At 39.7% G+C, this 144,179-nt stretch overlaps 2 protein-coding genes and 1 non-coding gene across 6 annotated transcripts; 2 read left to right on the forward strand and 1 right to left on the reverse strand.

Moving 5' to 3' along the window:
• The first annotated feature begins 20,328 nt into the window (after positions 1-20,328).
• On the forward strand, positions 20,329-84,374 carry RNF125 (ring finger protein 125). 3 transcript variants are annotated; one of them, XM_053571899.1, is made up of 6 exons: positions 20,329-20,682; positions 38,345-38,498; positions 41,725-41,819; positions 45,625-45,715; positions 63,009-63,116; positions 65,739-69,870. In XM_053571899.1, exons 1-6 carry the CDS (start codon positions 20,519-20,521, stop codon positions 65,823-65,825), a joined length of 699 nt encoding a protein of 232 aa, XP_053427874.1. In that variant the 5' UTR covers positions 20,329-20,518; the 3' UTR covers positions 65,826-69,870. The 3 variants fall into 3 exon arrangements, with proteins under 3 accessions (XP_053427874.1, XP_053427875.1, XP_053427876.1); XM_053571900.1 differs by lacking the exon at positions 65,739-69,870 and adding an exon at positions 82,668-84,374 and having other exon boundaries at positions 20,335-20,682; XM_053571901.1 differs by lacking the exon at positions 63,009-63,116 and having other exon boundaries at positions 20,335-20,682.
• A 2,757-nt stretch (positions 84,375-87,131) lies between these two features.
• LOC128572199 (small nucleolar RNA MBII-202) lies at positions 87,132-87,223 on the reverse strand. Its single transcript, XR_008376107.1, has one exon. It is a non-coding gene; the product is annotated as a small nucleolar RNA MBII-202 (small nucleolar RNA).
• Positions 87,224-90,868: 3,645 nt separating this feature from the next.
• Positions 90,869-135,099, forward strand: RNF138 (ring finger protein 138). 2 transcript variants are annotated; one of them, XM_053571688.1, is made up of 8 exons: positions 90,869-91,245; positions 91,608-91,792; positions 99,857-100,022; positions 100,373-100,488; positions 112,826-112,882; positions 114,504-114,615; positions 116,109-116,216; positions 133,510-135,099. In XM_053571688.1, the coding sequence occupies exons 2-8, from the start codon at positions 91,683-91,685 to the stop codon at positions 133,576-133,578; spliced, it is 738 nt and encodes a 245-aa protein (XP_053427663.1). In that variant the 5' UTR covers positions 90,869-91,245; positions 91,608-91,682; the 3' UTR covers positions 133,579-135,099. The 2 variants fall into 2 exon arrangements, with proteins under 2 accessions (XP_053427663.1, XP_053427664.1); XM_053571689.1 differs by lacking the exon at positions 90,869-91,245 and adding an exon at positions 99,000-99,107 and having other exon boundaries at positions 91,774-91,792.
• The last annotated feature ends 9,080 nt before the right edge of the window (positions 135,100-144,179 follow it).

Raw genomic sequence — 144,179 nt, forward strand, 5'->3', positions numbered from 1 at the left:
GAACTCTTATGACCATTCAAATCTCATAACCTGGGAAGTATATCATCAGAAAATAGGTTGCTTAATAGCTATAGCCCCAAGAAAAAGAGCGTCTTTGCTGACGTTTACCCCAAATATTGCTAAGGAAGACACTAGATGAAGGAACTCCTTCCAGAAGACAGAACGAGGGCCTAATATGGGGAATAGTCTCCTCAGGGGTACACTATCAGACTGCCATGGGGCCAGCCAAGGCCTTACCCTTCTGCATGGCACAGAGCTCTTGCTATTCCTGTCCAACAGGATATGATACACATGTTGGAACAATGAGCACCATGTGTTGTTGCCCAGTCTCCTATTTGCCAACTTTTAAATCAGGTATCTTGTTCTTTGACTGCTGGGGTGTTGGGAGGTGATTTATCATTCCAAAAAGCTATAGCCAGAACTAATAAACATGACAACACAATGCCCAGATTGCTGAACTTGGTGCTGATGCCACAATTGGATGCATCTTTGGATTGACTCCGAGTGGGGTCATGACCAAGGCACTCATTTCTGCTAGCTGCCAGGAGTAAAGTCCACTAATGGTCCCTGGCCAAGTCCCACTCCGGGAATTGTCCTACCTTAAGACTATACCTGTCTTCAGGGAAAGCCTGCGTCCAACCCTGGGGGAAGGGGTGTAGAGTAATTTTTTTCTAATTTTAGTAGAGACGGACTGGTCTCTACTTGCTCTTGCTCAGACTGGTGTGGAACTTCTGAGCTCAAGGGATCCATCGGACTCAGCCTCCCAGAATGCTAGGGTTACAGGTGTGAGCTGCTGAGCCTGGTCCAAGTGTAGCTATCTTAAGCAAAAGAAGAGAACTGTTTGGAAAATTGGGACAGTCCACAAAATCCAAGGACAGAGTCACAGGCTGGGCCTCAGGAATAAGCAAAAGCTTGAAATGTAGATGTAGGGAATTCAAAGGTGTTCTTTCTGTAACTTTCTCCATGCTTCTGCCTTTTTTCTCACTGCCAAAAACCTTTCTCTATTCTTAAGTCTACAATGAAGAACACCACTAGCTATAGCTTCTGAATTTTATATGTTACAGCCAATGCAGAGGAAAATTGATTTATTTTTCTCTCCTTACCTCTGTTCCTCTCTCTCTCTCTTCTTTAAACCTCTGGGCCTGATTTTCAAAATTCCTCCAAAAGAGACTTAGTCCAGCTTGGATCAGGTAGCCACTCTTTAACTAACAGAGTGTCTGGTGGCTGGGGGAGGCATGTTGGGTTCAAGGCCACTTCTAGAAAAGTGGTTATTGGGCGGCGCCTGTGGCTCAGTCGGTAAGGCGCCGGCCCCATATACCGAGGGTGACGGGTTCAAACCCGGCCCCGGCCAATCTGCAACCAAAAAATGGCCGGGCGTTGTGGCGGGCGCCTGTAGTCCCAGCTACTCGGGAGGCTGAGGCAAGAGAATCGCTTAAGCCCAGGAGTTGGAGGTTGCTGTGAGCTGTGTGAGGCCACGGCACTCTACCGAGGGCCATAAAGTGAGACTCTGTCTCTACAAAAAAAAAAAAAAAAAGAAAAGTGGTTATTATTGCTAAACTGAAAGAATAGAGTGGGTGAAGAGAACAATAAAAGGAAAAGAAATTCCTATGAACAACAACGAAGGGAATATGAGAAAACAAATGCATTTGTCAAAGTTAGGAGGTTATTTAGGAAGTTATTCTTTAAAATTTTGTGTTTCAGAATAGAAAATTTAATGCAGCAGGTAAGAACTGAAACTTTGGCATCACACATTCCTTACACAACACCTAGCTTTGTGCCACTTATTTAACCTCTAATGGAGGTACTAATATCTGTCCAAAAGTCCAGGATACAATGAGTTAACCTATGGAATACACTAAGGACCTTACTGGTACATAGTCATGGCCTTGTAAGTAGTAGCTGTTACTATTTAAGAATTTTCCTTAATTGTCTAAAATACCATGTTAACAACAAATAAAAAGTAGAAAAGAGGGGAAACTTCTGCTGCTCTGTTTGAACCAAGTCATAAATCATTAGCACCAAGAGAAATGGTCTTTGCTCTGGCTCCAGGTGAGACAGAGCCAGGTGGAGGTCAGTGGTTCCTGAGATAGAAAGTCTGCAAAGCTGCACCGCCGTATTGATTAACTGTGAAGGAATTTTCTCCACAAGGGATTTAACAATAGCAGAACCATTAGCAGCATCTCCTTGAGAGCCATCTGGCATTGATTTTTCCACTGTACTTCCTGACGGAGGACTCTCTGGAGCCTGAAAGTGAAGGAAACAATGATTCTTCTATTACCTCTGTAAATGCTGGCTCAGAATCACCTGATGTTTAAAATATTCCCTTTGACACAGAGACAAGTGAGAAAAGGTGCACCAGTATGCCATATAAAAAGCCACTATCTCTGAGTTAGGTCTTAAGTGTACCAGAAGCCCTGTGGTTCAGTTTAAAATTTTTGTCTGATTTTTTTTTTTTCTTTTGTAGAGACAGAGTTTCACTTTATCGCCCTCAGTAGAGTGCTGTGGCGTCACAACTCACAGCAACCTCCAACTCTTGGGCTTACGTGATTCTCTTGCCTCAGCCTCCCGAGTAGCTGGGACTACAAGTGCCCGCCACAACGCCCGGCTATTTTTGTTGCAGTTGCCACTGCTGTTTTAGCTGGCTGGGGCCGGTTTCAAACCTGCCACCCTCGGTATATGGGGCCGGCGCCCTACCCACTGAGTCACAGGCATCACCCTTTTGTCTGATTTTTATGCCTATAAATTTTATGTTTAGGATGGAACTAGTTCATAGTTTATGCTAATTTTATGTTACTTTAACATAAAAAATATTTTATTTAAAATCTGCTTTTCCTTTGTATCACTCTGCTCTTACAGATTATTATTAATAATTTTCTTTTTCTTTTTTCTTGTTTTGAAATAGAGTCTTGCTCTGTCACCTCAGATAGAGTGCAGTGGTGCCATCATAGCTCACTGCAACCTCAAAATCCTGTACTCGAGCAATCCTCCTGCCTCAGCCTCCCTGGTAGCTGGGAACTATACGTATACCCCATGACATCTGGCTAAATTTTTTCATTTTTAATACAGATGGGGGTCTAACTCTTGCTCAGGCTGGTCTCAAACTCCTGACCTCAAGAGATCCTCCTGCCACAGCCTCCCAGAGTGCCTGGACTACAGGCGTGAGCCGCTGCACCCAGCCAATTGCTTCCATTTTTGACCAGATTTTTGGATTTGCATTCATATTTGGCAATACAGGACAGGTGGTTATCTAAAACAAATCTAACAAGGTGGTATTATCGTACCATCTTTTGCTTGTTAGTTTATATAATATGGTTAGCAATCATAAACATAAAAATTAAACATCAAGTAAATTTAGAGCTGCTTTCTTTTTCATTAAATAGAATCATCTTAAACAAACTCATCTATAAAAAAGCAATCAATAGCTTTTAATTTTATTGGGTTGTATTCATGTGTTTTTGATCACAAAGTTGCTCATTATTACATCATTAGTGTTTTAATAATAGCTACCTTAATATGTTAGAAGGGAAACCAGTTTTGTAATAAGATCAGTATATGAAGGAAATAGGGTAATGCTATTTGTTAGAGCTACACATATAAACTAGAATACAATTATGGCACCTTATTATCATGCTGGATCCAACCATCCAGTACCTTTAAGGATTTATGGATGTAAGTTAGTTATCTTCATACGATCTTTTGTATACTCTTAGATATTGTGCTTTTAATAAACTTCTATCACCAGTGATGATACATCCTTTGGTCTGTTGCACTGAAATAGAGAAATGCTACACTTTCCTTTTGATGATCCCAGTTGCAGTCTTAAAATTAATAAGGTTGATTCTGGTCTCCATTGATTCAAGTCTCTTCCTTCCACATCTGTGAGCAATTGTAAAGGGACAGGTAGTGTGACCCCAATCAGCCATCACGCCATTTAACCTGGCCAGGCACCAAGTGTGAGACAGCCATGTGTGCCTGGCGTGGTGCCTAGAGAGTTGCCACACAGCGTGTCATCACCCATCTGACCCATGGGTGCACACCTACTTTTGTTCACGGCCCATAATTTTTAAGTGGACCGTGTCTGTCTACTTTCTCTGTCTCAGTTTTTCTGTTGCTTATACAAACAACCAAAAGACTAACTATTAACTGGGGGAAAAAAGGAACACGAATACCGCACAAAATGTATTTGCTCTAATGTTTTCTTATAGGCAATTGTTTACTTTGACATCTGAGGATAGTATGGTTCATTCACATGGTGCAAGTGATTTGGAATTTGATCTGATATCCAAAATTGACACTCCTCTTAACACTATGTCATTTTGTAAGAGGTGAAGTTTCTCTCTTAGTCTGATGCACTAATCCTTCCAAAAGTTTCTCCATTAAATCTGTTGTTATTGCCATTTCTAGATCATTAGGATTTAACTGCTACCATAATTTCTGTGTATCTATTTCCCAATAGCCCTGTGTTTCAAATTATGGAGGTATAGCTTGGAAATAAATGATGTGGGAGGCCTGTTTATGTACTTGAGTTTTCCATTTATAAAGTAGGAATAATAATGTTTATATCTGCTTTATTCGAGGGCAGTGGTTCTCCACCTTCCTAATGCCACGGCCCTTTAAAACAGTTCCTATGGGTCACGACCCACAGGTTGAGAACTGCTGTTCTAGGGTTATCTTCATGACTATCACCATATTTTAAGTTACCTATGTTGTACTTTAAAAAAATCAAATATGGCGGGGTGGCGCCTGTGGCTCACTGAGTAGGGTGCCGGCCCCATATGCCGAGGGTGGTGGGTTCAAACCCAGTCCCGGCCAAACTGCAACCAAAAAATAGCTGGGCATTGTGGCGGGCGCCTGTAGTCCCAGCTGCTCGGGAGGCTGAGGCAAGAGAATCGTGTAAGCCCATGAGTTAGAGGTTACTGTGAGCCCTGTGATGCCACAGCACTCTACCCTAGGGCGGTACAGTGAGACTCTGTCTCTACAAAAAAAAAAAAAAAAAAAATCAAATATGCCTATTTTCGCTATATTCTATACTATTTCCTAGATTTTGGAATTTAGAATGCTAAACTTTATTTATTTTTATTTTTTTTTTTTGCAGTTTTTGGCTGGGGCCAGGTTTGAACCCGCCACCTCTAGCATATGGGGCCAGCGCCCTACCCCTTGGAGCCACAGGCGCCACCCAACTATTTTTTTTTTTTAAGAGACAGAGCTTCTGCATTTCTCTGTTCCCAAGGCCAGAGCACAGTTTTGCCATCATAGCTTACTATGACATGGAACTCCTGGGTTCAAGAGATGCTCCCACCTTAGCCTCCTGAGTAGCTGGGACTACAGACAGGTGCCACCACACCTGGCGGAATTTAAAAATTTTTTTGTACAGATGAGGTCTCACTATATTGCCCAGGCTGGTCTCAAACTCCTGGCCTGAAGTATTCCTCCTGCGTGGGCTTCCCAGAGTTCTGGGTGTAAGTGTGAGTCCTATCCCTTGGTCATGTGTGCTGCACGTGTATGTATATACATGGTTTAATTTTTATAACACTGACACATACATACACATACATATATTACATTTAACATTGTGCGTGGCCCATAGTCACAAATCAAAATAGCATTTATCATTATGTTTATTGTTATCTGATAACTTAAAAGAGCCTTCCATAATGACAGCATATTTATACATACTCACATGTACCAATAAAATGTATTTTCACTTATCCTAGGTGATAATGTAATTTATCTGTATTATTTACTTACAATGCTAGCACAGGAAGCAACCACATATTTTGAAATTAAAGCCTGAAGCACTGGCATTCTTATGTGATGATAAAAGATGGTTATTTTCATGGGTAATAAAAGAATGTCCAATGGATAACTGTTTATATAGTTGTTGGTGTCGTGTATTGAAAATGAAATCACAAAAACCTTATAATTGTATGCAATCAACTGTGGGCTGTTTTGTTATATTGCTTCCAATTTAGTTTTAAACTACTATTTTGGCTGGGCATGATAGATCACGCCTGTAATCATAATACTCTGGGAGGCTGAGGCAGGAGGATCACTTGAGCCCAGGCATTCCAAACTAGCCTGAGCAAGAGTGAGAGCCCTGTTTCTACTAAAAATAGAAAAATCAGCCGGGCACGTTATGGTGGGCACCTGTGTTCCCAGCTCCTCCAGAGCTTGAGACAGGAGGGTCCCTTGAGCCCAGGAGTTTGAGGCTGCTGTGAGCTAGGCTTATGCCATAGCACTATAGCCTGGGCAATGAAGTGAGACTCTGTCTCAGAAAAAAAAAAAAAAAAAAAAACACAACTATTTAAATGGTTTATCGTTATTCATGTTTTTCCCACCTGTGAATTTGCCTCCCCAGATAGATTGTCTCTCTTATAAACAGGCCAGTGCTTTCCAAGTACCATGCTTGATGACTTCATTTTTACTTCAAATATGTTGATCTGAAATGTTGAAAGATGCAATGTGAGGGCTTTCCCCTCATTGGCAAACAGTTTACTTATCTACAAAATGAGAGACTGAGGTCAGATGCCCTTATTGAAAAAGAAACAACCCAAGTGTGGAGTTGATTCAAACATTATCCAGTTTTGTTGTACACTGACAGCTGCTAGGACATTCACTGAGTTACTAAAGGGAGGCGGTATGGCTTTGAGAACACCTTGCAATGTGACTACCAAAAGCTGAAAGAAATTGTGGTGGTCAAAATGTCCAGAGGACACTCACTCTGGACGTGCTGTCTGGGAAACCTAGCAACAAACACCAAAGAGATTGGCTAGCAGAAAAACTGAGGTCAATATCCAAGTTTGAAAAACCAATTGTGTTGCAGTCAAGGCGGAAGATCCAGGGGCTTGGCTGGTTTACCTGGGGGAACTCATAAATCCTTCATTGAGCAGAATTTGATTTATGATGATGTCCTTCTCCCTTTAAGAAGAGAATGGTGCCTTGTTTTATCAACACATAAATCAGATTGTGAAGGGGTGCTAAATACCATTCAAGATCACATCTGAAGTGGTGGCTCAAGTCTGTAATCCTAGCACTCTGGGAGGCTCACTCCTGTAACCCTAGCACTCTGGGAGGCCGAGGCCAGTGGATTGCCTAACCTCAGAGCAGCCAGAGCAAAAGTAAGACCCCATCTCTACCAAAAATAGAAGAACTAGCAGGGCATTGTGATGGGCGCCTGTAGTCCCAGCTACTCGGAAGACTGAGGCAAGAGGATCGTTTGAGCCCTGTAGTTTGAGGTTGCTGTAAGCTATGTCACAATAACCAGGGTGACAGAGCAAGACTGTGTCTCAAAAAAAAAATCACATATGAGATGTTTGTATTTCTGTAGAATACTATGAATCTTTATTACTCTTAATAGGTTTATAGATAAGAATTTTTAAAAATTATAAGTTCAGAAATATCTATGGTTTGGTGCCAGGGTATTTAACCAATGCAATGTCATCTAGTTGTGTTGAGGCACAATCGTTGTCAGAATACATTACTTCAGGGGAATGTGAGTAACTCTCCTGGCACCTGACATTTCTGCTTTTGTCAAAGTAACCTGAAGTCTTCTGCTGCCCATTAAGTGGAACCACATTTCCCAAAGAATGGTCTAGTGACTCCTACGTTAGTACCTGCAAGGAGACTATGAAAAATGAAACCATTGTATTTCACCTGGCTCACTGAATGGGGCCATTTCAACCAGCTCCTCAGGTGATTCTGAGGCAAGATAAAGTCTGAGAATCCTTGACACAAACAGAGTGACTTGTCAAAATTGCAGGGCTGGCACTGTTGTTTTTCTACCTAAACTCTTAATTGGTTCTGCAAAGCCACAGAAGCGAGTTGAAAATTATTAACCTGTCAATACAGTTTTCAAGACCTCAGTTCTGCCTAGGTCTCTAGTTTGTTTGTTTGTTTGGTTTTTTTTCTCACCATCCCTTGTGTGCTTAAAATTCTGTCAACAAGGAACCGTTTGCAGATTTTGCTGCTGCTTGCTTCCTTGTCTGTGCTCACCAGGTCCTCTCTATCTGGAATACTATCTCCCCCCTCCCTAACTTCCTTCCTTCCTCCCTCTTTCCTTTCTTCCTTCCCTATTTCCTTTCCTCCTTCGCCCTTCCTTTCCCCCTCCCTCTTTCCTTTTTCCCCTCCCTCCCTCACTTCCTTCCTTCCTTCCTTCCCTCCCTCTTTCCTTTCTTCCTTCCCTATATCCTTTTCTCCTTCCCCCTTCCTTTCCTTCCTCCCTCTTTCCTTTTTCCCCTCCCTTCCTTCCGTCTTTCCGGGTTTCTTTCTTTCTTTCCAGGCCCCTCCATCTGGGATGCTATTTCTTTCTCCCTCCTCTTCATTACATCCTGGATGAAGTTAACACGACTGTTCTTTCTCTGTGTAGATTTCTATCATTGGTTTTACCATATTGAATTATAAACATAACTGTGATTTTTCTGTTCATATTACTTACTAGGTCATAAAAGCCTTGAAGACAGGATAGATGTGTCAGTCGGTTTGGTTCTAGGCAACAGAACTCAACTCTGAATAAATTAAGCAAGAAAGAAGGATGTATTGGTAAGATGCTGCGTAGCTAGAAGATAAAAAGGAAGTGTATCCTCTATGCTTAGGAAAGACAGACACCAGGGAAGCAGCAGATCACAGCAACAGGAACTCCTGCCATGCCAGGAGAAGGCTGTGAAGGATAAAAAGCAGACAGTCAATGGCAGCCCCGCTGAAGTCTGAAGTCATGGTTATATCACTGCAACATACATTTACATGTACACATGTACATATGTGCATGTGTACATTTAACATTGTGTATGTTAAAAATTGGTCCAAGTAACCAATCAGAATAGTGTCTGTTACATACCGGGATGATGAAAAGACAGTGGCTCCGAAGGAATGGTGTATGTTGCTGTTACAGAGGATGGTGAAAAGATGATCAGCAGCCAAAAACTGGAGCTGTCCACTCCACTGGCCTTGTGCCTGATTGTGCCCCCAGTGTCTAGTGAGGTGCTTCACACTAAGTCGGCTCTTATCGAATGTTTGCAGAACAAATGAAGTCAGAGAGACAACTAACTCATATTTAACACTATCTTCCAGGCAATGAGCCAACGGTTTCATTGTTGTTGCATTTAACCTCTCAGAGTAACTCTCTTCTCTAGGTTAAAAACTATCTGTGTTTTTTCCGATGAAGAAACTAAGACCAGAGATGAAACTTGTCAAGGTCACTCAGCAAGAGAAAGCTGTGACCTTGAGTGTGTAGGCAGTGAGAAATATATAATGCTTTTTCTCCATATGAAGTACATATATCTTGGGCAGTGCCTTTGGCTCAGTGGGTAGGGTGCTGGCCCCATATACCAAGGGTGGTGGGTTCAAACCTGGCTCTGGCCAAACTGTAATTAAAAAAAAAAAATAGCCAGGTGTTGTGGCGGACACCTGTAGTCCCAGCTACTCGGGAGGCTGAGGCAAGAGAATTGCCTAAGCCCAGGAGTTGGAGGTTGCTGTGAGCTGTGATGCTACGGCACTCTACTAAAGGTGATAAAGTGAGACTCTGTCGCTAAAAAAAAAAAAAAAGTACATATATCTTGTATTGATTTTTGTATTCTTTAGTAACATCTCCTTTTAGTTAACAGCCTGTGGCTCAAAGGAGTAGGGCGCCAGCCCTATATACTGAAGGTGGCAGGTTCACACCCGGCCCCAGTCAAAAACAGCAAAAAAAAAAAAAACCCAGTGTGTCTTAGAACTATCTCTGTGCTAGTCCAAATAGATGAGTGTCAATATTACATAGTAGTTAAATTCATTGACATTATGTGTCAATATTTTTTTTTTTTTTTGAGACAGAGTCTCCCTCCATTGCCCTGGGTAGAGTGCCACGATGTCATAACAGCTCATAGCAACCTCAAACTTTTGGGCTCAAGCAATTCTCCAAGTAGCTGGAACTATAGGCATCTGCCACTACACCCAGCTAGTTTTTCTATTTTTAATATAGACAGGGTCTTGCTCTTCCTCAGGCTGGTCTCGAACTCCTGAGCTCAACCAATCACCTATGTTGGCTTCCCAGAGTGCTAGGAGTATAGTCATGAGCCTCTCCACCTGGCCTGCTTGAAGTACTTTTAGTTGAATTTCTATTCCCTGCAGTATAAGGTATCTTAACTGATTACAGTTATTGAAAGAGTAAGATCATGCAGGACTTTGTAGATGCTGTGAAAGATTTGGAATTGAATCCTAAGGATTATGGAGAGTCACTAAAGGGTTTTGTGCATTAGGATTACACAAGATGTTTGCTTTTCAAAAGATTACTTAAATTGCCAAGTAGATAATAGATTAGAGAGTGGCAATAGTGGATGCAGGTAGAATAGTTAGGAACTATTGTGGTAGGGCATCCAAAAGAATGCAATAATTTAAAATAAGTGGTGGCCATGGCAATAGGTAAAAAAAAGAGTTGATTCAAGAGCTACTAAGAAGTAGAGGACTGAGAGACAAGATGGCGGACTGAAGCCAGCTTTCAACAAAGGCTCCCGTCCAGAAGGAGAGTTAAGGGACAGGAATTTAGTAAGTATCCTGGTGGACTTGAGCCTCACCAAGAGAGAAGGCTGAAGAACGCACATCAACACCGCTGAGGCAAGTTGTGATCACAAGGACGCAAACAAAAGGTACAAAATCCACCACCAAGCGGACGGGAGTCCCCCTCCCCCATGAGACCGGCTCTGTAGCCCCACAATTGAACAAGTGGGCAGAAATTAAAGCCCCTCCCACTACACTCCATGGGAGAGACCTTCTAAAAACTGGACCTACCTCCCCTACTGGGGTGCCGTGGCGTTCTCCTGCCGGACATAGGGCTGAATAAAACTTTGGGAATCCTTTGCCGGCAACCCTGAATCCCCGGCGCTCCCCTCCCGCCCACTGAGGTCTGGAGGCCTGTCCCCCAGGACTTCGGATCCTTGGGTGATTTCTCAAGGGGAGTGGACAGTCCCCGAGTTGCGTCTGGTCAGCATTGACTCTGAGGCGCGCCGAGTGAGGAGAGGGCACCGGGCTGAGGGGGAGTCACGCCTCGCGGCACTTCCCTGCGGTGCAGTGCACCAACCCTCCCCGGGCATACGGGGCCCAAGACTGAATCAGACTCTGGCCTCCCCGCTGAGAGCTGAGAACCCCTACTCTCACTCGGGGTCTGAGGGCCATCCCCCAGGAGTTCGGCTCCTTGGGTGATTTCTCGAGGGGAGTGCACAGTGCCTGAGCTGCGTCAGGTCAGCGCTGACTCTGGGATACGTGAGCGAGGAGAGGGCACTCCGCTGAGGGGAAATCAAGCCTTGGCGGCACTTCCCTGCAGTGCAGTGCAGGAGCCCTCCCCGGGCACAAGACTGAATAAGACTCTGGCCTCCCCGCTGAGAGCTGAGAGCCCCTACTCTCACTCGGGGTCTGAGGGCCTATCCCTCCGGAGTTCGGCTCCTTGGGTGATTTCTCGAGGGGAGTGCACAGTGCCGGAGCTGCGTCAGGTCAGCGCTGACTCTGGGATACGTGAGCGAGGAGAGGGCACTCCGCTGAGGGGAAATCAAGCCTTGGCGGCACTTCCCTGCGGTGCAGTGCAGGAGCCCTCCCCGGACCGTAGTATTGCGTGAAACTGAATGAAACTCTAGCTTCCCCCCGCCCCACTCCCAATCCGGGTCTGGGCGCCCATCCCCCAAGAGTTCTGATTCTTGGGGGATCTCTTAAGGGGTGTGGACCCAGCACAAACTGCGGCCGCTCAGTGCTGACTCTGGGGCGCAGGACAGAGGAGAAAAGGGTCGCCTGAGTGCCCACACCAGAGCAGCAGTTCCCTGGAGGTAGATCAACAGCCGTTTTTTCTTTAACGGCAGAACGCTCACTTCTGGATATTCTGAGGCCACACCCCCTGTCTCCCTGGGCAACCAGAGGAGGCCACCTGTGTCACGACTCACAAACCCAGAAGCCTCCAGGGCGGGGCCGACCCAGAGAGGTGTTCAGACGCAATTCTCCAGCAGCAAAGACGTTTGAACTCAAAACAGCCCGTCTCCTGTAGGCGACGACAGGAACAGAGACAGAACCTCACAAAGTTGCCTGTTCTGTTCTGTTCTGTTAGCAGCATCCATCAGGGACGGGGCTAAGCCTGAGTGAACACCTCCTTCCCATCACCTGCATCAAACACTCAAAGATGTCAGGCCCCATCTCCTCCTGCTAGATAGCGGCAGTCTGCGGGGGCCTGGCAGACTTCCTCGCGATTCAGGCAGGTGCAAACCCCTGGAGTGTCTGTTCACTGCAGGCAACTGGGTTAGCCATCTGCAGAGATAACAGTGACTGGGTCCGACGGAGGGGCAAAGTGGGGAAGGAGACGTTAACCTTCCCAGACTGCTCTGTTTGCGGGGTGGCTCCTCCTGACTCCACGCTGCACTGGAGTGAGCTGTCTCAGAGGAGTCACCAGGCCCCTGTGATCCAGTTCCCAGAGACCTCTTGAACCCTTCCACCTGAGACAAGTGCCGATTGAGACAGTTGATTCGGACCTTTTGAACTGGGCTAATAGACTGAGGACTTTTCAGGTGGTGCCCTGGGTGTGCGATTGTAGGAAGGTTTGATTCTCCTTTTCCAACTGGGGCCAGAGGTGGGCAGGCGGGGTGACTTAATTGCTGATTTTTCCACACAGCTGAGACTTCAAGCCAGAGTAGAAGTTGCAATAGGATAGAACAGAAACCAGCTGAAAACAAGACAGAACCACTTTGCTCCACCACACCAGACAGGGCCCCAGTTTCTCAGGCCACAACACTGTACGGGCCCTCGATAAAACCCCAGGGGAAAAACCAAAGGGAGTAAACCATGGGGCGGAATCAGCGGAAAAACTCTGGTAACATGAATAACCAGAATAGATCAACCCCCCCAAGAAAAGATACGGCAGATGTGATTGAAGATCCAATTCATAAACAACTGGCTGAGATGTCAGAAGTCGAATTCAGAATTTGGTTTGCAGACAAGATTAATAAAATGGAATTAGGAATTCGTGGAGAAATTCAAAAACTGTCTCAAGAATTTAACGAATTTAAAGACAAAACCACCAAAGACTTAGACACACTGAAACAAGAACTTACAGCCCTCAAAGATATGAAAAATACAGTAGAATCCCTCAGTAACAGAATGGAGCAAGCAGAAGAAAGGATTTCTGACATTGAAGATAAAGTCTTCGAACGCTCCCAATCTCTCAAAGAGGAAGAGAAATGGAGAGCAAAAACGGATCACTCACTCAGAGAGCTCTCAGATAATTCGAAAAAACATAACATAAGGGTTATAGGAATTTCGGAGGCTGATGACGTGGCAGCCAAGGACACAGAGGCCCTTCTACATGAAATTATGAAAGAAAATTTTCCAGACATGCCTAGAGAATCTGAAATTCAGATAGCAGACAGCTTCAGAACCCCAGCACGATTCAACCCCAAAAAGCCATCTCCCAGACATATCATAATTAGCTTCACTAAAGTTAACATGAAAGAGAAGATTCTCAAAGCAGCCCGGCGAAAGAAAACTATAACGTACAAAGGTAAGAATATTAGAATAACTGCAGATCTCTCTGCTGAAACTTTTCAAGCAAGAAGAGGCTGGTCATCAACTTTTAATCTCCTAAAGCAAAAAAACTTTCAACCCAGGATCTTGTATCCAGCTAAACTGAGTTTCATCTATGATGGAGAAATTAAATACTTCAATGACATTCATATGTTGAAAAAATTTGCCATAAGTAAACCAGCTCTTCAGGATGTTCTCAGACCTATCCTCCACAATGACCAACCCAATCCTATACCACAAAAGTAAACTCACTCAGAAACTTCGGATCAAACTCCAACTTCCACACTGGCGAAAGGATTAAAAATGTCCATTGGACCTTTGAAAAACTCGATACCCAAAATTCCACCAGACTTATCCTTACTCTCCATCAATGTGAATGGCTTAAACTGTCCTCTAAAGAGGCATAGGTTAGCTGACTGGATACAAAAACTTAAGCCAGATATTTGTTGCATACAAGAGTCACATCTCAACTTAAAAGACAAATACAGACTCAGGGTGAAAGGATGGTCATCCATATTTCAGGCAAATGGTAATCAGAAAAAAGCAGGTGTTGCAATTTTATTTGCAGATACAGTAGGCTTTAAACCATCAAAAGTAAGGAAGGACAAGAATGGTCACTTCATATTTGTTAAGGGTAATACTCAATATGACGAGATCTCAATTATTAATATCTATGCACCCAACCAGAATGCACCTCAATTTATAAGAGAAACTCTAACAGACATGAGTAACTTGATTTCCTCCAGCTCCATAATCGTTGGAGATTTCAACACTCCCTTGGCAGTGTTGGATCGATCCTCCAGAAAGAAGCTGAGCAAAGAAATCTTAGATTTAAACCTAACCATCCAATATTTAGATTTAGCAGACATCTACAGAACATTTCATCCCAACAAAACTGAATACACATACTTCTCATCAGCCCACGGAACTTACTCCAAAATTGATCACATTTTAGGTCACAAGTCTAACCTCAGTAAATTTAAAGGAATAGAAATTATTCCGTGCATCTTCTCGGACCATCATGGAATAAAACTTGAATTGAGTAACAACAGGAATCTGCATACCCATACAAAAACATGGAAGTTAAATAACCTTATGCTGAATGATAGCTGGGTCAGAGATGAGATTAAGAAAGAAATCACCAATTTTTTGGAACAAAATGACAATGAAGACACAAGCTATCAGAACCTCTGGGACACCGCAAAGGCAGTTCTAAGAGGGAAATTTATAGCACTGCAAGCCTTCCTCAAGAGAACGGAAAGAGAGGAAGTTAACAACTTAATGGGACATCTCACGCAACTGGAAAAGGAAGAACATTCCAACCCCAAACCCAGTAGAAGAAAAGAAATAACCAAAATTAGAGCAGAATTAAATGAAATTGAAAACAAAAGAATAATACAACAGATCAATAAATCAAAAAGCTGGTTTTTTGAAAAGGTCAATAAAATAGATAAACCTCTGGCCAACCTAATCAGGAAAAAAAGAGTAAAATCTCTAATATCATCAATCAGAAACAACAAAGACAAAATAACCACAGACTCATCAGAAATCCAAAAAATCCTTAATGAATATTACAAGAAACTTTATTCTCAGAAATATGAAAATCTGAAGGAAATAGACCGATACTTGGAAGCACGCCACCTTCCAAGACTTAACCAGAATCAAGTGGAAATGTTGAACAGACCCATATCAAGTTCAGAAATAGCATCAACTATACAAAACCTCCCTAAAAAGAAAAGCCTGGGACCAGATGGTTTCACGTCAGAATTCTACCAAACCTTTAAAGAGGAATTAGTACCTATATTACTCAACCTGTTCCAAAATGTAGAAAAAGAAGGAAGACTACCCAACACGTTCTATGAAGCAAATATCACCCTGATCCCCAAACCAGGAAAAGACCCAACAAGAAAAGAAAATTATAGACCAATATCACTAATGAATATAGATGCAAAAATATTCAACAAGATCCTAACAAACAGAATCCAGCAACACATCAAACAAATTATACATCATGACCAAGTTGGTTTTATCCCAGGGTCTCAAGGCTGGTTCAATATACGTAAATCTATAAATGTAATTCAGCACATAAACAAATTAAAAAACAAAGACCATATGATTCTCTCAATTGATGCAGAAAAAGCTTTTGATAATATCCAGCATCCCTTCATGATCAGAACACTCAAGAAAATTGGTCTAGAAGGGACTTTTCTTAAACTGATAGAGGCTATCTACAGCAAACCCACAGCCAATATCATATTGAATGGAGTTAAATTGGAATCATTTCCACTCAGATCAGGAACCAGACAAGGCTGCCCATTGTCTCCATTGCTTTTCAACATTGTAATGGAAGTTTTAGCCACCGCAATTAGGGAAGAAAAGGCGATCAAGGGTATCCATATAGGGTCAGAAGAGATCAAACTCTCGCTCTTCGCAGATGATATGATTGTGTATCTGGAAAACACTAGGGACTCTACTACAAAACTCCTAGAAGTGATCAAGGAATACAGCAGCGTCTCAGGTTACAAAATCAACATTCATAAATCGGTAGCCTTTATATACACCAACAACAGTCAAATTGAAAAAGCAGTTAAGGACTCTATCCCATTCACAGTAGTGCCAAAGAAGATGAAATATTTGGGAATTTACCTAACAAAAGACGTGAAAGATCTCTATAAAGAGAACTATGAAACTCTAAGAAAAGAAATAGCTGAAAATGTTAACAAATGGAAAAACATACCATGCTCATGGCTAGGAAGAATCAACATTATCAAAATGTCCATACTACCCAAAGCAATATATACTTTCAACGCACTCCCTATTAAAGCTCCACTGTCATATTTTAAAGATCTTGAAAAAACATTACTTCGTTTTATATGGAATCAGAAAAAACCTCGAATAGCCAAGACATTACTCAGAAATAAAAACAAAACAGGAGGAATCACACTACCAGACCTCAGACTTTACTACAAATCGATAGTGATCAAAACAGCATGGTATTGGCACAAAAACAGAGAAGTAGATATCTGGAATAGAATAGAGAACCAAGAGATGAATCCAGCTACTTACCGCTATTTGATTTTTGACAAGCCAATTAAAAACATTCAGTGGGGAAAAGATTCCCTATTTAACAAATGGTGCTGGGTGAACTGGCTGGCAACCTGCAGAAGACTGAAATTAGACCCACACCTTTCACCATTAACTAAGATAGACTCTCATTGGATTAAAGATTTAAACTTAAGACATGAAACTATAAAAATACTAGAGGAGAATGCAGGGAAAACCCTTGAAGAAATTGGTCTGGGTGAGTATTTCATGAGGAGAACCCCCCGGGCAATTGAAGCAGCTTCAAAAATACACTACTGGGACTTGATCAAACTAAAAAGCTTCTGCACAGCTAAGAACACAGTAAGCAGAGCAAGCAGACAGCCCTCAGAATGGGAGAAGATATTTGCAGGGTATAACTCTGACAAAGGTTTAATAACCAGAATCCACAGAGAACTCAAACGCATCAGCAAGAAAAAAACAAGGGATCCCATCGCAGGCTGGGCAAGGGATTTGAAGAGAAACTTCTCTGAAGAAGACAGGCGCACGGCCTTCAGACATATGAAAAAATGCTCATCATCTTTAATCATCAGAGAAATGCAAATCAAAACTACTTTGAGATATCATCTAACTCCAATGAGACTAGCCTATATCACAAAATCTCAAGACCAGAGATGTTGGCGTGGATGCGGAGAAAAGGGAACACTTCTGCACTGCTGGTGGGAATGCAAATTAATACATTCCTTTTGGAGGGATATATGGAGAACACTCAGAGATCTAAAAATAGATCTGCCATTCAATCCTGTAATTCCTCTGCTGGGCATATACCCAGAAGACCAAAAATCACAACATAACAAAGATATTTGTACCAGAATGTTTATTGCAGCCCAATTCATAATTGCTAAGTCATGGAAAAAGCCGAAGTGCCCATCGATCCACGAATGGATTAATAAATTGTGGTATATGTATACCATGGAATACTATGCAGCCTTAAAGAAAGATGGAGACTTTACCTCTTTCATGTTTACATGGATGGAGCTGGAACATATTCTTCTTAGTAAAGTATCCCAAGAATGGAAGAAAAAATATCCAATGTACACAGCCCTACTATGAAACTAATTTGGGACTCTCACATGAAAGCTATAACCCAGCTACAACTTAACAATAGGGGGAAGTGGGAAAGGGGGGGGTGGGTAGAGGGAGGGGAATCGGTGGGATCACACCTGTGGTGCATATTACAGGGGTATTTGCGAAACTTGGTAAATGTAGAATATAAATGTTTTGGCACAGTAACTGAGATAACGCCGGAAAGGCTATGTTAACCACTGGGATAAAAATGTGTCAAATGGTTTATGAAGTGAGTGTATGATGCCCCATAATCATATCATTGTATACACTTATGATTTAATAAAAAAATTAAAAAAAAAAAAAAAAAAAAAAAAAAAAAGAGCTACTAAGAAGTATATGGAAACAGATTTGTGATTGTGATTCATTCAATGTGAATGAGGAAGAGGAAGAAATCAAAGATGACTTCCAGGTGTCCAGATGGAGCTATGAAGTGGAATATTGTGCCTTTTGCTAACAGTGATAAACCGCTGAAGGAGGAAAGGTGGGTGGTTATTATGATGAATTCATTATTGAACACTTTGGGATGAGGAGATGTCTCTGTCAGGTGGTCATGTCAAGTAAACAGGCAGGCATTTGAATGGCCGAAGGTGGAGAAAAAGCTTCAAAGTCTTCGCAACCTGGATAGTGACAAAATCTATGTGATTTTTGAGATTCGTAGGGAGTGAGAAAGGGGAGTGTGGGTACACAGATGGAAAGTACAAGCTTGGAGATGAGGCTTCCCATAGGTGCAGGAGAGCCCTGAGTAACCTCCATCACTGTGGCTATTTATTGAGAGGATACAAAGCAGGTGTGGGGTGTGCCCAGTGATCACACACAAGGGCTAGGGGCTTATTGATCGCATGTGCTCTTTCCCCACTGGCTCCACTCCCACTCCCATGCACCACAAATGTTCAAGGTCCAACACCTGCTTCCTAACAAGTAACCGATCTTATCTCATTAGAGCATTAAGTTGCTTGAGGGCTTATCCCCAGGCTGCAAAACATCTCTTGTGTTCTTGGTGTTTCCCTCAAGAACCGGTGACTGTTCCCATAAGCACGGTGCTCAGTCTCCCACAGGGGAGAGAAGGGAAAACGTGCTAAGACAGAACCCCAGGATTTTCTAGTTTATTGTGGGGGAGAAGGAGACATCCACAAAGCAGACTGAGAAAGAACAGCCAGAAAGAAAGAAGTAAACCCAAAGAGTGTTTCCAGAAGGAGGGAGTGATCACCGAGAAATATAGTTGAGAAATCAAGAAAGAAAAGGAATGCAAAGAATCCATCATAATTAGCCACGTGAAGAACACCAGTGACCCTGATGAGGAAGCTGCTTTTGGACAGATGGAAGTGGAATGTTCAGTTCAGAACCCAGACTGACCCAGATAAGGGGTGGATAATTAATAAATGAAGACACAAAGTGTAGAATCAGGACAAGAGATTTGGCCTTGAAGAAGACACAGGGCAGGAGCTGAGGCACAGGATAGAGGATAGAGGACCGGTGTTTTGTTTTTCTTATAAAGATATGAGTGACTGTCTTTCCATCTTTCACCTTCCTACCACCCCTAAGATCCTGCCTCCCCCATCTTTCAGTTCTGTGGTCCTACCCCACTCTGCTCACAGTACTCCCCAGCTTTTCCTTAAGTCTCTGAATGGCTGACTTCTTCATTATTTATGGTTCTGCTCAACTGTCACTTTATACAAAAAGTCCTCTCTGACCCGATCCATTGCCCGTTCTCACTCCCTGTTTTACCTTCTTCGAGGTTCTTATCATCTGAAATGATCTTGTTCATTTATTTATTTGTTGATTAACTATAATAGCTTCTAATTAAAGGCTGGGGGAACTGGGTGAAGTTTACCAGACGTAGGAATATACGTGTATTTTATGCTTTATTATAGTCTGTGTATTTTATATAGATGTATTTGTATATGTATGTATTGTATGTGTGTATTATGTATTATTTCTTAAACCTCCATGTGAATCTGTAATTATCTCAAAATAAAGTTCTTTTTTAAAAAAAGAATAGTAAGTTCTTTGAGAACTGGGATTTTTGTTCTCTGGTTAAGAACTGTGTCCTCTTCACCAGAACAGAGTCTGGCATGCAGTGGGCGCTAATAAGTCTTCAATAAATGCATGAGTTAATGAACGATGTACTTGGCGATGTTTGGAGGGTGGAGTGGGGACAGTATTGGCAGCAGAAGATATCCTAAATCGCCAGAGAAATGGGATTTAGAATGAAAATCCCTGTCCTGGGGTAGGATTCGAATCCACATCTCTGTAAGTCTTTCTACTCCCCCATTCTACCTAGCCATTAATTAGATGACCGAAGTAGTGATTAGCACTGTCTCAGGAGACGCTCAGTCAGTCATAGGGCATCGTTATAGCTTATGATTACAACTGATTGGGCCATCACCTTACAGGTGGGTGTTCTCGGATCACGACAAGACCGGCACTTTCCTAACTTCCGACGGTTAGGGAGAAGGCTGTGTGTGATAGTGGATGGTTCACTGCCGCCCCAGTCCGCTTCTCTGCAGTTGAGGTTTCGGGTTTCAATCCTCCCGGGACAACGAGACGTTGCAGCTAGCACCGCGCGGCTGGCGCCTCCGCCTCCGCCTCCACCGCCGCTGCTTTTGCGAAAGATAATTTCAGACCTGCGGCCGCGCACTCGCGCTGCTCCAGACCAAGGTTGGGCTCAGCGGCGGAGGCTGCTTCTGCGCTGGCTGGCTGAGTGCGTTGGCAGGCGGCGATCACAGCTGGGCTGGGACTTCCTTCCTCCACCGCAGGACAACAAAACGAACCCGCAGCCGGCACCGAGCTGTTGGCGGCTGTTGGGGCGAGGAGCACCGCGATGGGCTCCGTGCTGAGCAGCGATAGTGGCAAATCGGCGCCCGCCTCTGCCACCCCGCGGGCCCTGGAGCGCAGGAGGGACCGCGAGCTGCCGGTCACGTCTTTCGACTGCTCAGTGTGCCTGGAGGTGTTGCACCAGCCTGTCCGGACCCGCTGTGGCCACGTGTAAGTGCCGGGGAGCTCAGTCTGCGTGCCCACTACTGGGGAGAGTGAGGTTAGGGGGAATTCCTACGGCTTGGGGGCCGGGGAATGTACAGAAGCCAGCGCCTTAGGAAACCGCTGCAGGAACAAACCGGATCTGTGCTGGCGGTGGGGGAAATGCCAGTCAGAAAGTGACACGGGATTTTAGAAGAAAAAAACAAACAAGCGGGCCTGGCATCAAGCTAATCTCCTCCTCCCGAAGCCCAGGTGCGGAGCTCTAGGGCTGCGGATCCAGGCACAGGTCCCGCCCAGAGCCACGGCTTGCCAGCCAGGGAAGGTACTCTTGGCTGGAGAACCAGCACCCTCCCTAGCACAGAAGGGAAACGAGCAACCGGCTGCAAAGTAGTGGACTCCAGCGAAGCACTGTTATCCTGCTGCACTCGGTAGAACGCGCTGTGCTTCCCTCTGCCCCGGAAACCGGGTTGGTTTTGTTTTGCTGGGGCTGTGCACGTGTTCCAGAGCGCCCACAGAGGCTCCTCTCCTGAGCAGAGCGATCTGTGCTAGCAGTCTTTCCACCCCTCTACCCAAGACACCCCTTCCCAACACAGACACCCAGACCCCTCAAAGATCAAGGCAAACCAGGGCGTTAGAGTGACTTTCCGTAGTAGTAGAATTTAACAACTTGTTAGAGCTTCACAACCCAGGGTGGAGCCTGGGGCTTGAACGTTAGCCCTAAACCAGTGAATGGAGCCCTTTAAACCTAGCTACAAAGTGACAGAAGGTTGCCCACTGCCTGCTTTACGCCCCGCCTCCCCCAAACCGTAGAAAGAATAGATTAAACTAACTTAAAAACGTACTACTTAACTAAAACCCTCTGATAGTGTGCAAAGTCGTTTTAGTTTCCATGAGGAGTTTATTAACAGTCCCCATAGGAAAAGGGCACGTCCTCCCTGTGTGCTTGGTAACTAACTGATGGCGGAAGTTGGATCTGTGAATCTGTGTACTCCCTTGTCCCAGTCCCCTCCCCCAACCCCAGGTGTGTGTGTGTGTGTGTGTGTGTGTGTGTGTGTGTGTGTGTGTGTGTGTGTGTGTGTGTGTGTTTCCGCCTGGATCTGTGAATCTGTGTACTCCCTTGTCCCAGTCCCCTCCCCCAACCCCAGGTGTGTGTGTGTGTGTGTGTGTGTGTGTGTGTGTGTGTGTGTGTGTGTGTTTCCGCCTGGGTGTCTGCGGCTGCCCGCAGAGCTCAGGAGCAGAAGCCCTCTTGTCTTCTATGGACAGTAGATTAACTGTAGCATGCTGAAGGACCAGAGCAATACTGAGTGGCTTTATGGGTTTGGGGGCTTACCAGGAGAAAAGAAATCCCTCAGTGTAAGGACAAGTGCACAGAATGTTTTTTTAAAAGGATTTAGATGGTCCTTAACACCTACAGCCTACTATCTAAAAACCTCTTTGCACCACTGCTCATCCTGGAGCCTAAGTGAAAAACGTGCAACCCACACAATGTTTAAAGAGTGCTCTAGATGTTATTTTGTGGCTGTATTTTCAGGGCCTGTTGCTTCCCTTTTGTACTTTAAACTCAAAGCTTAAATTTACCCACTCTTACGATTACTGCTGTTTCTGAGCTGTCTAGTTGTAGCTCATTGACTTAATATCCAAAGGCAGATCTGGAAGCCAAGAGTCTCTTGTGTAAAATCACAAAATATATACATTGGTTCAAGGCAATAATAACCTAAGGGTAACTACATTTAAATTTGCTTTATTAGCATGAGAACTTAAAAGTGTGTCAAAGTTGAACAGGGGGTAGCCTGAAGATTTTTTTTTTTTTTGGTAGAACTGGAATGGACAGTTTTGCTATTTAATTCTCTGACTGAAGATTGTTTTCCTGGTTTGCATTTTGAACACTACAACTTATTGTTTACAATGTTTTTGCTTCTACTAAAGGATAATAGACATTTGTGAAATGTTAAAATTTCTGTTTAATCTTTTCCTTTGTTAAAGTGAATAGGAAACCAGCAACTGGAAAAATAGTCATAAAACATCATAACAAGGGCTGGACAAATTGCCTTCCCTTGTTTTACTGTTCTTTGTTTTGAAAAATCTATGTCTATTGTTCTGGCTGTGGGCAGAATTTCCATATTCCTCCTTTTGGCAAATGTACTTGGGCCCCTTCCATTTTATGTTAACCAGAGTCCCTTATGCACTGAAGACTGTAGGTGTTGTTACCACCATTTGTACATTCTAAATGAACTGCTCTTTTCCATTGAAATTAAGTTGGACAATGTAGAAATGCAAATGAAATTTCTCTATTTTAGTATCTCATATTGAAACAAGATTTCCAAACTTGTTGAATTAGGTTGTTTATGCTGATTTAGGTTTGTAAACCTATTTCAAGTCAAGCAAGTTTAATAATGACAACAATACCTTGTACGAATACATAGAGCCCTTTATAAATTGTATTGTGATGTCCCAGAAGCTATGGGCCTTATACAGAAAGCTGAATTTGAAATTCAGTTCTGCTACTAGCCAGCTGTGTGACTTTAGGGAAATTTGAATTTTTCCCCTGGAGAGTTCTATAATTTGATTCTGTAAAATAAACCGATAACAGGGGAGAAAGGCATACAAATTTATTAAGGTGTATATGGGGATGGGAGTCAGACAAAATATGAAAACTCAAAGCAAGGACTAGATTGTTGATGCTTTGCCATTTTGAGGTTACAGAAAAAACTGGGCCTTGGAACATAGTAGGACAAGACTGGAAGGGAGAGAGAAAGACAGACATGGGGTGGAGATAGATTTGTTATACCTGTGAAACCTCTCTGATACAGAGAAATAGCAGGTAGCAGCCTGGGGTAAGTTCCTCTGTCAGACCTCCAAAAGCTGTCAGACTTAACAGTTAAGTCCCTCCCTCTCAACTGCTCCATCCACACCAGTGGGGCCTCTGAGAAAGTCTGGTAGTTTATTTCACCAGTGTGGATCACCAGTGTAGACTTTCTCTGTGCATGCAAATCTCCTCCACAAAAGGCAGCTTTTCAGGGTTATTCCTGTCTCCAAGAATATCAAAGACACATGTCAAAGAAGTATATTTTTTACATTTGTAGATTTATATTTATATAATAATAATTATTATTTAATTTCTAATTTATTTATAATTTATAATATAAACATAAATACATTTATAAAATGTATATTTTATATTTACATATTTATATTTAAAAATATATTTTTATTTCCTTTAGTCCCCTATTTGAAACTTTATTTTTAGAAAGTTTCACATATTAAGGTAGGATTGGTAGCTATGGCGAGATTTTGGTTAGAAGTTTCAGGGTAAAAAATAGAGAAGGGAGGAGAAAACAGAGAATGGAATAAGCAGGAAAATAACCGAATTTGAGTATACTATTTCATATCTTTTTAATCAGTGTCTTAGTCCTAAGAATAGGTCAAACAGTTGTGTCCCATTCCAAGAGATGACATTATGGATGGGCTGTCAAAGCTGGGCATCTGTATGTGATACAGAAAAGATAGTTGGTAAGATGCATTTCTATGGAAACAGAAGGAAATAAAAGGTTAACGTCTGGAGAAGTTTATGAAATAGTTTTTCTGAAGCATCTTCAGTTGGAGCAGACAGGCAATGGCAATCTGACGGCTTTCCTGAATTGCAGTTTGAATCAGGTGTTTCAGTGAACTTTCTGAGTAGTCCATACATCAGCAGGAATGAACGCTGTTTATGTATAAGTTGCTGTAGAAGTTTCTTTAGAAGCTTATTTTTTTAACTTTTAAAAGTATTTAAATTTTAGAATATTGGGGGTACACATGTTTTGTTTGTATACTTTGTTTTTGTACAGATTGAATCAAAGTTATTAAGTGTGCCGTTCACCCAGATAATGTGCACTGTACCCAATAGGTGTGAATTTACCCATTCTCCTCCTTCACTATTCCCCAGCTTGATTTCATTGAGATTTTCTTCCATAAATTAGTTATAATTTGTTATTGAATACATGTGTTTGCTTCTCAACTTTTGTGATATTTTACTTAATAGGATGGTTTGCAGTTCCATCTTATTGTGACAAAAGATACTCATTAGAAATTATGTCAAGTTGTCTAGCATCTGTTTGTAGGGCCTTAAGAAAAGCATAGTTTTAATTTCTAATGATTTTAAGTCAGACGGGTTGGAAAACAACGGTAATCATTAGTCTGGAGAGTCACAGCCGGATATGGGAAGGAACTAAAAATTCAGGATTTGGTACAAATAATAAAACATTCAAAAATAATAGGGCTAGATGGTGGCATCTGTGGCTCAAAGGAGTAGGGCACCAGCCCCATATACTGGAGGTGGTGGGTTCAAACACAGCCCCTGCCAAAAACCGCAAATAATAATAATAATAATAATACTAGGGCTAGAATCTAAAAACAGCGTTTTTTTCTTTTTAAAACATAAACTTTTTTCAATTGGACACAACCTTTAAATAGCCTCTACCCTGAACTATTTTTTTCTCTAACCAAAATCACATCTTCATGCCTTTCTTACTATTTTTCTCACAAAAAAAAAAACCTTGCTTTTTTTGGGTACACCACTTGTTTCCAGAATTGTTTCCTTATTTCTTTTTGTATTACATTTTTAATTATTATGGGAACATAATAGTTGTATATATTTATAGAGTACATGTGATGTGGTTTTTAAAAAATTTTTATTTTTAATCCCTTATTTCTAATATTACAATTACATATATTAATTATGATTTCAAATCTTAATAACCTTCATTTCTAGTGAAAAATCTAGAAAGTAATTTTTTAACTATTATATACCAAAACATTTTATGCACACATATTTTAAAATTTTTAGAAACATAGGCATTTTTTTTGAGAAGAATCTCACTCTGTCACGCTGGGTAGAGTGCTATGGCATCATAGCTCACAGCAACCTCAAACTCTTGGGCTCTAGCAATCCTCCTGCCTCAGCCTCCAAAGTAGTTGGGACTAAAGGCACCTGCCATAATGCTCAGCTAGTTTTTGTATTTTTTTTTTTTTTAAGTAGAGACAGGATCTGGCTCTTGCTCAGGCTGGGCTCAAGCTCCTTAGCTCAAGCCATCCATGCACCTCAGCCTCCCAGAGTGCTGGGATTGCAGGTGTGAACCACTGTGCCCCACCAACGTAGGCATTTTTATAGAACAATTTTTAATGTGGAAGAGGACATACAATATAAACTCCATAATTAACCACCTCCCTACCTTGACTACCACCTTAAGTTGACCTAATTTTCAGAGACTGGACACGCACCACATGTACGTACCAATACAGTAGATCTAGCTCCTTATGTTTACTGCCTCTATATGTTGACCAGTTTGTTACAGTTCCTTGAATGATCAACTTACAGAGGTTCTACTGTATTTACTAACAAACCAAAATACCTTTTGTTTCTCTGATACAAGAAGCCAAAATTATATAAGCTTAAGCCTATATGTAATAATTAATGTTTTAGGGTTATATCTTATTTGCAAATGACTTAGATATTCAATGAATATATGAGATTTAATTTAACTGAGCAAAACTCTAAGGTTGTAGTTACCAAAGGAATTTGGAAAACTAAGTAACACAGTATAAAACATGATAATTATTTTGAAGTTCATTTATGAACTTTTATTACATTTATACTTTCCTAATCTATTTTTAACAATTATATTTGAATTGCTCATGGAAAACAATTGTTATTTATTTATTTTTTCTTTAAAAAGCAAAGCCAAGATAACCCTGCATTAGCTAGTTTTATCTTAACCAAGGCCTTTCAGTTATTGGACACAAGTACTCTCCTCAGTGTCTCCCCCAGTTATCCTGGGCCTTGAGTACCCATGTGATACCCAAGGCAGCTATGAAGGACAGGGCCCACCTGAGCCTTGGATTGATAAATCTGGTACAGAGAACAGGACAGAGGACAGAGTTATAAAGATGCTGTCTAAAAGATTTGACCCTTGTCAGCATGGCCAGGAGATAGAGCTGGGCCAGGGAAGATTGGGCCATGGTGGACTTGGCTTTGCCCTGCAGGTGGTGTCGCAGGTGCAATGGACACATATCTGTTCCCCAATATCACCATGGCCTCCTGTTTAGACCCCAGAACCCAAAGATAGAAGCTCACAGTAAGATGTGTGCAAGGCTTTGGAGGAGTCCAGAAGCTAGCCCTCATAGACTAGCTCATAGACAGATCGAGCTTTATAACTTTTTAAAACATCTAGCAGAGATTGTATGAATCTTCTGACCAATAGATCCAAGCAAAAATGTCTAAATTGAATTTTAAAGCCATTTTTATTTTACTTTATCAATACTTTGAAAGTAGCTTTTTTTACCAAAGATTGATAAAGTCATTTGAACTTGGGCTGGGCACAGTGGCTAACACTTATAATCCTAGTACTTGAGGAGGTCAAATTGGGAGGTTTCCTTGAGGTTGGGGGTTTGAGGTTGCAGTGAAGTATAATGATGCAGAGTGAGACTTCATCACAAAAAAAATTTTTTTAAATAAGTCATGTGAACTTAAAAAATATTTGAGCTATAGTTATTTAATTTATGAATGCTCATTCATTTGTAAGTCAATTTGGTACCATGCAGACAATATGCAAACACACATATATACATGGCAGAAACAATATAACACACAGATGCCTGTATCCAAAAGCCAAGAAGATTAGGAAGTTTAATGTAAGAGACCAGAGCTTTAGACTTGAAGGAAACCTACCCATGAATTTTGGGGCTCAGTGAGAAAGACAGGGGACCCTCAAAAGAGTGGTTAGTGTGTGTGTATTCTTCAAGAGGTCTTGGGGTTTGTGCAATAGAAATGCTCAGAAAGGGGGGGGAAAAGAGGTCTCAGAGTCACTAAAAATCCCCTCTAGAACACTTTGCGTGGTTTTGGAGGCAAAAGGAGGAGGTGCAGAAATGGAAGGAAATGGGGCAACAAATCTTAGAAAAGCAAATTTGAGGAGATTTTAGGCATTTCCAAAGGCCAATGAGGTTTTAGTTAGTAGAAATTCAAAGGAAAAAAGTTGACTAAGAAGTTCCCATGGAAGAAACACAATTTAAAGAGAGCAGAGAAGAATAGTGGTTTTTGATGAAGTGGACTTGTTGCCCTAGAAGTCTTTTTAAAAAATTCTTTTAAATATATAATCAGCAGACTGGGCATGGGGGCTCATATATATAATGTCAGCGCTTTGGGAGGATGAGGTGGAAGGATTATTTGAGACTGGGATTTTGAGACCAGTCTGGTCAGCATAGTTAGACACCCATCTCTACCAAAAAAAAAAAAAAAAAATTGTATGAAACAAGAATTAGCTGGGCCTAGGGGTGCGCACCTGTAGTCCCAGATACTTGGGAGGCTGAGATAGGAGAATCACTTGAGCTCTGGAGTTTGGGATCAGCCTGACCAACTCCATTCTTACCAAAAATAGGAAAAATTATCCTAGTGTGTTGGTGGCCTATAATCCTAGCCACTTGGGAGGCAGAGAAAGGAGGATCACTTGCACCCAGGAGTTGATGGCTGTAGTGAGCTACGGTGATGCCATTGCATTCTAGCCAGTGCAACAGAGTGAGATTGAAAAAAGAAATTTGTATATATGTGTGTGTGTATATATATACATATACATATGCAATATATACAGGGTGGCTATAAAGTTTGTGTGCAGTTTTAAATAGTGTGCAATTTAAATTGCATATGGACTTTGTGGCCACCCTATATATACTCACAGAGAGTGTCAAAAAAATGCATACACATTTTAATAAAGGAAAAAACTGGGCAGGACCCAGTGGCTCACACCTGTAATCCTAGCACCCTCGGGAGGATCACTTGAGCCTGGGTAAGAGCAAGACCCTCACTCTACTAAAATAGAAAAATTAACTGAGTGTTACGGCAGGTACCTGTTGTCCCAGGTATTCCATAGGCTATCCCCGCTATTCCAGAAAGGAAAAGTTTCACAAGCAGCAAATATAACTCTCATTTCTGTTCAGCCATTTTCTCTCCTTTTTAAGACAAAAGAAAACAAAAGAGAAGAGAGGATTGCAAAACAAATGGTCACCCAAAGGGTAGATTGTCTTTTTTGGTGTTTTTTTTTTGCAAATCTCACAGGGAGTCCAAATCAGGCAATTTGAGCATATAAAATATTTTAACTTTGTTTTAAAAATCTTGCCAAGAGAGTTTCTAAGGCTATGTTCCTGGTGCATCTTCTCACAGGTACCAAGAAGATAGCCATCTTAGACATGAGCTCTCTAAAAAGTTTTCTTCTATTAAATATAGCCAATTTATTCATTTCAAAAGCAATTCAAACCAACTCAAGAGCTATTTCACGTACACTCCCCTGCTCCCTCAATTAATCCGTATTTAGGAAGGGAAAAAGTCAAAAGAGGCTCTTAGCAGCCTTATTTGACTGAGTGCTATAGGCAGAGGTCTGGGAGAAGAGAATTGGTAAAAAAATTAATTCTCACTGCTCTTTGCCAACTTGTCATCAGTTATCCCAAGATCCCATCCACAGGTTCTGGGACAGAGCGATTTGCTGTCCTGCTCACAGCACCAAAACTATAGGGAAGTTTAAATTTTTCCCCTGAAGTTTTGATAATTGGAGTCTACAAAACAATCTGATAACTGACAGGTTTATAGGAAGAAAGACATACAAACGTATTAGCGTGCATGGGGGGCACAGGATTCATACAAAGTATGAAAACTCAAGGGAAGGACCAGATGTTTGATGCTATTATACCCTCTTGAGGTTGCAGAAATAAGGGTTTGGAGCATTGCAGGACAGATTATGGGAGGGAGAAAGGCAGGCGTGGGGCAAAGACAGTGTTGTGATGCCCATGAAATCTCACAGATAGCAGCTCTCAGGATAGGCAGTAGCCTGTGGTAGGTTTCTTTGTAAGACCTTCAAAGATGGTAGAGTCTCAATGTCTTCTAGATCTGGCTAGGGAGGCACCTCAGAGAAAGTGGGCCTGTTGATTCCACCAATGTACCCTTTCTCTACAGATGCAAATCTCTTCCACAAAAGGGTGAAATATTTTTGGCTTCCCCAAACCAACTCTTCTAGAGCCACTGGAATATTTCCATTTGGCTATGAAGGACCTTAGGGAATTTCACCCCAAAATATGACCTTTTGGTATAAAGAGTATTTTGAAATAAAGGTCCTTAACTGCCTTTTGTGGAGTTAGTTTCTTCATTTGTAGATAGGGTAAGTAATGGAATTTTTACGAGCACTAAAAATGTAAAAGTAGCCCATGGTAAAGGCTGGAAGCATGGTTTCTGTTTCCTTCAGCAAACGGCAAAACCCTACGAACAAATATTATTTCCTTTCTCTTTGTTTCTTTTAGAAGAAAACTGGGCTACAAAAGGTTGGTCTATGACTTTTCCAAGATGTCCCACATAGCTTTACCGTTAGCTTAGTTCTTTTTCCTTTGGTGGACTTTCAGAAATTTCACTTTAATGTTTTAAAATTTTAAATGGGCTTTATTCATATTGCTTTATCAGTTATAAAAGCATATTGGGGGCAATGGCTTCTTACCTTTCCTTTAACTTCTATAAAGAGAGAGCTGGGGAAATGGGGTCACATAAGTTGATGCTGTATGAATAGAACTAAAAAAGAATCAAATTTACATTTAAAATAAATATTCAGGCAGGTACTGTGGCTCATGTCTATAATCCTAGCCCTCTAGGAAGGGGAGGATGGAGACTCACTTGAGGTCAGCTTGAGCAAGGGCGTGACCCCCATCTCTATAAAAACTAGAAAAATTACCCTATGTGGTGACCTGTAATCCAAACTACTTGAGCCCAGGAGTTTGAGGTTGCAGTGAGGTGTGATAACACCACTGCACTCTAGTCTAGACAACACAGCGAGACTCTGTCTCAAAAAAAATAAAAATAAAAAAAAAATCAATAAATCCATTGTCAGATTGGATATGGTAGTGTTAAAGTTCACTGTAAGATCAAGTCACAATAAGGCAGATTAATAAGAAAAATGGATTAAAAATTTATTTACTGGACACACAGGGAGACTCACAGAGTGCCCAATATCCCACGGGGCCCAGAAGCTTAAATATCCTCACTTGAAAGGGGAGGGAAGAGATGAGGAATATGGGTAATGAAATCGAGAGAACCATTATTTTTAAAATGGTCTGGGTCTGATCACATTGTTGATCTTCTTTCCTACAGCAGATACCCAGACAACTGGGAGAGGAAGGAAAGACTAATGTTCTTCCTGGTGCCTCCCTCTGGTCATTATGGAGACAGAGGCCCCCTCTTATGCCTGTCGATCTCTAAGGACCTTTATTTCAAAATACTCTTTATACCAAGAGGTCATATTTTGGGGTGAAATTCCCTAAGCTCCTTCATATCCAAATGGAAATATCCCAGAGGCTCTAGAAGAGTTGGTTTGGGGAAAGAGTTCAGAGCTGGAGGTTCTAAGAGAGCTATCTACCTATGAGAGCTAACTACTCAAGGAGCCGGTCTCCACTGAAATTACGTGGATACAACCGTTCCAAGTCAGACTTATGCCTATTTATTTATGTATGTATTTTTACCTTCCTGGTATAAGCAGCATCCAGGAAGATATAACCTAATTTTTTCTTTAAATGAAACTCTGTTTAGGATAATTTTGAAGTGCTTTCAAGTGCTTTCCAAAAACATTCATTTATGGTCAAATATGAGCAGGAATGCCTGGACCTAATTGATGGTTCTCAACGTAGAGTCTGAGAGTCTTCCTAATAAGTTTTAAACTGGCCCAGAAATACACCTCAGTGCTTTCATTCTTACAGGATACGTACAATCCCAAAGACTTCTTTTCTAATCTAACATCAAAACTTCTTATCCTATTATTTACTATAGATATTTATTATCTATTTATGTTATCTTTAATGAGGGTTCTCCAGAGAAACAACCAATGAGATATGTGTGTGTGTTTAATAGAGAGAGCTGAGATTTTTTTTTTGGCCGGGGGCTGGGTTTGAACCCGCCACCTCCGGCATATGGGACCGGCGCCCTACCCGCTGAGCCACAGGCGCCGCCCAAGAGAGAGCTGAGATTTTAAGAAATTGATTTATCAAGGGGATCACTTACAGCAAACTTGATTTAGATGTTAACCACATCAACAAAATACCTGCACAGCAACACCTAGAGAACTATTTGATTAAATAACTGAGTAGTGTAACCTAGCTAAGTTGACACACACAACTAAACAGCACATGTATGGCACACATTTTTAAGTGTTATTAAAATCTGCTTTTGTAAACCAAAAATTAGATCATTATCAGGCTTTGCTAGAGGACCCTTAGAATTGTACTAAGAAGCCTGGTTGTCAGGCAATAATGCACCCACCTACTTGTTACTAGTAGGAATCCACACAATTTTCTTTTTTTTTTTTCTTGAGACAGAGTCTTAACTATGTTGCCCTTGGTAGAGTGCTGTGGTGTCATAGCTCACAGCCACCGCAAACTCTTGAGCTCAAGCAATTCTCTTGCCTTAGCTTCCCAAGTGGCTGGGATTCCAGGCACCCACCACAACGCCCAGCTATTTTGTTTGTTATTGTCATTGTTGTTTAGCAGGCCCGGGCCAGGTTGGAACCCACCAGCCTAGGTGTATGTGGTTAGCACCCTAACCACTGAGCTACGGGCTCCAAGCCCACACAATTTTTAAGTTAAAAGTCACTGTTCATTTTGCTTCATCATTATCACTTGTTTGTTGATGGTTGTTTGGCTAGATCTGCTATTCATATGGAGTGCATCCGTCTGTTGATCTAGCAAACAGGTGCTCTGTGCTAAGCACATAGACACAAATCCTCACCCTTTTGGAGCTTGTGTTTTTATGGGGAACACGGATGATAAACAAGATGCAAATGTTAAGTGTGTATTAAAGCCCCGTCTCTTTAAAAAAAAAGTGTCCCTTTTTTTTTTAAGAAATGGGGCTTTTCTCTGTGTAGTGTCTTATATCGTGATGGATGTTAAAGGTTAAACAAAGTAAGGCAAAGAAATCTGCTGGGGTAGGAAGTATGTGAGAGAGTTGCAAATCTTAGGATATTTAGAACAATGCCTCTCAAATTATCTTGTAAAGACCAGTAAGTTTTTTTTTTTTTTTTGAACTTCCAGCCCATCATGGACTGATAATTTTGTAAAATAAAAAAATGTGTTATAGAAAAATGGAATTTAAAATACCAAAGATATATATGAAATAGAAACTCTCATTAAAAATTACTATCCTTATTAGTGAAGTGGTGAGTAAAAATACATTGTTACTAGATTCAACAGATGTAAAATTATTCTTTTTATCAGATTAGTATATGCATTTCTAAATACTTTTCTTTGTTTCTATGCTTAAACATGAACTGTTACTAAATGGGACCTCATTTTGTGCAGCCTTGGTTTAGAGGAAGGTAGAAAATGAGAAAGTTAATTTGGCTGGAAGTGAGTGAGTGGGGGGGGGCAGTTGTGTGTGGGGGGTGGGGTTGGAGCATTCATGAGAAGTTTGGCTTTTTTTAATTTTTTTTAAGAGATGGGGCTTTACTCTGTGGCCCAAGCTGCAGTGCAGTGGTGCACTCACAGCTCACTGTGTGTAACAGTGTGGCAGGGGGACTTAACATTATTAGCTCCATTTTGCTTCTGATACTCTTGTAATATCCTTTAGGTTAAAAACTTGTGTGTAGCTCTGCATATAGGCTAGAAGAAAGGTGACAATCGTGCCTTTTCTATTTCTAACTTCCCAGGGAGATAAGAAAAGTATATACACAAATAATAATGCTATGTTAACTTTTTTAGGAGCGTCCAGACCTTCATCCTCCAACATTTACTGACCACATTTTACAACCTCCTCAGACCCTTACTGATGCCCAGACGTCTGTGGTCTTCAATTACCTTTTGCAACTTAACCACCCTCTTCCCCTTCCGTTAATACAGAGTTCTTACTAACTTAAGATGGTTCTTTAGTCTGCCATGTTCTAGGTTTGCTGGATCTCCAAATAAAAGTCTATTTTCCTTGTCTCTTGACTTACTATCTTGCAGCCAGTGGTATGTAGTATGAGTTTGACCTTGATTACAACTGTAACCTTGAGTTTCTGGGCTCGAGCAATCCTCCCTCCTCAGCCTCCCAAGTAGCTGGGACTACAGGTATGAACCACAACATCTGGCTAATTTTTCAAGTTTTTCTAGAGACGAGGTCCTGCTAAGTTGCTCAGGCTGGTCTCCCAACACCTGGCCTCTCCCTAGAGGCCTCCCAAAGTGCTGAGATCCCAGGTGTGGAGCCCTACCTCCTGCCCTGGGTACTTATTTTGCCATTCTAGCCCTGTACCCCATGGACTACCTAACTCATCTTGTTTCTTTTTAAATCTATCAGTATTCAGTTTTACCTTATGAGATAGGGTACATATTGTACCCAGTGTCTTCAGTTGTCTGTTCCTGTTTTCCTCCGATACTTTGCCTCTTCATTATGAGGATTTTACTGCTAATCACTTTATTTAGGGAAACAGAAAGGGTCAATAAAATAACAAATGGGAGTGGGTAATTTTGTTTCTATCTGGTTTCAGAGTTCTTTGAATCATCATCTAGTTCCTGATTGATTTCTTTCAGGAGCTGCAAACTCAAGCTAGGGGGAGGCAAGTGATAGAAATGAGTGTGAGAGCAAGTGGCCCCCTGGCCCCCAGAAGGGGCACCTGGGAATGGGATTCCAGAGATGCAGGAGACTAGCTTTTCACAGAAAGCCAGGAAATTACATTTGGTGTGAAATCTAATTTTAAAACAATGGCAACTCCTTCAAAATTTTTGAAAACATTGAGTCAGCTTTTTTGTTTGTTTAGCACCCTGGGTAGAATCTCATTGCACCGTAGCTCACAGCAGCCTCTTAACTCTTTGGCTCAAGAGAGCCTCTTGCCTCAGCTTTTAAATAGCTGGGACTACAGGTGCCCACCATAACACCCGGCTAGTTTTTCTTCTAGTTTTAGTAGAATTGGTTCTCGTTCTTGCTCAAGCTGGTCTCAAACTCCTGAGCTCTAGCAATCCACCCACCTTGGCCTCCTAGAGTGCTAGAATTACATGCGTGAGTGACCACACCCAGCCCTTGAATCAGCTTTTTAAAAAATGCAATTGACATCCAGTTTTATCTTGCATGTAGATTCTCCTCAGTTGGGTCTCTCCTTTTCTGATTCATCATTCTCAGCCATCGTGGGGTGTGTTGCGGGGAAGCTCTTATCTCTTTAAGCTTGTGTCCATTTGTATCCTTTAAGTTCTAGTCAGGATAGACACAGAGGGCACACTCTTTATTTATTAATAAGAACTTTAGGCCCTCCAAGAAAATTCTCCTTTGGGCTATTCCTCATAACTCATTTTGTTATTTCAATTTACTGACCATTTACTGAGTAGCCCCCGTGTGCTTGGGACTGTGCAAGAGGGAGGCAGAGTCCAAGATTCTGATGATTCTGTATAGGAAGTCTCCAGTTATAAACACCTGACTGGCGTATGATTCATGCTTAAGAACAGGCTGTTACAGGTAATAGGTAAATGTACCTGTTCCAACTTACAAACAAATTCAACTTAAGAGCAAACCTACAGAACTTATCTCATTTGTAAGCTCAGGCGCTGCTTGTTCTGTGTACATTTCTGTGATCTTTATCGTGCAGTATTGTTATGGACAACCTGGGACATTTTTGTTTTGTTTCTCGATTCCTAAAGTCTTGCTCTTTGCAGCTGGGGTAACTACGGTGATGGAATGAAAAATTAAAGTACTTTGGGTCAGAAGGCCCCAGTTTAAGACCAACCCAATGCAGGCACTTTCTTTAAATGTGACCGTATAGAAGTAATTTACATGCAGTGTGACTCAGTTTCCTTATTTATAAATGAAAATATGATCTTACTTAGGGGTTTGTTAATGTTAAATGAATTAAGGTATATGGAAGTGTTAAGAATGTTTGTAAGGAATCGGTGTATCAAGTTTGGAATTACACTAAAATAAATAGTTACCAAATAATAAGGAAAACAGCTAGAAGAAAAAAGGTAGGACCCTAGGCAGATCTAGAGGTTCTAAGCAAAGAGCAGGCCAGTCCCTTCTAGTTGCTGCTGAATCAGTTACTACGTCACTCTGTTCAGTATGCAACTTCCAGAAAGTGTCTACTTGGCCTGGCCTATACCTAGTCCTTATACCTTCAGTGGGACATGGTGGACACCTTAACTGAGGTCCCAGCAAGATTGTAAGTAACACAAGAGGTGTTGTTCCTGCAGGGCAAGAGCAGGATGGATGTTGCAAGAAAAAAGAGGTATGGATGTTGGACGGACATAAACACTAAGAAGATGACTCAAGCACTGTGCAAAGCTGGGCATCCTTCATGGGCGTGTAATAATTTGATAACAGACACAGAAAAGCATACTGTTAACAATCAGTAATGACTAGTACAATTGGGAGTTAAAGGGGGGGGAAAAAGAACAAGAATGCTTTGGAATAGCTGGCTTGTCCATTCCTAAAGCTTAACATCAGAAAGCATTTAGATGCTTTCCAAATGCCCATTCACAATAGAATGGTAATGATGTGTTCACACAATAGCCTTCACAGAATTAGAATGGACAGTCTCACCTGTGTAAAACACTATGCAAATCTCTTGACCATAAAGTAGAATTAATAAAGGCAAACACAAATATATACCAGATGATTACATTTATAGAAGTAAAAAAGCAGGCAAAACTAATCTCTGTTGCTAGAAGTCTGTAGCCTTACACATTTGTTAAGTATATCATAATGTTTTGTATATTAAAATACATTGAGAGGGTGAGAGGAGAAACTTCCTCTTTCTCCTGAAAGTCTGAAAGATCAACTCATAATTAAGGGAGATTAATAAGAGGAGGTTTATTTGCCGAGAGCACGGGGATAATCACAGGGAGATTACCCAATATCACAATGGGATCCAGATATTTTTATACTCTCCTTTTGAGGAGAGAGCGAGCTGAGGTCATGCTATTATTTAGGGGCAATAAATAGCTCCTAGGGAGGATGAATGGATGGGGAAACAGATTGACTTGTAAGTGATTCTCTTTGCAAATTAAATTAACCTTGAGAGACAGATAGTATGCTTAAAATGATTTGCCCCAGCTCTGGTTTCATTCTTGATTTCTTTTCTGCAATATGGTGAGATAACAGGGAAAAGAAGGGAAGTCAATTGTTCTTTTGATGAGTTCATCTGGTTACACAGATAGAGGGAAGGCTCCTTCCTAGGGCCTGCTATTCTCTAAGGGCCTTTAATTCAAAATACTCTTTTTATCATGGAGTCATATTTTGAGCTGAAATTTCCTGAGCTCCTTCACATCCAGTTAAACAATTAGTGATTACCTTGCAGGGATTAGAATTGTGGCTGGAAGGAAACAGGAGGGGAGGTTCTGGGGCTGGCCATGCTCTGATTTTTGTTATAGGTACTGGTTACAACGGTGTGTTCAGTTTGCGAGATTTCATTGAACTAATATGCCTATGGTATATGAACTAATATGCCTATGGTATATGAACTTCAGTGTATATGGTATTCTTAAATTTTAAAAAGCCTAACTTTTGACATGTATTAAATTGATATTATATCCTGAGTAGTTTAAGAGGTATGAGGTCGTGCTAATATATATAACCTAATCTAAATGTTCATTTTTACTTCTGCATACTTGTAGCCTTCAATAGCTTCTATGAATAGGTTGAGATTACATTAACATTTTATTATGATCATCTTTTTATTTATTTATTTATTTTTGAGATAGTCTCACTTTGTTGCCCTCAATAGAGTGGCGATTGTCATTGCGCACAACAACCTCAAACTCTTGGGTTCAAGCAGTCCTCTTGCCTCAGCCTCCCGAGTAGCTGGAACTATAGGTGCCAGTCACAATGCCCAGCTACTTGTTTTAGAGATGGGTTCTTGCTCTTGTTCAGGCTGGTCTCGAACTCCTGAGCTCAAGCAATCCACCTGCCTAACCTCCCAGAGTGCTAGGATTACAGGCATGAACCACTGCACCCAGCCTATTTTTACTTTTTGGATTTGCTGGTGTTTTCTTTCTTTTTCTTTTCTCTTTTTTTTGAGACAGAGTCTCAAGCTGTCACCCTGGGTAAAGTACCATGGCATCACAGCTCACAGCAACCTCCAACTCTTGGGCTTAAGCGATTCTCCTGCGCAGCCTCCCAAGTAGCTGGGATTACAGGTGCCCGCCACAAAGTCCGATTATTTTTTGTTGCAATTGTTACTGTTGTTTAGCTCCAGCTGGGTTCAAACCTGCCAGCCTGGGTGTGTGTGGCCAGAGCCGTAATCACTGTGCTATAGGCGCCGCCCTATTTTCTTTAATATAACCCCCCCACACACACACACAGAGAGCAAAAACCTATTTTCCCCAGAAATTTGAGGTAAAATAGGATTAAGGAAAAGGAAGAACACTAGATATCCTTTGAGTTACAGTTTTAACTTGGTTTGTAGGAACACTATTTCACCTGCTTTATATTCTTACTTTTGTTTAAACGCACGCAAGCTCGTGTGGTGAGATGTGTGATCCCCACAAAGTCTTACGTGGTTCTCAGGAAGCGTAGGATGCAAGCAGACCTATAATTTGGTAGCACGGCTCATGGTGTACACTGTCATTAAGCCACAGTTGATACAAGCACACACGTGATGGTGGCTCCTTGATCCTTTTCAAGACGAGTGATGTACTCATATTCTTTGTTTGTTTGGGGTAGATTCTGCCGTTCCTGCATTGCCACCAGTCTAAAGAATAATAAGTGGACCTGTCCATATTGCCGGGCGTATCTTCCTTCAGAAGGAGTTCCAGCAACTGATGTAGCCAAAAGAATGAAATCCGAGTACCAGAACTGCGCTGAGTGTGACACCTTGGTATGTGACCCCGCCCACGTTCATGGTTACTGGCTTGCGTCCTTCAGAAAATGATCATTTCCCCTCTGCGTCTGACCCCATCCTACCCACTTTTTCTAAAGTGTTTTATCTCGGACTCTCCACTTCCTTTTTTCCAATTTCATGTATATTGGCTGCAAAAAGACAGTCCCTGAACTACCATCACCTAATGTTTCAAACAAATGCTTTCATTGACCACCTCTATTTTCTCTTCTTCTGGTACTCCCGTGACCCTATTCCTGCTACTCTGTGACAGCCCACCAATCATTTTGTCATCCAATCCAGTGGCGTGTTTCCACCTACATTATTTTGAACTTTGCAGTGTTTATCTCTGTCGGACACTTCCTCCTTGTTGCACTTTCCCACCTTTGGTCCTATACTAGCCTGGTCAGATCATATAATGTGTTAGAGGTCATGCTGATGATTAGAGATTTTATCCTAAATGCAATAGTAAGCCATAGAAAGAGTATAGGCATTGGAGTGCCAAGATTGTTTTTATAGTTTTAAGATATAACTCTAACATACGCTTTGTAGAATGGTTTGGAGTGAGCACAAGTGGAACTCACGAAAACAGCTAAGTAGCTATTATGATAGATCAGGTATGGAAGTTGAATTAGGGTGATAGCACTAGTTAGGGAATAAGAGGCTGTTTCAAGGTATATTAAGAAGGTAAAATTGAAGGAAATCAGTGAATGAGAGTAATGTCAAAAATACCTGGAGCCATTAGTGAAGGTGCTAATATGGGGAGAAAATTTGGAGAAGAATCCACAGAGTTCTGTTCTGGATATGTTCAATTAGCTGGCAAGAGTCTAGAGATCAAGAGAGATTATGTACTAAGCATCTATATTTTCTTAGAGAGCCTTTCTTGATCACTTATCAAAATTATAGCCCTGTTATACTTTCTCTTAGCAGCCTGTGCTTTTGATTTATACAAATTATCATGATTTGTAATTATGCTTCTGTGATTTTTGTTTATAATGTCATCTATTCCCATCATATTTGAGTTCCATGTTTTATTGACACTTGTGTACCCAGCCCCTTGGAAAGTGATTGGCACATAGTAAGTGCTCAATGCATTTCTAAATATTTGTGTAAGACTCACTCTATTCATGGCTACCTAACTGTAGAATTTAGACCTGGTCTTTAGAGTCAGATATCCTGGTTTAAAAACTGATTTTCTCACTTACTCTTCCTGATTTAGGGAAAGTTATTATTCTGAGTTTTTGTTTACCTCTTGGTAAAATGAAGGAAAAGATGATGTTCATGTTATAGGGTGGTTACGAAGGTTAATAACGTACATGTGAGATGTGTAAAAATATATATGTGTGTGTGTGTATATATCTGATGGGTGGCTTTTGACAGGGTGTCTGGAATATAGTAGATGCTCAAAATCAATAGCAATTACATTCTTAATAATAGAATATTCCTTGTTTTTACTTAGATGGTTTGTTACAAAATAAATTTCAACATGCACAAAATCGAACTCCTCCTATTATTCTGTCATCCAGTTCTTGATTTTACCTTTGGTCTCTTCCAGAAACAAGAGCTTTCTCTCAATTATCTTGGGTCAAAATCCTCTTCCCTTTTTTACGTTCCCTCCACCCTCCCCATTTCTGATTAGTCACAAGGATTTTGATTTGTTCTTTTAGATATGTCTAACATCTATCTCTTTCTATGATACCCCTCTTGACAGGAAGGCTGCCCATTCCTTGTACAGCCCTTTTAGACTGTTCTTTAGTGTCCAGGCAGACCTCCATTCTGTGAGGCTTGACCTTAATATCCCAGTTTCCTGTATTAGTTTCCTATCTACTTGTCTACACATCATTCTTTCTTTATTAGATGATAAGAACCATTAGAACTGGCACAGTGGTTTATGTTTGTTCTGTTGTCTCTTACAATGTCTTAGATAATTTTGTGCCTAGACTATAAATTGATGAATTTATTTGTCATATAAATAAATTTGTATATTCCTCAGCTTATGTTCATGAGGCATGCTTTATTAAACAAAGAATCACAAAGAGAAATAAACTTTTATTAGCAGTAGTAGTAAAGAGATGAGAGAACACTAATGTGTGAAGTTAGATGTTAAAGGTTGTAAAAATATCTGTTTAAGACAGCTACCTAGATCAATCCTAGTTTTTGTATCTTTCATAATAGATGGATATTTGTCAACCAAGAGTTTTGTTTTTACTTTTCCACTTTCATTTTTGCCTTTTGTTAAACAGTTTTAACTGTTTTCATATGTGGATTTTTTTTTTTTTTTTTTAGCAGTTTTGGCCGGGGCCGGGCTTGAACCCACCACCCCTGGTATGTGGGGCTGGTGCCTTACTCCTTGAGCCACAGGCGCTGCCCCTTTAACTGTTTTCTTGATGTGGTAGATTTCGTCTTTGACTTTGTAGCTTGGGCAAAATGAAGCAAAGTGGGTCGGCCACCTTACCACAGCTATACAAAGCTTCCTTTAGCACAAGATCTTATCAGAGTTCTACTGAAGCATTTAGTAGAATATGTGTTATGTTAGCAACACATCCCTCATAGTTAGGATCTGTGAATGTATATCTGGAGGAACAAGGGCTCTTTATTCTGCATTGATAAAAATGGACTGCAAGAGCCGTCTTTTATGTTTGCTGTTAATGGAGCCATTAAGTATACTGTGTATTGTGAATTCATGTAATACTACTGGATATGTTATAAAACCAGGGCATTTATGTCTTTCTCTAAGTCACAGGGTTTCTGTTAACTTACTGTGGACCTTTCTAAATTTCATCTATTTATTCTTTTTATCTGTATTTCTTTTCTGTTTATTTTTCCTTCTTAATGTTTTTCTTCTTTTCATCCTCTTGCTCTCTTTTTCTTCGTCTGTTTTTCTTTCCCACTTTCTTCTTCCTAAAACCTATTTATGTAATTGCATGAAAGGTAAATTTAAGTTACTATGCATCTTTTCACTTAAAAAAAATATATATATATATGCTTTTTTAGATAAATCAAATTCAAAAAACTCAACATTTGGGTCTTCTAAGTATTGGAGAAATTTGAAAATAGTATATTCCTGATACTGCCTTAACTTTGTGGTACTGTTGTCATGAATGCATTCATTGAATCAATTGATCCCACAATATGACCTTACTTGAAAGTTATAAAGCCGGATTACATAAGACTTCATTGAGCCCCCTTTTGACCGTGAGTTTATTTTGAATATTCTCTTATATAGGTTTGCCTCAGTGAAATGAGAGCACATATAAGGACTTGTCAGAAGTACATAGATCAGTATGGACCACTACAAGAACTCAGGGAGACAGCAGCAAGGTTTGTTTCAATACAATTTAGTTTAATAACAAATTTCAACTTGTCTATAAAAAATGTAATGGGCTGGAAGGGTTAACATTTTTATTATTAAAATGCTTATGTAGTTATGTTTAAGTTCTTACCCTTAATACCCGGTATTGTAATCATGTGTATCAACCATTGTCAAAGAATGTTGATTTACTTTCAAAACTGCATTCAGGGAACCAAACACACACTGGAGAGATTGGGACAACTTCCTCAGACAAGTTTGTATTAAGGAAGATCCAAGAATAAAATGCAGAACTGTTAAATTTCTGCTTGGCTCTGTTTCCTGAGTAATCGATTCCTGAAGTAGATCGTAATTGAGATTATTCATGTTGACTCTTCCATCAGCACTGCTCATTTTGCAGCTCATTTCTTATCATTTTGCTTGTTTCTCTTTAGAAGGCAGGAAGCAGCTTCTCAGTATCTTAGTTCTGCAGGGGAAGAACAGGCCTGAGCAGGCACCCTGAATCCTTTGCTTTTTTGTGGGTTGTCTTATGGAGGCTGGAGGAACATTGGAGGTAGCTGATAGACACAGTGGACGATATTAAGCATTAATATTTTTTTCTTTTAAAACAAAATACCCCCAAATCTAGGTCATTACTGTTGTGATTAGAAAGGTAATATAAGCTGTATCTGACCAATTATAAAATTTGGAATCTACCTCTTTGGAATCTACCTCTACCAACCAGATAAAGGAATGATTTGTGTGTGCCTACATTATAGGTCGATGGCCTTGAAACCATTAAATCTGCTTATGAATCCATTTACCCAGTATTGGTATTCAGTATGTTGTAATTTCTTTCTCTCTCCCAAAGAAAAATGTTAGTTCTGCCCATTTTAAGAAAGTATATTCAAAATATAGCTTACATTTCTTAACCTAAAGTCTAAATGGTCTTCCCATTCCTTTTGTTCACCAAGAAATTGCCTTGCAAATGATATAATACATTTTCTGTGAGTCTTTTAGCTATAAGCAGAGTAGGAATCCTGCTAGATTGACCACAAGACCCAATAGGAAAGAAGATATAACATAGGTTGAGAAAGCGTGTGTGGTTTGATTACAAAATTGATAGGCTTTATGAAAATTTAAAAAATGCATGAAAGCTAATTGAAATTCTAATTCCTTCTGCTGGTGAGAATTAAATAGGAAACAATTAAAATAATAGAAATGAGGAGGGTTGTTGATTAATCAGTCTTACAAGATGGATTAACATTAGCCTTTATGATAGAAATCTTTGCTTTATGGAAGCATTTTCTACATGATTCAAACTTATAAAACCCTCAAGCATGAAGTGTGTCCAGAAGGCAAGACCTTGGGGATAGTAAGTAATATCTATAGTGGAAAGTGAGCAAAAAGATCTGAGACTCCATATTGTCCCTGAGAATTTAAGGCAGTACCATCTAATAGAAATATGACAGTAATGTGGATCACATGTAATTTAAACTTTTCTAGTAACCACCTTAAAAGTAAAAAGAGCCCATTTGATCCTGCAATCCCATTACTAGGCATCTGTCCAGAAGAAAAAAATATCCTTTTATAATAAGGACATTTGCACTAAACTGTTTATTGCAGCTCAATTTACAATCACCAAAATGTAGAAACAGCCTAAATGCCCAGCAACCCTGGAATGGATTAACAAGCCATGGTATATGTAAGCCATGGAATACTATTCAGCCACAAAAACAGATGGAGACTTTACATCTTTTGCATTAAGCTGGATGAAGGTAGAACACATTCTTCTCAGTAAAGCATCACAAGAATGAGAAACAGGAATCCAATGTACTCTAATGTAATATGAAGGCAGTCGATGAGCTAATACAAGGAGGGGGTAGGGGAATGAGCAAGCAGGAAGAGGGGAGGAGGGAGGGATTCATGGTGTCTGGCACACCTCTTGGGGGTGGGATGCAATTATAAGAGGGATTTTATCTAACAAATGCAATCAGTATAACCTAATTCTTTGTAACCTCAGTGAATCCCAAACAATAAAATAAATAAATAAATAAATAAAATTTTTTTAGAAAGTAAAAAGGGGCCGGGCGGCGCCTGTGGCTCAAAGGAGTAGGGCACGGCCCCATATGCCGGAGGTGGCGGGTTCAAACCCAGCCCTGGTCAAAAACTGCAAAAAAAAAAAAAAAAAAAAAAAAAGAAAGTAAAAAGGGGCCAATTGTGGTAATCCTAGCACTTTGGGAGGCCAAGGTGGGAGGACTGCTTGAGCTCAGGAGTTTGAGACCAGCCTGAGCAAGAGTGAGACCCATCTCTACTAAAAGTAGAAAGATCACCCAGGCGTTGTGGTGGATGCCTGTAGTCCCAGCTACTCAGGAGGCTGAGGCAGGAGGATCCCTTAAACCCAGGAGTTTGAGGTTGCTGTGAGATAGGCTGACATCATGGCACTATAGCCTGGGCAGCAGAGTGAGACTGGCTCAAAAAAAAAAAAGGAAAAAGTAAAAAGAAGCAGGTGAAATTAACTTTTAATGTATAGGATTTTATTTAACTAAATAACTGAAAATATTATTATTTGAATATGTAATCAATATAAAAATTATTGAGATATGTTGCATTCTTTTTTCTGACATTAAGCCTTTATTTTTATTTTATTACTACCTTTTTTTTTTTTTTTTGTAGTTTTTAGCCAGGGCTAGGTTTGAACCCACTACCTCCGGTATATGGGGCCAGCGCCCTACTCCTTTGAGCCACAGGCACCACCCAAGCCTTTATTTTTTATTGTTCTGTGTGTGTGTGTTTTTGAGACTAGGTGTTGCTGTGTTGTCCAAGCTAGAGTGCAGTAGCATCACCATAAAACACTGCAGCCTTAAACTACCGAGCTCAAATGATCCTCCTGCCTCAACACACAACCTCCCCAACCCCCACACATATCACTACACCCAGCTGATTTTTAAGTTTTTGTAGAGAAAGAATCTTGCTATGTTGCCCAGGGTAGTCTTGAACTCCTGGCCTCAAGTGATCCTTCTGCCTTGGCCTCCCAAAGTGCTGGGATTAGAGACATAAGCCACCATGCCCAGCCAAGCCTTTAAAATTCAACATGTATATTATATGACCAGGATATCTGAATTTAGTCTAGCCACATTTCAAGTACCAAACAGACACATGAAGGACAGCACAGATGTAAGGGACAAATGTTCCTAAGTGTAAGTATGAATTTTTTTTTAAAGATAAGATCTTGCTATGTTGCCTGAAGTGGGGTGCAGTGGCTCTTCAGAGGTGCAGTCCTAGCACATGACAGCCTTGAACTCCTGGGCTCAAATGATCCTTCTGCCTCAACCTCCCAAGTAGTTGGGACTACTGGCATGCCACCGCACGTGGCTATTTTTCCCCCCATAAGGATTTAACAAGGTAGCTGTGGGCCAAGTTTTATTTTTCAGTGGAAACTAATAATGTGAGTTGTATGCTAGTGGATTTGGAGAACAAATAACATCCAATTCAGATGTTTACCAGAATTAGAAGAAAAAGGTAACCCAGGGACAGCTGGGTGCTGGAATTCTCAGTTTCTCAGTTAATGGGTGCTCAGATTGCATACATCTCTTCCAAAGAGAATAACGTGCTTTAAGTGTACTGTAAACGTCTCTCCACTCTGTTCCTGTGAGCATGGGAAAAAATGCAGGCACCTGATAACATCATTATCAGGATAGGAAAAATAATATTAAATCAGGGTGAGAACTAGGACCAGAAACTAGACTCACTTACGTTCTATTTTTTTATTCCTTGTTCAATGACTACTCCTTAGTTGCCAATTTTAGTAATATTTGTATTCTATGTGATTTCCAGGTGTGTATGCCCATTTTGCCAGAGAGAATTGGAGGAAGACAGCTTGCTGTATCACTGTATTACTCATCACAGATCAGAAAGGAGACCTGTGGTAAGGATTTTTGATATCTGTGTTTTAGGAATGTCTGAATTTGGGGATTTCTTTTTATAGATATATCGTGAAGGATAATAATTTATGTTAAGCTTATGATAAATCTATGACTGTTTACAATATGCAAAACTGTTTAGTTGAAGCTGATAAGAACTATTAATGTGCAGTCACTCTTTCGTTTATGAAATTACACATTATCTCTTAACGGTAAACATGGGCATAATCAACTAAGATGATCAACTAAGATAATCAACTAAGATGACCCATCAACTATGATGGGTTAAGGTTTAATTTAGAATACTAACTGTGGTCATATCCCAAGTTAAAAACATTTTAAAATAATGTATTATTTAAAATAAATAATACAATAATACAATAATACATAAAATAATGTATTATTATGACAATACCTTACAAATGAAAAGTAGTTATTATTCCATCTTCATTAATCTGTTATTTTATTTCACAATCAGTATTTATCCTGTGCTTACAAAACTAATATACATAATGATGACAAATAAATAAATAAAATAAAATGTTTTCCAAAAAGTTTGAGCCATTTTGAGTTTGAGCCAGTTTATAGTAAGCCACTTTCACCTTAACCTGGCTACAGTTGGGTATATTTATTTCAAAATTACCCTGGCTTAACAGGGTACTTAAAAGACTACTTCAAACATCATTTTGAATTTGATTTTATGTTTTGTTTTGTTTTTGTTTTTTTTTGAGACAGTCTCACTCTGTGGCCCCAGCTTAGAGTGCCATGACTTCATACCTCACAGCAACCTCAAACCTGTAGGCTCAAGTGATCCTCTTGCCTCAGTCTCCCAAGTTGCTGACACTACAGCCACCCTCTAAAACACTCCGTTAGTTTTTTTTTTTTTTCTTCTATTTTTTTGTCCAGACTGGGGGTGGGGGTCTTACTCTTGCTCATGGTGGTCTTGAACTCCACCCACCCAGCTCTGCCACCCAGAGTGCCAGGATTACAGACGCAAGCCACTGCGCCCGGCCTTGAATGTTATTTTAAATTTATTCAATATGTATGTACCTGTGTTGTTTTTTATATACAAGTGTTTAGATTTTTTTTTTTTTTGCAGTTTTAGAGCTTTGTTTGGATAAAATCCTTTTGGAAAGTGGATGTGATTGAAACACAAGTGTATTAGATAGACAGGTAGAAAAAGAGAAAGATACAGAGATAATCCTTACAGCGATCCTAGGAGATGGTCATGATTGTTACCCGCATTTTACAAATGATAAACTGAGGCTCGAAGAGGTTACGTCAATCATACAAGGTCACACAGCTGGAAAGTAGCAAAGCCAGAATTTGAGCACAGTAGTCTAGCTCCAGAGCTGTGTGGCAAGCCCCTGCTCAAGAGAAAAGTTACACACCATACAAGGCTTTTGATCCCAGTGTCCTAGGGGGTTGGCTGTTGGCACAGCAAACTAGGAGGTTGATAGGTATTGGGAAGCACATGTATGAGAGGATTTTCCTGCTTGAGTTGTCCTGTAAGAGGAACTGGGCTGGGGAGTTGTTTCATGATAGGACCCTGGGAGCCAGAGGAAGTTCAAAGAGAGCATTAAGATGGAATGATAGCAACCACCATTTACTGAGGTCTAAGTGCTTTCTTGTCATCGCTCCTCTCCTAGCAACCCTGTGAAGGGCATTATCAACACAGCCTGCACCCTGACCATTAGTGCTCACGGTGCTTCTCTGGCTGGAGCAATGCCAGGCTCTCTGATCCATTATCTTGGCTGCATCTGAGCAGCAGTCTGGACAGCTCCATATCAGTAAGTTAGGTGGTCTTTGAGCATGCTTGTTCCTGCAGAAGTCCAGCCCACGGGTCATTCAGTTTGGCCATCAGATTGAAGGTGGCCCAGGCAGCTAGGTGCTTTGTGATTTAGAGGTCATTGAGAGTTTTTGAAGAAAGCTGGCTTAAACAGGGGAAATGGTGGGTTAGTCGGTGGGTAATATGAACCCACCATTCTTTCAGATTTCATATTACCCACAGACTTTAGTAATTAAATTCTAGGCTTTGGAAAGGTTAGGCTTAGGTTCAGCTCCCAGAAAGTCTATTAACTCCTCTTTCCCCTGTTTCACCATTTCTAGGCTTTGGAAAGGTTAGGCTTAGGTTCAGCTCCCAGAAAGTCTATTAACTCCTCTTTCCCCTGTTTCACCATTTGTACAATGGGGCTGATAATAATAATGGCTTTTTGACAGCTAGTGGTAAGTCAGGTGTGTAAACTAAGAACTCAGGGTCACATGGTGATCTGTCCATAAATAGAAGAGGGTGATGGTGATAATGGTGGTCACTACATCTTATCAATTATATAAAATCAGGCCTGGAGAAGATTTCTCAGAGGAAGTGATACACTCTCACAGTAGGGGAACTCACTTCACCTGGAGTCAGGGTAAAAGTGGGGGAAGGGAGGAGGGCTGAGGAGGTAAAATGGTAAAATTATACCCCAGAGACCAGGATTTTACCATGGCCTTGAAGTGAGAGCAGATTGTTTAGAAATGCTTGGTTCTATAATACATCTAGTATTATAGAACCAAGCGGGATGAGAGACCTGCAGGTGTTTTGAGCAGAACCCTAAGACACAAGTCACTCTGAGGGATCTAGAGCCACTGGAGGTCATGCTGTACCCTGTGGTTGTAAGGACTGGAGCATGCCTTAGCTTGGGTCACATGGTCAAGGATCCCTACCGGGAACATGTTGAAAACACCCTAATAGAGGCCCTGAGGAAGGAGGGCTGAGTCTAAGGCTAGTTCTGAGTCAGTGAGGATTATTGCTTTAGGCCTGTAATCCTCATTCTGGGAGGCTGAGGTGGTGGATTTATTGAACTCAGGAGTTCCAGACCAGTCTGAGTAAGAGGAGACCCCATCTCTACTAAAAATAGGGAAAAAACTAGCTGGACATTGTGGCTGGTACCGGTAGTCCCAGCTTCCCAGCCACTCGGGAGGCTAAGGCAAGAGATTGCTTGAACCCAAGAGTTTGAAGTTGCTGTTAGTTATGATGCCACAGACCACTACCCAGGGCAACAGAGTGAAACTCTGTCTCCGGGGTGTGTCTGTGTGTGTGTGTGTGTGTGTGTGTGTGTGTGTGTGTGTGTGTGTGTGTGTGTGTGTGTGTGTGTGTGTGTGTGTGTGTGTGTGTGTGTGTGTGTGTGTGTGTGTGTGTGTGTGTGTGTGTGTGTGTGTGTGTGTGTGTGTGTGTAGGAATTACTGCCTTAAAGGATTGGATTGCTGGTTTTGCGTGCAGATAAGTGACATTGTCTGACTTATCTGGTATAAGAGATTTACTGGCAGGGCAGTTGAAATTTTAGCAAATGGTTCTTCTGCCTTCCAAAAATAATTAGATGATTCAGAGATCAAAGCACAAGATAATCCATCTTTTCTTTCTGAGCTGCTCAAGACTGATGCAGTTAAGAACATCAGGGGATGGCCAGTGAGTGGGAGGGTGGGGGTGGGGGTGGTGGTGGCTCATGCCTGTAATCCTAACACTCTGGGAGGCCAAGGTAGGTGGATTGTCTGAGCTCACAGGTTTGAGATCAGCCTGAGCCAAAGCGAAACCTCGTATCTAAAAATAGACAGGCATTGTGATAGCCTCCTGTAGTCCCAGCTACTTGGGAGGCTGAGGCAAGAGAATCGCTTGAACCCAAGAGTTTGAGGTTGCTGTGAGCTATGACACCGTTGGCACTGTACCAACGGTGACAAAGTGAGACTCTGTCTAAAAAAAAAAAAAACAGGCTCCATGCCTGTAGCTCAGTAGCTAGGACACCAGCCACTTACAACAGAGCTGGAGGGTTCAAATCCAGCCCGGGCTTGCCAAACAATAATGACAACTAACACCAAAAAGTAGCTGGGCATTGTGGCAGGTGCCTGTAGTCCCAGCTGCTTGGGAGGCTGAGGCAAGGGAATCGCTTAAGCGCAGGAGTTGGAGGTTGCTGTGAGCTGTGACACCATGGCGCTCTACCCAGGGTGACACAGTGAGACTCTGTCTCAAAAAATCAAAAATAAAAGAATATTGGGGATTTTGACATGTACCAACAGCTCCTTTTTCTCACATAGTAATTATATTCTGCCACGTTATATTTTTTGAATAATTATATTTATGGACTATTAGACTCAAAGGAGGCAAATGACACAAATAGCATGCTTAGTTTGAAGTATAAGACCATTTCTGCAAGAAATTTGACATTGTATCTCTTAAAGGGAAAGTTTTTTAGCAAGAACTATCCTTTCTGGTTATTCTCCCATGCAGGGCACTCTTTCTTTCACTGTTTGGCTCTTACTTATTATCCTTTGGGGCTCAGCTTAAATCTTACTTCCTCAAGAAAGCCCTCCCTGACACTCAAATTAATTTTAGCTCTTCCTTTTCTCACCTCTTTTTTCAGTTTTTTTTGGCAGTTTTTGGTCGGGGCTGGGTTTGAACCCACCACCTCCAGCATATGGGGCCAGCGCCCTGCCCCTTTGAGCCACAGGCGCTGCCCCTTTTTTCAGTTTTTACTACAATTTGTCATTGTATATTCATTTCTTCTTTGTCTTTCTCTCTAATTTATTAAGTTCACAAAGTTGTGGAACCTAGGTCCTTTGTTCAACACTGCATGCTTCTTGGCAGAGTTCCTAGTGCCTAGTAAGATGCAGGGATATGAAAAATGGATATTAAAGAAAAAGCCTGATTCCAAGGTTCCAGCAGTTCTGTATTTTCTACCAGACTCTGGAGGCTTATGCCTTCAGGCAGGGGCAGGACTGCTGCTGGCTTGAAACACAAACTGCGGAGTCCATACTGAGCTACCCCTCTCCACAGTAGTTTATTGCCATGGGTACTTAGAGGATCTGCGACTGACGGGGCAAGTGGGGATATATGTGCATAGATGTTGAAGAAGGAAGAAAAGTCTTCAATAGATTTGCTTTCAGATTCCTACTAAATAAGTCTGCAATCTGGTATCATGTTTTGGTCGCATATTTGCCTATAAATACACTCACTGAATGTCTCTTTTCTCTTTTTGGATTGGACTGAATAATGTTTCATCACTTCCTCATATGACATTTACTATCATATGGAAAGTATTCTGTAATCGGCTGAGTTGCATAGAGGTTAGTCTAAACCCCAAGTAGAGCCGACTGTCCATCGTCCTAGCCTTTCAGTGTTGAATCTTCTGCATCTTAAAATGTCTATAACACAAATGCACTGTTGTCTTGACTCTTACACTTGTACTCTTAGAATTCATCTAAGGAAAGGATACCAGGAAAATAATTCATGTTCATGTTCTTCATTAAAGATCATAGATATTAGAGTACATGTATAGACAATACTTCTAACTAAAAGCCCTCAACGGCTTATACCTGTAATCCTAGCACTCCGGGAGGCCAAGGTGGAAGGACCACTTCAAGTCAGGTCAGGAATTCAAGACCAGCCTGACCAAGAGTGAGACCCTATCTCTACTAAAAAAAGAAAAAAATTAGCCATATATGGTGCTGTGCACCCATAGTCCCAGCTACTTGAGAGGTTGAGGCAGGAGGATCACTTGAGCCCACGAGTTTGAAGTTGCTGTGAACTGGGCTGACATCATGGCACTCTAGCCAGGGTGATAGAGTGAGACTTAGTCTATCAGTTTCAAAAATTAATTAATTAATTAATAAGACCCTCAACAGTAAAATATGATGTTCATGTGCATGGTATCTGTGCTTTTAGAACGTAAGGAAAGGATACCAGGAAAATAATTCTCTACCTGCTTTCCTATTCTTTATTAAATCAGTCATACACATATTTTAGAAATAGAATTCAAGTTTTATAGTATAAAATATACCTGACTCACAGTGAGAGCTGTGAAGGACCTGTACTGAGAAGGACCTGTTCTGAGAATTCTTTTCTTTGAAGGATATACTATCACAGTACAAAAATGGGGGAAAAAAGTGTTAGAGTAGGAAGCTCAGTAGGTGTTCCACAAAGGTCGAGAAAAGATTGTCTCTAGAACAAGATTAGAATATAAAACTTTATTTCATCTTCTCAGGAAGAAAGAGGGAGTGAGAGAGTGAAAGAGAATGGGAAAAGAGAGAGAGAGAAAAGGGAGCAAGGAGATGGTGTGGCATTCCGAAGAAAGGAAGAATGCTGGCAGGGAGGCCAAGCTGCAGCTCAACTTGAGGGGGGCAGAGAGGAAAAAAAGCAGTTGTAGCCCATTTCACAAGGTTCTGTGACTCTGGTTCTCCGATCTTCTTAGCATCTGGATGATAAGCAGCTGTCTTGCTTGCAGGCAGACCCTTCAAAGGTATTTCTGATCCTGAGGCCTGAGCCTCCAGACCCCAGTGTTCCTCAAGGTGTCACCTCGGGTACACTTGTGGCTATAAAACAGATTCTAAAAAGCAAGGAGCTGGTGATCTAAAGAGAACGTTTACATTTCCTTTTTGTTTGTTGGGCTCCTTTTAGATGTTCTAGAAACAGAGCTGTACTTGCTAGCAAGAGAGGGCACAGATCCGAGAGAGAGCTTGTGAGTTCTAGCCCTCACTAAAAGAACCATGAGTTAATAATTTTTCTGTTATTTCACTATCAAGACCAACCATCCTTTCAAAAAGTGAGGTATGGAGAACTGGAAGGCCGACTGCCCTGTTGGTTGTGTTCTGTCAGTGATAATTACCCTTATTCTTAACGGGATAAGGGACAGGGGTCTTTTTGAAGAACTAGTAGAGAAAGGCTGGGAATGGGCAGGATGCTCGGTTCCATGCACACATGCAAGAGTATCAATTCATTTCTGTGTCTTTGGGTTTTGGTATGAGCGACTTTGGGAAATGTGTCCTAATGTACCATGTTAGATGCCCACATCTATGATTCTGATGATCAAATGTCATGTGTTCTCAGGAAGATTTCTATACATTTCATATACAAGGTCTGAAAATTAAGTTCATGGGCTCATCTAAAAAAGTACTGCATACCTCATTCTTGAAAATCACTACATTCACCTTCAAAGTACTCCCCTGGGGAAGCTGTGCACCAACACCGGGGCCTGGTCCATCTTTCAAAACAATTTTGGAACTCTTTTTCTGGAATGGACATCAAGGCTGTCATTGTTTTATTCTTGATGCCCTGAATGTCATCAAAATGTATTCCTTTCAATATTACCTTTATCTTCAGGTAAAGAAAAAGTCATCGGGGGCCAGATCAGGAGAGTAGGGAGAGTGTACAGTCCTGTTATTTGTTACTGGCTACGAACTCCTTCTCAGATGGCGCCATGGGAGCTGGTGCGTTGTCATGATGGAAGAGCCACACCTTCCTCATGCCCAGATACTCAGTTAAGATTTTCCTGTTTCTCTACTGACGTTTACTTGGTCTGCTATGCTTCACGCAGTTAGGTGATACTTTTGATGCACAATTCAACGAATTTTTGCCGTGTTTTCATCATGTTTTGTTGCTGGCTGCCCTAACCTCTCTTCACCAGTGACTCTCTACTCACAAAACGTTTAATTCATTGTACACTGCTGTTTTCTTCATGGCATTATTCCCATAAACTTGGACTTACATGTCCCTGATTTCACTTCCTCTCTTGCCAAGTTTAACAAGACATTTACAAATGTTTGTTTGTTGCTCTAATTCAAGCTCCAACATTCTTGCCACGGCACACAAAAACATGCAGCAACAATAATGAACCCCCTCAGCGAGACACCATCACGCGTCTACAGGAACACAGCAGTGAGACATAGAAATGCCAAGGTCATGAAACCTTACTGACCTGTTTGTACAATGCTGCCAACGCATGGTGAGCGCGTGGCAGCAAGTTCGCAAACTTCATTGTCAGACCTCCTATTCTCAGAAGCCCTTAATATTGGTGATTCTCAACCTTTTCTCTGTCCTAGCATACCTGAAGAATATGGTACTGAACCAAATCATTCTTATTTTCCCATAAGGAATAGTGATTCATGAATGTGGGTAAATACTGCCTTAGAGAAAGAAGATGATTGTACTAGAATTTATATAATTGAAAAAGTATTGTCATCTGATTTGGTGTATCAATAACTGTTCTTTAGCCATCTCTCACTAGCCTAATTAGTCTGTAATAGGAATTAATATGAATTGGAAAAAAATTTTTTAAAAACCCAAACCAGTGAAAATTCTATCAGAAGAGAAAGAAAGTTACTGGAAATCTTTATCCCAGAAACTAGTTCTCTATTTATGAGGAGTCTCTTACCTGCCACGTGTTATGCTAGGTACTAGGAATAAGGAAATAAGATAAATATGATTTGCTCTGGCCCCAAGGGATCTTTTATTCCAAGGCGGAAGAAAATTTAAATAATATGCTATCTAATCTGCAAAGTATATATTTTATTCTTAACTTAGTGAAGAAAAATTGATTCTAAACTCCGATTTTGTGCAAAATTCCATGTATACTAACGTATGGAGAATATCGACTAAGTCATTCTTTGTGTTTACAGTTCCTACAAGTTGTTCCCTTATTAAAGAAAATCTAGCAACAAATAAACAATATGAAGTACCTTTCAGAAAATATTTAAATACTTTTCCCTGATAGAAAACCTGCTCATCTTGAATCAAAATACTCTCATCCAAAATGAAAGCTTTTCAGAATTTTGCAAAACTAAGAACAAACAAAGAAATTTCACTGATTTAAGAAAAAAAAAATTTTTTTTTTTTTTTTTGCTTGTACAGAAGGTTTTTATTGGTGAGGGAGGGATGGTGCAGAGCAGCACCAAGGAGGAGAGAACAGGAGAGAGAGAGAGGGGAGAAAAGAGAGAGAGAGGAAAGCGGGGGGAGAGACCGAGAGGGAGAGAGAGAAGGGGAGAGAGGTTAAGAAAAATTTTTAATTTTAAGTAACTTCAGTTTTTGTCTTTCTGAAAGATTTTTCTTTTAACATCACCTAGACTTTTTTTTTTCTGGAATTCCCAAGGACTCTTATGCTCTTCCATATTCCTGGGTACAGACCATATAGGAAGGAGAGTTTTTTATGGACTTGGTGTGAAGTAGACAGACTTTGGGTATTGATTCCTTGTGAATCTAGACGAGTGTTTTTCAACCTTTTTTATCTCACAGTACACTTGAACCTATAATTAAACTTCCATGGCACACTTAAATTATGTTGATCAACAGAAAGAGTAAAAGAAAGAATGTACTTATTGTGCTTTGAACTTTTTTTGAAAATAATGTGATTAATGATCTTTAAAACTTTTTGAGGCGCACAGATTAAAACTCACTGATCTAGACTGTTCTAAAATTGTCCTACATAGCTCAGAGAAAATGACTTATGTTGAATAAAGAACAAACACAGTGGGAAATTTTCATACTTCTTGTGGATTACAGTAGAAGAATGAGCATAAATACAAAAGAAACTCAATGCGCTTGGCTTCATGCCACCAGTGATTTTGTCATAAAATAGCAGAAAATTGCAAATCTTCTCCCCCTACTCTCTGCCCAAAGCTTATACATAATGGGCATACAACAGCGTTTCTGTTTTACAGTGTACTTGGGCTATTTATAGTATTGAGCCAATGAAGATTTTTGTATGATTATGACTATAAAAGAAGGATTTTCAGAGGTAATCTAATGAAGCCCCCATCTCAAGATAGAGAGTAATTTACTTTGTCATAGCTTGACAATTTCAGGCTGGGCCCAATGGTTCACACTTGTAATCCTAGCACTCTGGGAGGTCAAAGTGGGGAGGATTGCTTGAGCTCAGGAGTTCAAAACCAGCCTGCACAAGAGGCAGACCCTGCTTCTACTAAAATAGAAAAATTAGCCAGGCCTTGTGGTGAGCACCTGTAGTCCCAACAACTCAGGAATCAGAGGCAGGAGAATCACTTGAACCCAGGAGTTTGAGGCTGCTGTGAACTAGGCTGACGCCGTAACACTCTAGCTTGGGACAACCGAGTGAGACTCTGTCTCAAAAAAAAAAAAAAGCTTGAAAGTTTCTAGAATGGCAACCCAATTACAAGGTTTTTTCCCCTAGATGCCTCAACATCTTAATTTTCCTTCCGTATCTATTGCAGTTTATTGATGTTTCCCTTATCCAGCCCTTAAATAGAACACAGTGCTCTAAGAATGGTCAGTGAATACAGAAGGACCACCAATCATTCTAGATAACTGAATACTATGTGTGCTGTTCATTATTTAACATTTTACTAGCTTATTATTTTATTTTTCTCTTGAGACAGCATGTCATTTTGCAGCTCTCAGTAGAATGCCGTGGTGTCACAGCTCACATCAACCTCAAACTCTTAGGCTTAAGTGATTCTCTTGCCTCGGCCTCCTGAGTGCTGGGAGTACTGGTGCCTGCCGTAATGCCCAGCTGTTTTTAGAGAAGGGGTCTCACTTTTGCTCAGGCTGGTCTCGAACTCCTAAGCTCAAGCAATCTGCCCACCTCGGCCTCCAAGGGTGCTAGGATTATAGGCATGAAGCCACCGCTCCTGGCGCTTTACTAGCTTTTTAAATGACTAGTCATACGTACTTTTGAGCTGATAATGATTCTCAGTAAAATGAAACTCCTGCCCAATTTTTTTCTATAGGTACTGGAGTTCAGAAAAATGTTCTCTATTAAATGTAGTTGTTTTTTGTTTGTTAGTTTTTTGAGACACAGTCTCACTATATCACCCTGGGTAGAGTGTTGTAGCATCACAGCTCACAGCAACCTCAAACTCTTGGCCTTAAGCAATTCTCTTGCCTCGGCCTCCCAAGTGGCTGAGATTACAGGCACCTGCCACAATGCCCAGATATTTCCTTTGCTGCAGTTATTATTGCTTTAGCTGGCGTGGGCCATGTTCAAACCCACAACCCTCCATGTATGTGTAACCCACTGAGCTATAGGCTCTGCCTTAAATGTAGTTGTTAAAGGTCAAATTTGTCATTTATCCTGTTTCTCCTGTCTTTTAGACAGTGCTTCTCAAACTTTATCATGTATCACAATCACCTGGATGGCCTGCTTAAATACAGATTGCTAAGCCCTGCCCCTCATGTCTATTTAAATAGCCTGACCTGGGGCCTGAAAATTTACATTTTTAATAAGTTGCCAGGTGATGCTCCTGCTGCTGGTCTGAGGCCCCCATCCTGAGAACCATTGCTTTGTTAAAACAATGAACAGAGGGCAAGCTACAAATATGACTGTATTTTTTATTTGATTCTTTGTTGACCAGCATTGCATAGTCTGTATCCTGCAGATTTGGAGAATAAATATCCTGTCAAAAGAATCTTCTTCAGCTGATTAAAAAGTGAAAAGAAACATCTGTTTTTTATGTATATAAAGTGTCACTTTGTTTGAATCTCATTAAAGCAGCTTCTGTGAGAAGATCTGTCCCTTTTTAGGAGTTAAGTACTTTAGGTCTTCAATTTGGTCATCTGTAATACAAAAGTAGAGACAGTTTACTCAAGGATGTTAGTTACCTTTGGCTTTTCTTGAGAAGGAAGAAGAATAAATGAAGATTAATTACCTTGAAAGGCACAATTGGGAATCACAATAGAAAATATAAACTCCAAGGCTAAGGGAAGCATCAGTAGGTCGGGTGAAAGTCTTCCTGAAGCTGCTGGGTCACAAATTGGGACAGGCCCATGTCCCTGTCTACTGTTTCTTGCCCTTCACAGTGTATGGGCTATGAGCTCATCTGCTAAGGACCTGCCCTCTCGGGGCTACCAGGACATTATGTCCCATCACCATGTCTGATCAGTGGGAGGCTACCACAGAAATACGAGTAGTTCCCAATTATCTGAAGTTGGTAGTAGCTTCTAATATAGTGGCTGTTATCCATCTATTGCAGTCACCATCAGGGCCCATACTGAGACGAGGCCAACATCTTTTGAATGCACACTGTACAAATTGTTGGTTCCTGATATAAGTAGTATATCCTGGGAGCATCGAGTAAAAACAAATAATAAAGGATAAGCTGATGTTAGGATATTGGCCACATTAGGGAGATGTGGCCAATATATACCTACCTACCTATACTTTGGTAGGTAGGTAATGATCAGTCTGCCTCTCACCTACTGTGGTTTTTTCCCCCCTCCCCCCTTTCCTATTCTTATTATCTTCTCCTCGGGTCAAATCTCCCAGTTTTAAAACAAAAGAAGGGCTTGAGCAGTACAGATTTCAGCCGGCTGTTTGCATGTCCTTCTGCTGGAAGTCTCTTTCGTCACACAATTAAATTTTATGTATACCAGAGACCGAGGCCTGCATTTGTTCCCCACTGATGTAAGACTAAAAACAAAAACTGTTTTCCTTAAACTTCCAGGTTTCTGTTTCTCTTATCTGCTAACTCTAATCAGGTCCTTAATAGTAGGAACCAAGGACATAGTCATCTCTGTACCTCTGGCCCTTGGCATCATCCCACAGAACTGCCTACAAAAACATTAGGTGCTTGAATAAATATAAATATATTTTTTGAGACAGAGTCTAACTCTGCTGTACAGGGTAGAATGCTGGGGCATCAGCCTAGCTCACAGAAACCTCAAACTCCTACGTTCAAGCAATCCTGCTGCCTCAGCTTCCCCAGTAGCTAGGACTACAGGTGCCTGCCACAATGCCTGGCTAATTTTTCTATTTTTATTAGAGTCTCTATTTTATTAGAGACTTGCTCAAGCTAGTCTTGAACTCCTGAGCTCAAGCAATCCTCCCGCCTCAGCCTCCCAGAGTGAGAGGATTACAGTTGTGAGCGACCACACTGGCTGCCTGAATAAATATTGAGCAGAGGTGGTTCCAAAGTCAACTCCCACCACCTCCCCAGCTTACCTTTCTCTTCAGCTACACTGAGATTTTCCCATTACCTGAGCAGCGCCTGTTCTTCTAAGATTTCCTGCCTTTTTCCCACATTGATTCTTCTGTCTGTAGTATTCCTCCCTGCTGGGCTGGCTGGCTTATTATTCAACTCTCACTTCAGTTAAAGGCAGCTCTTGCTGAAGCTTTTCCAGGCTTCCTAACCAAAATTAGTAATTCCCTTCTGAGGTCTTAAATAATTCTTCATATCTTGACTATAGCACTTGCTATACTACATTGAAAGTATCTGCTTAAAGCCGGGTATTGTGGCCGGTGCCTGTAGTCCCAGCTACTTGGGAGGCTGCGGCAAGAGGATCGCTCTAACCCAGGAGTTTGAGGTTACTTAGACTGTGTCTCAAAAAGAAAAAAGGGTCTGCTCAAGTCATAATAATGGCAACTGTTTATTACCTTTTGGGTGTGTATGTGTGAGACTGAGTCTCCCACTGTTGCCCCAGGCCAGAATGCCCTTGTGTCATAGTTCCCAGCAACCTCAAACTCTTGAGCTCAAGCAGTCCTCTTGCCTCAGCCTCCCAAGTAGCTGAGACTATAGGTGCCTTCCACAATGCCCGAAGGGTTTTTCTATTTTTAGTAGAGATGGGGTCTCTCTCTTGTTCAGGCTGGTCTGTAACTGCTGAACTCAAGCAATCCACCCACCTCAGCCACCCAGAGTGCTGGGATTATAGGCAAGAGCCACCAGCCCAGCCAAACCATTCATTATTTGTGCCAAAGACTGAGCTGATGTGCCGACTGAGCTTAATAATACTAAATGAGGTATAATTTTATATCTACTAACAGTCCTGGGACACAAATAATTCTCATTTTACAGGTTGAGATTTATTACATGCCAACAGTAAGTCAGTGAGAGGTTGAGATGAAATTGGAAATTATTTTGGGGGTCCACAGGACACATATAGTTTCTTCCCTCAGGGAGCCCCAATTCTTCAAGGACAGGGATCAGATAGCAGTAAATATTTAGAATTTGTTGAATGCCAAATATGCATATGCACCTGGCACATGAAGGAGCTTATGTCTGAATATCACAGCTCCTGTACAAGGCAGGTGTTACCCCCATTTCACAGAAGAGAAAACTTACTGCTCGAGATCACACAGCTAGTGCTAGGATTTGATACTTCAAAGGACCTTATTGGTCTCCATATTCCAAGAACCCCTAGAACATAGTAGGGGCGCAATAAAGAGAGTTAAATGAACAAATTTCTGTAAATGGTGTTCCTTCTCTCACACCGTGCAATGTCAACATTGTTCTTCCGTTAAAGTGTTTTTTGGTCTCAGCTCTGTTTTCATTGTACATGGAGGTCTCGAGGTAGATTAAAGGCTGTCTTGGGATAGGCAGTGTTTCTAATGAAGCAAAGTGCTAACACTGGAAAATCATAAATCATTATAAGGCAATAATAACTAAAAGAATGTAATTTTATTAAAAACAAGACATAAAGATTAATGGTGTCAAGCAAAATTCAGGAATCAACCCTTGTTTGTAGAAGTTGAGCATATTGAAACTGAGATCTTCACAAAACAATAAGGTAGGAAAGAATAATATCAAAAGACCTCATTTAAATGTAAGGAAAAATGTTATCATCCAAGCTGATAAGTCAGACATTGTTAAAATGTGAAAAAAAATTATATTATGAATTCCAGATCTAATACTAGTATCAGGGTAAATTCAAGCAGACTTTTTCTCCTCTGAAATGGCGCTGATTATCAGAATAAGGATCACGATTAATTCCCTGGGTTGTTATGAGGATGATATGAGAATACCACTTCACACTGCCTAACAACACATACTTGGCACTCATAATGAGTCTGCACATCATAGTGTAAAAAATGAATACATGAAGAAATAGAGTTTTTTAAAAACCTAAGGTTAAAATGTAGTAAAATAGTCTGCATTAAGAGTTATTTATATTAGCCCTTATGGAAATGCAAATTAAAACTGTGGTGAGATACCACTATATATACCTATCAAAACGCCAAAGTAACAAATTTTGACAGTACCAAATGCTGGCAAGAATCAGGAAAAACTGAATAATTCACACATTGCTAGTGAGAATATAAAATGGTGTAGCCACTCTGAAAAATAGTGTGGAAGTTTTTACAAAGTTAAACACCCACTTACTGTATGACCAAGCAGTCTCACTCTTGGAAATTTATCTTAAAGAAATGAAAACATTTGTTTATGAAAACATCTGTACATAAATACTCAGTATCATCCATAAATTAATATCATAGAAGCTTTATTTGTAATAAATAAAAACTTATAGGACCCAAATATTTTTCAAAAAGTAAATGGATAACCAAACTGTGAGCTCTCTATACTATGGAATACTACTCAGCAATAAAAAGGAAGGAGCTATTGATGGAGCCAGTGACTTCAATGGGTCTCAAAATCATTGTGGTAGGTAGAAAAAGCTAATCTCAGGAGGTGAAATATTGCCAGGCCCAGTGGCTCATGCCTATAATCCTAGCACTTTGGGAGGCCAAGTTGGGAGGATTGATTGAGCAACATAGCAAGACCTCATCTCTACAAAAAATAGAAAAATTGGCTGGGCATAGTGGTGCATGCCGATGGTCCCAACTACTCCAGAGCCTGAGGCAGGAGGATCACTTGAGCTCAGGAATTTGAGGTTGCAGTGAGCTATGATCATGCCACTGCCCTCATGACTAGGCAACAAAGTGACACTTTGTGTCCAAAAAAAAAACCAAACCAAAAAAAAAAAAGTTTCAATAAATGTACTGTATAATTCTATTTATGTAACATTCTCAAATAATGAAATTATAGAAGCAGAAAAGAGAGGTTAGGGAGAAAGAAGGAAGTAAACGGGTATCAGCATAGTAGAGTTGCTTAGTAGTAACAGAATAATTCCCTATCTTGATTGTGTTGTGGTTGTACAAATCTATACATATGATACAATTTAATAGAACTACACACACACACTGAAAAACATGACTATATACAAACACTGGTGGATCTAAGATCTATTAGTCTGGTTAATTGCCAATTTCCTATTTCAACAACACACTGTAGTTATATCACATGTTATTACTTGGGGAAGCTGAGTGATAGGGACATGAGATCTCTTTGCATTATTTTTATAATTTCTTGTAAGTTTATAAATATCTCAAAATGAAAAAGTTTTGCAAAGAGCAATTAGTGGTTATTAACTTAGGAAAATATGTGTAAACAATAAGTAATGCTGGTGTGTTGTAATTTATATTGCTGATGGCAATAAAAAATACAGAGCAATAGATATTGTGAACCATAAATGTTGATAACTGTTGATCTGGTGATCTCCAATTCTTGCCATTTATCCTAAGAAGATAATCCTTCAAAAGGTAAATACTACAGGTGACATTATTTGCATTGACAAAATATTCACATACAAAAAAACCTTAAGGTTTGGAGAACACTCAGAGATCTAAAAATAGATCTGCCATTCAATCCTATAACTCCTCTACTACCCTGTTTCCCCGAAAATAAGACATCCGCCAAAAATAAGACCTACTTACAGGAAAGATAAGACGTCCCCTGAAAATAAGACCTAGCGCATCTTTGGGAGCACACCTTAAAATAAGACACTGTCTTATTTTCAGGGAAATGGGGTAGGTATATACCCAGAAGACCAAAAATCACATTATAACAAAGATATTTGTACCAGAATGTTTATTGCAGACCAATTCACAATTGCTAAGTCATGGAAAAAGCCCAAGTGCCCATCGATGCATGAACGGATTAATAAACTGTGGTATATGTGCACCATGGAATATTATGCAGCCTTAAAGAAAGATGCAGACTTTACCTCTTTCATGTTTACATGGATGGAGCTGGAACATATTCTTCTTAGTAAAGTATCTCAAGAATGGAAGAAAAAGTATCCAATGTACTCAGCCCTACTATGAAACTAATTTATGGCTTTCATATGAAACCTATAACCCAGTTATAACCTAAGAATACAGGGAAGGGGGAGAGGGAGGGGAGGGAGGGTGATTGGCGGGATTACACCTGTGGTGCATCTTACAAGGGTACATGTGAAACTTAGTAAATGTAGAATATAAGTGTCTTAACACAATAACTAAGAAAATGCCAGGAAGGCTGTGTTAACCAGTGTGATGAAAATATGTCAGACTGTTTATAAAACCAGTGTATGGTGCCCCATGATCACATTAATGTACACAGCTATGATTTAATATTAATAAAAAATAAAATAAACAAAAAAACCTTAAGTATTGCAAGAGATAGGGAACTAATTAACCAAATTACAATATATCTACTAACTATAATATTGTTTAAATAATAAATTGATAAATATGAAACAATTATACTTTTAAATATGCTTATGGATAAGAAACTCATAGGGAGAAATACCATTTTATTTAATGTTGCTTTCATGTTTATGCAATTTTATAACATAATACCAAGCTATGGCCAATGGAGTCATAAAGTTAAAATTCACTTTGTTGAATAGTTACTTATTTTTTTAAATTCTGGCACTCATAATTATTTTAAATTCTTTCCTGAGCTCTTGTTCTTGTTTCTTTCCAGTTCTGTCCACTTTGCCGTTTAATACCTAACGAGAACCCAAGTACCTTCAATGGCAGTTTAATAAGACATTTGCAAGTTAGTCACACTTTGTTTTATGATGATTTCCTAGTAAGTATATTTTCTTATTTTTGTGTTATTTTTCTATGCTGTCTGTGTTACACTTACTTTCTTAATCCAACTGAGAGGAAAAATGTGTATCTAGCTAAAGTGTTAAGTATTTGCCTTAAGTAGGAATCTATGAAAATAAAGTTTTTTTAATAAATTTAACTATTAATAGTAAAGTAGTTATCTGCCTTGGAAAAAATTATTTGTGTTCTAGATAGCCATTGTATAAAGAACCATATTTAACTTTTAAAAATTATTTTTAATTTTTATACACACACCCTTAAAAATAGGTCTGTTAGTTTGGTTAATTGCTTATTTCCTAGTCTAACAACATACTGTAGTTAAGTCAGATGTTACCATTTGGGGAAGATGGGTGATGGGGACATTTGAAAATTTTCTCCCTGCTTTCTGAACTGCCCATTGGACAGATCTATCTAGATTGAACACAAGAAGCTTGGGTTCTAACCTGGGTTTAAATAATAGCTCTGTCGCAGCTGCCTGAAACCTTAGGGAAGATATTTAACCTTTGAACCTCAGTTTGTTCATGTAAGTGAAGACAGCAAAAGCACCTACTCCCAAAAGCTTTCATGAGCATTAAATAATGTGTACAGAGTGATTTCTGCAGTTCAGGCCCACATGTTAGGCCAGTTGGAGGTGGGCTGGAAATAAAGTAGGATTATTGTAATTATTTAAGGAATTGAACGAGGCACATGACCGAGGCTTTATATTCTCCACTCCATCTAATAATGTCTTTTCTGTCCTGTAAGCCACACAAAACTCGAACCTGGTTTTGGCCTGTGGCTTCTCATTGGTAACACAAAGGGGTTCCTCTTTATCTTGACTCTGTAAGATATTCTACAAGCGGGTCAAGCCATGCACAGTGGCTGATGCCTGCAATCCTAGTACTCTGGGAGGTGGATTGCCTGAGCGCAGGAGTTGGAGACCAGCCTGAGCTAGGGTGAGACCCTGTCTCTACTAAAAATAGAAAAGCTAGAAAAACTAGCCAGGCATAGTGGCGGGCACCTGTAGTCCCAGCTAACTGAAATGCTGCGGCAAAAGGATTGCTTGAGCCCAGGAGTTTAAGGTTGCTGTGAAACTCAGTTTCAAAAAATAAAAAATAAAAGCAGGTTGAGTCCATGCCTGTTCTGGTTATTCTGGTTTACTCTATTTCAAGATCATTCAGACACAGTATGATCCAGAGCTGGTCAGGATGAAGCCACTTTGATAAGAATAAACATTCTTATCAGCCACTCAAAAGCATATTCTCAGGTATGGAAGTGAGCTTCAAGTAGTGTTCTTTTTTTAATGTTTTCTTTCCTGAGCTACCATTACTAAGCTGGATACTTTATGCACATTATCTCATTTTATTACTTGCAGCAACTTCTGTGAGGTGAATACTGTATTTTTATCCTCGTTAACTGTGAAACATCTGAGGCTCAAAGGTTAACTAATTGCCTAAGAATAAGCCAGTATGAAGTCTAACTTGGATTTGTCCACTGTGCAGGCTGGCTTTCCTTTGGATTTTAGTGTTTTTGATATTTTAGAATGGACTTTGAATAGATATTTCAGTTTTGTTTGTTAATTAGGGAAGAGGAGAGGGATTGCAGAAGGTAAGGCTGTTAATGGTTTTTGTTTTATTTATAGAACGTGCTGACTCTGAATTTATTTTGACACATAGGGGCCAGAAGTAAGAGAGTTTTGTTTGCAACAATTTATTTTTTCAGAAATAGATATTCCTTAGAACTACTGGCATTAGGGAATCCTGTGGGGACACCTTACATTAGCTCTATGGTCCATGTTTGTGTGGAACATAGTGCTCTGGCAGGATTTGTAATATTGACTAAAAACTACTAATTATATGAGGTAAAAACTTAAAATTCCAGGCCAGGTGCAGGGCTTATGCCTGTATTCCTAGCACTCTGTGAGGCTGAGGTGGAAGGAGGAGTAGAAAAAATTAGTCAGGCACACCAGTAGTCCCAGCAACTTGGGAGGCTGAGACAGGAGGATCACTTGATCTTAGGAGTTTGAGGTTGGAAGGCTGTTGCCTGGGCAACAGAGAGAGACTCTTGTCTCAAAAAACAAACAAACAAACAAAAATCTTCAAGGCTGGGCCCAGTGGCTCATACCTGTATCCTAGTAATCTAGGAGACCGAGGCAGGTGGATTGCTTGAGCTCAAGAGTTAGAGACCAGCCTGGGACAGAGACCCCCATCTCTAAAAATAGCTGGGCGTTGTGGTAGGAGCCTATAGTCCCAGCTACTGCGAGGCTAAGGTAAGAGGATTGCTTGAGGGTTTCTGTGAGCTATGACACGACGGCACTCTCCCGAGGGTGACAAAATGAGACTCTGTCTCAAAAACAAACAAAAAACCTTCAAATTCCAAATCAAGACTGTTTTTTTTTTTTTTTTTTAATTTTGACAGTAAGATGGACAGTAAAGTGAAACAGAAAATGTATTAGCCCCAAGGTAAAAGTTCTGGGTTCTGTGACAGCCTTTGTGAAACCTTGGACAAGTCACTCAATTCATTTTAGTTTCCTGCAAAATGAGAGCATTGCTTTGACTGCCATCCTCCAGTTTCTGAAACACTTTTGACTCTGAATGTTTCTAATTATTTTTCTTTATTGTAGGATTTTAATATAATTGAGGAAACTCTTATCCGAAGAGTCTTAGACCGATCACTTCTTGAATATGTGAATCACTCGAACACCACATAATTTTATTAAAAGGAAGAGGAAGGGGACCATTCAATTGCACCATTTAAGATGCTGCTTAAACAAGTGTAGGGAGATTATCATAGTTTGATGGACAAAACTGTACAATGAGGTTGTATGTTTGTCTATGTTTATTGTTATAGTGCACTTAAAACTGCTTTCATTATGATGGTTTATATTCCTGACTTTCTAAGACATTAATAACAAAAATAAGTCTGTGTCAGTCAATATATGAAAGACACACAGGCTACCTATGTGGGTGGAGGAGCTTGAGCTCTGCAAATTTGATGATTCTGAGTGTAATGCTGCATATTAACAACTGTCATCTTGGCTAGGCGTGATAACTAATCTTTGCCCTATGTCAGAAAATGGAGAGAAAAACAAAGTACAGACATTCAAGGAAATACGGAATTTATTCCAATACTCTTATTCTTGTTTCTAATATAGTAACATGAATAATCTTGTATGGGAGCAGGAAAGGAAAATTGTGGAAATCAACATTTAAATGAACATTTAAAGTTCATTTAACCAAATTGCATTACATAATACTGTAACAAAATAAATTTTGTTAGAAGAGTATACTTAATCCTTTGATTTTTTTATAACTATATGCACATATATGAATTTAATACTATATTTTCCAAATATTTGTAGCTTATTATTTAGAAACATTTTTATAATATAGGAAATTTCTTAAAAACCATCCACTGGCATTTATAGTAGAAATATTCATATCCATAATTTTTAGTGGGAAAACCCTAAGAGCTTTGAGTTCTTCTTAAATTTTAACCCTTTAAAAATTATAAAATAAAACACAAAGGCTGCAAGCCAGGCACAAAATTTGTAGCCTAATGCGTTATTATAAGGAAACACTCTTTTAGACTCTGCCAGTGACCCACGTGTCCCCTTTGTGGGCTGCTACAATTATAATCCCACAAAAGTAACTACTAGCCTGATGTTGACAGTAATCACTTCCTTGCATTTCTTCATTATTTTATGACAAAAATAAAGATATAAGTGCATATCTTTGTATTTTAACATTCATTTTACATTTTTTATTAGATATATATTTTACATTTCTTTTTAATCTGCAAGTTCCCCCTTCTCCCTTCCCTTTCCTTAAAATTTATCTATTGAAAAACCAGCCTGGTCTTAGGGCCTAGAGGTTTCCTGCATTTTGTTGATTGTACACTCATAATGCAATTGCGTGTTCCCCTGCCCTTTGGATATTGGCACATGGATCCAAAGGTTTGAACAGACTCAGGTTCAATGTCTTTGGCTAGACTCTAGGTCATGGCCTCATGGTCAGTTCTTTCATCATAAGGCAAATAAGGTCTGGTTCTCCCTTTTTGTGACATTAGATGAATCTGATACTCAACTCCCAAATCTATTCATTCATTGTAGGTTGGGGAATATTCTAATGGTATCATTTCTTTTTAATTTGTTTGTTGGAATGTTTTTATAAAGAGATACTTCTGACATTTGCTACGTAATTAACCAGTGGTAGAGTTCATACAGGAGATGGAAAATAAATATTTGACTTTTTTTCCTTAGTTGCCAGGTTTCAAAATAATAAACTTGTTTCCCATCTTCTTCCAGGTGTTTTAAAGTACAAGTATTATGAACTTGTGGGTATAAACATATTTAATGAGCTTAAATCCATTACAAATATTACTTTATCGAAGTTCAAATTGTGTTATTATTGGCCATTAAAGCATCGTCATAGGTTCTGAGTCTTTTTTATACCACTTGGAAGTTTTAAATAGCTTCTTGCTATCTTGTATGACAAGATATCACAGGCTCAACCTATATGATTCCTGACCCAGACCTGGGATTGGCCATATCCCTAGCAAGCCTGGTTTCTTTCAGTGAGAAGTGGTTTTCTGAAAGTATAGTCTGAGCTTTAAGGTTGCTCATTGCTACTGGGCTGGTCATTATTTCCAGGAGAGAGCTAGGAAATGTCTATGTGTTTTTGAAGATACAACACATTACAAGTCTCTTTGATACTTCTAAATAAAGTTATTAACAGAGTTTTAACCTAACTTTCTGTTACAACTATATCTGTTTTTCTGTACTGAAAATCCTGGTTTTCAAGATTGTAGAGCATAGTAAAATTACATTATCCCATAATATTCATGTCCTTTATTTACTTTACATATGTAACAGAGAATAATAATATGCGTACGACCACAACCAATAGAATAATTGGAACAATTAAAAGTGTTTTCATTTGTTCTTCCTTTTCTCCCTTATTTTTTAATTTTTTTTTGAGACAGAGCCTCAAGCTGTCGCCCTGGGTAGAGTGTTGTGGCATCACAGCTCACAGCAACCTCCAACTCCTGGACTTAAGCAATTCTCTTGCCTCAGTCTCCCAAGTAGCTGGGACTACAGGCGCCCGCCACAATACCCTGCTATTCTTTGGTTACAGTTGTCATTGTTGTTTTGGCAGGCTCTGGCTAGATTCGAACCCGCCAGCTCTGGTGTTTGAGGCTGGCACCTTAGCCACTTGAGCTATAGTCACCGAGCCTACTCCCTTATTTTTAAAATAGTTGTACTATGTCAACATTTTCAGAACATATTACTGTAACATAGTATACTTTTTCCTTTTTATCCCCACTTAATCTTACTTCGTCAAGTAACTATATATTTAGTGCTTGTCACTAGTCTTTGTGTGATGGCTCTGGTTGGTTTTTTTGTTTGTTTGTTTTTGTCTGGCTCTTTAATTATGGATCCAGGGCATAAATTAATATCTCCATCTTGAAAGGAACCAAAGGAGTTATGAAGACAAGTGATACATGGGAATCAACTCCTGAGGATAAAATGTTATTGGACTAGAGTTAGCTTTTTAATTGTAATCATTTATAAGCTTCTTTGTTCCTTACACATAGGTATAGTCATAACCATGGTGCCCCAAATTTTCTATAAAAATTATCCATACACATCTTAAAAGTCTTGCTACTGTGCTTCCATCCAGTACAAGATAACTGAAAAAAAAAAAACGTAAAGCTGGGTGAAATCCAGGTGGCCTTATATTCTGCCTTTTAAATATTGGTTTCAGACTTGCTTTTCATAGTTGCTGACAAGTAATAACTGATTTTTGGTTTTCCAACCTCTCTTCCTTCGAATTAGAACTTGTTGGACAAAACCAAAAGGAGAGGAATTTTTCAGAAATAATCATCAGAAAATCTAGTACAAAAAAAAAGAATATTATTTCTAAGCATTAGTACTAACAGACAAACTCATGTTCATTCAGAGCAGGAAAAAAGGCATCTTTAAATCTGCAGAACTTGAAAAACTTTAAGTGAAGTTTTAAGTCATCTACCACTGTTAACCTCAGGACAGAAATTGTGAAGTCCATCCCTGGATTCCTCATAGGATAATTTTGCCACCTACAGGACAAATTAGGTGCTGGCCACCTGAATTATTTTTTGTTCTGAATTATTTTGGGTTGTAAAATGCTGAAGTTCAAATATTGTTTCACTGTGCCTTTAGCCTTGTATAAAAAGGAATTTATAATTCATTGTTTTATTATAAAAAGGGAAACCAATATTTGAAGCTGTTGGCTATCAAAAAAACCTCAAGATATAACCTTTTCAAGGTCTTATGGGGGAAAACTGATTCACATGTAATTCCAAATTCTTCTAACCCTACAAAAAACCTGCAGAGATTTTCTTTTCATATAATTTTGCACCCAAGTTTCTCAAATGTTGGTTGGAAAAATGGATCCATTGTGAATCTATGGTAAACAAAGTTCTAGGTCAGACGATCTCAGAGATCCTGTCTCAATTAGGCTGAATTTCATTACTTTACTGGATGCTAAGTGTCTTTCATTTTGAAGCGAGCTCACTCCAGATAGTGCATGTTGATAGAATAATTTATACCTTCAAACATTGAAGGTGTTCTAAAAAGTCACCAAGAGATTCATTTTTCTATTATTCAACCACAAAAAATCTGTATAATGATCAGAACTTAAAATGTATAATTCTTTTTTTCTGTAAATGTGTTTTCTGTATTATTATAAGAAATAAAAAATGGCAGGACCATTGCTTTCCTTAAAATATTTACTGTGTCTAGTCTTAAATATTGATCTTCATATTTTTTATACAAACATAATATGACTTTTAAATTGTTATCATCGAGCAACATTTATCACAAAAATATACATTCATTGTACACCATTAGTTCTCAGCTGGGAGTAATTTTGCCTCTAAGCAGACATGGGCATTGTCTAGAGATATTCTTGATAGTCATAACCTACGTATGTTGTGCTGATGGCCTGGGACCTGGATAGAGACCTCAGATGCCCCTCAGCTTTCTACTTTGCCCAAAATGTCAAAAGTGCAGAGGTTAGAAACTCTGATTTGGACAAGGTAATACTGAATGCCATGGAATTCTTACTTGTTCTGGTATCAAGAGGCCTCATTAAAATTTAAAAGGTAAGATGTAGATGGATTCTATATATCTTATTCCCTGCTAAATCCATACTAAGTATTTGAGTTGCTATAGGAGTCAAGTGTACCCATACATCATGAGCGTGTGAATTTTTGGATTTTTCATGTTAAGGAGTACAGGTCAGAACACAGGCATTACAAAACCTCCAATGTCTCTATTCGCAGAGTGACATCCTAAAAGAGGCAACCCAGGGTCTGTTGAGAAGACTTGACTTTGTCATGAAGATTATCTTTCTTGATATAAGTAAGAGAAATATTACAAAGGGACATGACTGAGATCGTTGAGGCCAAGAAATATTTATGTTTTTATGTATTATTAGAAAATCATGTGGTGTTTTAATCCTAAAGATTTCATAGAAGACCACATATGGGTCTTAAGGCAAATCATTGTCCCATGATAACCATATAAGAGGCCCAATGAAAGTGAACCCCAGGGAGAGGTATTGGTTAAGGTAGATTAGGTCATGCTGCAATTACTACGACCCCCAGACCCTAGCACTCACCAAAGTCTACCATGGGTGCTGAGTATTCTCCAGAGCAGCTGTTTATGCACCAGCCTCAGAATTCCAGGGTGCTTTCATCTCATGGAATACATGGCATTTGTATGTCACTGTGTTTCCTACATCACCCCTCATCACAACAGCCTGGAGAGCTGATTACACAGATCATTCCTGCCCACATTTCATTTGCCAATGCAAGTCACATGGCCATATGTAATGTCAAAACGTTGGGGAAGTGCAATTTTCTTTTTTCTTTGCTTCCTTCCTTCTTTCTTTCTTTCTTTTTTTTAAACAGAGTTGCACTCTATTGCTCTGGGTAGTGTTGTAGTGTCATAGTTCACAGCAACCTTAAACTCTTGGGCTCGAGCAATCCTCTTGCCTCAGCCTCCAGAGTAGCTGGACTACAAGCACCTGCCACTATATCCACTAGTTTTTCTATTTTTAGTAGAGACAGGGGTCCCACTCTTGCTCAGGCTGGTCTCCAACTCCTGAGCTTAAGCAATCCACCTATCTCAGCCTCTTGGAATGCTAGGATTGCAGGAATGAGCTGCCACATCCGGCCAAGATTCTCATTTAGAAGACGACTGGATGTTGGGGTGTTAACAGTAATGCCAGTCATGAAGGTACAAGCCAGGCAGACTTGACGGAGAAGGCAGGGAGGTCCACAGGGGAAAGATGTTAAAAATGTGTGGAAAAGAGAGATGGAAAGTCAAAATGAGACTAGCTCTTTAGAAACGAAGTGATATTCCTTTTTGCCATGGTAATTTTTTGGTTAATTTTACTTGAAGTACAGGATCATTTTACCAAACGAAATGCCTTTCATTTTATCAAATATAGGACAATCGTTTCTTTTTTGGAATAATTCTTATTCATTAACAAGAAATGCCAAGTGTGTTTTAAGTTCCTTGCAAATGTGTTTTCTCAGTATACTTCTTGTGTACTTTCAGCAGAACCACCTGTATACTTGTTATAATTGCATCTATATACCCTCCCCAGATGTACAGAATTAGAATCTCTGAAATTACAATGGATTCATCAGCAAGTCCCCAAAATATATTCAAATCTGTCCATTTCTCACCATCTCCATTTCTACAGTTCTGCTCCATCCTTCATCATCTCTTGCCTGGATCCCTAGAGCCAGGTAATTGACCTCCCTTCCTCCATATACGACATAGGTCTCGTCTTCATAAAGTAGTCAGATCTTCAAAAGGCATGAATCTGATTGTGCCACTGTCTTGCTTCACTGCAGAAAATGCTCTAAGGGCTTCCTGTTGTTACTGGAATAAAATCCGAAAGCCGGGCGGTGCCTGTGGCTCAAGGGGTAGGGCGCCGGTCCCATATGCTGGAGGTGGCGGGTTCAAACCCAGCCCCGGCCAAAAAAAAAAAAAAATCTGAAAGCCTTTCCATGGCCTTCAAAGTTGTTCACATAAAAATGAAAATAAGCACATAAGATCTCATTAAATTCTAATAATGGTTGTGAAGAAATTACAATAGAACAATACACAAAATGAGGGAGCGGTAAACAGAGCCCACTCTATTGCCCAGGCTACAATGCTGTGGTCATCAGTCTCACTCAAAGTAACCCCAGACTTCTAGGTTCAAGGGATCTTTCTGCCTCAGCCTCCTGAGTAGCTGGGACTATAGGAATCTGCCCCTGATAAGTAGGCTGGACACTAAACATTAAGACATAGTTAACCATGGAGAAACATAACTAGTAAAACATCCACATACAAAACATGAAAGCTCAGGAGGCTGAGATAGAAGGATAGCATTAGCACAGGATCCAGGATATAGTGTGCAATGATCACGCTTGCAAATAACCCCTGTGCTCCAGGCTGGACAATACAGTGAGTCCTCATCTCTAAAATGACCCCTAAAAATCCAAATAGTACAAGTAATCAAAGATACTAACTTGAACACTATAATGATACAGCACTCTTCTCTCTTAGCATAATGTCTGGCATGGTGTAATATTTCAAGTAATATTTTTTTAATCAGCCCATTAGCAGAATTCTCCATTGATAATGCCCTGTGAAAGGAAGCTATGGTAATACTGACACATTGTTCTGCTGACAGGGGTATAATTTACACCTTTGAAGGCAATTTGGTAATGGTATCTTACCTTTTGGCCCTATTCTACTTCTGGAAATAATTCCTGGCACTCTAATCCAACATAAAATCTATTTGTGGGATGGTACTTATTTCAACACTATTCCTAATATTTTTTAAAAGTGAGGGGAGTAATAAACTAGAGTCCTATGATGGTTAAATAGTGGCCCCTTTTGATTGATACTTCCATTACATATTCTAATGCATCAATCTGTTTACTGTCAACTCAGTGTGGGAAGCATTTTCTATCTTTAAATTACTATATTTAAACTCTGGCATCCATGGTTAGTTTTAATTTACATCTCAGAGAGCAATCTTCTTCACTATTTCCAAGTTCTGAGGACGTATTTTACTGTTGCCCTAGTCCTCTCACCCCCCAATACATAGTGTTGTTTTATGCCTCTGTAACTTTGCACACTTCTTCCTCAGCCTAAAATAAGCTTCATTATTTGTCTGAAAAGACTTCCTTGACTTATCCAAGTAGAGTTAATCACACTATCCTTTTTATTACCAATAGCCCTAGACCACATGTCTATTGCTGTAGATATCACATTATAGTTCTTTGTTTATATGTCTAACATCCTTAAGACTGGAAGTTCCTTGAGGGCAAAGGTTGGGATTAATTTCTGCAATGACTGGGTGTTACTAGCAACTCAATACATGTATCAGTCTATTCCGGCTACAATAACCAAATACCATAGACTGCGTGACTTAAACAACAAAATTTTATTCTATTTTGTTTACTTCTCTCTCTCTTTTTGAGACAGGGTCTCACTCTGTGCCCTGGGTAGAGTGCTGTGGTATCATAACTCCATCAGCCTCAAACTCCCAGACTCAAGCCATCCTTTGCCTTAGTCTCCTGAGTAACTGGGACCTCAGGCTCCCTGGCTAATTTTTCTATTTTTAGTAAAGTTGGGGTCTCACTCTCGCTCAGGCTGGTCTTGAACTCCTGAGCTCAAGCGATCCACCTGCCTCAGCCTCCTGGAGTGCTAGGATTACAGGCATGAGCCACTGTACCTGGCCAAGATATTCTCATTGAATAATGTTTTCAAGCCAGAGTTATCTCTTCTCTTTAGAGATAGCCCTATCAAGTGAGCCAGACTACTAGACAACTTCTCTCCTAAATCTTCATGATTTAGTCCAGTGATAAAACTCTTAGAAGACAAGCAGTATTATTTTGTGTCCATTCAGCAATATTAGAGGTATGGTGCTAATTTAGAAGGACACCTATGTATTTATATTTGTTAAATTTAACTTTCTTGGGATTATAAAATATAAAAATATAGTAATCTGCTGCAGAGTCAATGTAGGTAACCAAATAAAAATGACTAACCCATGTAATCAGGTAACACGAAGAAAACATTTACTTCTTTTTTTTTTTTTTTTTTTGAGACAACTGTGAGCTGTGAGCTCTGATGCCATGGCACTCTACCAAAGGCGTCACTTTGTGAGCTTTGGCATCATAGCTCACTTTGTCACCCTTGGTTGAGTGCTGTGGCATCATAGCTCACAGCAATGTCAAACTCTTTGGCTTAAGCGATTCTCCTCCCTCAACCTCCCAAGTAGCTGGGACTATAGGTGCCTACCACAACACCCAATTATTTTGTTATTGTTGTTGTTGCAGTTGTCATTGTTGTTTAGCAGGCCCGGGTTGGGTTCAAACCTGCCACCCTCGGTGTATGTGGCTGGTGTCCTACCCACTGAGATACAAGTCACTCCCAAAAATGTCTACTTCTTATATCCATTATGTTTTTATATACTTCAAAACATATTTCACTTTGTCCCTTGTAAATATTCTTAATAATGTAGGAAAGAAGGTCAGAATCTTATAGACAAAACATACTATCTTTTGACAATATTTCAAGGCTATGTTTTCTGGAAATTTTGGCCTTGAGACATGTTGGCTTTAAAACTACCTTAATGAGAGAAATAATAACTTTCCAATTTAAAAATCTTTATAAACAGATCAAACTCTTAGAAACAGAAAGTGGAATGGTGATTGCCAGAGGTTGAGGGAGGGAGAAAAGGGGAATTGTTGTACAATAGGTATAGAGGTTCATTCTGCAAGGTGAAAAGTTCTGAAAATCTCTTGCATAGCCAGATGAATATAGATACCACTACTATACTATATATATTAAAAAATGGTCAAGATAGTAAATTTTATGTTATGTGTCTTTTAACCACAATTTTAAGAAAAAAAAAAACAGCAAACAAAAAAATCTTAAGCCAAATACCATGTTGTATATATAGTTCTGTGACACCCATCTGGGAAATTATAATTGTCAGTGAAATTTAGAAAAGAAGAAATGTCATCTTACTGGCAAAGCTTTTATGGTTTCAAAAATAAAGTATTTGGGGGGATGGAGACAAGATGGCTGACTGAAGCCAGCTTTCCACAGAGACTCCCATCCAGAAAGAGAGTTAAAGGACAGAAATTTAGCAAGTAACCTAGTGGATTAGAGCTACACCAAGAGAGAAGGTTGAAGAATGCACATCAACCCCGCTGAGGAGAGCTGTGACCCCAAGGATACAAACAAAAGGTATAAAATCCATCACCAAGCAGACGGGAGTCCCCTACCCCATGAGAATGGCTCGGAGTGCCCCACAAACAAATTAGCAGAGTTCAAAGGTCCTCCCACTACACTCCACAGGAGAGACCCTCTAAAAACTGGACCTACCTCCCCTACTAGGGTGCCACAGCATTCTCCTGCCAGACATAAAACTGTATAGAACTGTATATATTCTCTACCTGCAACTCTGAACTCCCAGCACTCCCCTCCACTCTCACTCTAAGGTCTGGAGGCCTGTCACCCAGAAGTCCAGATTCTTGGGTGATTTCCTGAGGGGTGTGGACAGTGCCTAAACTTCAGCTGGTCAGTGCAGACTCTGGGGCATGGGAGTGAGGAGAGGACAGTCGGATGAGGGAACCACACCTGAGCGACAGTGCCCCAAGGCGCAGAGCAGCAGCCGTCTTTTGGCAACAATAGGGCTCACTCCCGGATATTCCGAAGCCACACCCCCTGCCTCCCTGGGCAACCAGAGGAGGCCGGGCATCTACTCAGGTGGCAACCACCAAGTAACAGATCTGGGATGGAAACAGAAACTCAGGTCCCATGAGTGCAGGGTTTGCCTGAGGCGGTACGGGCCTGGGTGGAGCACAGGGACTAGAAACGCACGTGCAGAGCAGAGAAGTTCCCAGGGCTGGGCTGACCCAGAGGACCGCTTTACTGAGCCTAAGACACACCTGGCCCTCAGGGGATCGTCAGCCTATAGATGAAGGAAGACAGGAGTCTAGAACTGACAGGTAACCGAATACCAACCATCAGGAGCAAAGATAGGACCTCAGGTGCAGGCTCTGGGAATTTAAAACAGCTTCTCTTCTGCAGGGGAATTTAGCAGGGACAGAAACAAATTACCGCCAAGTTGTTCTGTTCTGTTCTGTGAGTAACATCAATCAGGGGCGGGGCTGGAACTGAGTGAACACCCCCCAGCCTCCATCAAGTGCCTGAGGTTGTCAGGCCTCACCTCCCCCTGCAAGATAGAGGCAGAGCGCAGCAGCCTGGCTGAGCAGAAATAGATTACCTTGTGATTCAGGCAGATGCAAACCCCTAGAGTATCTGTTCACTACAGGCAACTGGGTCAAAGCCCTGTGGGACTATCAGTGACTGGGTATGACAGAGGTGCAAGGTGGGGAAGGAGGCATCAACCTTCCTAGACTGATCTATTTGCTGGGTGGGTCCTCCTGACTCCATGGAGCAACAGAGCAAGCCATATCTGAGTAGTCACCAGATTCCTGTGATCCAGTTGCCAGAGACCTTTTCAACTCTCTCACCTGAGACAGGTGTGGACTGAGACAATTGATTTGGACATTTTGAACTGAAGCAATCGCCCAAGCACTATCCAGGTGGTGGCCTGGCTGTGTGGTTGTAGGAAGGTTTGATTTTCCTTTTCCAATTGTTGCCTGTGGGGGGCAGAGTGACTTAATAGCTGGTATTTCTCCATAGGTGAGACTTCATCCAAGAGTAACTGTTTCACTAGGGTCGAACAGAGACCAGCTGAAAACTGGTCCCACTTAGCCCCACCATACCAAAAAGGTCCCCAGTTTCTCAGGCCATAGCACTGTACGGGTCCTCAACAAAGCTCCAGGGGAAGTTTCAAACACTGTAAAACAATCATGGGGTGGAATCAGTGGAAAAACTCTGGTAACAAAATCTCTGATAACATAAATAATCAGAATAGATCAAACCCCCCCCCCCAAGGAAAGATATGGCAGATGTAACTGAAGATCCCATTCATAAACAGCTGGCCAAGATGTCAGAAATCGAATTCAGAATTTGGATTGCAAACATGATTAATACAATGGAGGAAAATTTGGAATTAGAAATTCGAGGAGTAATTCAAAAGTTGGAATTAGAAATTCAGGGAGAAATTCTCAAGAATTTAACGAATTTAAAGACAAAACCACCAAAGATTTTGACACAGTGAAGGAAGAAGTTGCAGCCCTCAAAGATCTGAAAAATAAAGTAGAATCCCTCAGTAAAAGAGTAGAGCAAACAGAAGAAAGGATTTCTGACATTGAAGACAAAGACTTTGAATGCTTTCAAACTCTCAAAGACGAAGAGAAATGGAGAGCAAAAATGGATCATTCTCTCAGAGAGCTCTGTGATAACTCGAAGAAGGCTAATATCGGCCTCACTGTAATCCCTGAAAGTGATGAAGTGGCATCACAAGGCACAGAGGCTCTTCTCCACAAAATTATGAAAGAGAATTTTCCAGACATGCCAAGAGATTCTGAAATTCAGATAGCAGACAGTTTCAGAACCCCAGCACAACTCAATCTGAAAAAGCCATCCCCCAGGCATATCATAAGTAACTTCACTAAAGTTAATATGAAGGAGAAAATTCTGAAAGCAGCCAAACGTAAGAAATCCATTACCTACAAAGGGAAGAATATTAGAATAACTGCAGATCTCTCTGCTGAAACTTTTCAAGCCAGAAAAGGGTGATCATCGAATTTAATCTCTTAACACAAAGTAACTTTCAACCCCAGATCCTGTATCCAGCTAAACTGAGTTTCATTTATGATGGAGAAATTAAATACTTTAATGACATTCATATGTTGAAGAAATTTGCCATAACCAAACCAGCTCTTTAGGATATTCTCAGACCTATCCTCCATAATGACCAGCCCAATCCTCTACCTCAAAAGTGAACCCAATCAGAAACTTTTGATCAAACTCCAACTTCCACAGTATCAAAAGGATTAAAAATGTCCACTGGACTTTCGAAAAACTCAATACCCAAAATTTTACCAGACTTATCAATATTCTCCACTAATATGAATGGCATAAACTTTCCTCTAAAGAGGCACAGGTTGGCTGACTGGATACAAAAACTCAGACCAGAAATTTGCTGCATACAAGAGTCACAGCTTACCTTAAAAGACAAATATAGAGTCAGGGTGAAAGGATGGTCATCCATATTTCAAATAAATGGTAATCAGAAAAAAGCAGGTGTTGCAATTCTATTTGCAGATACAATAGCCTTTAAACCAACAAAAGTAAGGAAGGATAAGAATGGTCACTTCATATTTGTTAAGGGTAATACTCAATATGATGAGATTTCAATTATTAATATCTATGCACCCAACCAGAATGCACCTCAATTTATAAGAGAAACAGACATGAGCAACTTGCTTTCCTCCAGCTCTATAATAGTTGGAGATTACAACGGTCCTTTGGCAGTGTTGGATCCATCTTCCAACAAGAAGCTGAGCAAAGAAATTTTAGATTTAAGCCTAACCATCCAACATTCGGATTTAGCAGACATCTACAGAACATTTCATCTCAACAAAACTGAATACATGTACTTCTCATCAGCCCACGGAACATACTCCAAAATCGATCACATCTTAGGTCATAAGTCTAACTTCAGTAAATTTAAAGGAATAGAAATTATTCCTTGCATCTTCTCGACCACCATGGAATAAAAGTTGAACTCAGTAACAACAGGAATCTGCATACTCATACAAAAACATGGAAGTTAAATAACCTTATGCTGAATGATAGCTGGGTCAGAGATGAGATTAAGAAGGAAATTGCCAAATTTTTGGAACAAAACGACAATGGAGACACAAATTATCAGAACCTCTGGGATACCGCAAAGGCAGTCCTAAGAGGGACATTTATAACACAGCAAGCCTTCCTCAAGAGAATGAAAAGAAAGGAAGTTAACAACTTAATGGGACATCTCAAGCAACAGGAAAAGGAAGAACATTCCAACCCCAAACCCAGTAGAAGAAAAGAAATAACCAAAATTAGAGCAGAATTAAATGAAATTGAAAACAAAAGAATTATACAACAGATCAATAAATCAAAAAGTTGGTTTATTGAAAAGGTCAATAAAAAAGATAAACCTTTGGCTAACCTGACCAGGAAAAAAAGAGTAAAATCTCTAATCTCCTCAATCAGAAACAACAAAGACAAAATAACAACAGACTCCTCAGAAATTAAAAAAATCCTTAATGAATATTACAAGAAACTTTATTCTCAGAAATATGAAAATCTGAGAGACATTGACCAATACCTGGAAGCACGTCACCTTCCAAGACTTAGCCAGAATCAAGTAGAAATGTTGAACAGGCCCATATCAAGTTCGGAAATAGCATCAACCATACAAAACCTCCCTAAAAAGAAAAGCCCAGGACCAGATGGCTTCATGACAGAATTCTACCAAACCTTTAAAGAGGAATCAGTACCTATGTTACTCAACCTGTTCCAAAATGTAGATAAAGAAGGAAGACTACCCAACACGTTCTATGAAGCAAACATCACCCCGATCCCCAAACCAGGAAAAGACCCAACAAGAAAAGAAAATTATAGACCAATATCACTAATGAATATAGATGCAAAAATATTCAACAAGATCCTAACAAACAGAATCCAGCAACACATCAAGCAAATTATACATCATGACCAAGTCGGTTTTATCCCAGGGTCTCAAGGCTGGTTCAATATCCGTAAATGTATAAGTATAATTCACCACATAAACAAATTAAAAAACAAAGACCATATGATTCTCTCAATTGATGCAGAAAAAGCTTTTGATAATATCCAGCATCCTTTCATGATCAGAACACTTAAGAAAATTGGTATAGAAGGGACATTTCTTAAACTGATAGAGGCCATCTACAGCAAACCAACAGCCAATATCCTATTGAATGGAGTTAAATTGGAATCATTTCCACTCAGATCAGGAACCAGACAAGGCTGCCCATTGTCTCCATTGCTTTTTAACATTGTAATGGAAGTTTTAGCCACCATAATTAGGGAAGAAAAGGCGATCATGGGTATCTATATAGGGTCAGAAGAGATCAAACTTTCACTCTTCGCAGATGAGATCATTGTATACCTGGAAAACACCAGAGATTCTACTACAAAACTCTTAGAAGTGATCAAGGAATACAGCAGCGTCTCAGGTTACAAAATTCATAAATTGGTAGTCTTTATATATACCAACAATAGTCAAGCTGAAAAAAGAGTTAAGGACTCTATTCCATTCACAGTAGTGCCAAGAATATGAAATACTTGGGAGTATATCTAACAAAGTATGTGAAAGATCTCTATAAAGAGAACTATGAAACTCTAAGAAAAGAAATAGCTGAAAATGTTAACAAATGGAAAAACATACCATGCTCATGGCTGGGAAGAATCAACATTGTTAAAATGTCCATACTACCCAAAGCAATATACAATTTTAATGCAATCCCTATTAAAGCTCCACTGCATACTTTAAAGATCTTGAAAAAATAATACTTCGTTTTGTATGGAATCAGAAAAAACCTCGAATAGCCAAGACATTACTCGGAAATAAAAACAAAGCAGGAGGAATTACGCTACCAGACCTCGGACTATACTATAAATTGATAGTGATCAAAACAGTATGGTACTGGCACAAAAACAGAGAAGTAGATGTCTGGAAAAGAATAGAGAACCAAGACATGAAGCCAGCTACTTACCGTTATCTGATCTTTGACAAGCCAATTAAAAACATTCAGTGGGGAAAAGATTCTCTATTTAACAAATGGTGCTGGGTGAACTGGCTGGCAACCTGTAGAAGACAGAAACCAGACCTACACCTTTCACCATTAACTAAGATAGACTCTCACTGGATTAAAGATTTAAAATTAAGACATGAAACTATAAAAATGCTAGAAGAGAGTGCAGGGAAAACCCTTGAAGTAATAGGTCTGGGCGAGTATTTTATGAGGAGGACCCCCCGGGCAATTGAAGCAGGTTCAAAAATCACTACTGGGACCTGATCAAACTAAAAAGCTTCTGCACAGCCAAGAACACAGTAAGTAAAGCAAGCAAACAGCCCTCAGAATGGGAGAAGATATTTGCAGGTTATGTCTCCCACAAAGGTTTAATAACCAGAATCCACAGAGAACTCAAACGTATAAGCAAGAGAAGAAGAAGTGATCCCATTGCAGGCTGGGCAAGGGACTTGAAGAGAAACTACTCTGAAGAAGACAGGTGCACGGCCTATAGACATATGAATAAATGCTCATCATCTTTAATCATCAGAGAAATGTAAATCAAAACTACTTTGAGATATCATCTAAATCCAGTAAGACTAGCCCATATTACAAAATCCCAAGACCAGAGATGTTGGTGTGGATGTGGAGAAAGGGAACACTTCTACGCTGCTGGTGGGAATGCAAATTAATACGTTCCTTTTGGAAAGATGTTTGGAAAACACTTAGAGATCTAAAAATAGATCTGCCATTCAATCCTATAATTCCTCTACTAGGCATATACCCAGAAGACCAAAAATCACATCATAACAAAGATCTTTGCACCAGAATGTTTATTGCAGCCCAATTCATAATTGCTAAGTCATGAAAAAAAACCCAAGTGGCCATCGATCTACAAATGGATTAATAAATTGTGCAATATGTACACCATGGAATATTATGCAGCCTTAAAGGAAGATGGAGACTTTACCTCTTTCATGTTTATGTGGATGTAGCTGGAACATACTCTTCTTAGTAAAGTATCTCAAGAATGGAAGAAAAAGTATGCAATGTACTCAGCCCTACTATGAAACTAATTTATGGCTTTCACATGAAAGCTATAACCCAGTTATAATAAGAATAGGGGGAAGGGGGAAAGGAAGGGGAGGGAGGGGGAGGTGGGCGGACAGATGGTGATCAGTGGGATTACACCTGCGGTGCATCTTACAAGGGTATATGTGAAACATAGTAAATGTAGAAGTAAATGTCTTAGCACAATAACTAAGAGAATGCCAGGAAGGCTATGTTAACCAGTGTGATGAAAATGTGTCAAACGGTCTATAAAACCAGTGTATAGTGCCCCATGATCGCATTAATGTACACAGCTATGATTTAATAAAAAAAATAAAAAAGAATAAAGTATTTAAATATAGAGACTGAACAATTCTACTCCCTGTTGCTATTTTTTTAACCTACTGGTCTCTCTCCAGACTTCTGATGAAGCTTAAAGCACACAATATCATTTGCATGTTTTTACCCATTTTGCAGTGTTTGTATAATCTTTGAGTTATTTATTGTTTTGAGTTGTCAGTCAGGTTTAGTATCATACCCACTGTAACGTCGTTACCCTTTTAAAAGCACCGGCTCCAAATAGAGTCATATTCTTATGTACTGGGGGTTAGGACTTCAACATCTGAATTTGGGAGAGGACAAAATTCAGGCTATAAAACCTATTGCAGTTAAATTTTTTTTTCTTTAATTTTCTTTGCAGAGATGGAGTCTCACTATGTTGCCCAGGTTGGTCTTGAACTCCTGATCACAAGCAATCTTTCCACCTCAGCCTCCCAAAGTGCTGGGATTACAAGTGTGAGCTACCATGGCAAACCTAAAAAATTTTTATATCAAACTTTTCTCTATTCGAATTACTCTGTGGTTTCCCTCTCCTGACTGGACTCAGACTAATAAGAAAGATTGTGTCGATTTTTCCTAAGTATCTTATGTAAGGTGCAACAAGAAATTTACATGTTCAAATAGGGATTTTTCTGGATGTGGATAAAGAAAAGAAGATTTGGAATTGAGAATGCTGCAGTCTAAATGAAGAAAACAATCATTTGTTGGACTGAAGTGCAGACGTCAAGGTCTTTGATTCACTTCTTTTCTGTGTTCGGGATTGAAATGCTGATGAGGAAGGTGTGAGATCCTGGCAACTAGAATGGGGAGGAATGAAGGGCATGGAGGACTTGGGGGATCTTGACACACTGGGCTGTACTACAGCAACCCATGCTGACTCCCCTCTTGACAAACAGAGCTCCTGTTAGGGCAAACTGCGCTGGACTGGAATTGCGTTCAGAAGCAGTGGTGATATTTTAGTAGACAGAGAAGAGCTCTCTGTCAGCCCAGCTAGCTGTCTTCATCCACGCTGTCAAACAAAGTACACTGGGATATAAATGTGCTACCCACAGAGCTGCTTCCAGCAACAGAAATTTTATGGGTATAGACCAGCCTTAGCTCTTCAATTTAGCAGCCCTACTAACCTGACAAACAGTCCTTGGTGTTTGCTTTTAGGAAGTTCTCCTAAAATGAAACTGATAGATGATTATGTTTTTATCAGAATTGAGCACCAGTGAAAACCCAGTCTGTGTTATTAACAGGCCCATGATTCATAAAAAACTCATGTTCCAGTTCCCTAGAGAGCTCTCCGTTCCTCAGGCTATTTCCAGATTCCAATGCCTTAGTTGCAAATGAGATATAACTATCCCCTCTCCTCAAATAAGGTAGTTGACTTGTGTCCTTTTAGAGTTCCCCTGACAACGGAAAGGATCCGGCAGACAATATTGAAGGGAGACCTGTGTAGGGTAAGCAAGAATGAGGGCTAGGAAATGGCCCCTTTTGAGATGGGACAACAAGACAAATCACAGCTTCACAACTTGCACAAGCAGCAGGCCACAGTCCCTGGGTGGGGAAATGGAACCTTGCCCATAAACTTATGGCACCCTGGGAATGAGTGAGGGCACAACTGGAGACTATGCATTCTTATATCCTGTATGTCAGGAGCAAATACAGTGATTGGTGCACTGTAGAATCCTTACTTTGCTTATAGAACAAGCATCGGGAAAAGAGAACACATGGTAAAACGTATAAGCCCCTAGACAGAGGAGTTCCTGAGGTAACCCGCTTGGGACCCCCGTTGCTGCGCTGGAGGCTTTCCTCTTTCCTTTCTTCTCAATGAATTCTTCTTTTCTCTTTTTCTTTCTTTCTTTCTTTTTTTTTTTTTGTAGAGACAGAGTCTCACTTTACTGCCTTCAGTAGAGTGCCATGATGTCACAGGACTCACAGCAACCTCTAGCTCTTCAGTGATTCTCTTGCCTCAGCCTCCAGAGCAGCTGGGGCTACAGGCGCCCGCCACAATGCCCGGCTATTTTTTGGTTGCAGTTCAGCCGGCTCCCTACTCACTGAGCCACAGGCGCCACCCTTCTTTTCTTTTCTTTTCTTGCTGTGCTGGAGGCTTTCCTCTTTCCTTTCTTCTCAATGAACCTAACCTTACCTTACCTTACCTTACCTCACCTCACCTCACCTCACCTCACCTCACCTCCCCTCCCCTCCCCTTCCCTTTCACAGAGTCTCACTCTGTCATCCTGGGTAAAGTGCCATGGCATCATAGCTCACAGCAACCTCAAACTCCTGAGTAAAGCAATCCACTTGCCACAACCTCCTGAGTAACTGGGACTACAGGCACCCGCCACAATGCCTGAATGATTTTTTCTACTTTTAGTAGAGACAGGGTCTCCTTCTTGTTTAGGCTGGTCTCAGAACTTCTGAGATCTAAGGATCCACCTGCCTCAGACTCCCAGAGAGCTGGGATTGCAGTGTGAGCCACAGCACCCACCTCTGCTTTTTGCTTATTTCTGGTTTGCAAATTCATTCTTTGATTCCCAAGACCAAGAATCTGGCAGGAAAATTCCAGTATCAATATCAGAGGAGCTAGATTGGTTTAATGATAGAACTGTTACCCCTGCCAAGTCAACCAAATAAATGATGCTCCTAAAACACAGTGGTTCTTTGCTTTGCTTTAATTCTGTCCAGCAACAGATGATGCATACTCCGTAGTTTCTTCCCCTTTCAGTATGTTTTAAATAGAAGTTTTCATTGCAGTTGTGTTTGCTCTTCACTGGTATATAACAGTTGGTTGACAGGAATTACATTTATAATTTAGTATAAGGTTGCAGTGTCATGAGATGTCAAAACTAAGACTAAGACTCAATTAAAGGAAGAAGTAAATTATTTGAAGATACTGAACTGGAAAAATAGTGGTCCCATGACATTGCCACTGGAAAGGACTTTGGACTGCCTCTGCAGAGGAAATAGTAAATGCCTATCAATTCGGGGGGGGGGGGAGGCTGAAATAATTGAATTTTATGTACAGAAGGAAAGGCATATGTGTATGCTAGAGGGTTCTACCATTTCCCTAAAATGTAAATGTAAATGTTTGTTTTAAAAACTGGTGTCAGGCTTTTGCCTCTACTGCTGTAGTGGAACTGCTCTTGTTCTATTTGCCTGTATCCCGGCTATAAGGGAGATCAATGCCCAGAGGATGTTAATAAATGTGTGTAGGAAGGAAAGACAGAAAGGGAAAAGGAAAGGAGGGAGAAAGGGTAGGGGTAACGCATGGGTGGGGCAGAGATCTTCTAATTTCAAATTTACATCTTTCTTTTAAAGATCTGAAAGCACTTAGGACATTTCAGCCCAGAAAATGACTCCTTGGTATAAAGAATACTTTGAATTTAAGGCCCTTAGAGATCAACTGCTGTGAGAAGGGGCTTTCCCTGCATTTGCATAAAACCAGACAGACCCATGGAAAAGAACTTCCCTTCCCCTCCCTGTTATCCCAGTATATTATAGGAAAGAAGATGAAGAATGCAACCAGACCTGGCCCAAATAATTTTAAATATAATACTTGTCTCTCAGGTTAATTTAATTTCCGAAGATAATCATTTACAAATCAATCTGGTTCCCTCATCCACTCTCATCATCCTCCCTAGTAACCATTTATTGCCCCCTAAACAGAATTACCTATGTTCTTCATCTCCCTCTCCCTCCAAAATGAGGGTTTATAAATTTCTGGACCTTATAGGAGTATTGGGTAATCACTTTCTGATTCTCCCTGTGTGAAGGGTGAATAAATCTCTTTCTCTTATGAATCTTTCTGTAGACCTTCCAGGGCAAAGGAGTTTTCCCTCATCTCCACAGATTAAAAAACACCACCATTAAAGAAAGTTGAAATGTGAATTGAGTTGTTGATGAAATCTATTTGCTACTCCGGGTCTACTCTGGGTTCTACCTCTTAAGACAGCATGGCTTATTCAGTGAAGCAACTTTAGCCGTATTCAGAATGTTTCCTTATTGGTTTGTTCTCATTCTACTGTCTGGTTAATGTGACTGCTGGACAGCTCCTGTGCTCCGTATTCTTAGGAGAGTATGGTTGTTACAGGCAAGGAATATATACAACTTTATTCTAATCAAGTAACATGGAGGATGGATTCCACAGATAAACAAGGCCACTAGGGCTACTCACAGGAACGTTATTGATAATGGAAGCTGCACGACAGTATGTAAATCACTGCTGATACTAAATTAAATGTCATGAAAATGCATATTCACAATGACATTTATGAAGGAGTTGATTTTTTTTAACAGAATCTCACTCTGTTGCCCCAGGCTAGAGTGCCATGGCGTTATAACTCACAGCAACTTCAATCCTGGGCTCAAGCAATCCTCTTGCTTCAATCTCCCTGAGTAGCTAGGCCTACAGACACCTGCTACCATGTTTTTCATGCTAGTTTTTCTATTTTTTTTTTTGTACGAAAGGTTTTTATTGGTGAGGGAGGGATGCTGCAGAGCAGCACCAAGGAGGAGAGAAAAGGGGGGGGGGAGATAGGGAGAGAGAGTGGAGAGACCGAGAGAGACAGAGAGAGAGGAGAGAGAGGAGGAGAGAGGAGGGGAGAGAGAGCTAGTTTTTCTATTTTTATTAGAGACAGGGTCTCGCTCTTGTCCAGGCTGTCTCAAACTCCTGAGCTCAAGGGATCCTACCAGCTAAGCCTCCCAGAGTGCTAGGACTACAGGCATGAGTTGTTGAAATTTAATTGTCCCAAACCAGGGTGCACTAAAAAAGGGTAAATTGCTTTATTTTCTTTAGCTTCACTTTTGAATTTCTATTTGTGCTAGTTTGTAGAGGTGTAAGGATAGTCTTTTTCTTGTCAGCGATCAGATGGAAAAAAGTTCAAATGCACTTTCATCAAAGTAGTACAGCAATTCCAGAGAATGTCATTTAATTCTCTGGAATGACAGAGAATTAAATTTGCAATGGAAAGTAATTTAGTTCTTTGTCTTTAGGGGAAGAAAAACCACTTTTTTTCAGTATTTCTTTTTCATTTGCCTCCTTTCTCCTTCTCCAATGTTGCTTCATCTAGGAAAAGGGGACAGAGTCCAGGCAGGAAGGCAAAGCTTTCAATAGGCAGAGGTTGCAATAGGTAGTTGAGGAAAGGATGTTTATTATGGAATACAAAGATGCTGGAAGAGTGGAAAGACCAAGTGTGACAGAGAGAAAACACACAAGCCACTGAAAAAATGCAGGGCCTGCCCAGCAGGAAGTGGGACCAGAGAAGGACTGGCAATCTCTCAGAAGCCAAAACCATGGAGGGAAGCCACTGTCAGAAGCAGAGAGAGCAGGCAAAAGAGCTTGGCTTCTTTCTTCCTTCCTCCAGTCTCTGATCAGTGCCTCCCATTAGCTGAATATAGCCAGAATTTAGTTGGCAAGGGAAGCTGGGGAACAATTTTTAAGGGTCAGCTCTACAAACATAGAGCAGAACAGAGAAACAGGTGGGGAAACAGATGTGACCATTAACAACCATATAACAGATACTTTCAGTCACAAATAATAGAAGAACCCATTGAGAAAAGCCCAAATCAGAAGGTTTTTAAAAAATTTTGCTTAACAGATAGGAAATAGGGTGGTTTCAGGGTTGATTAGAGTAATTGAATGACTCAGCTACATCAAGATCCTATATTCTTTCCATCTTTCAGCTCTGCCATCTTCAGAACATTTGTTTATCTTTTAGCTTGTTCTTTTCATGGTTTTAAGATGCTTGTAGCACATATAGACACAAAAATATCTGGACTTGGGTATGGATTTGTTTATGACCAATTGTTTGTTTCTTTTGTTTTAAAGAGACAAGGTCTGGGCTGGGCACAGTGGTTCACACCAGTAATCTAGCACTCTGGGAAGCCAAGGCAGGTGGATTGCTTGACCTCAGGAGTTTTAGAGTGAGACCCGTCTCTACTAAAAACAAAAAAACTAGCCCAGCATAGCGATGCATACCTGTACTCCCAGCTGCTTGGGAGGCTGAGGCAAGAGGATTGCTCAAGCCTGAGTTTCAGGTTGCAGTGAGCTATGATGACAGAGAAATAATCAGGAGACAAGGTTTTGCTATGTTGTTCAGATAGGACTTGAACTCTTGGGTTCCATCAGTCCTCCCAATTCTCCCACCTCACCCTCCTGAGTAGCTGAGACTACAGGCATGCTCCACTGTGCCTGGCTATTTGTTTTTTTGATCATTAAAGAAAAGCACGTGCTGAACTCCTTAGAATAATTCCCTTCATATCCTCATGGTCATAATTAGTCACACGGTCAGGCCTAAACCACTGCAAGAGGAAAGAGGACATTAAGATTGGATACTATTAAACATGGCTTTTCCCCTTAACAAAAGACAAAACTACTACAAATTTAAAGATCTTAACTGGCTTTTATTTGTGGTTCTAAAATCTGGCAACACCCCCTTTTACAAAATGGAATAAAATGCAAGTTCTGATGAGCCAAGCAAAGGAGTCTAGATTTATATTAATAGATAGAAAAGGGTTGAAGAAAGCAGAAACAGAAAATAAAATGCAGATGGGTTGCTTTTCAGAGTTACTTTTTTCTTATCACCCCTGCTAAAACTGCATTGTTTGGGGGTTTGGCTTTATCTCTTACTCCCAACTTATTTTGGACTTGGTGACTGGGAACTTTAGTGTAACCGCATTTTGGTTTGGTCTGGTGGGTCTAGTATAGGAGCTCAGTTCAAATTGATGGCCCTCTCTTAAGTTTATTTTATACTCTTGAGCTGGAAATGAATGTTGACTCCTGAAGCACATGACACATGGTTGGAAAAAAGAAAAGACCTGACCCCAAATAATAATTTGTTAGAGTAGGGGTTGGAAGTGGGGTTTACGAATACTTGTTGACTGCAAGGTAGTGTCTGTTATAGTTTCTTTTTACTTGGGAAAGTAGGAGCGAAGTCAGAATGTATAAGGCTGAAAAGACTAATAGAGATATATTGGTACAAACCAGCTGAATGTCAATACTATGGCTCACACCTGTAATCCTAGCACTTTGGGAGGCCAAAGTGGCAGCATTACTCAAGGTTAGGAGTTCAAGACCAGCCTGAGAAAGAACAAGACCCCATCTTGACTAAAAATAGAAAAAATTAGCTGGGCATGGTGGCATACACCTGTAGTCCCAGCTACTTGGGAGGCTGATGCAGGAAGATGGCTTGAGCTCAGGAGTTTGAGGTTGCTGTGAGGTATGGTGCCATAGCACTCTACACAGGGTGACAGAATGAGACTCTGTCTCAAAAAAAAGACCCACCCAAACCTCCACAAGGTTTTCCGTGTTAAGTCCATATATTGTTAACAATCCCATTTCCTATCCTCATTATAGTCACTGTTAATGCAAACTTTAATACTTTGACAAATACTATTCTTTTGGGTCTCTCATTTTCATATGTATCTCATACTGTTAACTGGATAAAAGCAAAGTTCTTGACTTCTGCATAACACCTAATATAATACCAGGCTCAACAAAGACAATAAATGGCAGAAATGAATTAACTAGTCCTTTAAATGTCTTCTATTTATGATTCTTTTAAACCACAGTGGAGAGTTGTTTGTTCTTGAGGCAGACTCACTCAGTCGCCTTGGGGCTGAGTTCCCTGGTGTCATAGCTTGCAGCAACCTCAAACTCTTTGGCTCAAGCCATTCTCTTGCCTCAGCCTCCAGAGTAGCTGGAACTACAGGCCATCGCCACAATGCTCAGCTATTTTTTTTTTTTTTAAGAGATGGGGTCTCCCTCTAGCTCAGGCTGGTCTCCCAACTCCTGAGCTCAAGCAATCCACCCGCCTTGGCGTCCCAGAGTGCTAGGATTACAGGCAGGAGATACCACAACCGGCTTCATAGTGGAGAGTTTTAACAAAGGATAGTAATGAAACCGTTTTTTCTTCTGAAGCTAACTGAAGATGCTCTATGATGTTCCAGATTTTTCTTAGCTCCTTGCGCATTGTTGAGATTTCATAAATTTATCATTTGTATATATATATATATATATCTGGAGGCCACATAGAAAAATAAAAACATTTAAATTAGTGAATAACTTTGGTGAAATGCTTTGTCCATGCTCCTGCCTCATTTTACTTCAAAGCTATCAAAGCACACACTCAGCCCCCGCCATGTGTGGGCGGAACATCGCATCTGTGACCACTTACATACCAGTCACATTGTGCTAAAAGAGAAACTGAAACTCTCTCAAAGAAATTTCCGTGTTTGTGATCCCTTTCAAGGGACTAAAATCCCTTAAATATTGTTTCATAACGCAACTGGGCAAGATGAAACCTTTCTGATAGAGGTACAATGAAGACCTAAATCCTTAACATTAGGGAATATTGAAGAAAACCATCCTGGAAAAACCCACTATTTGGTAATAGTGGTGAGCTGTGGGGTCCCCTGTGCAGGGAGCCTGGTGGGAAGAGGTGTGCACGTGGGCACCGCGCGGTTTAGGTCACAACTTGCCGGAAGCGGCACCCGCCGGTCGCTATGGAGACCACTCTCCCCGCCCCTCCCCACTCCTCTGCGCGTGTCCCGGGGCCCCCTCGTGTTCGGTGACCAGCAGGGCAGGCTGCAGGCAGCGCAATGCCACAGGGGAGGTGCTGGAGGCGGCGGCGGGATCCTGGTGCACCATGAACCTTGGGTCCGGCCCCGTTCCGGGCCGATAAGCACTGTGCACGCCGCCCTGTATTTGTCCCGGGGCCTCGGCTGAGAAGGCAGCAGCGCCGGGGCACGAATCTCTAGGACGGCGCAGGGTCACTTCTTTATCCGCACACAACAGAAATCACCCCATCCAGAGCGCCACTCCCGGGCTCCCAAGTGAAGGTCTACGCCAGAGGAGGAGTGGAAGAGCTGAGGCGCTCTGAAGAGGGGCGAGAGAAACTGGAAGGAGCAGCGGGAAGGGAGCCGCCCGCGCGGGCTGGGCGGTCGGGCAGGGGGTGAGGAGAAGGCGCCTAAAAGTGTTGGAAAGGGAGGCTTGCGGTAAAGCCAGGGCCGAGCGGAGGAGCTCGATACTGGAGCTCGAGGCCTGGGGTTGGGTGTGAGCGCCGCTTCGGCGGCCCCGGACGCGCTGCGAGTGGTGTTTGAAGCGGCCGCAGTCTCGGGCCAAGCCCGGACCTTCTCATGCTGCCCCTGCGGGAGGGGCTGTCGGAGGCGCGGCCCCTCACCCAGCGCGTGCGGCGGCGCGTCCCGGCTATCGGGCCCCGCCCCGCTTGGAGCCCCGCCCCGCTCGGAACCCCGCCCCCCTTCTGGCACGAGCGGCTTCCTAACGCGGTTCCCCTCCCCCTTCTGGTTCGCGCAGGGAGTCGAGACCCGGGCCGCCACCGTCACCCCGGCCGCTGCGGCCGCCATCGCCTTGTTCCCCTGCCCCCGCACCATGGCCGAGGAGCTCTCTGCGGCCACGTCCTACACCGAAGATGATTTCTACTGCCCAGTCTGTCAGGAGGTGCTCAAGACGCCGGTGCGGACCGCGGCCTGTCAGCACGTGTGAGTGGGCGCCCCCTCCCCCGCGCGGAGCCGGGTGGTCGTTTAGGCCCAGTCCGCGGCCTGGCGGGAGCTGAGCCCGCCGTGGCCTGCCCGAGCGCCGCTCGTCCCGGGGGTCCGGTTCCTGCCGTCACAGCCCCCGGCCGCGCTCTTCTCGGGCCTCGGGCCGGCTCCGCGCGGCGGGCTCCTCTCCCGAGCTCCGGGTCCCCGGGGCAGTGGCCAGGCCGGTGCCTGTGGCGTCTTCGGTCCCCGGAGGCCGGTCTCTGCTCCGCCAGGCCCGGGAGGAATTGCAGGGAACGTGGAGCCTTTTTGTTTCCTAGCAACCGGATGGCGGCTGGTGTGTCGAGTGTCAAAACCGACCAGTGGAGCCCGCACCGGCCCGCTTGCAGCGCTCGGTGACTTGCCTTGCCTGGAAGTTTCTGCTTTCAGAACCACGGCCCATCCTTTTCTGTTCAAGAGCTCCTAATCTAACGTCATTCACCTTTAAGCCCCGCTCCGCTGCCCACCGTTGATAGTGTTTTGTGTAATACTCAGCGTAGGTGGGAATGATCAAGGTTAGGATGAGCTACCCTCGCTGGCAGGATTTCCGGGCATACAAGTGAGAGTTTCCCTTTGTTTTACCCTTTTGCTCATACTTGGTTACTATGGTGGAGATATAAGGAACGGCTTACGTTATGAGGAATGGCTGAAAATTCTAGGGACCAGGGAGAACACAAAAGGATAGGTGAGACCGCCTGATGTGTTTGACTTGACGTGTTTGTAGGAATTTTGATACTTCTGTAGACTGCTAGAGTGTCAGTAGAATTCGGAAGGAGTCCTTCTTGAAAAGGCGTATAGAACTTCTGACACACCTGGCTGTTGACCAGAGTCCCTGGGGAACTTTTTAAGTAAACACCTCAGTTCCCAGGCTCCATTCCAAACTTAGAAAAAACTTTCGGGCAGGTAGGGCCTGGAATTTTTATTCTAAACCAACACACAGGCTTGAACAGTCTGTGTGCTTGAGAACAGCTGAAAAGAATTGACCACTTTTTTTTGTTGTTAATTTTGAGGTGGGGCTCTCTAATTTTGTAAAAGATGGATTGAATTTGTGCTTCCTAATCACAAATGTCATCACTGCAGGTTTTTTGATAATTTACTGTTGTTCTGTTCCTCAGTCTTAATACTGCACTGTCTGTTCCTATTCTGTGCTAGTTGGGTGAATCCAAGAGTGTGTGACTTTTCATGATAGAAATTATGTCAGTTAGCTTTTTGCTCTTTAAGGGAGTTGAATGACAATTTGAAATGCTTTTTTATTATTTGGTGTAGCAAGTGAAGATTGTTAGAAAAATACTTTCGATGTTTAGTGTGCAACATACACTGCCTTTCCTATATTAAAAAACATTGAAGTGCTGGGCTGGCAGTGGATGGAAAGAAGGGAGGATGCAAGGATAAGATGAGAGGAAGTTATAGAAGCTGCTAACTGTATGTGTACATAGCCAGATCTTTTTTGGAGAGAATCATTTCATTCACCCTTTGGTTCATTGACCTTATAAAGCTCACTGTAATTTTTAGCTCTTCTCAAAATTTCATGCAGATTGCTCTACTCCACTTCCCTGTGGGACCTTTTAAATCAAGGAGTATAATTTGACTTGACCTCAAGGTTATGGAAAGGAGTGGAGATGATTGTTTTTTTAATTCAGGACCTTTCTGAAATCAGCTCATTGTGCTTAGACAGTCTGGCTGAACAGTGAATTAAAAAACAGGCAGTGGGAGAAAACCTTTTATTAGGAAGGGGCAGTAATGGTGGAACAGGGTCTTGATTGACTAGAACGAGATTGGTGGAAAAATGGAATTTTTAAAAAAGTAATATTGTTATTTATATCATTTGCCTTACCTTTTCCCACAAAGGACAGATCTATGCCTTTTTAGCTACAAAATCAATTTTTGATTCATGGATATACAGAGTTGAGGTGCTGAAGTCTTTGGGTCACTGTGGGTCTGTTAGAAAATAAAAACAAGGTCGGAACTACTCTGTGTATCATTAAATAAAAGAAAAAACAAGATTTCATTGACATTTCAATTACAGGAAACGATTTGCCTACTGACTACCCTAGTCAAAGGAGCAAGTTCATTATCATTAGAATAACTTTACCAAAATATAAATTCCCATTTAATCACTTCATTCTTTAACCAGCAGTTTTTGAATGCTTTGTGTTTGCCTGGTATTGGAAATACAAAGTGCTCTTTCTCTGGAGACTGTTTATAGTCTAAGGAGAAGACCTATAGATGAGTGTAACTGATACGGAAGAGATTTAGTTAGAAAATTTTATGTGAGCATTGAGAGCAGCTTTCTAAATCAGCCCATAGTATGAGTTACTGGGTAAGTACTACTGTAGGTCAGAGTAGGTATTGTGAATTTGCTAGGAAATAACCCTGATTAGATTTACATCATGTGCAGAGTTGACTACAGAGGATATTTAGTTCTGTATCTGGACTCCAAAGTTTGTCTAGAGCCAGAGAATGAGCAGTATTGGCAGGAACTTACCATGTAAGCCAATTCGAGCATTTTCCTGAAAACCATAAAGACCTATTCAATAATTTTTGGCAACAGAACAGTATGGTCACATTCAATTTTTAGAAAGTTTACTTTTGTAGCGGGGTCCAGCTGGATATAGTGGTAAGACTAGTGAAGAAGTCATCCATCGATGTGTCAGAGAGAAATGATTAGAACCTGAACTAAGGTAATAATGATAGTGAGAATGGAGCAAAGAAACTTCACATTTTAAGGACATTTTGTAAGATTTGATGACTGTATGTTAAATATGTATACTGTATTTATATTTTCTGAAATACATGGTTGCTAAAGTTGTGGGTGTGGATATAGTCCTTAAGAAAGGTATATAAATGGGAAGATTGAAGAGGGCCTAGATAGAACATAGTGTTGCAGAGTACATATTTAATTACTGGGTGAAGAAAAATACAGGTTGAGAAGGAATGAGCAGAAGGATAGGAAGAAAACCAGGACAGAATTTGACAGCAGGAACTGAGCGAAAGACCCAGATCATTTGCTAATGACTGTTAAGGAAGGAATTAGCATTGTTACTTGCCTTGGAGTGGTCAGATGTGATATTTTGGTGGGGGGGCGGGGGGAAGAAGAATTAAGAATACTGAAGTTTAAAAAAAAAATACTGAAGTTGAACAGATATTCAAAGTAAGGTTTCAGAAGAAAATAGACCGGCCTAGTTGTAAAATGTTTGTCTCTTTTGATGCTTTTCTCTGTAGTCTTCAAAAGCTCTTTGAACACTTTTCTTCCCTGTTTTGAACAGTCGAGAAAATAACTCCTGTATACCATTAGAAGTAAGCTCCATTGCAATGCAAATTACATAGATTCCTTACTAAACTATTAAAAATGGAAATCAGATCTGTGTTTGTGAGCCCCTTTATAAGGAGGCATTTTTTTTTTTTTTTTTAAACAGATGAAGTCTCATTGTCACCCAAGCTGGACTATAGTGGCATGATCGGTAGTAGCTCACTGCAGCCTCAAATTCTCAGGCTCAAGTGATGCTTTAGCTTCTGCTCAGCTAATATATATATATATATATATATATATATATATATTTTTTTTTTTTTTTTAAAGACAGGGTTTTACTATGTTGCCTGGGTGTTAAGCCATTCTCCTGGCCTCAGCCTAGTAGCTGGGATTACAGGCATACCACTATTACCAGGCAAGGTATCTTTTAAAATGAGCTTACATTTCTCATTAAGCACAAATTTGTATGATTTCCTTTCTGGCCTGCTTTAATTATCCAGTTCCTGAATTTTCAGTTTGTATTTATTGTCATTTTATTTTTTTAATTTCTTAATTCAATTTTAGTTGTTTGTTTATTTGAGACAGAGTCTCACTTTGTCACTCTTCCCGTAGAGTGCTGTGGTGTTATAGGGTGTCATAGCTTACAGCAACCTCCAACTTTTGGGATCAAGTGATTCTTTTGCCTCAGCCTCCCAAGTAGCTGGGACTACAGATGCCCACCACAACACCCTATTTTTAGAGACAGGGTCTCACTCTTGCTCAGGCTGGTCTCACTTGTGAACTCAGGGCAATCTACTCGCCGTGGCCTCCCAAAAGTGTTAAGATTACAGGTGTGAGCCACTGTGCCTGGCCTAATTTTATTTTTTCAGATATGGGGTCTCACCGTATTGTCCAGGCTAGGCTGGAACTCCTGGACTAAAAACAATCTTCCCACTTCAGCTTCCTGAGTAGTTGGGACTATAGGCTTGCCACCTTACTTGGCTTACAATTTTAATAGTTGTATTGGTATCTTGTTACTTGAGTAGTGATGCTCTATATACTTTTAAGGTTTCTTACAGATTTGTATACTTGCCTTTTGTTTTTTAGCCTTTTAATATTTATTACTCAACAACTTTAATGTAGCTTTCTAATTCTGTGCCTGTGTCTTCAACATTTTTCCAGTGATTTTTTGCTCCTTGATAAGGAGAGCGCACTTGATCCTATCGTAAACACAGCACACAGGAAACCACCATAGGCCCTGCTGACATTTTTTTTTTTCCTGTTTTTTGTTTTAGATAACCTCATAAGAACTTTAGGTCTCACAGCACAAACCTCTCAGACTCTGCCCACACACATGCCACAATGCAGATTTTGGTACTTACCCAACTTTCTTAGTAGAAAAGTAAACAGTTGTATTACCAAAGGGTTCAGGACAGCCTAATTTTATATGGTAGAAAAACCTACTATGGTATGTTAGACACTGGACCACTCTGAGTACTTCTAGACAGTGCCCTCAAAAGAGTGAGATTTGTTCATTATAACTCTAAAAACTAGGCTTGTATAGGTTCTTGATGATTCGTTAATTGTTCTAGACCATCCTTTTTTAAAAATATTTTTAAGACTTTATCCAAATCCTTTTGACATACAGTTATTTGTAAAATGGCATAATTTCTTCAAAGTGTATGTTATAACTATTAATTGTATAACAGAACATTGACTTAATTTTAAATCCTGAAGACTATTCAAAAACTTCTCAGGCCTGGCGTGATGGTTCATGCCTGTAATCTTGGCTGTCTGGGAGGCTGAAGTGAGCGAATTGCTTGAGCTCAGGGGCTCAAGACCAGCCTGAGTGAGAAGGAGACTGTCTGTAGTAAAAATAGAAAAAATTAGCTGGGGGTTCTGGTAGGCTTCTGTAGTTCAGCTACTTAGGAGACTGAGGGAGGAGGATCACTGGAACCCAGGTGTTTGAGGTTGCTGTGACCTAGGTTGAGACCACAGCACTGGGGCAAGAGTGAGACTTAACTCCAAAACAAATCTAAAATATCCTCTGATTCTTTTTTCCCCCAAAGTTTGTTATTTTGGGGAATTTCCTTGATTACTGAGTAGGAAGGTAAGTAATTAGGTGCCTAATTTTTATCTTTTTTAGAACAAATTTATTTTATTTTATTTTCTGTTTTTAAGGAATAGAGATAGGGTCTTGCTGTGTTTCCCAGGTTGGTCTCGAAGTTCTGACCTCAAGCAAGTCTTCTCATCTAGGCCTCTGAAAGTACCAGATTTTTAATTATTTTTTTTTTTTTTTTTGGCCGGGGCTGGGTTTGAACCCACCACCTCCGGCATATGGGACCAGCGCCCTACTCCTTGAGCCACAGGCGCTGCCCAGATTTTTAATTATTTAATTTGTTTTTACTAAAATTAGAAGCATGATGGGTGGGAGTGTTTTTCTTTTTAAAGTCTGTTCCTCAGTCAGCCTTTTGCTGGGAGAATGAGTAAGGAAATTGATCTGGCATCTGCTAGTTTAAAGTTGGGAAAAATTTAAAGGTAACTTTTTAGGTTGTTTCAGGGTAATGCAGTATCTTAAAGATGCAGGCTCCTTTGCTAATTGAAAATAAGAGAGTTGGTCGGCGCCTGTGGCTCAGTGAGTAGGGTGCCGGCCCCATATGCCGAGGGTGGCGGGTTCAAACCCAGCCCCGGCCAAAACTGCAACAACAACAAAAAAAAAATAGCCGGGTGTTGTGGCGGGCACCTGTGGTCCCAGCTGCTAGGGAGGCTGAGGCAAGAGAATCGCGTAAGCCCAAGAGTTAAGAGGTTGCTGTGAGCCGTGTGATGCCACGGCACTCTACCTGAGGGCGGTACAGTGAGACTCTGTCTGTTTTATATAAAAGAAAATAAGAGAGTTGAAGATCAACAATTTTACATCTGAAGGAACATGCTTGGTGGTATAGAGGAAGGAACAGTAAAATTGGAGATAAAAAACCTGAATAACTTTCTTATGTATCTCCTGTCACCGCTTATGATAACATTTTTGAAATCAGGTGATTTGACTAATGTCAGTCTCTTTGGTTAGGCTGTAAGCTTCACAAAGGCAGCAATCCAGATCTTTTACTTACTTGGGCCTACTAATATAGCAATTTACACATGAGAGTTTTTACTGTAAAATAAATTCTGATAGGTGGAATTGCTGAGTCAAAGGGTAAAAACAAGTACATTTGTTGGTCATGTCACACGGGGGTGATTACAACTCTAGTGAAGTGTTTTGTACTTGGAAAACACTTTTAGTTTTGATTTGAGGACTGTCAGTGTGTTTGGCTTAAGGGATTTAATAGCCATTGGATTCCATTAAGGTAAATCAGTATGTATTGCTTTAGGAAATATTAATGAATGCCTGATAGGTGCCTGGCAGTGTTATAGTCCTGGGAATACTGTGGTGAGTACTGTTCCTAACTCTCTTGGAGCTGGGTGTTGATGAGATATTTTAATTCAAATATAATTAATGGTTTCCCAGAGAGAGTATAAGGGATCAGATTTAGTGGAGGAATGGCTGAGTGGTCTAAGACCCTTTCTTAAGTGACATTATTGCTACGATCTAGATGATGTGTAGGTATTAATTTGTGGAGGGCTGTATTTCTGCAACATCTGAAGAGTAGAAATTCCCTGGATAAAGATGGATGAGGTAGGAGGGAATATGGAGAATTTTTGTTTTATTTTTGTTTTGGGGGGGTTCTTAGAGATGGATCCCTCTGTCACCCAGGCTAGAGTGCACTGGCCTCATCATAGCTCACTGCAACCTCCAACTTGTAGGTTCAAGCAGTCCTCCCTCCTTCGCCTCCCAAAGTATTGTGGTTAAAGTTATGGGCCATCATTCCTGGCTAATGATTCTCTTTATTAATCTAGATACAATAATGATGCTATAGAATTTTTTCTATTTGTTGAATTTTTTTTCAGGACAGAGTCTCACTTGGTTGCTCAGGCTAGAGTGCTGTGGTGTCAGCCTATCATACAGCAACCTCAAACTCCTGAGTTTGAGTGAGCCTCCTCCCTCAGCCCCCCCAGGTAACTGGGACTACAGGTACCCACCACAACGCCAAGCTAATTTTTCAGTTTTTAGTAGAGATGGGGTCTGCTCTTCAACTGCTCTTGAACTCCTGAACTCAAGTTATGCTCCCTCTTCTGCCTCTCAGAGTGCTAGGATTATGTTCCATTGCACACTGTTGTATGACATTTTCGTATTTCTGAATGAAATAAGTTTCGGCAATACTTACATTTCCCTTCTCGGAGAAATTTATTAACCTTATCCTAGAACTTTACAAATTGGTTTGTGTACTCTTTTGTAGTAGACCTGTTTATATCTTGTGGAACACCAATTTGATGTACATTCGTTTTAGACAAAAGCTGATGGGATCCATCCTTTGTAAGGGAGTAAATGAAGATTCAGTGTGGCTTAGTGTGTTGCCTAAGATCTCAAAGCTAATAAATGGTAGGGCCAGGGTAAGATGGAGTTCATCCTTTAGTCCATGTTTCATCTAGTAATATTATATATTAATATTTATTTTTTATTTACTATGTTGAAAAGTGTAAAGCAGACTTGATTATGATTTCTTGTATATCCTCATCTAGTTTAATTATCAGTCTTATCCTCTGGAAAAAAATACATGGAGTTCTTAAAATTCTGATTTATGTATATATGAATAGCCTAACTTATTTAACATGAATACATATCCATAATCCCTCTTTTGTGTTTAACCATACAGATAACAGAAGTAATTTTTTTTATAATTAATGTGTCACAATGTTCGATTTAGTTTCTGTAGAAAATGTTTCCTGACTGCAATGAGAGAAAGCGGAGTACATTGTCCCCTGTGTCGTGGAAATGTGACTAGAAGAGAGAGAGCATGTCCTGAACGGGCCTTAGACCTTGAAAATATCATGAAGAGTTTTTCTGGTAGCTGTCGATGCTGTGCAAAACAGGTAGAGTAAATATGACTAGCTCTTCCTCAAGTTTCTGCTCCTAAATATGTTTGAATTTTCTTGCTGGATGCTGTTTTGAAAAGAAAGTCATTTAAATTGGGAATTGGGTAGAAAAGGCCAGAAAAAGCTGTGGCTATATATAGATCTTAGTAATAAACTTACTGAGAACCAAGGTTAAAAAATAAAATCTCTGAATTTGCCATAATTTTTGGCCTGGTGTTTTTCTTAAAGTAATTGCTCATTGATGACTTACTAAATTAACAAATGAATAATAATGAATAAAGCTGTTATCTTGAATCATGTGTGTTCTGTTTTAAATTAAAAATCACATTTTAATCAATAATTTACAGATTAAATTTTATCGCATGAGACATCATTACAAATCTTGTAAGAAGTATCAGGATGAATATGGTGTTTCTTCTATCATTCCAAACTTTCAGATCTCTCAAGATTCAGTAGGGAACAGGTAAGGATGTTTATTTCTAAAAGTAGAATTTTTATAATTGAAATAGAAATTATTCTGGGAACTATATGATAATATTTTTGGAGGTGTGAGTATGTGCGAATGTTTAAAGTAATTCACATATACCAGAACTATAGCATTTGCCTTCAAAATTTAAATGATACACGTAAGATTGCATCTGAGAGATGAACTTCATGATATACTTAATTTTATGTTATTTAAAAATCATTCTAAGAATCTGCATATCTTCAAGTAAGAAATAGACCTGAGAGTTGAAGACTGTTTTTTTCCTTACCAGTTGTATAAATGAAATGATTTGAGAACTAGAGAAAACTCTTTTCAATAATACATTTTGCAAACTAGATTATTTTTCCTTTGCTATCTGAGGAATAAACTTAGAGTTGTTTGAAAATTTTATTCTGATGATAAAATGTGATATATAAATGAGATTTGGTACAATTAGTTTTTTTATCTTGGGCTCAGTTTTTTTTTTTTAACGTTTTAGGTTTGATTTGTATTTTTATGTACATATGTGGTTGAAAAATTGTTAAATTAAAAAAGAATAGTTATCCACTAACTCAGGCCATCAAATAGAATATTTTTCAGAACCTTAGAATCTTCTGAGCACCTGCCCATTTGAACCTCATACTCCTAGTGGTAACCACTATCCTCTTATGTGGATTATTATTCTTTTGCTTTTCTTTATATAGTATCACCCATGCATGTATCTCTACAATGCATTGTTTAATTTTGAAAAATTCAGTAGTAAGCACACTGTAACTGGGTAAAGAAAGGCAATTTTACCACCGTTACAGAAAGGCTCCCAGGAGATAATATGTTAAGCAGAGTCTGTAAGATTTTATTGAATTGGATTGGATTTTATTATTTTATTTATTTATTTGTTTATTTATACAATTTTTTAAGGTGGTAGCAATAAACCTCCCTGCTGGCCCCACAGCTGCCAGATTTTATTTTAGTAGCTTTTCATTTCTCATGTTGTGAAGTTTTAGTAATTTAATCACCCTTAAACACTCTTATATTCATAATACTACATTAAGCTTTATCCCTACTCTTTAGCTGAAACTGTTCTGAAAAAGGCCTTTAGTAATTTTATGATTGCCTAGTCTGCAGAATTCTTTAGTTTCTCATTTTACTGGATGTTTGGATGAAATTTGTTACACTTACTTTGTAGCTTTAAAAAATCCTCCTGAGTTTCTTTATCCCTATACTTTCCTTTTTATTGTTCTTCTATTGTATTATAATTTTCTCTGTATATATTTTTAATCCTGTAGATTCTTCTTCTTAAGTGCGAGAATGTTGTTTGCCTTCTTTAACAGTATCTCTAGTTCTAGTTCCTATTACATATGACTTGTATAATCACTGCTTATTAAGGGACCAAGTTTTCTTCTCAGGAGACAGGCCTTTGTCACACTTTTCTTTTCTTTTTTCCTTTTAATTTTAAATTTGAGACAGTCTTGCTCTGTCGCCTGGGCTAGAGTGCAGGGATGTCATCGTAGCTCACTGCAACCTTAAACTCCTGGGCCCAGGTGATTCTCCTGTCTCAGTTTCTCAAGTAGCTGGGACCACAAAGTGTACATCACCATGCCTGGCTAAGTTTTCTAATTTTTTTTTTTTTTTTTTTGTAAAGATGGGGTCTCACTCTTAAGAGCTCAGGCTGATCTCAAACTCCTGAGTTTAAGTGAAGCTCCTGCCTCGGCCTCCCAAAGTGCTAGGATTATTAAGTGTGAGCCACTGCACCTGGCCTTCCTCCTTTTTACTCCTTGGATCTGCTTGGTCATAATACACTTGATTCCTAACTACAGTATTCCGATTCATCTGTCCTTTTCTTTTATCATGTCACTTCCCTAGCTCACCCTAATCATCTCTCATTGAACTATTACAATAGTCCTTTTTTTTTTCATGGAGACGGAGTCTCACTTTGTCACCTCCGGTAGAGTGCTGTGGCATCATAGCTCACAGCAACCTCTAGCTCTTGGCTCAAGTGATTCTCTTGCCTCAGCTTCCTGAGTAGATGGGACTACAGGCATCTGCCATAATACCCAGCTATTTTTTAGAGACAGGGTCTTGCTCTTGCTCAGACTGATCTTGAACCTGTGAGCTCAGGGTAATCCACCTGCCTTGGCCTCCCAGAGTGCTAGGATTACAGGCGTGAGCCACTACGCCTGGTTGACAGTAGTCTTTCAGTTGGTAGCTTTCCTCTAATCTGTCCTATATTGTGCTGCCAGAGTGGTATTTCAGACGAGCAGCTATGATCTCTTTCTCCCTATTCTTTTACCTTCTTCCTTGTACTCTGTCACTGACTTCCTGTGGGCCCATAGCAGTGTTTCTCATCCTGCATTCCATTGGCCAGGTAAGGGCTCTCTGAACTCCTTAAACTGTCAGTTTTTTGTGTATGTGCAGTAGGGGAAGAGGGTTTTAGGATCCTCAAGAGGTTCAATGTTCTTAAATCCAACAACTAGCTTATAAAACAAAATTCGTTTCTGATCAGGCCATTTCTTCTCTTTTTTAGCCTTTGTCTTTGTTGGCTATCTATCATTGTATCATATGCTTTAGCCATTTTGAAATTTTTTTTGAGTAGCTTGTCAAGGAGCTGAGACAGTCTCACCATGTCGCCTTTGTTAGAGTACTGTGTAACCTCAAACTCTTGGGCTTAAGCGATTCTCTTGCCTCAGCCTCCCAAGTAGCTAGGATCGCAGGCACCTGCCATAACACCCGGTCATTTTTTGGTTGTAGTTGTCATTGTTGTTTGGCAGGCCCAGGCTGGATTTGAACCCACCAGCTCCCATGCGTGTGGCTGGCGCCCTAGCCACTGAGCAAAAGGCGCCAAGCCCATTTTGAAATTTTTGTACCACATCCTCGAGAAGCAATATAACTTAGTGTTAAAAGTGAAGTCTTGGAGTCAGAGTGCTGAGTTCAAATCCCAGCTCTCTCACTTACTAATTGTATGACTTTGGCAAAAAACTGTGCCTCAGTTATCTCATCTGTATAAGGAATGATGTGGGAGGTGAAAATAATATTAGTACTTTATTGAGTCGGAAGTTAATAAATGAGTTAATACAGGTAAAGAAAATTGAATAGTACTTTGCTTGATAAGTGTAAGTTTTTAATTACCATCATCACTTTTACTCCCTGATCTAGACACTATTACTACCAGTACTCACCCCAGCTGATATTTTGTCTGCTGGTGGGCTTTTTCTTCTCTTTGAAGACTCAGACCAAGTGTTAGCTACTCTAAAATCTTTTCTGACCTTTAGAATGTCTTCTTAGTAGAACTGTTCTTCGTGCTTCTATTAGACTCTAAGCTTTATTGTATTTGTTTGCTTGTCTCCTTACCCGGAATGAGCTTTTTAGTCTTTTTATTTTTATATCCCAATGCAAAGTTCTAATTGCAATAGAAGAATTGAGGTTGTATATGAATTTTTAGTTAGTAAGGAATTTCGCAAAGGAAGGAAAAGAAGGTATCTTTAAAAAAAAAAAAAAAGTAAGAAGGCTGGGCATGGTGGCCCATGGCTGTAATTCTAGCACCCTTGGGATGCTGAGACTGGAGGATTGCTTGAGCTCAGGATTTCAAGGACCAGCCTGAGCAAGAGTGAGACCTGTCTCTACTAAAAATAGAAAAAAATTAATTGGGTTTTGTGTTGTGCGCCTGTAGTCTCAGCTACTGGGAGACTGAGGCAGAAGGATTGCGTAAGCCCAGGAGTTGGAGGTTGCACTAGCCTGGGGGCAAGAGTGAGACTATCCCCCCCCTAAAAAAATATAAGACCCAGAGTATAGTCTCAGGGTCTTGGCCAGGAACAAAGGGTATCCTTTAATTAGGCAGTTTGAGGAGAATTTAGTAAAGGAACTATTTTTGAAGAGTAGTATATTGTGTATGCTGTTATGAATAGAGCATAGGAAGCCACAAGGAATAATGATATAATTTGGGTCTACTGAAAGCAGAGGAGGGGAGGAAGTAGATATTAGAACCTGGAGGGGAAAAAAGACTATACGGAGAGGGCAGTCAGAATGGGATGCAGCTAGTCAAGGTAATTTTGCAGGGAAGGTGTCTGGAAAGTAAGTATCTTGACCTTCCTCTTGTTTCTCCCTCCAAATCCCATTTCCCAGTTACCTAGGAAACAGCAGGGGACTTGTTGATGGAAGTTATTCTCCCAATGAACAGAGTATGAGCAAAATTTAGAGAGGATTTGGAGAAGCAAGATATCTAGCATAGGATTTTAGTTAGTAGCCAAACATAAGTAGCTAGGAGGAAGAAGGAAACATCCAATAACAACAGTATCTGCAACAGTATAAGCAAAATAGTTCCTGCTGAGAAACACAGCTATTAGTGATACTAAAAGAAATAATACTGAAGAGTGACTTTTGCCTGTAGATCCTCAGGAGAAGAACCAAATACATTAAATATCATTTTCCGTGTGATAAATACAAAACAAGTTACATAGGGCTATACTTTAAAGAACTTCAATGTAGGTTGTTATAATGCTTTATTAAAATTTATATAAAGCTTTTCTACTGAGTTTTTTCTCTGATACTCTAGCTTAATTTAACTGGTGGTAGAACGGACGGGATATACATTCACACCCTTCTCTGTGAAGATAATTTCTAGTAGCAAAGCTTTTACATTTTTTTTATGCAACACTGTTTTGAAGACATCTAATAGCTAATCTTTTGATAAACATTTCAGTTTAGAGAGTTTAAGGTCAGTTTCTGTAGAGCAGACATAGTTTATATTACTGATTAAGAGTAGTAGGTTTATATAGGCTGGGCTAGATGGCTCATGCCTATAATCGTAGCACTCTGGGAGGAGTTTGAGACCAGACTGAGCATGGATGAGCCCCCATCACTACTAAAAATAGAAAAATTAGCCTGGCTTTGTGGCAGGCCCTTGTAGTCTTAGCTGCTCAGGAGGCTGAGGCAGAAGGATCATTTGAATCCAGGAGTTTGAGAGTGCTGTGAGTTAGGGTGATGCCATGGCACTCTAGCCTGGGCAACAGAATGAGACTCTGTCCTTATCCCAAAAGAAAAAAAGAAAAGAGTAGGTTTATATACTTAATAGTTAGCTGAGCAGGGTTTGGCATCACCTCATAAAAATCATTGCTTTAATAGACAGTTGCGATCCTGCCTCTGTAGCAGGGTGGGCCATGGGTCCACTCCACCTCAGAATAGAGCTTATGTTTTCTGAGTGCGACTTTGTGTATTATTATAAATGTATTAAAATACATTTTATAATATTCCCTCAAAAGTACAGATGGGTGATTTAAGGTCTGACTTGAATAGAGCATGGCTGTGGGAATTCTTAAGGCGGTATTTACATGCACTTATATAAGTAGTTTTAAAAAATTGCAAAATAGGCCAGGCTTAGTGACCCACACTTGTAATCCTAGTACTTGGAGAGGTGAGACGGGAGGATCTGAGAACCCAGGTGGGAGTATCACTTGAAATCAGGAGTTTGTAGCCAAACTGTGTAACAGTGAGGCCTTATTCCTACAATATAGTTTTTAAAAATTAGCCAGGTATGGTAGTGTACACCTGTATGCAGTCCTAGCTCTTCAGGAGGCTGAGGCAGGAGAATCGCTTGAGCTCAGGAGTTTGAGGTTGCAGTGAGCTGTGATGATGCTACTGCCCTCTAGCCTGAGCAACACAGTGAGACCCTGTCTCCAAAAAAAAATTATAATTCTGTAGGTGATTTCATAAATTCCACATACATTTATTGTACCTTCTGTAGTGCAGATACAATAACACAGTGTACGTGTTACTGAATATACAAGGATAGATAAATAGACATAATTCCTTTTTTCATATATCCAGCCATAAGCAGTTTAACTTTTAGTTGAGCCATCCAAAAGAAACTGATACCAGTGTTTCCATTCACGTTCTTCAGGGTAGGACAGTAAATGTTGGAGGATATTTGGCAAAATTATTGTATTGTTATGAAGTAGTTTCTCAAATAGAGATAACATTGTTGTTTTACTAAGGCTGTTTTTATTTCATAACAAAATTCTGCTTCTATTGACATAAGACTATATCTTTTTGTTTTCTTATAGCTATTAGAGTATGGGCGGGGAGGGGAGGGTTGGATGTAATGATTAAGATACCAGAACACATTTCTATTTTATCTTCTTTGGAAATTATTTGGTCTTTTTGCAGGTTGTGCCTATTAATCTTGACTCTTTGTAAGCATTATAACTGGCTGTCACTAAGGGCCTATACAGTTCAGTTAAAATACAGCACTTCAAAAAGAAAAAAAAGAAAGTTGCAAGTAGTCTTTTGTCCTAGTGGATTTCTCTCCAAGTTGTTAAACATTTGAAGTGGCTGAGTAACTATTAGGGAATAGGTACAAGTAAAAAGTAAAATGTTCATTTTTAAACAAATTTGCATTTATATATTCTGGATAATAATCCTTTGTTAACTGCATTGCACATTTTTCTTTTTTGAGACAGAACCTCATTCTGTTGGCCAGGCTAGAGTGCCATGGTATTAGGGTATTAGCCTAGCTTACAGCAGCCTCAGACTCCTGGGTTCAAGCAGTCCTCTTGCCTCAGCCTCCCAGAGTAGCTGGGACTACAGGAGCCCACTATAACACCTGGCTCATTTACTCTATTTTTAGTAGAGAAAGGATCTCTCTCACTTTTGCTCAGTCTTTGGCTACTCTGGTTATGGTGTCTTTTGACATACAGAAGTATTATTTATTGTATTTATGTGTGTATACAAATATTTTATTTATGGTTCTTTTGTGTCATCTTTGAGAAATCCTTTCTTTATCAAGGTTATAAAAGTTATTTTCTTATTAAGCATTTAAAAGTTGTATTTTCCACATTTATTTGGGATATATAATGTGAGGTAGGAATATTTTTCCCTTGTGATTAACCATTCGTCTTGGTTCATTGTTCATTGAAGAGTTCATTCTTTGCCCACTGTTTCATCATGCCACTTTTGTCTTAATAGATCTCTGCATTCTCTTCTTTGGTCCATTGTTTATTCCCTTAGAAATACAGTCTTAGAAATACAGCCTTTCCCATTTTAAAAACGTGTATCAAATGTTCATTTAGAGTATGTATAAATGTTCTATTGTATCTTTTCCTAGTAAAACCTTATAGTTCATGTTGCTATAACAATGAGGCCTTTTTTTCTGTTTTATAATTTTAATTGGTTATCACTAGTAAGGAAAAATATTATGTATTTATTTTTATGTTAATCCCTCTTACATTTTTATGTTTTCCAGCAACTTTGGGCTGTAATAGTTTAAAACTATAAAGGCTCAAATAATCTACCTGTGAATTATTTTACATTTATTTTATGTTACATAGAAAATTAATTCTATTTTTGCAGGCAGTAGGGTCTGTATCCAATGTTAAATAGCAGGCATCTTTTTCTTATTCCTGATTTTAGTGGGAGTACATCTAAAATTTTACCTTTAAGTATAACGTTTATTGTAGTTTTTCAGCATAGATGTTCTTTATTAGAATTTTAAAGTTTACACACACACACACACACACACACACACACGCACGGTGCCAAAAAAATGTATACACATTTCAAGAAAAGAAAAAATTGTATTAAGATTGTAATACTTGGGCCTGTTGTGGTGGCTCACACCTGTAATCCCAGCACTTTGGGAGACCAAGGTGGATGGATTGCCTAAGCTCAGGAGTTTGAGACCAGCTGAGCTAAAAAAAAAAAAAAAAACTGCTTTGTGGCGCCTGTAGTAGTCCCAGCTACTTGGGAGGTTGAGGCAAGATGATCACTTGAGCCCAAGAGTTACCCAGGGCCACAAAGTGAGACTCTGTCTCAAAAATAGAAACAAAAAATTGTAATAATATATGATGTTGAATAATTAAGTTAGAAAACTCATTTTAGAAAACGTGCTGTCTGCCTCATGGCTGAATACCACTAATGGTCCACCCTCAAGGTACTCCCCTTGGGATGCTGTGCACCAATGCTAGCTCTTAGTGTATGCTTCAGAGTAATTTTGGAACTCTTTTTTCTGGAAATGGCCATCAGAGCTGTCATCAATCAGATGGAGGTCTGAAAATTAAATTTGTGAACTCATCCTAGAAAAAGTGCTATGTACCTCATTGCTGAATATCAGTAGTCATCAGATTGCCAAGGGAAGTACTTCAAAGGAGACAGTAGTGATAATTCAGCAATGGAAGTACATAGTACTTTTTCTAGGATGAGTTGGTGAACTTTATTGTCAGAACTCTATCCAATGACAGTTCTGATGTCTACTCCAAATAGAGTTCCAAAATTGCTTTGAAGTGCGGACTTGTTGCTGGCATTGGTGAATAGCATTCCAAGGGGAGTATCGCACAGGTGGACTGCCGTGATAGTCAGTCATGAAGTTGGTAGCACTTTTTCTGGGTTGAGTTCAGGATCATAATTATCTGGACCTTGTATACGGATAATAAAAGACAAATACAGGTCACATTTCAGCCCCTCTTACAATTGCAGAAGCCAAAAATGACGTATTAATAGTTTTTTTCCTTTCTTAAAATGTGTATACATTATTTTGGCACTTTCTGTATGTAGATTATATCTGTATCCATGATAATATTACCCTGAGTTTAAGATTTCCATATTTGCCTGGGTGTTGTGGCAGGCGCCTGTAATCCCAGCTACTTGGGAGGCAGAGGCAGGAGAATCACTCGAGCCCAGGAATTAGAGGTTGCTGTGAGCTGTGATGCCAGGGCACTCTACCCAGGGTGACAGCTTGAGGCTCTGTCTCCAAAAAAAAAAAAGCAATGGGATGTCAATTTTGTGATTAAATTATAAAAGACCCCACACACACACACACACACACAAAAAAAAAAGATTTCCATATTTGGCTCGGCACCCATAATTTAAGTGGTTATGGCACCGGCCATATACACCAAGGCAGGCAGTTAACTGGTATTTTGTATCTTGTATCTCTTGTAATTGCAGAAGTCAAACATGACTTGAGCATTAAAATTTTAATGCAGTCTTTTCCTTTTTTCAAAATGTGTCTATGTTTCTTTTGGCACCCTTTGTATATATATCAGCCTTAATTCCCAGGTATTCTGATGTCTAGATCTAGGCATTTGTATTTTTCTTTCTTTTCTTTTTTTTTTTTTTTGTGGTTTTTGGCCGGGGCTGGGTTTGAACTCGCAACCTAAGGCATATGGGACCGGCACCCTACTAGTTGAGCCACAGGCGCCACCCAGGCATTTGTATTTTTCAAAAGCATTGTGAATGATCAGTGGTACTTTTTGTTTTCTATTATGAGTGTTGAATTTTATTGAATGGTTTCTCTGTCATATAAAATAATCATTGTTTTAAAAAAAATTGATATGTGTCAGTCATTATGTACATTTTGAAATATGCAAAATTCTAGTAAGATGAAAAATGTAATAAAAATGTTTTGCTTTATTCAAATTACTTGAAATTTGAATTTTTGAATATTGACAAAGCTTTTAAAAAATCTTTTATGCTTTTTTTTTTAAATCTTTTTAAAAAGCAATTTAATAGATTTAGGGAGTAGCAATTGAATTCCATTACATGTATATATTGTATAGTGATAGAATATAGGTTTTTGGTGTACCTACATCCAAGTAGTGTACATTATATACCCCATAGGTACTTTTTATTCCTATCCCTTCCCACATTCTTTCCTATGATACTAAATTTAAAAAAATGTAAGCACTTGACATAGTAACTCAGAGATTTGCATCTAAGTTCACTTGGTTTTTATGATTGTCGTGGCTGGAAAGGATAATGACTACACAAAATATGTAGATCCAAATGGAAGAAGTATGCCATAGGTTGAGATTACTAAATTTTTCAGTCCCATTCACTACATTTCAAAAAAGGCTTTTGTTGAAATTTTCATCTTCCTTATGATGATGAGATAGTTCTTACAAACCAATCAGAAGTTATATAATGACGTGAGTGTAGCTCACTTAAAGAATGCGCTCAAAATCCAATGATTGTATTTATTTGGAAGACTTTTTAAATTTTGTAAAAGTCTGCTACCAAATTTAATGTATAGATTTTTTTTTATAGAGGTTTTTTTTATAAAGAATAGGTGGCATTTGCTGTTTTGGGTAACAAAATCATATAACATCCCCTTAATAAATGCACTCTCCAGTGTTTGAGTTTATTTTAAAGCACAAGTTTTTTGGTGGGGGAGACAGAATCTTACTTTGTCGTCCTTGGTAGAGTTCTGTGGTGTCATAGCTCACAGCAACCTCTAACTTTTGGGCTCAAGAGATCCACTTGCCTCAGCTTTCCTGAGTCTAGATACCTGGGACTACAGGCGCCTGTCCTAGGGCCTGACTGTTTTTAATTACAGGGATCTTGCTCTTACTCAGGCTGGTCTTGAACTCTTTAAGCAATCCACCTAACTCAGCCTTAAGAGTTAGGATTACAGGCATGAGCCACTGTACCTGTCCATAATGCACAATTTTTTACTCCTGATGTTGTGAAAAACGCCTTTATCTGAACAGACAGATTAGTATCTGCTATAAGGATACAAAATAGTAACCTAACAGTCTTCAGTTGGGCTATGTGTCTGAACAGTAGAGTTTGCTTGCTTTCCTGCGCATGGGCTGTGTGTGGACTGATAGCATTATCTTCACAGAAGGAAACTATCATTGGAAAGATCTGTTTTACTGAGTACCCATTGTTCTATCTATGTACCTTTATTGTGAAAATAAAGAAAATTAAAAAGACCATATCCTAGGTAGACTGCTTATTTATTTATTTATTTATTTTTTAAGAGATAAGAGTTTGCTCTGTCCTCTAGGGTGGAGTATAGTGGCATGATAATAGCTTACTGTAGGCTTAAACTCTTGGGCTCATGCAATCTTCTTGCTTCGGCCTCCCAAAGTGCTGGGATTATAGAGGTGAGCTACCATCTCTGGCCTGCTTGTTTTCTATTAAAAATAAAAATGAATAACCAGTTTGAAGTTAAACAGTCCTTTTGACTCCATCCTTGAGATATAGAACAAACCTCTGTGTGGTATAATTTTTTCACCCACTACCTATTTCAATACTATTTTAAGATTTCTATTAAAGGACCTTGCTTTTTATAAATTGACTAAAGTGATAAAATTCTTCAGCACACAAGTGGTAATCCATGTATGGGATGCCCATTCTTCCCCCAGGATTCTTCTAATAATCCTTTTGATGCATGATTCTGATACAGGAAGGATATGGGTTAAGATGCTAAGTTCTGTGTCGTAAATGTTAGTAAATCCTATTTCTTTCCTTTTGGGGGGTAAGATATAAACATAATGAAGATTCAGTATTTTCTTAAACCTTCTAGGTGTAGTGGTTCATGCCTATAATCCTAATACTTTGGGGGAGGCTGAGGTAGGAGGATTACTTGAGGCTATGAGTTTGAGGGCAGCTTGAGCAATTATAGTGAGACAAAATACAAAACTACAAAAATAAACCAGGCATCGTGGCCTGCACCTGTAGTCCCTCTTATTAGAAAAGCTAATCAGGAGTATCTATTGAGTCTAGCTAGCAGTTTGAGGATGCCTTGAGGTAAGATGTTGCCACTACATTGTAGTCTGGGCAACAGAGCTGAGATCCTGTCTCAAAAAGAAAGAAAGAAATGCAAATAGTTTGTTGAACCTGCTCCACTTTGGAGGCTATAACCTTAAACCAAACCCTAGTTACAATTGAAACAAGTTCACAGAGGTCAGCTCAGTGGCTGACGCCTATAATCTTAGCACTCTGGGAAGTCGAAGCCATTAGTTTGAGACCAGCCTGACCAAGAGTAAGACCCCCCTCGCTACCAAAAATAGAAAAGATAGCTGGACGTGATGCCATGCTCCTCAGTCTGAGCTGCTCTGGAGGCTGAGGCAGGAGGGTGGCTTGAGCCCAGGAATTTGAGGTTGTAGGAAACTATGATGATGTCAACAAAACTTTGTCTAGTCAGAGGTAGAGGAAGAGGATTTAACATAATTCCTTAAAGTCTTTATACTTTGATAACTGTACATCAATTTATTTTATTTTTTCTACATGTGACCCGAGTCCTGGTGCATGTCCCACTGCCCAGGGATGCACATGCACAGGAACCTACTCCATCATTTTCCCTTCAGCTGCAAGGCCAGAGCCTCACCCTGGCCCCTGAGGGTCCTGTGCTGACATAAATTATTTTAAAGGACATGAACAATCACTTAATAGTCTTAATAAATTTGAAAAGTAATTAATTCCATAAATATTTCATAGTTTAGAATTATTTGGAGTTCATGTTTTTGAAACAAATTCAGACTAGTCTTCACCATTAATGCTTCAAGTTAATGTGCTTTATTACTTTTGGGGCATTAACTTTTTCCCCCCTGTGCTTCTTAAGTAATAGAAGTGAAACATCCACATCTGATAACACAGAAACTTATCAAGAGAATACAAGGTAAGTAATTCTGTTATGTTAGTAAATAATCATCACTTTATCAAATAATATTTTTAAATTAAACCCTTTAAAATTCAGTTCGGCTCATTAGGCAATCTAGAAGTTAGAAGTTTAGAAATGGCAGTTCGGTTGCTGCTTTTTAGAACCAAATTAGATTAGAAAAATTTAATTGTTCTCTTTTGCTGTGATCATGATTCTTCTGTGCATGATTTTGGTAGAGTTGTCAATGTTGAAATGTCTCTTACTAAAATTTACAAGTAATTAAAACCCAGTGATTTGTGATCCTCAAAATGTTCTAAAGTGTTTCATTCTGGTGATCAGTGTTTTTGTTTGTTTTTCCTGTGAGTTTTAAGAATAACTGATTCTTGGGACCTGGGATAGATTAAAAATATAATGTTGGTAAAACTCTTTAGTTTTGAGTTCCTAGATAGGGGTTTCCAACTGTGGCACACTACAGGATATTTAAAATTTTCAAGGGATACACATGAATATAATTAAGTTTAGACCTAACTACTTAATAAATGGAATCAGCTAGGTTTTTAGTTTTGTTTTGGCCCTAGAGGCACAATCAAAAACTTAACTGGAAACACTAAGTCCTATAAAAAAGATTGGGAGACTCGATTCTAGATCATTTGTTGAAAACCTTTTCAAAATGAGAGAACTTTTTTTTTGTTTGTTTTGCTTAGACATATTTTTTTTATCATGAATACATTTATACATATGTGGGGTACAATGTGTTGATTTTTTTATACAATCTGATGTGGTTACATCAAACCAATCAACATAGCCTTTGCCTCATTTACTTGATTATTGTGTAAAGACATTTATGTTCTACACTTGACAGATTGATTTGCACCTTTGAATGGTTTAATAATTATTACTTTTTTTAGTTGAAAATACCATTTAATGGACTAAATGATAACTGTGAAAGGCAAACAAATTTCTAAAGAATTTTCAAAATTAACAAAGCTCTGGCTAGACAGACAAGAAACCACCTGTTTATTTGTCCACATGTAGGCTTGGTATATGTAATTATTATTTTTTTTAATTTTATTTGTATTTATTTATTTACTTACTTTATCATAAGAACATTTGCACTAGACTGTTTATTGCAGTTCAATTTACAATCGCCAAATTGTGGAAACAACCGAAATGCCCACCATTCCAGGAATGATTTAACAAGCTATGGTATATGTATGCTATGGAATACTATTCAGCCACTAAAAAAGATGGCAGCTTTACATCTTCTGTATTAATCTGGATGGAGTGGAAACACATTCTTATTAGCAAAGCATCACAAGAATGGAGAAGAATTCAGTGTACAACTCTGATACGAAGACAATTGATGCTAATACATGGTGGGGGGTGGAGCAATGGGGGAGCGAAGAGAGGGAAGGAGGGAGGGGGTGGGGATCACAGTGTGTGACACATCTCTTGGTGGTGGGACACAATCATAAGAGGGACTTTACCTAACAAAAGCAAGCAGTGTAACTTGGTTCTTTGTACCCTGAATGATTCCTCAACAATAAAAGAAATACAGCATTAAAAAAAAAAAACTTACAGTGATGATTGGTGGTTATGATTTTGAATTAAGTATGTTTCATTTAAAATTGTTTTTTAGTTCTTCTGGGCATCCCACCTTTAAGTGTCCCTTGTGTCAAGAATCAAATTTTACCAGACAGCGTTTACTGGATCACTGTAACAGTAATCACCTATTTCAGATAGTCCCTGTGGTAAGTACACATGTTTAAAGAGTCTTCCTGCTTAGATTAAAGCATGCTGTACCAATTATTTCACCTCATGTACATGAAGGAAGGTGGTTGATTTAAATTTGGTTCAGGGCATTATCAATAGATAAGTATTTGTCAATAAATGATGGATGACTGTGAAGCAAATTGAAACTTAAAATTCCAGTAACATAAAAAGGGAGGTACTTATTTCGAGGTAATACAGGAGAAGAGTGAAATAATGAATGACGAATCAGGAGACTTATTCCATACAGTAGCAGAACCTAACTGTTTTGGGGCCTCGATTTTTGCTCTGTAGTTGCAGACAAGTGGATCCAGTAAGGTGGATCTACTGCAGGTGGAAATACCTGAAAGAAAGAATATAGTCAGTATGTATCTTTTATTGTATTTTGCATAATTTAGTATATGAATGCATAAAGCAAGAAAGGAAAAGAATTATTTGGATACATATTTTTTACAACATTTTGAGGGTATATAAGGAAGTGGCGAGATATCTTTGATGAATAGAGATACAGCTGAGTATAAGATTCCAACATTGTGATCATCTCATTTTGAACATGAGTTTCACAGGTAAGTGTTTTCAACTGTGGATAGAACAGAAGAAACTGAGAGAGAACTTCCCTTTCAGTCAAACATTTTAATATTTACAGTATTGTCTTTAGAAATAAGAATAGAAGGAAAATGTTGTCAATAAGAGTTGATATTTCTAAGCTGTTTTAGTGAATGTACTAGAAAAAATTGTGAAAGAGTATGCCCCAGTAGCTCTTGAGGATGATCTTAAACTTCTAAATGCTATGTAAAAAGACATACCACCTACTTTGCTTATTAGAAGGGGCCAGTTATGGTTTAATAAACTACAAAGAAGTCTCCTGTGAACTTCTAATATTTAAGGGATTTCATTTAGTTTTATATTGGATTTTTTTTTTCGTTTCTGCATCATGTTCAATGTATGATAAACTTTGTCTAGAGTTCAATTGTGAGTTTCTTTTTATGTCTTTTTAGTATGTTAACTATTCACTTTGTAAAGTGTATTTTAATTAGAAACTTAGATAAAATTAAAGTGAATTTTACAGTTTACTTCATTTTCATTTTATAAATAAGGAAGCTAATAGTAATTATGTCACAGTTATTATATAGATCAAATGAGATACTGGGTATGCTGTCGGCAGTGATAATTATCATTACAATTGATATTAAAAGCTTGATATAGTGTTTCTGTTGAAACAGTTTTGTAATTATAGAGCTAAGTAATAGAATGTCTAAGATCTTTTTTTTAAAGATCTCTTTTATTGTGTTAAGATTAGTGTCATTACGGTAATTTGGTTGGGAAATAATTTAGTCATGGAACTTGGCCTTTAGAAATGCTTTTCCATATAGATATTTTTGGTAACATAAGCCTATGTTATTTTAATACTAAATAATTATATAACATATGATTGTTTCTATTTGTTTAATTTGAATCATTCTGTTTCTTACAGACATGTCCTATTTGTGTGTCTCTTCCTTGGGGAGATCCTAGGCAGATAACTAGAAATTTTGTTAGTCATCTGAATCAAAGACATCAGTTTGATTATGGAGAATTTGTGGTAAGTGAATTCTTCATGTTTAAGAAAATACTGTTTAGGGTGGCACCTGTGGCTCAAGGAGTAGGGCGCTGGTCCCATATGCCGTAGGTGGCGGGTTCAAACCCAGCCCCGGTCAAAAACCACAAAAAAAAAAAAAAGAAAAGAAAGAAAATACTGTTTAAATATTCAAGTTAGGGTGGCTCACTGGGTGGGACCTTGGCCCCATATACCAAGGGTGGTGGGTTCGAACCCAACCCTTGCCCAACTGCAATAAAAAATAGCTGCTGGGTGTTGTGGTGGGCACCTATAGTTCCAGCTACTTGGGAGGCTGAGGCAAGAGAATCGCCTAAGCCCAGGAGTTGGAGGTTGCTGTGAGCTGTGATGCTACGGCACTCTACTAAGAGCGATAAAGTGCAACTCTGTCTCTAAATAAATAAATATTAAAGTTAGGTTACATTTTTCAATCTAGACTTGAGTTTTGAGGCAAGTCATATCATAGTGGATGGATTTAAACCTAGTCTTTGGTTGCTAATAATATCGGTGAACTTTAGTTGGTAGGCATGATGCAAATTGAATTTACTTTCTACTTTCTGTACTAGACAGAGAGTTTATAGAGGAAGCTCAAACCCCAAGATTAATAAAATGATTTGTATGAAAATTCTATCTAGATTTAAGGGAAAATTGTACCTGTTAGGGAAGTAAAATTGGTACAACATAGGAAGGAAGATGTATTTCCCATGTAGTGTAAATTGCTCATTAAACCCACTGTAATAGATTTCTCACATCTAGTGTGTGAGACATTCTTTAAAAAAAAAACAAACAAACAAACCAGGTTGAGTTATTTATCAGGATGAGTAAAGTAAGTTATATAATGTAAAAAGGATCCCCAAAGCAAAATGTTGAGTTAATTTCTGCTTCCCAAATGTGTGTGATAATTTGTTCTAAAATTATAACTTGTTTTATTAATTGTGAAGTTGCATATTATTCAATTTCTGTGTAATTAAAACCTTACTTAAGATTAATCTTAACAGAGTGGCTATTTTCCAATTTAGGTAAGCACAGGCGTGTGAAATTCTCAAAATGGCATGAACAAAATCTTTGTCCTTTAATGCTGAATTTTATTTTTTTGCTATCCAATGTTGAAATTACATCAGTCTTGTGGAATTTGCACTTTTTAGTCTCCTGTTTTAAAATAACAATTTAAATGTCTGTAAAATTCAGGTGTACTTTATTGCTTACATCATATTTTATGAAGTAATTGGATTATTATCCTCACTGTAAGAAAGGTTTCTGTGTCTGGAAAACTGTATTTAGAAATACGAAACTATTTTGTGGAGTACTTTGGATCTAATCGTGAGATTGTTTTATCTTGCCATAGAAAAATTTGTAGATTTAAGTCTTTGAGATTGTCAAGTAGAAGCTTTGATACATTTTAAAAGGAAATCCTGACATAAAATTGATAGCAAATAGAATTTTTAAAGTTAAGGAGTAGTTTTATAACTATGACAGGATGAGCTATAGTTTTTAGCTTTACATTATGGTCATGAAGCCATTAGTCTAAACTCAGTTCTACATATGTGTTTATTTTGTGCATTTGTAGTCTTATTTATAAATGCTTGGCTTTGTGATGTTGGTTGGTATTTTTGAGACCATTACTGTACATAATTTTTTTTTTTTTTTACTGTGCAAGTAGCAATTACCTTTATTTAACAGAACAGACTTATTCACAAGTTTAAGTCATTCTTCCCGTGTTGATACAACTACAACCGTGCATAATTTTTACCTTATACATAATGGATTATGAATACCTTTAGGTCAGGGGTTGTGATTTATGGATTTTATATTCATTCCTCTGAACCAGCACAACAAGCAAGAGCCTAATAAATATTTGTTATATAAGTGAAGAAGTGGTATTTACGTTATGAAAATAACCTGGAACAAATACCCTTGCCCAAATGAGGATTAAATTTGCCATCTGACTTAGGCTTTCCAATTCTATAAATCTAAAATTGGTTGCCTTATTTTCTTTAAAATTAGTTTACTTTCAGATATATTTGACATTCTTTTCTAAAGATGACACAAAATGTATTACTTATAATTGTTTGTTACATTTAACTTCACTTTTTTTTTTTTTTTTTAAATTTAAAGAGATGAGATCTTGCTGTGTTGCTCAAACTGTCCTCAAACTTCTACGCCCAAGTGATTCTCCCTTTGAATCCTCCTGAGTAGCTGGGACCACAGACTTACACCACCACTCCTAGCTTTACAGTTGGCTGCACGTTTTTTTTTTGTTTGGTTTTTTTTGTGGTTTTTGGCCGAGGCTGGGTTTGAACCTGCCACCTCTGGCATATGGGACCGGCGCCCTACTCCTTGAGCTACAGGCGCCGCCTTTTTTTTTTTTTGAGACAGAGTCTCACTATGTCACACTTGGTAGAGTGCTGTGGCGTTACAGCTCACAGCAAGCTCAAACTCTTGGGCTTAAGCAATTCTCTTGCCTCAGCCACAATGCCTGGCCATTTTTTGGTTGCAGTTGTCATTGTTGTTTAGCCCAAACCTGCCGGCCTCAGTGCATGTGGCTAGCCCCCTACTCACTGAGCTATGGGCACCGACACAGTTGATTGTACTTTTTGATTAATGACTTATCATAAGGCACTACTGTAAGTCTGAAATTTAATTCTTTGCTTATCCTATTAGCTATTCCTAAATAATTACAAGTGAACTCAATTTTTATCAAAGTTCAGGTATTTAAATCTCATATTTTATTTTATTTTTCAACAACTATTGTCTGTTATATTTTATTTATTTATTTTTTTTATTAAATCATAGCTGTGTACATTGATATGATCATGGGGCATCATACACTCGATTCATAGACCATTTGACACATTTTCATCACAGTGGTTAACATAGCCTTCCTGGCATCATCTCAGTTACTGTGCCAAGACATTTACATTCTACATTTACCAAGTTTTCGCAAATACCCCTGTAAGATGCACCACAGGTATAATCCCACCAATACCCATCCCTCTACCCACCCCTCCCTTCCCTCCCCTCCCTTTCCCACTTCCCCCTATTGTTATGTTGTAACTGGGTTATAGCTTTCATGTGAAAGCCCCAAATTAGTTTCATAGTAGGGCTGAGTACATTGGGTACTTTTTCTTCCATTCTTAAGATACTTTACTTTAAGAAGAATATGTTCCAGCTCCATCCATGTAAACATGAAAGAGGTAAAGTCTCCATCTTTCTTTAAGGCTGCATAATATTCCATGGTGTACATATACCATAATTAATTAATCCATTCGTGGATCGATGGGCACTTGGGCTTTTTCCATGACTTAGCAATTATGAATTGGGCTGCAATAAACATTCTGGTACAAATATCTTTGTTATGTTGTGATTTTTGGTCTTCTGGGTATATGCCCAGCAGAGGAATTACAGAATTGAATGGCAGATCTATTTTTAGATCTCTGAGTGTTCTCCATATATCTTTCCAAAAGGAATGTATTAATTTGCATTCCCACCAGCAGTGCAGAAGTGTTCCCTTTTCTCCACATCCACGCCAACATCTCTGGTCTTGAGATTTTGTGATATAGGCTAGTCTCACTGGGGTTAGATGATATCTCAAAGTAGTTTTGATTTGCATTTCTCTGATGATTAAAGATGATGAGCATTTTTTCATATGTCTGAAGGCCGTGCGCCTGTCTTCTTCAGAGAAGTTTCTCTTCAAATCCCTTGCCCAGCCTGCGATGGGATCCCTTGTTTTTTTCTTGCTGATGCGTTTGAGTTCTCTGTGGATTCTGGTTATTAAACCTTTGTCAGAGATATACCCTGCAAATATCTTCTCCCATTCTGAGGGCTGTTTGCTTGCTTTACTTACTGTGTTCTTGGCTGTGCAGAAGGTTTTTAGTTTGATCAAGTCCCAGTAGTGTATTTTTGAAGCTGCTTCAATTGCCCAGGGGGTCCTCCTCATAAAATACTCGCCCAGACCAATTTCTTCAAGGGTTTTCCCTGCACTCTTTCTTAGTATTTTTATAGTTTCATGTCTTAAGTTTAAATCTTTAATCTAATGAGAGTCTATCTTAGTTAATGGTGAAAGGTGTGGGTCCAATTTCAGTCTTCTGCAGGTTGCCAGCCAGTTCACCCAGCACCATTTGTTAAATAGGGAATCTTTTTCTCCACTGAATATTTTTAATTGGCTTGTCAAAGATCAAATAACTTTAAGTAGCTGGATTCATCTCTTGGTTCTCTATTCTGTTCCAGATATCTACTTCTCTGTTTTTGTGCCAATACCATGCTGTTTTGATCACTATTGATTTGTAGTAAAGTCTGAGGTATGGTAGTGTGATTCCTCCTGCTGTGTTTTTATTTCTGAGTAATGTCTTGGCTATTTGAGGTTTTTTCTGATTCCATATAAAACGAAGTATTGTTTTTTCAAGATCTTTAAAGTATGACAGCGGAGCTTTAATAGGGAGTGCGTTGAAATTATATATTGCTTTGGGTAGTATGGATATTTTAATAATGTTGATTATTCCCAGCCATGAGCATGGTATGTTTTTCCATTTGTTAACATTTTCAGCTATTTCTTTTCTTAGAGTTTCATAGTTCTCTTTATAGAGATCTTTCACGTCTTTTGTTAGGTAAATTCCCAAATATTTCATCTTCTTTGGCACTACTGTGAATGGGATAGAGTCCATAACTGTTTTTTCAACTTGACTGTTGTTGGTGTATATAAAGGCTACCGATTTATGGATGTTGATTTTGTAACCTGAGACGCTGCTGTATTCCTTGATCACTTCTAGGAGTTTTGTAGTAGAGTCCCTAGTGTTTTCCAGATACACAATCATATCATCTGCGAAGAGCGAAAGTTTGATCTCTTCTGACCCTATATGGATACCCTTGATCGCCTTTTCTTCCCTAATTGCGGTGGCTAAAACTTCCATTACAATGTTGAAAAGCAATGGAGACAATGGGCAGCCTTGTCTGGTTCCTGATCTGAGTGGAAATGATTCCAATTTAACTCCGTTCAATATGATATTGGCTGTGGGTTTGCTGTAGATGGCCTCTATCAGTTTAAGAAATGTCCCTTCTAGACCAATTTTCTTTAGTGTTCTGATCATGAAGGCATGCTGGACATTATCAAAAGCTTTTTCTGCATCGATTGAGAGAATCATATGGTCTTTGTTTTTTAATTTGTTTATGTGCTGAATTACATTTATAGATTTACGGATATTGAACCAGCCTTGAGACCCTGGGATAAAACCAACTTGGTCATGGTGTATAATTTGTTTTTTTTTTTTTTTTTGTAGAGACAGAGTCTCACTTTACTGCCCTCCGGTAGAGTGCTGTGGCCTCACACAGCTCACAGCAACCTCTAACTCTTGGGCTTACGCGATTCTCTTGCCTCAACCTCCCGAGCAGCTGGGACTACAGGCGCCCGCCACAACGCCCGACTATTTTTTTGTTGCAGTTTGGCCGGGGCTGGGTTCGAACCCACCACCCTTGGCATATGGGGCTGGCGCCCTACTCACTGAGCCACAGACGCAATTTGTTTGATGTGTTACTGGATTCTGTGTGTTAGGATCTTGTTGAGTATTTTTGCATCTATATTCATTAGTGATATTGGTCTATAATTTTCTTTTCTTGTTGGGTCTTTTCCTGGTTTGGGGATCAGGGTGATGTTTGCTTGATGGAACGTGTTGGGTAGTCTTCCTTCTTTTTCTACCTTTTGGAACAAGTTGACTTAAATATAGGTACTAATTCCTCTTTAAAGGTTTGGTAGAATTCTGACATGAAACCGTCTGGTCCCAGGCTTTTCTTTTTAGGGAGGTTTTGTATAGTTGATGCTATTTCTGTACTTGATATGGGCCTGTTCAGTATTTCCACTTGATTCTGGCTAAGTCTTGGAAGGTGAGTGCTTCCAAGTATCGGTCAATTTCCTTCAGATTTTCATATTTCTGAGAATAAATTCCTTAAGGATTTTTTTGATTTCTGATAAGTCTGTTGTTATTTCGTCTTTGTTGTTTCTGATTGATGATATTAGAGATTTTACTCTTTTTTTTTTCTGATTAGGTTGGCCGGAGGTTTATCTATTTTATTGACCTTTTCAAAAAACCAGCTTTTTGATGCTGATCTGTTGTATTATTCTTTTGTTTTCAATTTCATTTAATTCTGCTCTAATTTTGGTTATTTCTTTTCTTCTACTGGGTTTGGGGTTGGAATGTTCTTCCTTTTCCAGTTGCTTGAGATGTCCCATTAAGTTGTTAACTTCCTCTCTTTCCATTCTCCTGAGGAAGGCTTGCGGATTTCCCTCTCAGAACTGCCTTTGCGGTGTCCCAGAGGTTCTGATAGTTTGTGTCTTCCTTGTCGTTTTGTTCCAAAAAATTGGCGATTCCTTTCTTAATCTCATCTTTGACCCAGCTATCATTCAGCATAAGGTTATTTAACTTCCATGTTTTTGTATGAGTATGCAGATTCCTGTTTTTTTTTTTTTTTATTTAAGCAATGAGAATAATTTATTGACTTGGGCAACTGGAAAATTCATAGGTATTTTAGATGTGGTTTGATCCTCATTTTCATTTTTTTTTTTTTAAACAAATTCAAGTATTTATGAACGTTCCTAATACTTCATTTTAGATACTGGCAGATCAAATTCACAAATAATGAATAAATATGCAAAATATTTGAATTACATATACAGAATGGTGTATCCAGCATTTAGAGATTCAAATATTTTTTTTTCATTTTTTTTTTATTAAATCATAACTGTATACATTGATATGATCATGGGGCATCATACACTCGCTTCATAGACCATTTGACACATTTTTATCACAATGGTTAACATAGCCTTTCCGGTGTTATCTCAGTTACTGTGCCAAAACATTTACATTCTACATTTACGAAGTTTCGCAAATACCCCTATAAGATGCACCACAGGTGTGATCCCACCGATCCCCCTCCCTCCATCCACCCCTCTCCTTCTCCCTTTCCCAGTTCCCCCTATTGTTAGGTTGTAACCGGGTTATAGCTTTCATGTGAGAACCCCAAATTAGTTTCATAGTAGGGCTGAGTACATTGGGTACTTTTTCTTCCATTCTTGAGATACTTTACTAAGAAGAGTATGTTCCAGCTCCATCCATGTAAACATGAAAGAGGTAAAGTCTCCATCTTTCTTTAAGGCTGCATAGTATTCCATGGTGTACATATACCACAATTTATTAATCCGTTCGCAGATCGATGGGCACTTGGGCTTTTCCCATGACTTAGCAATTATGAATTGGGCTGCAATAAACATTCTGGTACAAATATCTTTGTTATGTTGTGATTTTTGGTCTTCTGGGTATATGACCAGCAGAGGGATTACAGGATTGAATGGCAGATCTATTTTTAGATCTCTGAGTGTTCTCCATATATCTTTCCAAAAGGAATGTATTAATTTGCATTCCCACCAGCAGTGCAGAAGTGTTCCCTTTTCTCCGCATCCACGCCAACATCTCTGGTCTTGAGATTTTGTGATACAGGCTAGTCTCAGTGGAGTTAGATGATACCTCAAAGTAGTTTTGATTTGCATTTCTCTGATGATTAAAGATGATGAGCATTTTTTCATATGTCTGAAGGCCGTGCGCCTGTCTTCTTCAGAGAAGTTTCTCTTCAAATCCCTTGCCCAGCCTGCGATGGGATCCCTTGTTTTTTTCTTGCTGATGCGTTTGAGTTCTCTGTGGATTCTGGTTATTAAACCTTTGTCAGAGATATACCCTGCAAATATCTTCTCCCATTCTGAGGGCTGTTTGTTTGCTTTACTTACAGTGTTCTTGGCTGTGCAGAAGCTTTTTAGTTTGATCAAGTCCCAGTAGTGTATTTTTGAAGCTGCTTCAGTTGCCCGGGGGGTTCTCTTCATGAAATACTCGCCCAGACCAATTTCTTCAAGGGTTTTCCCTGCATTCTCCTCTAGTATTTTTATAGTTTCATGTCTTAAGTTTAAATCTTTAATCCAATGAGAGTCCATCTTAGTTAATGGTGAAAGGCGTGGGTCCAATTTCAGTCTTCTGCAGGTTGCCAGCCAGTTCACCCAGCACCATTTGTTAAATAGGGAATCTTTTCCCCACTGAATGTTTTTAATTGGCTTGTCAAAAATCAAATAGTGGTAAGTAGCTGGATTCATCTCTTGGTTCTCTATTCTGTTCCAGATATCTACTTCTCTGTTTTTGTGCCAATACCCTGCTGTTTTGATCACTATCAATTTGTAGTATAGTCTGAGGTCTGGTAGCGTAATTCCTCCTGCTTTGTTTTTATTTCTGAGTAATGTCTTGGCTATTCGAGGGTTTTTCTGATTCCATATAAAACGAAGTATTGTTTTTTCAAGATCTTTCAAATATGACAGTGGAACTTTAATAGGGAGTGCGTTGAAATTATATATTGCTTTGGGTAGTATGGACATTTTGGTAATGTTGATTCTTCCCAGCCATGAGCATGGTATGTTTTTCCATTTGTTAATATTTTCAGCTATTTCTTTTCTTAGAGTTTCATAGTTCTCTTTATAGAGATCTTTCATGTCTTTTGTTAGGTAAATTCCCAAATATTTCATCTTCTTTGGCACTACTGTGAATGGGATAGAGTCCTTAACTGCTTTTTCAACTTGACTGTTGTTGGTGTATATAAAGGCTACCGATTTATGGATGTTGATTTTGTAACCTGAGACGCTGCTGTATTCCTTGATCACTTCTAGGAGTTTTGTAGTAGAGTCCCTAGTGTTTTCCAGATACACAATCATATCATCTGCGAAGAGCGAAAGTTTGATCTCTTCTGACCCTATATGGATACCCTTGATCGCCTTTTCTTCCCTAATTGCGGTGGCTAAAACTTCCATTACAATGTTGAAAAGCAATGGAGACAATGGGCAGCCTTGTCTGGTTCCTGATCTGAGTGGAAATGATTCCAATTTAACTCCATTCAATATGATATTGGCTGTGGGTTTGCTGTAGATGGCCTCTATCAGTTTAAGAAAAGTCCCTTCTACACCAATTTTCTTTAGTGTTCTGATCATGAAGGGATGCTGGACATTATCAAAAGCTTTTTCTGCATCAATTGAGAGAATCATATGGTCTTTGTTTTTTAATTTGTTTATGTGCTGAATTACATTTATAGATTTAGGGATATTGAACCAGCCTGGAGACCCTGGGAGAAAACCAACTTGGTCATGATGTATAATTTGCTTGATGTGTTGCTGGATTCTGTTTGTTAGGATCTTGTTGAATATTTTTGCATCTATATTCATGAGTGATATTGGTCTGTAATTTTCTTTTCTTGTTGCGTCTTTTCCTGGTTTGGGGATCAGGGTGATGTTTCTTTCATAGAACATGTTGGGTAGTCTTCCTTCTTTTTGTACCTTTTGGAACAGGTTGAGTAATATAGGTACTAATTCCTCTTTAAAGGTTTGGTAGAATTCTGACGTGAAACCATCTGGTCCCGGGCTTTTCTTTTTAGGGAGGTTTTGTATACTTGATGCTATTTCTGAACTTGATATGGGTCTGTTCAACATTTCCACTTGATTCTGGTTAAGTCTTGGAAGGTGGCGTGCTTCCAAGTATGGGTCAATTTCCTTCAGATTTTCATATTTCTGAGAATAAAGTTTCTTGTAATATTCATTAAGGATTTTTTGGATTTCTGATGAGTCTGTTGTTATTTCGTCTTTGTTGTTTCTGATTGATGATATTAGAGATTTTACTCTTTTTTTCCTGATTAGGTTGGCCAGAGGTTTATCTATTTTATTGACCTTTTCAAAAAACCAGCTTTTGATTTATTGATCTGTTGTATTATTCTTTTGTTTTCAATTTCATTTAATTCTGCTCTAATTTTGGTTATTTCTTTTCTTCTACTGGGTTTGGGGTTGGAATGTTCTTCCTTTTCCAGTTGCTTGAGATGTCACATTAAGTTGTTAACTTCCTCTCTTTCCGTTCTCTTGAGGAAGGCTTGCAGTGCTATCAATTTCCCTCTTAGAACTGCCTTTGCGGTGTCCCAGAGGTTCTGATAGTTCGTGTCTTCATTGTTGTTTTGTTCCAAAAAATTGGCGATTTCTTTTTAATCTCTTCTCTGACCCAGCTATCATTCAGCATAAGGTTATTTAACTTCCATGTTTTTGTGTGAGTATGCAGATTCCTGTTGTTACTCAATTCAAGTTTTATTCCATCATGGAATAATTTCTATTCCTTTAAATTTACTGAGGTTAGACTTGTGACCTAAAATGTGGTCAATTTTGGAGTAAGTTCCGTGGGCTGATGAGAAGTACGTGTATTCAGTTTTGTTGGGATGAAATGTTCTGTAGATGTCTGCTAAACCTAAATATTGGATGGTTAGGTTTAAATCTAAGAGTTGCTCAGCTTCTTGCTGGAGGATCGATCCAACACTGCCAAAGGAGTGTTGAAATCTCCGACGATTATGGAGCTGGAGGAAATCAAGTTACTCATGTCAGAGTTTCTCTTATATCTGTTAGAGTTTCTCTTATAAATTGAGGTGCATTCTGGTTGGGTGCATAGATGTTAATAATTGAGATCGCATCATATTGAGTATTACCCTTAACAAATATGAAGTGACCATTCTTGTCCTTCCTTACTTTTGTTGGTTTAAAGCCTACTGTATCTGCAAATAAAATTGCAACACTTGCTTTTTTCTGATTACCATTTGCCTGAAATATGGATGACCATCCTTTCACCCTGAGTCTGTATTTGTCTTTTAAGTGAAGATGTGACTCTTGTATGCAACAAATATCTGGCTTGAGTTTTTGTATCCAGTCAGCTAACCTATGCCTCTTTAGAGGACAGTTTAAGCCATTCACATTGATGGAGAGTATTGATAAGTCTGGTGGAATTTTGGGTATCGAGTTTTTCAAAGGTCCAGTGGACATTTTTAATCCTTTCCCAGTGTGGAAGTTGGAGTTTGATCCGAAGTTTCTGAGTGAGTTTACTTTTGTGGTATAGGATTGGGTTGGTCATTGTGGAGGATAGGTCTGATAATATCCTGAGGAGCTGGTTTACTTATGGCAAATTTTTTCAACATATGAATGTCATTGAAGTATTTAATTTCTCCATCATAGATGAAACTCAGTTTAGCTGGATACAAGATCCTGGGTTGAAAGTTATTTTGCTTTAGGAGATTAAAAGTTGATGACCACTCTCTTCTGGCTTGAAAAGTTTCAGCAGAGAGATCTGCAGTTATTCTAATATTCTTACCTTTGTACGTAATAGTTTTCTTTCGCCGGGCTGCTTTGAGAATCTTCTCTTTCATGTGAACTTTAGTGAAGCTAATTATGATATGTCTGGGGGATGACTTATTGGGGTTGAAACATGCTGGGGTTCTGAAGCTGTCTGCTATCTGAATTTCAGATTCTCTAGGCATGTCTGGAAAATTTTCTTTCATAATTTCATGCAGAAGGGCCTCTGTGCCCTTCGAGGCCACTTCATCATTCTCAGAAATCCTAATAATTTGTATATTGCTTTTTTTCAAATTATCTGAGAGCTCTCTGAGTGAGTGATCCGTTTTTGCTCTCCATTTGTCTTCCTCTTTGAGAGATTGGGAGTGTTTGAAGACTTTATCTTCAATGTCAGAAATCCTTTCTTCTGTTTGCTGCATTCTGTTACTGAGGGATTCTACTGTATTTTTCATATCTTTTTGGGCTGTAAATTCTTGCTTCAGTGTGTCTAAGTCTTTGGTGGTTTTGTCTTTAAATTCGTTAAATTCTTGAGACAACTTTTGAATTTCTCCTCGAATTCCTAATTCCATTTTATTAATCTTGTCTGCAATCCAAATTCTGAATTCGATTTCTGACATCTCAGGCAGTTGTTTATGAATGGGATCTTCAATCATATCTGCCTTATCTTTTCTTTGGGGGGTTGATCTATTCTGGTTATTCATGTTACCAGAGTTTTTCCGCTGATTCCGCCCCATAGTTATTTTACTCCCTTTCATTTTTCCCCTGGGGCTTTATCAAGGGCTCATACAGTGTTGTGGCCTGAGAAACTGGGGCCCTGTCTGGTGTGGTGGAGCAAAGTGGTTCTGTCTTGTTTTCAGCTCGTTTCTGTTCAATCCTATTGCAACTTCTACTCTGGCTTGAAGTCTCAGCTGTGTGGAAAAATCAGCAATTAAGTCACCCCACCTGCCCACCTGTGGCCCCAGTTGGAAAAGGAGAATCAAACCTTCCTACAACCACACACCCAGGGTACCGCCTGAAAAGTCCTCAGTCTATTAGCCCAGTTCAAAAGGTCCAAATCAACTGTCTCAATCGGCACCTGTCTCAGGTGGGAGAGTTCAAGAGGTCTCTGGGAACTGGATCACAGGGGCCTGGTGACTCCTCTGACACGGCTCATCCCAATGCAGCATGGAGTCAGGAGGAGCCACCCAGCAAACAGAGCAGTCTGGGAAGGTTGACATCTCCTCCCCCACTTTGCCCCTCCGTCCGACCCAGTCACTGGTATCTCTGCAGATGGCTAACCCAGTTGCCTGCAGTGAACAGACACTCCAGGGGTTTGCACCTGCCTGAATCGCAAGGAAGTCTGCCAGGCCCCCGCAGACTGCCGCTATTTAGCAGGAGGAGATGGGGCCTGACATCTTTGAGTGCTTGATGCAGGTGATGGGAAGGAGGTGTTCACTGAGGCTTAGCCCCGTCCCTGATGGATGCTGTTAACAGAACAGAACAGACAACTTTGCAGGGTTCTGTCTCTCTTCCTGCCGAAATTGCCTACAGAAGACGGACTGTTTTGAGTTCAAACGTTTTTGCTGCTGGAGGTTTGTGTCCTCTTTGCTGCTGAAGGTTTGCGTCCGATCACCTCTCTGGGTCGGCCCCGCCCTGGAAGCTTCCTGGGTTTGTGAGCAGTGTCAGGAAATCCCCCGCTCACCGGTGGCCTCCTCTGGTTGCCCAGGGAGACAGGGGGTGTGGCCTCAGAATATCCAGAAGTGAGCCGTTCTGCCATTAATGAAAAAACGGCTGTTGCTCTGCCTCCAGGGAACTGCCGCTCTGGTGTGGGCACTCAGCCGACCCTTTTCTCCTCTGTCTCACGCCCCAGAGTCAGCACTGAGCAGCTGCAGTTTATGCTGGGTCCACACCCCTCGAGAGATCCCCCAAGAATCCGAACTCTTAGGGGACAGGCCCCCAGACCCCGAGTGGGAGTGGAGGGGAAGCTAGAGTTTCATTCAGTTTTATGCCCAGCCGTATTGTTGCCCGCCTGGGGAGGGCTGTTGCACCACACCGCAGGGAAGTGCCACCAAGGCTTGATTTCCCCTCAGCAGAGTGCCCTCTCCTCGCTCACGTGTCTCAGAGTCAGCGCTGACCTGATGCAGCTCGGGCACTGTGCACTCCCATCGAGAAATCACCCAAGGATCCGAGCTCCTGGGGGATAGGCCTCCAGACCCCGAGTGAGAGTAGGGGCGCTCAGCGGGGAAGCTAGAGTTTTATTCAGTTTTGTGCCTGGCCGTAATGTTGCCCAGGGAGGGCTGCTGCACCGCACGACAGGGAAGTGCCACCGAGGCGTGACTCCCCCTCAGCCCGGTGCCCTGTCCTCATTCGCGTGCCTCAGAGTCAATGCTGACCAGTCGCAACTCGGGGACTGTCCACTCCCCTTGAGAAATCACTCAAGAATCCGAACTCCTGGGGGACAGGCCTCCAGACCTCAGCGGAAGGGGAGTGTTGGGGATTCAGGGTTGCCGGCAAAGGATTTTTAAAGTTTTATTCAGTTTTATGCCTGGCAGGAGAACGCCACGACACCCCAGTAGGAGAGGTAGGTCCAGTTTTCAGAAGGTCTCTCCCGTGGAGTGTAGTGGGAGGGCCTTTAATTTCTGCCCGTTTGTTTAATTGTGGGGCTCTTGAGCCTGTCTCATGGGGGAGGGGGACTCCCGTCCGCTTGGTGGTGGATTTTGTACCTTTTGTTTGCGTCCTTGTGATCACAGCTTGCCTCAGAGGTGTTGATGTGCGTTCTTCAACCTTCTTTCTGGGTATGGCTCAAGTCCACCAGGATACTTACTAAATTCCTGTCCCTTAACTCTCCTTCTGGACGGGAGCCTCTGTTGAAAGCTGGCTTCAGTCCGCCATCTTGTCTCCCTCCGCAGATTCCTGTTGTTACTTAGTTCAAGTTTTATTCCATGATGGTCCGAGAAGATGCAAGGAATAATTTCTATTCCTTTAAATTTACTGAGGTTAGACTTGTGACCTAAAATGTGGTCAATTTTGGAGTAAGTTCCGTGGGCTGATGAGAAGAATGTGTATTCAGTTTTGTTGGGATGAAATGTTCTGTAGATGTCTGCTAAATCTAAGTATTGGATGGTTAGGTTTAAATGTAAGATTTCTTTGCTCAGCTTCTTGCTGGAGGATCGATCCAACACTGCCAAAGGAGTGTTGAAATCTCCGACGATTATGGAGCTGGAAATCAAGTTACTCATGTCTGTTAGAGTTTCTCTTATATATTGAGGTGCATTCTGGTTGGGTGCATAGATGTTAATAATTGAGATCGCATCATATTGAGTATTACCCTTAACAAATATGAAGTGACCATTCTTGTCCTTCCTTACTTTTGTTGGTTTAAAGCCTACTGTATCTGCAAATAAAATTGCAACACTTGCTTTTTTCTGATTACCATTTGCCTGAAATATGGATGACCATCCTTTCACCCTGAGTCTGTATTTGTCTTTTAAGTGAAGATGTGACTCTTGTATGCAACAAATATCTGGCTTGAGTTTTTGTTATCTAGTCAGCTAACCTGTGCCTCTTTAGAGGGCAGTTTAAGCTTTTTACATTAATGGAGAGTATTGATAAGTCTGGTGGAATTTTGGGTATTGAGTTTTTCAAAGGTCCAGTGGACATTTTTAATCCTTTCGCCAGTGTGGAAGTTGGAGTTTGATCCGAAGTTTCTGAGTGAGTTTACTTTTGTGGTATCGGATTGGGTTGCTTATTGTGGTCTGAGAATATCCTGAAGAGCTGGTTTACTTATGGCAAATTTTTTCAACATACGAATGTCATTAAAGTATTTAATTTCTCCATCATAAATGAAACTCAGTTTAGCTGGATACAAGATCCTGGGTTGAAAGTGATTTTGCTGTAGGAGGTTAAAAGTCGATGACCACCCTCTTCTGGCTTGAAAAGTTTCAGCAAAGAGATCTGCAGTTATTCTAATATTCTTTCCTTTGTACGTAATGGTTTTCTGTCGCCGGGCTGCTTTGAGAATCTTCTCTTTCATGTTAACTTTAGTGAAGCTAATTATGATATGCCTGGGGGATGAGGTATTGGAGTTGAATTGTGCTGGGGTTCTGAAGCTGTCTGCTATCTGAATTTCAGATTCTCTAGGCATGTCTGGAAAATTTTCTTTCATAATTTCATGCAGAAGGGCCTCTGTGCCCATCGAGGCCACTTCATCATTCTCAGAAATCCCAATTATTCGTATATTGCTTTTCTTTGAATTATCCCAGAGTTCTCTGAGTGAGTGATCCATTTTTGCTCTCCATTTCTCTTCCTCTTTGAGAGATTGGGAGCGTTTGAAGACTATCTTCAATGTCAGAAATCCTCTCTTCTGCTTGCTCCATTCTGTTACTGAGGGATTCTACTGTATTTTTCATATCTTTGAGGGCTGTAAATTCTTGCTTCAGTGTGTCTAAGACTTTGGTGGTTTTGTCTTTAAATTCGTTAAATTCTTGAGACAACTTTTGAATTTCTCCTCGAATTCCTAATTCCATTTTATTAATCTTGTCTGCAATCCAAATTGTGAATTTGATTTCTAACATCTCAGCCAGTTTTTTATGAATGGGATCGTCAATCACATCTGCCGTATCTTTTCTTGGGGGGGTTGATCTATTCTGGTTATTCATGTTACCAGAGTTTTTCCGCTGATTCTGCCCTATGGTTATTTTACTCCCTTTGATTTTTCCCCTGGGGCTTTATCGAGGCCCCGTAGTACAGTGTTGTGGCCTGGGAAACTGGGGCTCTGTCTTGTGTGGTGGGACGAAGTTGTTCTGTGTTGTTGTCAGCTGGTTTCTGTTCAATCCTATTGTAACATTTACTCTGGCTTGAAGTCTCAGCTGTGTGGTAAAACCAGCAATTAAGTCACCCTGCCCGCCCACCTCTGGCACCAATTGGGAAAGGAAAATCAAACCTTCCTACAACCGCATACCCAGGGCACCACCTGAAAAGTCCTCAGTCTATTAGTTCAGTTCAAAAGGTCCAAATCGATTGTCTCAGTCGGCACCTGTCTTGGGTGGGAGAGTTCAAGAGGTCTGTGGGAACTGGATCACAGGGGTCTGGTGACTTCTCTGATATGGCTTACTCCAGTGCTTCATGGAGTCAGGAGGAGCCACCTAGCAAATAGATCAGTCTGGGAAGGTTGATGTCTCCTTCCCCACTTTGCCCCTCCGTCGGACCCAGTCACTGGTATCTCTGCAGATGGCTAACCCAGTTGCCTGTAGTGAACAGATACTCCAGGGGTTTGCACCTGCCTGAATTGCAAGGAAATCTGCCAGGCCCCTGCAGTCTGCTGCTATCTAGCAGGAGGAGATGGGGCCTGACATCTTTGAGTGCTCGATGCAGGTGGTGGGGGGGAGGTGTTCACTCAGGCTTAGCCCCGTCCCTGATTGATGTTGCTAACAGAACAGAACAGACAACTTTGCGGGATTCTGTCTCTGTTTCTGCTAAAATACCTGCAGAAGACGGGCTGTTCTGAGTTCAAACGACTTTGCTGCTGGAGGTTTGTGTCCGATTACCGCTCTGAGTTGGCCCTGCCCTGGAAGCTTCCCGGGTGTGTGAGCAGCGTCAGGCAAATCCTTTGCTCACTGGTGGCCTCCTCTGGTTGCCCAGGGAGACAGGGGGTGTGGCTTCAGAATATCCAGAAGTGAGCCGTTTTGCTTTTGTTTGTGTCCTTGTGATCACAGCTTGCCTCAGCCGTGTTGGTGTGCGTTCTTCAACATTCTCTCTTGGTGCAGCTCAAATCCACCAGGATACTTACTAAATTTTAGCTCCCTTAACTCTCCTTCTGGACGGGAGCCTCTGTGGAAAGCTGGCTTCAGTCCGCCATCTTGTCTCTCCCCCTATATTTTGTTTTTTGAGATGGGGGTCTCAGAACATTGTTCAAGTTAGTATTGAGCTCCTGGACTCAAGTAATCTACTTGCCTCAGTCTTTTGAGTAGCTGGGATTATAGGCAGGCACTGTCATCCCTGGCTAAATTGCATTCTGTATGGTTTACAGTATACTGTCTTGAGTGTGTACATAACAAAATACGTAATATATTGGTTAAATTTCTGAGTAGTTATATTTTTCCTGTTGACATTTAATGTTTTTATTTTTAGAATCTTCAGCTAGATGAGGAAACACAGTATCAAACTGCTGTTGAAGAATCTTTTCAAGTAAACATCTGAAGGCTGTATACATCTTTGCATCTTTGTTACCTGCAAGTGCCATCTTTAAGGGGAAAACTACATGAAGTCACTGTTTCAGTAACTTGATGTGTATATTAATAAAAATAATTCAGTCTCTTGTTTTAGTTTTTGATTGAAAAATAAAGGTGGGCCATCTAAAAACTTCATCCTCTTGATAAGTTAAAAAATTAAGTTTAAGACATTAGCTTCAAAAGCAAAAAAAAAAAAGATTATATTTCACTAATGCAATTGTGAAAAGGGAATCCCTGTTGTACTTCATTTTTTTAAATACATTTTTGAATTTTTCATTATTATGTTGCTTTTGAAATTTGGTGCTTTTCTTCCCATTTACTTTATTGGTACATAGATAACACACAGTAGCAAATCCTGAAAGATGTGATTGATGCAAACCTACCAAATCTGAGCCAGTTATCAGCGTCACAGAATAGAAACTTGAAGTGCTAAATGGAACAATCCAAAGGAAGTTTTCTAAATATAGAGTCTAGCTAAAGAATTCAACTATAAGAAAATTGTATTTATATAACATTTAGTATTTTTAAAGACTAGTGAAATTTCTGTAATAATTTTAATTCTTACAAGGTGAAAACTTGTTGTAAAGATAGTTTTTTTCTGCTAGTAGAAGAAAATACTAAGAGAAAAAATTTATTCTTCGATGGACAATTGGTGATTTCTGTCTTGTTTAATTTGTAAGCTTGGAATATACTAAGCTGAATAACAGCTTAGCCTCAGAATGTTCAGTAGCCAGTATTTCTGATTAGCTGACATGAAACTTATACTAGGAACTTTTCAGTTGGTGATACTGTATTCTACAGATAGACTTAAATGAGAGGTTTAGCTTCATCTCAGTTTAGAAATTCATTCAAAGCTAAACATATATGTATATACATATACTTTTGTGTGTGTATACACATACCTACATGTATACGGTTTGTCAGGTTATATACAGAATTTCTATTAAGGATTTTTAAAATGGACAAGCAATAGGGGATTGAAGTATTCATCTGTTTTGATTAAAATTTTGTATACACAAGTTTTAAAAAGTGACAGTCAAATGCTAACTCTGATCTAGTTGGCTGCTATTACACCTGAAAAATTGAGTTTACACACACACAATTACCTAGATATATGGTGCTCATTTGTTATTCCCAAAAGATAATGGGTGATGATGTAGTGAGACAGATTCTACCACTCTGTTTTGCTTCTCTTTTGTCAAACCTGGATTTGTTCTTAGTATTCACTAATGAGAATCATAAAGTATTTTGTAGAAGTCCTAAATCAAAGGGAAAGGATGAAGAATGGATTAGCTGATGTTCCATACTAATATACATTGTTTATGCTTTCTTTAAAAGAACGTAAAAGAAAATCTCAAAAGTAGTTTGCTGCTAATATATACATATATTGTATAAAAAGGTATATTTTGGTTTTGTTAAAACCCTTGTTGACTTTTCTACAGTGAACTTTTTTTAACTTGATTTAATAAAAATGTTAATTTTGGAAGTGGAGTTTTGTAAAAGCCTTTTTCAAACAGTAATGACTTTATTTATGTACAGTCTTAACAATTTTTAAAAAAGCCATACATCGTAACATATGCTTTTGTTCTGTTATTTTAAAGAGATGTTTACTGTGTGCTTGAACATTTTCCCTGTAGTTATATATTTTAAGAATAGCTGTACATGACCAGGTGCGATGGCCCATCCCTGTAATCCTAGCACTCTGGGAGGTCAAGGCGGGTGGATTGTTAGAGCTCAGGAGTTCGAGACTAGCCTAAGCAAGAGTGAGATCCTGTCTGTACTAAAAATAGAATAAATTAGCTGAGTGTTGTGGTTAGTTCCCGTAGTCCTAGCTACTTGGAAGGCTTGAGGCAGGAGGCTCACTTGAACAGAGGAGTTTGAGGTTGCTGTAACCTAGGCTGATGCCATGGCACTCTAGCCTGAGCAACAGAATGTCTCCCCCAACGCCCCCCAAAAAAGCTGTATAATAAATTCTTTTCAGAGAAAGTTTTGATCATATTTTTTTCTAATTTAAAGCAATAAACAGTCTTTCAAAGTTTAATGTCCAGTATGTTGAGTTAAAATGATTCTGAGATTTGATAATTTCATTAAAGGAAAATTATAGTAGAGATTGTGTTTTGACGTTTTGTGGATGAGTTAAGTTTTATGTTTCTCACATACAGGCTTTTTTAGAAGGAAGATGTTAACTATTTGCTTTTGTCGCAACTCATTATAGAACTGATAGTATAACATGTCTCCTTTTTTCAGTCGATTGGGAATAAGGATAGGCTTATTTAATGAAAATTAAATTTATGGAAATTTTTTATTTTTCGTAATACTTGGAGGTAAGGTGGGAAACTTGATCTGATACCTATATTTGACAGTACCTCTTAGGAAAGCTATTTATTTCAGCACATTACAGTTTATGTTAAGCACAGTCTTATTTGAAATGTGTTGCTTTGTTTTTCAATTAAAAGTGGTTTTCTCTTACTTGTGTGACTTAAATTTTGTTTACAGGTAAACTAACTTTCATAACTCACCCTGAAAGACATGTAGGAGATAACCTGTTATTTTTGTACTTAAAAAGTGGATAAGAAAAAGCTACCACATGCTGATGCTGTATGTTGGATTTAACTTTATAAAACTATTTTATCTATTTGAAATATTAATCACGAAGCAAGATTTTCAAGCCCTGTTTGCAGGTTGGCAGAAAGTAGTGGACTGGTTAATAAACACTTTTCTATCTTTCTTAAGATGTTAGGGCTATAAGAAAGTGCTGCCAAGTATGTTGTCATGTATGTGTCGAGCTGCTCGCTAAGTATTACGACCGTTTACATAAGATGTGTGTAGTTAATGAGATTTTAATACGTATGTAAGGACTATTTTCAAATCTTTTTAGTTGGGTATTTTCAAGATACTTTGTAGTTAGGAGATTTTAAAGTGTTTGTAAGGACTATTTTCAAATCTCTTTTAGTTTCCAATAGAAACCAAAGGGCTTGCAGTAGATACAGAAGAGAGGGTAGGAAAATCTTTGTATAAACCTGAAAATGATGTTACTTGGACCAGACACCTGGTTCTGATTCTGCAGGTTGATAACATGGTTTTGAACAGATTTCATCACCTCTCACCTTTGCAGTTTGTGAGGGTTGAATGAGTTAATTTATGTGAATCATTACAAAGTTTTGAGATATGCAAAAATCGAAGTCCTCGTGGAGGGAAACAAACCTTTCTGGCAACTTGGACCAGTGAGTGAGGACGCTGTGACTGTTTTTTTTGGAAATGAAATAATGGCCCATAACACAACCTGTCTCAAAACTTGTATAGTGACCCATGTACAAAGTGCTTGGCATAGAGTCTGCTATCGTTACTACTGTGTATCCAGTGCAAATCAACCAGTTTTATATTTATCTGGCAAGTCCTACTTCAGTCTGTAAAATCCCTTTTAGAAAGTGGAGTATTTTTTTTCCTATAAGAATACAGAAACTGCCTGACATGATGGCTCACGCTTCTCAGGAGTCTCTACTAAAAATAGGAAAACAAGCTGTCTTTGTAGCAAGCACCTGTAGTCCCAGCTAATGAGGAGGCAAGGGGATTGCTTGACCCAAGAATTTAAGGTTGCTGCTGTGAGTTTTGACGCCATAGTAGTTTACTCAGGGAGATTGAATGACATTCAGTCTCAAAAAAAAAAAAAAGTTTTTTGTCTATTTGCTAGTCTCAGCTTTTCTGGAAAGATTATTGTATTTGTCTCTAAGAAGTACAAATATCCCATACAATGAGGAATTCTAAATAAAAATGTCATTTAGAATAATTTTATAGGGAACAATCAGCTGAGTATTTCTCAAATGTATACCCAGGATTTGTGCTGAGAAATTGACCTACCCAATTTTATTTTCAACATGCTCAGTTCTTATCCAATAATTAACATGAAATCATTGTGTCTAGAAGAAAGCTTAGCAGATCATTTGAATACCTTACATATTATTATCTAGGTTATTTGGTACCCGTAGGGAGTGTAAAATAGGTTTTCTGACCTTTTGGAAAGTTCATGTGTATTTGTTGAGAATACTACTTTATACCAACTGTTTCTGTTTCCAAGTAGAATTGATAATGTTATACCACAAAGCATTGTTTTATATTTGTGAAGGAATTTTAGGGTTGCTTGAGGTCACAGTTTTCAAACTTCTTAGTCTGAGGGCACTTTTTCACTTAGAAACTATTGAGAACTCCAAAGCAGTTTTGTTTATTTATGTATTTATTTTTATTGTCAGGGATTCATTGAGGGTACAAGAAACCAGTTTACACTGATTACATTTGTTAGGTAAAGTCCCTCTTGGATTTTGCCCCCAAAAGGTGTGTCACACACCGAGACCACCCCTCCTCCCCCCAGCAGTTTTGTTTTTATGGATACAGTCAGCACACTATCATGTTTCAGTCAATGATGGGCTACATATACAATGGTGGTCCCATAAGATTATAATATATTTTTACTGTACTTTTTCTAAGTTCAGATATGTTTAGATACACAAATACCACTGTGTTACAATTACCTACCATGTTCAGTACAATAACATGTACAAATTTGTAACCTAGTGATAGGCTATGCTGTGTAGCTCAGGTGTTTAGTAGGCTGTACAATTTAGGTCTAAGGACTTTGGTTCTTGCACAGTGATGAAATTACCCAATGACATTTCTTGGAACAAATCCCTATTGTCAAGTGACCCATGGCTGTATATTTATCATTCTTGATCATTATTAACATTTTTAATGGTAAATGCCAAAATGGGCTGGGTGTAGTGGCTCATGCCTGTAATCCTAGTACTTTGGGAGGCTGAGGCAGGAGGATCCTTTGAGGTCAGGAGTTCAAAACCAACTTGAAGAACAAAGCAATATCCCATCTGTACAAAAAAAAAAAAATACAAAAATTGTCCAGGTGCGGGAGCACATGTCCGTAGTCCCAGTTGTTCAGAGGGTTGGGAGGGTTGCTTGAACCCAGGAGTTTGAGGTGGCAGTGAGCTATGAGCCACTGCCCTCAGGCCCAAGCAATAGTGTCTCCAAAAAATTAAATAACCAATCACTCCAATATGTCTCTCCTTAGGGAAAATGAAGACTTCCTTAAGATTTCCAAATTTGGGTCACTTCATAGTGGTCAATGGAACAATACAACAAGAGGGCATTTCAATTCTAAATATTTATGCACCCAACTTAAACGCCCCCATATTTATAAAACAGACCTCGTTGGTGTGAGCAATATGATATCCATAACACCATTATAGCTGGGGACTTTAACACCCCCTGTAAGAACTGGACATATCCTCTAAACAGAAACTAAAAGCTACAAAGAACTTGGATCTAAAATGTATGAAGAATTCTCTGATCTTAACAGTAGGAAATCCAATTAGAAATGGGCAAAAAATGTGAAGGGACATTTCACCAAGGAGAGATGGCAAATGACACATTAAAAGATGTCAAATATCATTAGCCATTAGAAATAAAAAAACCACAGTGAGACATCCTTTATGAATGGCTTAAATTAAAAAAAATCATTATACCAAATGCTGGTAAAGATGCAGAGAAACAGGATTCCCTCATACATTGCTGGTAAAATGGTACAGCCAATCTAGAGAAAGTTTGGCAACTTATTATAAAACTGCATATATATATCCACAGTACACCTACCGAATTCTGGAAATTGTACAATATTACAGTACTATTATGGAACATATGGTCAGCATTCAAATTTCACCAATTGTCCCAACTAAGGAACCTTGAATTTGAAACCAGGTCCTGCCATTTATGCCTCCTTGGGCAAGTCAACTGATCACTGATCTCTATAATGTAGTCCCTGGGTTTTGTTTTTTTTTTTTTTTTTTTTTTTTTTTGGTAAAATAGGAGTAGAAAAGCCCTACCTCACAGTGTCATTGAAAAGATTAAAACAATGCCTACCAGTGAACACTCAATTTCATTTCAATCTTTCACTTCTTTTCTCCTGAAAATTTGAAAAGGCTAGTCTCACTACTTCTTTCAGCTTTTGTAAATGTCTGACCTATTCTTTCTCTTTATGTTATAGTTACAAAGATATCTAAAAACAAAATACAGCTTTAAAGGTACCTTGTGTGCATTATAAAAACCATTTGTTTCTGCTGGTTAAGAACTTATGGGTCCACAGGAAGGAAATTGCCTTAAAAAAGACATCTGTTGGAAAGACCATCCATCCTGTATTGAATTTGATCTTGCAACTTTGTAAGAAATTATTTGAGTGTACTTGTATAGGTGTATTTTGGGGTTCTGTTTTTTTTTTTTATTAAATCATAGCTGTGTACATTGATATGATCATGGGGCATCATTCACTAGATTCACAGACCGTTTACCAAGTTTCACATATACCCTTGTAAGATGCACCGCTCGTGTAATCCCACCAATCCCCTTCCCTCTACCCACCTCCCCCTTCCCTCCACTCCCTTTCCCCCTTTCCCCTATTCTTAGGTTGTAACTGGGTTATAGCTTTCATGTGAAAACCCTAAATTAGTCTCATAGTAGGGCTGAGTACATTGGGTACTTTTTCTTCCATTCTTGAGATACTTTACTAAGAAGAATATGTTCCAGCTCTATCCATGTGAACATGAAAGAGGTAAAGTCTCCATCTTTCTTTAAGGCTGCATAATATTCCATGGTGTACATGTACCACAATTTATTAATCCATTCGTGGATTGATGGGCACCTGGGCTTCTTCCATGACTTAGCAATTCTGAATTGGGCTGCGATAAACATTCTGGTATAAATATCTTTGTTATGATGTGATTTTTGGTCTTCTGGGCCCAGTAGAGGAATTACAGGATTGAATGGCAGATCTATTTTTAGATCTCTGAGTGTTCTCCATATCTCTTTCCAAAAGGAATGTATTAATTTGCATTCCCACCAGCAGTGCAAAAGTGTTCCCTTTTCTCCACATCTGCGCGAACATCTCTGGTCTTGGGATTTTGTGATATAGGCTAGTCTCACTGGAGTTAGATGGTATCTCAAAGTAGTTTTGATTTGCATTTCTCTGATGATTAAAGATGATGAGCATTTTTTCATATGTCTGAAGGCCACATGCCTGTCTTCTTCAGAGAAGTTTCTCTTCAAATCCCTTGCCCAGCCTGCAATAGGATCCCTTGTTCTATTCTTGCTAATGCGTTTGAGTTCTCCGTGGATTCTGGTTATTAAACCTTTGTCGGAGACATAAACTGCAAATATCTTCTCCCATTCTGAGGGCTGTTTGCTTGCTTTACTTACTGTGTTCTTGGCTGTGCAGAAGCTTTTTAGTTTGATCAAGTCCCAGTAGTGTATTTTTGAAGCTGCTTCAATTGCCCGGGGGGTTCTCCTCATAAAATACTCGCCCAGCCCGATTTCTTCAAGGGTTTTCCCTGCACTGTCCTCTAGTATTTGTATAGTTTCATGTCTTAAGTTTAAATCTTTGATCCAGTGAGAGTCTATCTTAGTTAATGGTGAAAGGTGTGGGTCCACTTTCAGTCTTTTACAGGTTGCCATCCAGTTCACCCAGCACCGTTTGTTAAATAGGGAATCTTTTCCCCACTGAATGTTTTTAATTGGCTTGTCAAAGATTAAATAATGGTAAGTAGCTGGATTCATCTCTTCATTCTCTATTCTATTCCAGACATCTACCTCTCTGTTTCTGTGCCAATACCATGCTGTTTTGATCACTATTGATTTGTAGTACAGTCTGAGGTCTGGTAGCGTAATTGCTCCTGCTTTGTTTTTATTTCTGAGTAATGTCTTGGCTATTCGAGGTCTTTTCTGATTCCATATAAAACGAAGTATTGTTTTTTCCAGATCTTTAAAGTATGACAGTGGAGCTTTAATAGGGATTGCATTGAAATTATATATTGCTTTGGGTAGTATAGACATTTTAACTATGTTGATTCTTCCCAGCCATGAGCATGGTATGTTTTTCCATTTGTTAATATTTTCAGCTATTTCTTTTCTTAGAGTTTCATAGTTCTCTTTATAGAGATCTTTCACGTCCTTTGTTAGATAAATTCCCAAATATATCATCTTCTTTGGCACTACTGTGAATGGGATAGAGTCCTTAACTGTTTTTTCAACTTGACTGTTGTTGGTATATATAAAGGCTACCGATTTATGAATGTTGATTTTGTAACCTGAGACGCTGCTGTATTCCTTGATCACTTCTAGGAGTTTTGTAGTAGAGTCCCTAGTGTTTTCCAGATATACTATCATATCATCTGCGAAGAGTGAAAGTTTGATCTCTTCTGACCCTATATGGATACCCTTGATCACCTTTTCTTCCCTAATTGCAGTGGCTAAAACTTCCATTATAATGATAAAAAGCAATGGAGACAATGGGCAGCCTTGTCTGGTTCCTGATCTGAGTGGAAATGATTCCAATTTAACTCCATTCAATATGATATTGGCTGTGGGTTTGCTGTAGATGGTCTCTATCAGTTTAAGAAATGTCCCTTCTATACCAATTTTCTTAAGTGTTCTGATCATGAAGGCATGCTGGATATTATCAAAAGCTTTTTCTGCATCGATTGAGAGAATCGTATGGTCTTTGTTTTTTAATTTGTTTATGTGCTGGATTACATTTATAGATTTACGTATATTGAACCAGCCTTGAGATCCTGGGATAAAACCGACTTGGTCATGATGTAGGATTTGTTTGATGTGTTGCTGGATTCTGTTTGTTAGGATCTTGTTGAATATTTTTGCATCTATATTCATTAGTGATATCGGTCTATAATTTTCTTTTCTTCTTCCCTGGTGTGGGGATCAGGGTGATGTTTGCTTCATAGAACGTGTTGGGTAGTCTTCCTTCTTTTTCTACCTTTTGGAACAGGTTGAGTAATATAGGTACTAATTCCTCTTTAAAGGTTTGGTAGAATTCAGACATGAAAGCTTCTGGTCCTGGGCTTTTCTTTTTAGGGAGGTTTTGTATGGTTGATGCTGTTTCAGAACTTGATATGGGCCTGTTCAACATTTCCACTTGATTCTGGCTAAGTCTTGGAAGGTGACATGCTTCCAAGTATTGGTCAATTTCCTTCATATTTTCATATTTCTGAGAATAAAGTTTCTTGTAATATTCATAAAGGATTTTTTGGATTTCTGATGAGTCTGTTGTTATTTCGTCTTTGTTGTTTCTGATTGATGAGATTAGAGATTTTACTCTCTTTTTTGGGGAGCGTTCAAAGGCTTTATCTTCAATGTCAGAAATCCTTTCTTCTGCTTGCTCCATTCTGTTACTGAGGGATTCTACTGTATTTTTCATATCTTTGAGGGCTGCAAATTCTTGCTTCAGTGTGTCTAAGTCTTTGGTGGTTTTGTCTTTAAATTCGTTAAATTCTTGAGACAACTTTTGAATTTCTCCTCAAATTCCTAATTCCACTTTGTTAAACTTGTCTGCAATCCAAATTCTGAATTCGATTTCTGACATCTCAGCCAGTTGTTTATGAATGGGATCGTCAATTGCATCTGCCATATCTTTCCTTGAGGGGGTTGATCTATTCTGGTTATTCATTTTACTAGAGTTTTCCCGCTGATTCCGCCCCATGGTTGTTTTACTCCCTCTGATTTTTTCCCCTGGGGCTTTATCGAGGGCCCCTACAGTGTTGTGGCCTGAGAAACTGGGGCCCTGTCTGGTGTGGTGGGGCTAAATGGTTCTGCCTTGTTTTCAGCTGGTTTCTGTTCCACCCTAGTGAAACAGATACTTTGGATTGAAGTCTCAGCTGTGGAGAAATATCAGCAATTAAGTCACCCCACCCCCCACCGGCAAACAATTGGAAAAGAAAAATCAAACCTTCCTACCACCATGCACCTAGGGCACCACCTGATTTGTCCTGAGGTGATTGGTTCAGTTCAAAAATGTCCAAATCAATTGTCTCAGTCTGCACCTGTCTTGGGTGAGAGAGTTTAAGAGGTCTCTGGGAACTGGATCACAGGGGTCTGGTGACTACTCTGGTGTGGCTTGCTCCAGTGCTGCATGGAGTCAGGAGAAGCCACCCAGCCTATAAATCAGTATGGGAAGGTTGCTGCCTCCTTCCCCACCTTGCACCACTTCACACCCAGTCACTGATAGCCCTGCAGTTGGCTGACCCAGTTGCCTGTAGTGAATCGGTACTCCAGGAGTTTGTACCTGCCTGAATCACAAGGAAGTCTGCCAGACCACTACGCTCTGCCTCTCTCCAGCAGAAGGAGGTGAGGCCTGACAACCTCGGGTGCTAGATGAAGGTTGAGGGGTTTTCACTCAGGTCCAGTCTTGCCCCTGATTAATGTTAGTGACTGAACAGAACAGAACAACTCTGTGTTTCCCCTGCAGAAGAGAAGCTGAATTGAGTTCCAAATCAGCTTGTCTTTGCTCTTGTATTGTCTATAGGCTGACGATCCCCTGAGGGCCAGGTGCGTCTTAGGTTTAGTAAAGCGGACCTCTGGGTCAGCCCCACCCTGGGAGTTTCCCTGGTTTGCAAGTTGGAATTGCCTCAGGCAAACTCAGAGTCTCTGGTTGCCCAGGGAGACAGGCGGTGTGGCTTCAGAATATTCTGTAGTGAGCCGTATTGCTAGCAAAAGATGGCTGCT

The sequence above is a fragment of the Nycticebus coucang genome, chromosome 19 (assembly GCF_027406575.1).
Source record: "Nycticebus coucang isolate mNycCou1 chromosome 19, mNycCou1.pri, whole genome shotgun sequence".
Taxonomy (NCBI): domain Eukaryota; kingdom Metazoa; phylum Chordata; class Mammalia; order Primates; family Lorisidae; genus Nycticebus; species Nycticebus coucang.

Excerpts from the sequence above, each read along its gene's own strand:
- RNF138 (XM_053571688.1), top strand. The coding sequence starts at position 91,683 with ATGGCCGAGGAGCTCTCTGCGGCCACGTCCTACACCGAAGATGATTTC. Across the intron at positions 100,023-100,372 it reads GTCGATGCTGTGCAAAACAG|ATTAAATTTTATCGCATGAG; the intron begins GTAGAGTAAATA and ends AATAATTTACAG. Across the intron at positions 114,616-116,108 it reads TATTTCAGATAGTCCCTGTG|ACATGTCCTATTTGTGTGTC; the intron begins GTAAGTACACAT and ends TGTTTCTTACAG.
- RNF125 (XM_053571899.1), top strand. The coding sequence starts at position 20,519 with ATGGGCTCCGTGCTGAGCAGCGATAGTGGCAAATCGGCGCCCGCCTCT. Across the intron at positions 41,820-45,624 it reads CTCAGGGAGACAGCAGCAAG|GTGTGTATGCCCATTTTGCC; the intron begins GTTTGTTTCAAT and ends TGTGATTTCCAG. Across the intron at positions 45,716-63,008 it reads GATCAGAAAGGAGACCTGTG|TTCTGTCCACTTTGCCGTTT; the intron begins GTAAGGATTTTT and ends GTTTCTTTCCAG.